Here is a 121,896-nt window from a genome sequence, read left to right on the forward strand (position 1 = left end):
ATACCCAGATCAGTCCAGACAAGCGGGTTTTATTCATCCCTACCAGCAGATGGAGGTAGAGAACAAAACTTTGGGCACTGCCACATATACGAGAGAGCCTCCTGCAGTCCCTCAATATTTCTCTACCTCCAGCAGATGGTAGAGGTGCTAACCCTACAGTGCTGACTGACTGGATATTGTAAGGAAAATTGCTCCCCGAAATGACAGGCTGCTGCAGAAAGGTTGCCCCTCGGGTTGAGCCGGGCGAACAGGGGGTTGGAGGCCCCTGGCCAGCTTCAGCCCGGGACCACTGACAGCCAGTGGTCTGGTTCCCTCGGTGGGCCCGAAGCCCCTCCGCCTGCCCAGGACAGGGAAGTACCCTTTTATTTTTGTGCTTTCCTGTGTGTCTGGGCCTTTAAAACTTTGTTGTAAAAAAAAAAAAAAGTCACCGGCAGCTGTCCGCTTTTGCAACAGCAGCCGCATGTCAGCAGGCTGTGCGGCCTAGCATGCTGAATGCAACAGAGAAGCATGCTGCAGGCTGTGCAGCCTAGCAGGCTGAAATCCTCGGTGAGATCGTTGGGTGCAGGCCGGGAAGTAAGTGGGCGGATCGGGGGATCATTTGGAGGAGGGTGGTCCCAGTCGGGGCAGATTCACTCCAGTGGGGGCTGGCTGTACTCCCGAAAGAGCCGCGTGGTTTTCAGTTGCGGCAGCAGCCTGTTCACCGCCCCAGCGGGAAATTCTTGGGGCAGTGTGCCCTCTTCAAGGTTTGACAGCTGCCACGTGGTGCGCCCTTCCCCTTCGCGATCCAGGCCGCGTGGAAGCGTGGCAAGCATAGGATTGCCTGTTTGGATTTTTATTTTGCCTTGCTTTATTTCTTGGTGCTTGTTATGACAGACAAGCGGCTCTAGAGAGACCTGCAGGGCCTGTGGTAGCCCGTCGGTCGGCCTGAATGACTACCTCCTCTGTACGGAGTGGGCTGGAGGGGGGGGGGTCTGAAAGGCAAGCAAAGCCGCGGAGGCATTCGCGGACCTCGGCAGTGGCTCTGGGATCACAGGAGGGAGTGGCTATGGCTGCAGAAGCGGAGCTGGATAGGGGGGCTTCTCCCTGGTAGTCCAGGGGGTCCCCACCGGTCCTGTCTCCCATGGTTCAACCTGGGGAAAAAGGTCCGGATGTCTCAAGTCCTAGCAGCCCCAAGCACCCTTCGGGGGCCCCAGGGGTTTTTTCACCCGAATTTGTACTTTTACTGCACAAGGCCTTCCTGGCTAGGCAGGCAGGTAAGTGCGGTGGCACAGAAGGCCCGACGGGTTCGGCAAAGCGGGGAAAGGTCCCCCCTAAAGGTTCCCCGGGCCCGCGAACTCTGCCTCACGATTGGAATCAGATTCAGACGAGTCTAAGCAGGAGGATGAGGTCTCCTCGGAGGCCTATCAGGATGGGGACCTGATTGGGGGTCCCCCTCTGGACCCAGGGGATTCTAAAACTGAACAGGGGACCTTGGAGGGTCCGGAGGCTGAAGGCGATTATCCGCGGAGGCTGAAGGCGATTATCTCGCTTTTCAAGAGAGAGGCGCTTCGCCTGCTTATACCTCAGGTGTTGGAGGAGCTGGGGATTAAGTTCACCCTGGAGGATTCAGATCCTGAAGGGGTTAATCCGGTTCTGGATGGCCTACGGAGACCCCCCCAGCACTTTCCCAATTCCGAAGAAAATCCCAAAATTGATCAACTGAGAGTGGGATTCCCCCGACTCAGGTCTGCGAGTTGGCAGAGCGATGCCCAAGCTTTATTCACTTCTATAGCACCATCTGGACATTCTCAAGGTCCCGAAGGTGGATGCGGCAGTTTCAGCAGTCACTAAGAAGACCACTATTCCAGTGGCTGAAGCTTCCGCTCTGAAGGAATTTCAGGATTGGAAGTTGGAAATGCATCTCAAGCGAGCTTTTGAGGTCCTGGGGCTCGGCCTGCGGGCAAGGGTATGTGCAAGTCTGATGCAGCAGGCCTGTTTGTGTTGGATCCAGAAGCCGCAGGACCAGTTGGCCTCTAGGACTCTTTCCCCAGTCCAGGCGGCTCGCCTGTCATCTGTCATCAAAATTGCAGCTCTGTAATCTGCCCTTTCAGGGGAAACTGCTGTTTGGTGAAGACCTCGATCGTCTGATGAAGTCACTGGGAGAGACAAAGGGCAATAGGCCTCCAGAGGATTGAAAGTCTGGCCGGAAACCTTTCTCTTCTCGGCCTCGCTTTCGGGAATCCAGACGTTTTCGTCAGATGAGGCACTCGGGGGCCTCAGCCCCAAGACAGTCCTCGCATAGGCAACAGTCCTTTCGAGGGGCTGGAAGGTCATCTAGAGGTGGATCCACCCAGGATGCGGGTGGCAATAAGTCCTCACAATGAGATCCGGCAGGTCCACTCTTTGGGGTAGATTTTAAAAGAAGCGCGATCAGCCTACTTTTGCTTGCGCATCAGACTCAAGCAAAAGAACGCTGGATTTTAGTAGATACGCGCGGAGCCGCGCGTATCCACTAAAATCCTGGATCGGCGCGCGCAAGGCTATCGATTTTGTATAGCCTGCGCGCGCCGAGCCGCGCTGCCTCCCCCCGTTCCCTCCAAGGCCGCTCCGAAATCGGAGCGGCCTCGGAGGGAACTTTCCTTTGCCCTCCCCTCACCTTACCCTCCCTTCCCCTACCTAACCCACCCACCCGGCCCTGTCTACACCCCCCCCTTACCTTTGTCGGGGGATTTACGCCTCCCAGAGGGAGACGTAAATCCCCGCGCGCCAGCGGGCCTGCTGCGCGCCGGGCCGCGACCTGGGGGCGGGTACGGAGGGCGCGGCCACGCCCCCGGACCGCCCCGGGCCGTAGCCACGCCCCCGTACCCGCCCCAAAACGCTGCCGACACACCCCCAAAACGCCGCGACGACCGGGCCCGCCCCCCCCGACACGCCCCCTCTGAAAACCCCGGGACGTACGCGAGTCCCGGGGTCTGCGCGCACCGGTAGGCCTATGTAAAATAGGCTTACCGGCGCGCAGGGCCCTGCTCGCGTAAATCCGCCCGGTTTTGGGCGGATTTACGTGAGCAGGGCTCTGAAAATCCGCCCCTTTGTCTCTGGTAATCGGGGGCAGGCTGGCCTGGTTCTACGGGGAGTAGACAAAGATCACTTCCTACCGGTGGGTGTTGAGCGTGGTGAGAAACGGCGATGCCTTAGAATTTTCTCGCCCACTGAGGTCGGTCTTTCTGGAGTCGCGTTGTCTTTCCCGAAGTAAGCGGGCAGCGGTCCAGGAAACGCTTCAGCGGTTAAGTCTGAAGGTGGTTGTACTGGTGCCAGTGTCCGAACAGGGACAAGGCAGATATTCCATCTATTTCATGGTGCCCAAGAAGGAAGGCACTTTCCAACCTATCCTAGACCTGAAGAAAGTCAACCACAGTTTGAAGGTACCACGTTTTCGGATGGAGACGTTATGCACCGTAATTGCGGCGGTACGGGGAGGAGAGTTTTTGGCGTCTCTGGATCTCACCGAGGCTTATTTCCATATCCCCATCCGTCAGGAGCACAAGAAGTTTCTCAGATTCATGGTTCTGGGACAGCACTATCAGTTTCAAGTGCTGCTTTTTGGGCTGGCCACCGCCCTGAGGATCTTTACAAAGGTGATGGTGGTAGTGGCGGCAGCACTGCAACAGGAGGGATTGCTGGTGCACTCGTACTTGGACGATTGGCTGATACAGGCGAAGTCACTAGAGGAATGTGTATGGTCCATGGACCGAGTTCGGTCGCTCCTGGAATCTCTAGGCTGGGTTATCAATGTCCAGAAGAGCCATCTGGTCCCCTCCCGTTCCCTCGAATACTTGGGAGCCTGTTTCGACACCCAGTGGAGCAGAGTGTTTCTTACGACAGGGTGAACAAAATTCAGTGGCAGATAGCGTGTCTGCTTCGTCTACAGGTGCCGAAGGTCTGGGATTAGTTACAGGTCCTGGGCTTGATAGCGTCCACATTGGAACTGGTGCCCTGGGCGTTTGCCCATTTGAAACCTCTGCAGAGAGCCTTGTTGTCCCGTTGGAATCCTCTGTCGCAACAATAGTTCCTGCCCCTGGCTCTGATGGAGTCGGCCAGGGGCAGTCTGGCCTGGTGGATGACGCGGAACAATCTGGAGAAGAGGATGCCTCTCAAGGTCCCTTAGTGGGTGGTGATCACCACGGATGCAAGTCTTCGGGGCTGGGGGACAGTTTGTCTGGGCAGGTATGCTCAGGGCCTTTGTTCAACGTCGGAACAGACATGGTCCATCAGTCGCCTGGAGACGAGAGCAATTTCTACCTTTGGTCCGCAATCGGAGGGTGAGAGTTTTCTCGGGCAATTCGACCATGATGGCTTACATCAACTGCCAGGGGGGAACCAAGAGTCCCACGGTAGTGCAGGAGGCTCAGCTGCTGTTCGAGAGGGCAGAGCTTCATCTCGAAGGAATCGCCGCCTCCCATGTCACAGGAGTCAACAACTTCCAGGCGGATTACCTCAGCCGGCAGCAGTTGGATCCGGGGGAGTGGGAATTCTTTCAGAGGGCCTGGGAGCTTCTCTGCAAATGGTGGGGATCCTCGCAGTTTGATCTCATGGCAACGAGTTTCAATAACAAGACGCAAAGATTCTTCAGCTGCCAGAGGGAGTCCGGGGCAGTGGGGCTCGATGTCCTCGTATGTCCAAGGCCGACCGGAGTCCTCCTGTACGTCTTTCCTCTGTGGCCGCTGATAGCAAAGGTACTCAGGCATGTAGAGGGCCACACGGGGTCAGTGATTCTGGTGGCTCCGGAAAGGCCTTGCCATCTGTGGTTCGCGGATCTGGTGCGGCTGGCAGTGGACGGACTGCTACACCTGACCCATTTACCGGATCTCCTGCGTCAGGGTCCTATATTTTCCAATCATGAGGATCACTTTTGTCTCGTGGCCTGGCTTTTGAGAAGAGGCGATTGCGCGTGAGGGGGTATTCGGAACCAGTAATTACCACGCTGCTCCAAGCGAGACGCCCTGCATTTTTAGCCTATTCCAGGGTATGGAAGATGTTTGAGACCTGGTGTGGACAACAGGGATTGGACCCTCTTCAGGTGTTGGTGTCCCATATTTTGTCTTTTTTTGCTGGTGGGTTAGTCCATAGTTCCCTTCGGGTCCAGGTTTCCGCTTTGGGTTGTCTCAGAGGGAGAGTCCAGGGGAAGGCCTTGGCATCCCATCCGGATGTGGTGTGTTTTCTACGAGGAGTCAAACATCGCCGTAGACCTCTGTGTCGCATTTGTCCAGAATGGAATCTTAATCTCGTGCTATGGGTCCTTTGTGAGGAGCCGTTCAAGCCTCTGAATCGGGTATCTTTGAAGATCCTGAATCTGAAGACTGTCTTTTTGGTAGCTATCTGTTCGGCTAGAAGGATTTCGGAATTGCAGGCGCTTTCGTGCCGTGATCCATTTCTCCGGATATCATCCAATACGGTGTCCTTGCGTACGGTACTTTCGTTTCTTCCTAAGGTGGTGTCTGTTTTTCATGTAAACCAATCAGTGGAGTTGCCAGTGTTTCCAGATTGGGCTCGGGATCCCTCAATGGGACGAGAACTTTACCTTTTGGATGTGAGATGGGTATTATTACATTACTTGAAAGTCACTAACACTTTTCGTCATTCTGATCATTTGTTTGTCCTGTTCGGGGGAGCAGAAAAAGGGCGAAAAGGCGTCTAAGGCTTCTTTGTCTCGTTGGTTGAAAGACACGATCTCTGCAACTTATGTATCAAAAGGAAGAGCGGTTCCAGTGGGTCTTAGAGCACATTCGACTCAAGCTCAGGCATCATCCTGGGCTGAGTGTCAGCTGGTGTCTCCCCAAGAGATCTGTAGAGCCGCAGTGTGGTCTTCATTACACACTTTTACCAAGCATTACCATTTGGATGTGCGGGCCCCAGAGGCGGCCCCCTTTTGGAGAGAGTGTTCTCCGAGCGGGTCTTTCTGGTTCCCGGCCAGTGTAAGAGGGCTTTGGTACATCCCGCTTGTCTGGACTGATCTGGGTATGTTCAGGAAAGAAAAATTGGTTCTTACCTGCTAATTTTCGTTCCTGTAATACCACAGATCAGTTCAGAGGCCTGCCCTAAGGATTTCTGCTGAAAGACTGCTTGGTCTACTGCTGTATTTATTTGCAAAGCAGATTTGCCATTTTTTGCCTTCAATTTCTAGTTGGTCAGGGGTATCCATGTTGGGAGCCTCGTTCGCTCTATATTTTTCTTACCTTGGCTTGGGTATCGATTAATACTGAGGCACTGCAAGTGGCCCTCTCGTATATGTGGCAGTGCCCAAAGTTTTGTTCTCTACCTCCATCTGCTGGTAGGGATGAATAAAACAACGCTTGTCTGGACTGATCTGTGGTATTACAGGATCGAAAATTAGCAGGTAATAATCAATTTTCCTTTTTAAGTGCTACCTCCAAAAAAAGGGAAAAGATTCATGAAGTACAGGAGAACAAGACTCTGGTAGGCCACCATGTCTGGGAAGAAGAAAACTGCATGTGCAGGCAGATCATGTAGCTCACCAATGGGTAACAAACATGCTGTAGGTGTTTGGGCCCTGATCATGACCAGCTGAACTGCCCAGATTGCAGGCGCATGTTCCCGCAGGCTTAGCACTACTGGGCCGCAAAGCTTGAAAGTTCAAGTCAGGTCAGAAGTCGCAGCAAATCTTTATCCCAAAGTTCCTCTTCAAAGCAATGTAGGCTATCGAGTGGAGAGGAGTGGCGGCAGAAAGGTTGCATGCATCAAGTACCCCAAATTGGTTGGCACAGACTGCGTTGAGAACCTCCCTGGCACCTTAAACCCAGAGTAAAATGTGTCAACACACCTGACACAGTCGTTTTCCATCGATAAGCAGACTTATTTAGCCATGCTGCATGGGTGATGTCATCGTGTCACCTCGTGTCGACACGAGGCATCACCTCGTGTCGACACGAGGCGGAGCTTTTCGCACTTAGCTTAACTGCGACTGCGCTCCTGTTCCTGCGCTCCTCGAGTTGTCTCCTCAGTTTTCGTTTTTCCACAATAGATCACAGATGCGTAAAGACACTCCTCGGTCTCGTTAAAAAAAAAAAAATAGAAGAAGGGCATTCTCACAATGCCAAAGAACCCCGGTTTCAAGTATTGCAGAGATTGTGGTAAGATGTCCCCGCGAGCCCAGCACCATAGGGCTGAAAAAATTGAAAGGTTGAGGCAATCCACTTCATCTTACGCTCCCGGGGACAAAAATTGAAAGGTTGAGGCAATCCACTTCATCTTACGCTCCCGGGGACAAAAGATCAACAGTCTTCACCGGGTCCTAAAAAACCCCGGACTGACCCTGTAAGAAGGGCCCATTCCGTAGATTCAGATGGCCATTTGAAAAAACCATCAACAGCGTCTGCGGAGGAGCTTCATGCTCCGAATTCTGACTCTGCCTCGCGACCATCGGCGCAATCCAAAATGGCTCCTGCGTCAATTAACAGCATACCAGAGCCAACAAAACTAACCTTGACGCAACCGACGCATGCTTCAGCATCGTTGAAAGAGTCGGCAGCTACGACGCTCTCTGACGCATCTAAGGATTCGACGCACCACTTAACGCATAGGAAACTAATTCCTTCGGAACCCGACTCGGCATCACTAAAATCGATGCACAAGCAACAAATAACACCTCCACAAAAGACATCTAAAAAAAAACAAGCATCTTATACCATCTTCTCCTGAAGCCTCACTGAGAAGGCAAGGGGTACCAGACTCTGCCTTTCCTCAGAAAAGTTTTCAATCTTCAGTATCTATACTACATTTTTCTGATATAGAAATAGGAGATTCTCCAGGGAGCTGGGATTCCTCACCAGAATTGCAAGATCTTCTAAAGATCTTGTGATTCAATCTAGAAAACTACCAAGATTCCACCAAGATGACACAGAGCAAAAGAAAGTTAACCCCCCCAAAAACAAATTCTGCAAGATGGGAGGTGGAGACGACTCAGTTCCGTCACAAAAAATATCAGCTCAAGAAACAATGTCACAAATTACATCTATTCTTAAAAAATTTTTCGACAATATGCCATTACACCATTCAAATATATTAATGGCACTGTATGTTCTAGAGGGATTTATCAAAAAATGACACCCAAAAATACAAAGATAATCACCTCTTACTACATAAAAAGTGGTTTTGCAAAAAAGTTTTCATCAATTATGTTCCCCAGTGAGGGTTATCGTGTTTTTTATTTGTATTGAAAAAAAGATATTTATTCAGAGGGTTTTATTCAAAAATATGCTCTAAAGAATTTTTGTATGGAGGAAAGGAAAGTTTCATATCATTATGTTATAACCCCAACCGGGTGATATCAGAGAATTATCATCAACGAACCTTCTCCATCCAAATTTTGTTTTTTATATATTTTCGTGTAGCATGCATAAATTGTGAGAAACTTTTCTTTTAAAAAACAAGCTTGTTACTGGTTAATATAAAAAGAATATTGTCCAGACTTATCTGTTTCCAAATAATGACCCGACGAGGCCATGTTTCAGATCCAGTATCAGATCTTTCCTCAGGGGATATTTCCTTATATATTCGTTGTCGGTGTATCAATGCTTCCAAAGAAATATTTCTGTAACCGGTGGTCTTCATCCAAATTTAAATCGGCTTGTAACCTTCAATGAGAGTCAATGACTCTGCCCGACTAGACGCCCATCCATACTGACTGGTTTTAAATCCTGATGCAGTCTTGCTATGCTTCCAATCCAAAATCACGTTGCTGTGACAACACTGTGTTTCCTCAAATCAGCGAACCCCAGTCGAGTTCCTCATTTAAACCTTTTGTGGGGCTTGTGTACGTAGCGTAGAGAAGATTGAAACCATTACTCACACCTGCCCACTTCAGAACAGTATTGCAAACACTTATCTTTTCTAGCACTGACTACTGCAATGCATTCTTACTAGGACTCCCAAGCACATCAATAAGACCACTCCAGATACTTCAAAATACTGCAGCCAGAATACTGACGGGGAAAAAAGAGGAGGGACCATATAACCGAAACTCTACCAGACTTACATTGGTTACCCATCGAATACAGGATAAAATACAAAGCCTTATGCACCATACACAAACTAATATATGATAAAGAAGCAGACTGGCTAAACACAGCCTTACTAGTACACGTTCCACAAAAAAACCTCCGCTCAGCAAACAAAGCACTACTAACAATCCCTTCAGTAAAGTCAACAAAATTAACCCAAGTGAGAGAAAGGGCTTTATCATTGGCTGGGCCCATACTATGGAACACGATGCCCTCTGAACTCAGATTACAGAATAATCTCAAAACTTTTAAGAAAAATTTAAAAACATGGCTCTTTAAAAAAGCCTTCACTAAAGAGTGTGGAGGGTAGAGAATGAAAATACAGGGTAATGCAGATGAGAATGAATTTACTCAATCCTACATTTAAGAAGTAATATCTCAAAGCGATAGAAACTCAATAATATACCTGGACTTGACCAACATTACTCAAATAATGATTTTATTTATGAAATTGTAACTGAACTTTATTGGCACCTGTTAGAATGTACGATATCCTACATTTACTTACCTTAGTATATGTGCCTATTTGTAAACCGTTGCGATGGTATATAACTTAGCGACGGTATAGAAAAGTTTTTAAATAAATAAATAAATATGCTTCGCACCTATTGAACAAAGCTATACGGTTTCCACCTCTTGGCGATAGTTGGATTTGATCTACAACTGTCCACTTCAATTCAGAAAATGTATGCTTATTTTGTACACAGTGCGCAACAATAGGTGCAGTCAATGTTGCCGTGTTCAACTTGGATTTGTGTTCATTGAGTCTTATTTTGATTTTACGAGTGGTTCTGCCTATATATACCTTAGGACAGGTACAGACTGGCATATACCACGTGGTCAGAATTACATGTGGTACTGGATTTGCGTATCACTGTATATCCAGTAATAGCATCAATCCACATGGATCCATTGTTATGAATCCTGCCTGCGGGCTCCCCCGCGAGCAGGCTCCTTACCGCCATGCTGCTGCCTGCTCTCCGGTGCGGCCGGATGCCGCCGATATCGGGCCTTTTCTGCGGCTAGAGCCGCGGACTCTGTTTCCTCTTGCGGCCCGGAGGCCGCCCATCATGTCTTTTCACCGCGGCCGGAGCCGCAGACTTCCTTGCCATCTTCGCGGCTGAGACGCCGCTGAACCTAGTGCCATCTTCACGGCCGGATGCCGCAGTCTTCTGCAGGAGCCGCCCCTGGATCCTCCTGCAGCGGCAGGAGCCACTGCTGACGTTGGGGCCTGCTCCTCGGCCCAGCCCTGCCTCAGCTACACTGACGTCGGTGCAGGGCCGCTGTCCACGGTCCTGCACAGCTTCCTCTTCCTCTCTCTAGGCGCGCGGCCGTGCCTCTCTTCAAGATTTAAAGGGACCACGGCCGGATATGCCCTGGGCCCCACCTATGGACTGTTTCCTGTATTAGCCCTATAAAAGGGCTGCTCCGGCATTCCGCCTTTGCCTGGCATTGGAGTTACTTTGCTTCTGGAAGCTCCTGCCTTCCAGCGCTCCGTCAGGTCCTTCGTGTTCATCGTTGGAGCTCCAAGTCTCTTCTGCTTCTTGTGCCATGTCTTCGTCTTCTGAGGTCCTCGTCCAGGTCTCCTGATGTCTCGTCGTCCGATGTCTCGCTTCCTGATGTTCCAGGTTCCTTGATGTCCTTCTCCTGTGCTCTTGAGCCTTCTGTTCTGCCGGCTCTTTGGATCTCCGGGTGACACGTCTCTGTCATTGGAGTTGCCTGCAGTGGACTTATGTCCTGCGTTCCTGAGCCTTCCTGTCCTGCCAGCCCTTGTGGTTCTCCGAATGACACCGGCTCCATCGTCGGGGTCCCGCCTTGGCTGGATTCCTTCCTGCGCTCGTCCCGCTCTCCACGTGGTCTGTGACCAGCCTCCTCAGGCTGTGTAGGGCGCGCAGTGGGACAGGGTGGTCCACGACCAGCCCATTGGGTCCCCCCGTGAAGGTGGGCTGTGTAGGGCACCCTGAGAAACAGTGCCAAGGTCTGACCTCCCCAGCTTCTTGTCTTGACTCTGCCAAGTTCCTTGCCTCGTCTGTGATGTCTTCGCCTCAGTCATAGTCTCAAGTCTTCATGTCACAAGGCCTCTGTCTGCCCTCATCCTCAGGCCGACCTGCTGCTCCATGCCGATCCTAAGCAGCAGGTCCGAAAAGGCTTGGAACGATCGGAGGACTGTTCATCTACCAACATCATCTTGTTGGCTCAGGAGCCTGCAGGTCTGACGGAGGGTAAGACCGTGTCTCCGCCATGCTGGGATATGCCGCCAACCCTCGGTTCGGACCTGGATTCGTGTGGGGTCGGGCCGAGGCCCAAGGGCACACGAAAACCTGACACATAACATCCATCAATACTATTATGGCAATGTGAACATTGGCCGCTCTGATGATGACCGCAATCTGTGATCTGTACTGAAGGACTTGGTTGTGCATGAATTAATTTATCCCTAATATTGACACCACGAGTTGTGATGATTAGAGTGGGCTCCTTGAATGTATCGTGAAGCACTAAAACTCGCCAATATTGGCGAATAGATGATGCAATTGTGGCCGTGGCTACTGACTGCTTCAATACACATACCAATGGTGGATTTGTTTCGCTGGTTTGTATTGTAGCAGGGGCCTGTCTATCCGAATATTTGGCCCACTTATAAGCTCGTTTAATTACAGCTTTCGTGTACCCTCGTTCTAAAAATCTGTCATGTAATATCAAAGCTTGTGTTTCAAAATCTGTCATATTAGAACAAATGTCTTTAATTCGAAAAAATTGGCTGGTAGGTAGCCCACACTTGAAAGAGTATGGATGGTGACTGTGGAATTTCAAAAGGTTGTTTTTATCTGTCAGCTTGTGATATACCGTTGTAGTAAATTTACCTTGCTCCAATTGTATCAATACGTCCAAAAACGTTATATGATGGTCTGATTGCTGCATCGTGAACTGGAGATGTTAATTTCTTGTGTTAATCCAGTTATGAAATAATGTAAGGCATTCCTTTGTGTTTTTCCATACAAAAAAAGATGTTGTCTATGTATCGATACCATACCGCAATATCTTGCCACCACTCAGATTTGTAAATAATATCTTCCTCAAATTGCACCATAGGGATTCCATGAATTTGAAGATAGATCTCTGAATCAAACATAAAAAAATTGTTATACAGTACTGTTTCCAGTAACTGTAAAATACCTTGGTAGGTATCCGTTGATGTCCCATTCAACAACCACAAAGAACTCGTCAGAGAACCCAGAGGCCCCAGAAACTTCAACCAGCTCAGCCTCAACCAAAACAAACTTTTTAAGACCATTTGCCATAACAATTCAGATAGAGGGCAGAATTTCCCTTTTCCTCCAAAGGTGGTCCAAAATTACCACAGATCAGTGGGTTCTAGGTATAATATCAGAGAGATACAAACTGCAGTTCATATGTCCTCCGATATTACCACATCAGGTAAACCCCAAATCATCTCAGGCACAAAATCCCTTATTACATCAAGAAGTAAAGATGCTTCTACAGCAGAAAGCAATCCGAACTGTACCCCCCTCTCAAATGGGAAAGATTCTACTCCCATTTCCAGAGTTTTTCTTCCTCTGGACAGAGCACAGACTCTACGCGCTCTATGTCTGTCTCATCAAGATCAAAAGTATACTTCAGTACATCGGATAATGGTATTATTGGTACATATGGCTGCAGCAATACATGTAGTCCAAAAATGCATCCATGCATGAGACACCTCCAATGGGGACTAAAAACACAATGGAACCAGCAGAGGCAACCAATGTTGAAAAGAATTCAAATTTCAACATCTATGATAAAGGACATTGCCTGGTGGCTAAAACCTTCAGTATTAACCAAAGGAGCTCCGCTAGGAAACCCTCCCCATCAACTCATTATAACGACAGATGTGTCAACGAAAGGTTGGGAAGCCCATCTCTCCAACTTAAAAATGCAAGGAGTCCAGACCCCAAAGGAACAGTGTCATCAAATAAACCTGTTAGAATTGAGGGCAATAAATAATGCATTACTCACTTTCCAATCGTGGATACAAAACAAATCCATAATGATTCACACAGACAATCAAGAAGCAATGTTCTACATAAACAAACAAGGAGGATCCGGTTCCAAGATTCTTTGCAAGGAAGCAGTTCAGATAGCAGAATGGGCAGAGAACAGAGTATTTCTTCAAGCATCCTATCTACCAGGACTTGCAAACACAAAAGTGGACAATCTCAGCAGAATCTTCCACTCCCACGAATGGTCTCTAAACCATATAGTAGTAAACAAGATCTTCCTAAGCTAGGGTACTCCACACATAGATCTTTTTGCATCTGAGCCCAAAAGAAAGTGGAGAAGTTTTGCTCAATTCTTCGAGTGCACGGAGATTATCTCAGGATGCCTTTCTAATACCTTGGACAAATGGCCTGCTATACGCCTATCCACCAATTCCGTTCATTTCACACACAATACAGAAATGCATAGCGGACAGGGCGGAGATGATTCTCATCACTCCTGCTTGGCCAAAACAACCATGGTATGCTTATCTTCTATATCTATCAGTTCAACCACCGATTCCACTGGGAACCAACCCACTTCTTCTATCACAGGAAGAAGGAAACCTCATTCATCCTATGCACTCCTCTCTTCAGTTGACAGCATGGAGATTGAGCGGGAGATACTGAAAAAACTACATCTCCCTTCCTATATCACAGACATTTTAATAGCAGCCAGAAAACCTTCCACAAGAAAGAATTACACCTTTAAGTGAAAAAGGTATTTGTCTTGGTGCGATCAGCAAAGAGTTAATCCCTTCACCTGCTCTCCACAGCTTTTGCTATCATATTTACATTCTTTATCTCTTTCAGAATTAGCGGTTACATCTATTCGAGTGCATCTAAGTGCTATAGCAGCTTATCACTCAACAAGGGACAAATCATCCATCTCTTCTCATCCCCTCATTTCAAAGGTCATGAGAGGTTTGAATCAAATTCATCCACCCCTGCAGAAACCTCCTGTTCCGTGGGATATAAATGTAGTCCTCAAAACTGAGGGGAGTTCTATTTGAACCCATGGAATCCACATCCTTAAAGCATCTGACATGGAAAGTTTTCTTCTTGGTTGCCATTACATCGGCAAGATGAGTAAGTGTACTTCAAGCCCTAGTAATCAACTTTCCATATCTACAATTCCACCATGACAAAGTATTATTACAGATTCACCCTTCCTTCCAAAAGTGGTGTTATCCTTTCACTTGAACCAATCTCTTTACCATTCTTCTTTCCCAAACCTCATACTAATGAGAGACAAAAGGCTCTTCACACATTGGGCTGTAAAAGAGCATTAGCTTACTACAAAAACAGAACTCAGACCATTAGACACACGTCTCAACTTTTTGTGTCTTTTAACCCAAATAATCCAGGAAGGCCAGTCTCCAAGAGACCTCTGTCCAATTCTGCTATTCACAGAAATCGAAGACTTTATTAAATCCAATAAAAGCTCATCAGGTCAAAGCCACAGCAACTTCTATAGCACATTTACAGAGCATATCAATACAAGATATTTGCAGACCAGCGACATGGCCTTCAATACATACCTTTACTTCCCATTACTACCTGGACCAGCAAACAGTGCATTGGGATCAGCAGTGCTACACCACATTCAAAAACTCTGATGTCTGTCTACATGAGATAGGTTGCTTACTCTGTAGTGTTTTCATAATATGCTGCAACCTATCTGCTTAGGACTCCCATACAGCATGGCTAAATAAACCTGCTTATTGACGGAAAAAAGCAAGTTTGCTTACCATAAACGGTGTTTTCCATAGATAGCAGAATCATTTATAGCCATGCATTCCCACCCACCTCCCTGGACAGCCATCTATAAGAATTTGCGCTCACATCTACTTACTTGAAAACTGAGGAGACAGCTTGAACACGGGAACAGCGCGCAGTCGCAGTACAAAAGCTCTTCGAGCTAAGAGAGAAAAGCTCCACCTCATGACGACATGGATGACATCACCCATGCAGCATAGCTAAATGATCCTGCTATCTACGGAAAACACCGTTTATAGCAGAGCTTTCCAAAGTGTGTGTCGCGACACTTTAGTGTGTCGCCTGCAGTGTGCCGGTGTGTCGCGCAAGCCCAGTGCACGTGACACACCGGCAAGTGGGAGCCAATGCGGCCGCCGGTGGACCTCATCCCACTGGCGGCTTAGTACTGAAGAATCGCTGTGCTGTGTGCCGGAGACACACAGCAGGAAGATCGGCAAGGCCGTGGTGGAGCTCACGTCACCACGGCCAGAAGAAAAAGGTGACGTCTAAACGTGCATGTGCTCCTTCTCCTTCCTGCCCATGCGGCCCCGGAAGAAAAATATTGAAGGAGCCGCACGGGCAGGAAGGGGGAGGAGCGTCGGCCACGTGCAGAAGAGGAGCAGCGTTGTTGCTGCCAGCTAAGAAGAGGAGGAGGAGGCCCGGTAGCAGGGTCCCCACCGCGGATCGGCCGGAGAAGAGCAGGGCTGCCACTGCCGCGGATCGGCCCGAGAAGAGCAGGGCCGCCGCTGCCGCTGATTGGCCCGAGAAGAGCAGGGTGGCCGCTGCAGAGCCCATCCTGCAGTGACCCGTGAAGAGGAGGCCCAGAGGTAAGAGAGAAGTTGAGGGCCCGTAGAGTGCGTGTATGCGATGAGTTGAGAGATTGTTTGCGTGTATGAGATGAGTTGAGAGATTGTTTGCGTGTATGAGATGAGTTGAGAGATTGTGTGTGGGAATGAGGACCTGAATGTTTGCAGAGACAGCATGTGAGAGCCTGTGTGTGTGTGAGAGACAGCATGTGACAGTGAGAGCCTGTGCTTGAGCAAGACAGCATGTGGGAGTGAGAGAGAGCCTGTGTGTGTGAGTCTGACAGCATGTGCAAGAGAGAGACTGTGTATGAATGATTGTATGAGAGAGAGCATGTGAGAGCCTGTGTTTGTGAGAGAGAGAGAGAGAAAGCATCTGAGAATGAGAACCTGACTGTATGTTTGATGGAAGAAGATAGATGGAGAGAAAAGAAATAGAAAAAAAGACAATATGAAAGGAAGTGGCAAAAAAAAAATAAAGGGGGGGGGGGGGTGGAACAAAAAAGCCTGGGACCAACCGATTAGAAAACTAAGATCAGACAGCAAAGGTTAAAAAAAAAATAATAATAAATTACTTTTTACTGATTGGCACATGTAATCTTTGGTAATGTGCAAGAGTAGCACTTTCTCTATGCGGATCTCACAATGTACGAGATCAACTTGGAGGAAGTGGAAACCCACGGGGCCTGCACAGAGGAGGCAGCAGAATGGGCTTCAGTGCCAATAGCAGCAATCAGCGCCACCCCAGTAGCCATGTGGCATCAGTGACAGTGGCAGCAGAGGAATGAGAGAGGCTCCGAGGTTGCTGGCAAAAGAAAGAGAGGGGGTCTGCCTTTAGTGTGCATGTGTATGAATGGGAGTCTGCCTGGGGGTGTATGTGTGTGAATTCATGGGTGCCTGCCTGAGGGTGTGTCTGTGTATGAGAATGTATGGGTGTCTTCCTGGGGTTTGTATGTGTGAGAAGAGGTGCCTGCCTGTGTGTGGTGTATGTGTGTGTGTGAGAATGAATTGGTGCCTGCCTGGGGGTCTGTGTGAGAATGAATGTGTGCATCCCTGGGGGATGGTGAGGGAGTGGTATGAAAATGAATGGGAGCCTGCCTGGGGGTCAGTTTCAGTGTGTGAGAATGACTGGGAGCTTGCCTGGGTGTGTGTGTTTGTATGAGAATGATTGGGAACTTCCTGGGTATGTGTGTGTGTATGTGAGGGAGCCAGAGAGAGTGAGAGCATGAGTGTGTATGAGAAAATCCAGGGGAGTAAGAGTTTGTGTGTGTGTTGGGGGGGGGGGGTGTGGAGGGGAAGAGAGTGTCTTAGAGCCTGAGAGTGTGTCAGTGTTTGTGAGAGCGAGAAGTTATGGTGGATATAAGAGCATGAATGTGTATGTATGTGACAGTGTATGTGTGAGAGAGAATGGACATGTGAGTATGTGTGTGAGAGAGAGAGGATAACCTCCTAATCCTTGACAATATCAGGGTGACTGGAAATCAAGAGCTCCAAAGTATGGACAGCAGGGGCTTTTTAAAATCCTTATTAGTTTTAATTATTGGGTGTTATTTGATAAATGTGCTGTTTTGAAATATTTTATTGGTGTTTGGGAAATTGTAAAAAATGTATATGATTTTAATTAATAGAAATTCTATTTATCAATAGTTTTAAAATATTCTTTTATTAGTATGGTTTTACTATTATAACTGATGCTTTATGTTTCTTGATTTTATGTTTTATGAGGAATGGTGGTTCTGTTTTTCCATTGTTAATACACAGAGTCTGGCTTCTTGGGATTTCCATTTCAGTTTTTGTCTAATTTGTGCTCCTTTATTTTGTAGTCTGTATTTGGTGAGGGTCTGTCTCTGCTCTGTGTGTGTGACCATGATGAGAGATTCTGCTAGCATAGGGATCTATAGCAATCTGGTTTGTTTTGTTTCCTCAGTAGGTTGTATATTGGTATTCTAGGACCCAGTGTAATATTTACCCTTGCTTTTTCACAGGTAGGGTTATTGTTGTTTGAGTCCTTGGTGTTATTACTGTTACGTTATGATGGGATTGCAGTATAGATTTTGAGTGTCTTTTTGTGTTAGTTCACAATGTGCCTGGCAGTGGAAGGTGTTTGTGCTGCTGTTACTGTGAGGTGACACCAGAATTTGAAAATATCTTTTAGTATGATGAGCTGTAAGGGAAACATCCAAGCTCCATTGTTTGGGGGAATTTCAGTGGATGCACAGAGTTACAGAACTGGAGGTGCAGGATTTATATTGACATTCTGTCCCTTCCTATATATTCCAGACTTCACTCTCATAGCCATATAGAATTAGTTGAATGAGGCTATCAAATAATTATATAGGGTGAAACTGGCCAGCTTTTTAAAATTACGCAGAAGACCTTTTGGACTTTTTTATTAACATCAAATATTCAAAAGCTGTGTCCATCAAGCTCATATATCTCATTAAAGAGGTAAATTGAATAACACAATAACTTTGTTTTATTATTGTTACTCATAAATTATAACAATAACATTAATCTTGGAATATTATATATATTTAATATAAATGAAAGGTTTTCACAAGATAGGTTGTGTCGTGAAACATTTTATTATGTATATATTTAAGGAAACATACATAAATTGTCGAAATACATTTCGTTCGTTTAACCTTTAACCTCTGGTTTGCTAGTAGATGAATTACTGTGTCCCGAAATTATGTTTGTCTAAAAAGTGTGTCACCAACATGAAAAGTTTGGAAAGCTCTGGTTTATAGTAAGCAAACTTGCTTATACAAAGTGCACAGAGGTCAGCATATCCTACACCACCTGAGAAATTGGTGTGCCTGGTGCATAGTAGATCAAAGCGTCTCAAAGCCAAAGCACCCAGCACAAAGTGCGTCGAAGCACCTTAAGTATGACACACTTGCCACATAGGCAAAACTCGTTTTAAGTGTGCCAGATATTTCTCTTGGTGTTCACGGGAGGGCCTTGTACTTTCCACTGCAGCCCACATCTCTTGTCCAGTTCCAGGTTTGCCACATCATCTATACGAGTGCATATTAGAGACATCTCAGCAAACCATGCCCTGGTTGATAATAAACTCATCTTGACTCATCCCCTAGTCTCCAAATTCATGAAGGGTTATGGAATCCAAAACCTCCGATGCAAATGCCTGTGGTTCCATGGGACATGACTATCATCCTCCAACTCATGGCTCCGCCCTTTGAACTCTTGGAGACCTCTTCCCTGAAGCACCTCATGTAGAAAGTGGTCTTCTTTGTGGCAGTTACCTCTTCCAGGAGGGTGAGCAAGCTCCAAGCTCTTGTGCACTACACTCCATTTCTTCAGTTCTTCCACAACAGGGTGCTGCTTCATACTCATCCCAATTTCCTACCCAAGGTCATCTTGGCATTCCACTTAAATCAATCCATAATCTTACCTATTTTCTTTCCACAATCTCATGTGCATGAGAGGGAGAAATGTCTCCATTCTCTGGACTATAATGAGCCCTTGCCTACTATAAGAGAAGTTCTCAGCCACTAGGGGGCACTCCATGAAGTTAGCATGTAGCACATTTAAAACTAATTGGAGAAAGTTCTTTTTCACTCAATGCACAATTAAACTCTGAAATTTGTTGCCAGAGGATGTGGTTAGTGCACTTAGTGTAGCAGTGTTTAAAAAAGGATTGGATAAGTTCTTGAAGGAGAAGTTCATTACCTGCTATTAAGTTGACTTAGAAAATAGCCACTGCTATTACTAGCAACAGTAACATGGAATAGACTTAGTTTTTGGGTACTTGCCAGGTTCTTATGGCCTTGATTAGCCATTGTTGGAAACAGGATGCTGGGCTTGATGGACCCTTGGTCTGACCCAGTATGGCATGTTCTTATACATTGCAAGACTTCTCAACTTTTTGTCTCTTATGACTCAAAACAGATTGGGCACTCCTGTGACTAACTGCACTTTGTCAAATTGGATTTCAGTCTGTATATTCAATGCTGTTATTCAGTGGCAGGCCTTGAACTCACTAATCCAGACAAAGCCCATCAAGTCCAAGCAATGGCATCCTCCATGGCTCATTTACATATTGTCTCTGTGGACGATATTTGCAAAATTGTCACATGGTCTCCAGTAAGAACATAAGAAATTGCCATGCTGGGTCCATCAAGCTCAGCATCCTGTTTCCAACGCCAAACCAGGCCACAAGAACCTGGCAATTACCCAAACACATTCACCTCCCACTGCTGACTAGACAGTCACTCAAAGGCTGACAGTGGTATGGCCAGGTAGTTTTGCAAAATTCAGTATCGCAGTAGCCTACTCTCCATGGTGGGATCCAGGTTGCTTATTAAATGATCACTCCACTGCAACCCTTAGCTTGGGACTCCCCACATGTAATGGCTAATTCATCCTGCTTACCAACAGAAAAAAGCAAGTTTGCTTACTGTAAACAATGTTTGCCATAGATATCAGGATGAATTAGTCATGGAATGCCTACCCACCTCCCTGAAAAGTCAGTTACCCAGCTAGTTTTAGCTATTTTGTTAGACTGAGGAAACTCAGAAGGCAACTCCCACGCATGTTCAGTAGAGCACAAAGCTTTACAGCTTGGAGAGACAAGTAATGTCATCCTGCGATCTACGGAAAACATTGTTTATGGTATTCAAACTTGCTTTTTTGTGCATATAAATCATATTTTATGTGCATAAAACATTATTTGTACAGAAAACATGATTTATGCACTCTAACCATGTTCTTGTGTGCACATTTTCATGTTAGGAAGGGGTTTTTTTTTCCCATTTTAAAACTCTTGCATTAACATATGGTGAAATTAAACTTACTGGATGCTAGTTAATTTCCTTTCCTTTAGTTCTGCCAGACCAGTCCAGACAATTGGGTTTGTCCCTCCTACCAGCAGATGGAGGAACAGGGCAAGTTCTTTGTCCTGATGCTCCTCCTTATATAGCCTGGTGCAGCAGTGAAGGCATCAGTAGTCTTATTGCCCAAGCTGATGTTAAGAATTCTTCTTAGACTTAACATAAAAATATTAAACCTCCAAATCCAGAGGTGATTGAAAAAGAGACAACTTAAGAAAAAAAATTGACAAAGGCAATTGTACTTTGCTCCGCCTTCTTTTTTTTTTTTTTTTAATTATTTATGACTTTACCAGTACATACAAGTATTTTATCATCTGGAAACATGTATAAGCCACATGAAACATCTCTATTCAACAATAAAAAGAAAGAAAAATACAATTATCTATGGCTTATACTAAATCTTAATACAACACTCCAAAGTGGAAATATATATATGAGGAGTACTAGAAATATTAAGAAGAAAAAGCATTGTCCTGAAGTACAGAGCTACTTAAATTAACAAATTTTGGGCCCCATGAGGTTCAATGTTTAAGTGGAATATGAATCTAAATAGGCTCTCAGTTGTTCTGGGGCAAAGAATATATAACAGGCACTACCTTTCTTAACGATACATTTGCACGAGTATCTTAAGAGGAAAGTGGCTCCTAAAGAAATAGTTTCTTGTCTCATAATTAGAAATCTCTTTCGTCTCTCCTGGATAACGTTAGAGATATCAGGAATCATATGGACCTTAAAGCCATGAAATAGGGAATTTAAATGTTGAAAGTAACTTGACATTAATTTACTAATGTCCTGTGCAGCTATGAGTGAGACTAACAAAGTAGAATGGTCAATTACCACTATACCCGAAGATTCCAAAAAGGTAGTTAAATTCTGTAACTCTAAAGGGAGCCCTCCAGGATCAGTTGTTATATGATTCTCAGCAGTAACAGAAGGCAAAAAATACACTTTATTAGTCGGTGGAATCTCAGATACTGATAAGATTAGTACCTCAGTGAGATACCTGTTACAGATGTGGACCCTTGAGCCGGCTAGAGTTCGTAGAGGATCCGCTGAAGGAAGGTCCGCAGTGGGACTCGTAGCCGGGAGGCGGAACAGGACCAGGAGACCTGACAGGACCTTCACCTTTACCAACCCATGTTCCCCGCAGGTTGAGCCCTTTGGGTGCCAAGGCCAGCAGGACTTAAGCGGAGGTCTCCTGGCGAAGAGAAATCCAATGAGTGGTCCAAGTCGCGGCAAGCAGCGGAACAGCAGAGATGGAGACAGTCCAGAGGTTGTGGCAGGCAGCAGAGGTGCAAGACAAGGAGTCAGGCCAGAAGACGGGGCAGGCAGCAGACCAGCGGAGACCAGAGACAAGCCAAGAATCAGGACAGGCAGCAGATGAGGAATACCAGAAGACAAGCCAATGTCAGGAACCAGAGAATCAAGCCGAGGTGGGAGCAGGAACTGGAATGCAGAGCAGGAACTGGAACACGAAGGCAGGAACGGAGCAGGAACTGGAATGCGGAGGCAGGAACTGGATCAGGAACAGAAGACAGGAACACAGCAGCTGGAACGAAGAAACAGCAACTAGCTACTCAGCAGAGTATGACCTGTTGCCAAGGAAAGGAGCTGTGCTCTGAGCTGGGTTTAAATACCCTAAGGCATCTGACGTCATCCCCAGGGCCGGGCCGAAGTTTCCCGCCACAGCCCCTTTAAATATGGAGCTCCTGCACGCGTGCCTAAGGGGCAGAGTCTGCAGCGAAGGATTGGCGGCGTCTCCCTCATGGAGGGAGCACCGCGAGAAGGCCCAGCCATGGCCCGGAGCCGAACGGAGGACGCCGCGACCAGCTAGGAAGAGCAGGAGGTGAGTTGGAGAGCCGACCGCGGACCCCCGTGGTCCAGGTTCATAACAATACCTCTTAAAAATAATTACTGGAAGTTCTTCCATAACCCAAGGAAAATTAATCCGACTTAAATTCAAATGATGATTCCAATTTTCCAGGATTTCCAGCCTCCGAGATATAGCTGCTCTATCCTTAACTGTAGCCACATTAAAATTTGTTGGATCTCAGAATCAAATTTAGCTACAGAAGTCTTCACATTTTGAAGTGAATTCCCCTGAGCTTGGATTTTAGAGCTCAAAGAAGCAGTTAATAAATCCATCTTACACAGGTTCTCACTGCTACTGATAGCCCAGCAGTTAATTCCCATAGGGTCTCCAAGTTTACGACCGCAGGCTAGGGGGCTCAGGTTGCTCACCCGATGTTGAGGGGGTGCTTTCAGAAGATGTTGGAATGACCAGACCAGAGCGATTCTTGACTGTGCCGACACCAACAGCACTTCCCTCTGCTGTCCCACCCCCCCCCCCCTTTATTTTACAAGTTACGCCTGCCCAAGGCAGGCTTAACTTGCGCACGCTGGCCGGCTGCCGGTGCACCATGTTCCAGTCCGGGGGCTGGTCCGGAAGCCGTAGCCACGCCCCGTAACACTCCCCAATGACGCGGCAGCTGCGACACGCCCCTGACACGCCCCCTCCAGGAAAGCCCCGGGACTTGCGTGCGCCGCCGCGCTTATGCAAGATAGGCTCGGCGCGTGCAGGGGGTGGAAGGGGCAGCTTTTCGGGGGTTACGCGCGTAACCCTTTGAAAATCTGCCCCTAAGTGAATTGACTACTAGACCCTTGTGTACCCCAACAGTAGGATTACTACTATATTGGCCTCAGGTGGTAGCACCTTTCTCTGCTTGCACCACCCTGAAAAGATTTTCCAAATTCTAATGTACGTCAGTGAACTTGAAATCTTCCTCACTCTAAATAGGGTCAAGACTACTGGTTGTATATGATTCCTTAATTGAGTCATATTAGGGGAATCTTTCCCTAACCAGCATTGCAAAATAATACGCTTAGCCAAAAGTAACACTTTATGAATCCAGAGGCATACATATTTATGACCTATGCTGATCATATAACAAAAGCTGATCATATAACAAAAGCCCGCTGAGACAGTCCCAGTAAGAAAGTCCTATTCCCAGTCAAAGGTAGAACATGAGAAACCCATCAATCCAGGCACATTAGACGGGATAAATATCACCAAGCGTGCACTAAGGGGCAGATTTTAAAAGCCCTAAACGCGTAAATCAAGCTAGATTTACGCGCTTAGGGGGGTTACGTGCGCCGAGCCTATTTTGCATAGGCCCGGCGACGCGCGCAAAGCCCCAGGACATGCGTATGTCCCAGGGATTGAAAAAAAGGAAGGGGCGGGGGTAGTCCGGGGTGGGGGCGTGGCCAGAGGCAGGCGCAACTTGTAAATTAAAGGTTGGGGGGGTTAGGTAGGGCGGGGAAGGTGGGGGGGGGCGGAAGGATAGTCCCTCCGAGGCCGCTCCAATTTCGGAGTGGCCTCGGAGGGAGCGGGGAAAGCTATCGGGGCTCCCTAGGGCTCGGCGCGTAGGTTTAAAAATCCGGCCCTAAGGGAATTACCAATGGACTTAGTCTATATTGGGTACGCAACACAGAAAGTTTAGAATGTAAGAAGCTGGATTGTAAAATTGTGTGCCCAGTACCCAATCAGCTACATGGTGCAGGTTACAGGCCACATTATAGAGCCGAAGGTCTGCCAACCCCAATCCTCCTAATTTGCACGGTCACATACGTTTTTCTCATTTATTTTTCCAGGCGACATAATTTGCAGGGGCACATACATTTTTCTCATTTATTTTTCCAGGCAACATATGTCTCATTTAGTTAAGTGATACGGAATAGTTTGAAACATGTATAACCATTTAGGTAAAATGATCATTTGGAATAAGTTAACCCTCCCCGCCAAGGACAATAGAAAATTCCGCCAACTACGGAGCAACATCTGTTTCCTCAAACATTTTTTGAAAGTTAACTAAAAATAGGTGCTTCATATCCCTATGTAAAATAATACCTAAGTAAATAAATGAGTCAGAAATCCACCACATCGGGACATCGTTCATACAATATCATCTGTGGGTAAGGCTTCTCATTTATCCAAATTTAGCTTCAGCCCTGCTAACTTAACATTAAGGGCAAAATCCTCCAGTAAAACATGGAGGAAGGACTGAGGGTCCGCAATATGAAGCAAATTGTTGTCTGCAAAAAACGCCAATTTAAATTGCTGGGAGGATTTCTCCCCAAAAGGCACGTCTTTAATGAGGGAATTACCCCGCAAGTGCTGAAGTAGGGGCTCTAAAGATAAAATATTTAATGGGGGGAAGTGGACAACCCTGTCTTGTACCTCTACCCAACGAAAACTCGGGCGACTGAAACTTATTTACCCTCACGTACACCCAAGGGTCCTTATATAAAGTACGGAATTCCTGAACAAAGTAGCCCTCTATCCCAAAAGCATGTAAGGCCTGAAGTATAAACTCCCAATCTAGGTGATCAAATGCCTTTTCCGCGTTGAGGTTCAGTAGAAGAGGAGGCATTTGAAGCCACTTACAGCTCTCCATAGAAGCAAGGATTTTGCATATATTTCGCACAGCATAGCAACCACTGACAAAACCCACTTGTTCCTCCCCAATAAGCATAGGCAAAACCCTGGCCAGATGGATAGTCATAATTTTGGCCAACAGCTTCACATCAAAATTTAATAAAGAGATTGGGTGGTAGGAGGCCAGGATTGGCCATGATTGGCTGCATGATTGGCTGCATGATTGGGCGAGAGAGGAAAGCGGCCCAAAGTAATCAAAGTGGCATACATATCCCTTAAAGGAACTCCCATCTTAGAAATTAATAATTTATAAAATTCAGAGGACAGACCATCCAGCCCAGGAGATTTTAATAAGTGAGCCTCTTTGATACCTTCCACGATTTCTTGCAATTGGATAGGATGATTTAACCTATTCAGTTGATCTGCTGAAATATCGGGTAATCCAGCCACCAACAGATAATCTCCAATGGCTTGCGGAGGACCAGCAGATGCAGTGTACAGGGTTTGGTAGAACTCTCTAAACACCTCACATATATCTTTCCCGGAGTTCACCCACTTCCCCTCTGAAGTATGCATCGCAGTGACATATTTAGGGCCAGTCTAATTCCTAGTTAAATTGGCCAAGGATTTCCCCACCTTATTACACTGTTGGCAAAATTTACATCTGTAATAAACTAGGGATTTCTTTGCCCTTTAGTGTAGAGGCACTTGAGTCATCAAAAACCTAGCTTTCAATTCTTTAGTGGGGTGACATTCATATTGCTGCTTGTCTTTATATAACTGTCGCTCCAACCTCAAAATGGCTACAATAGTTGCTTTACGCTTAGCTATTACATAGGAAATTATATCCCCTTGCAATACAACCTTTGCAGTTTCCCAGTATAACAGCAGGGAATTACAATGTTCCTGGTTATGGAGACAATCATCTTATTTCTTGAAAAGATTTTCACTGTACTTGCTTGCTCAGCTCGGTTGCTGGTGAGTGCTGTCTTCAACGGGCGTGTGACTGTGTGAGAATGCAAGAGTGTATGTGGCATGAATGTTTTTGTTCTCATAGGTTGACCCTATGTTTTGGGAGGGGTTATTTTGAAAACTTTGGGACCTTGTGATTTGTTTGCAACCAATGTGATGATATTTTCCTTGTATTTATCTCATGGTTGTTACTAGTTCGCTTGTATGTCTATCTTGTTCTTTTGACCCAATAAAGACGAAGGGGGGGGGGGGGAAAAAAAGATATTCATGAAATGCCAAGTCATTGTATAAGTATCTAGGAAATTGCCAAGCAGAGGTGGCATCTGCCGGTCAAAAACCCGCAACATCCACCCAAATAGGGGCATGATCGGAGATCACTGGTGACCCAATCTCAGCAAGTAAAGTTCTGGAAAAAGTCCCTGAATCTAGGAGGATGTAATCAATCCTGGCATGTGCATCATGCACCAGAGAATTATGGGTGTATTCCCTAACCAAAGGATAGAAGGATTGCCAGCTGTCCACTAAATTTAAATTATTACATAAGTAACCAACACCCTTTCTCTGATCAGCTTTCATAGAAGCTCAAGGAACAGAGCGATCCAATTGAGGGTCGTGTATGCAATTCAGGTCTTCCCCTGATATCACAGAAAAAGAACTAGAAGGGAGGAATAACTGTGTCAACTGCTTAAAAAAAGGAGTGGTCATAGACATTTGGGGAATATACCATTCAAAACACTATAGGTTTCCCAAATAATTTCCCCTCTACAATCAAATACCTCCCCATCTCATAAGCAATGATCTTAGTATCTTCAAATGGGACAGCTTTACTGACCAGAATTGCCACTCCAGCCTTCCGGGTGCCTGACTGCGCCGCATAAACTTTCCCCACCCACTGTCTGCATAATTTTTGATGCTCCTTAGCATCTAGGTGGGTTTCCTGCAAAAGAGCAACTTGTGTTTTCCAGTGTTGTAAAACTTGTAAAAATTTGTACCTCTTAACTACTGAACAGATACCCCCAACATTCCAGGTCTACAACAGAAATGTTTAACCATTTTCCCAATTCCCTAAAGTAGAAAATACATGTTTCAGCTGCCATAATACCCAGTTAGCCAGGGCTCCCCAGCTAATTGCCAATCATAAAGAATTTTAAAAAGCAGTTAAAACATATCTATTTAAAGAAGCGTTTGTGGATCAAGGAAAATGAATACATATTCTGTTTTGAAACATCATATATTGTTGTTTCTATGTTCAGCTAATCATATTATTGCTAATTAGATGTAACTTTCAGATGATTTTCGATTTGAGTTAATTTTTACTGATGACTGACTTTTCTGTTTTTGGTAAAAACCTTAGCATAGTTAATTATAAAATTTTAAGGAGATGTTTTTATTAGAATTAGGGTTTAAAGCAGCCATTGTATTTTTTTTTCTTAACTTTACTATCTTTTTTTTTTTTTTTTTTTAGAGTTATTTGTTTAGTCATTTATTTTATCTAATTAGTTGTTATTATCTCCTATTTTATTTTATTTTCATTTTATTTATTTTACTTCTTTTTTTTTTAAATTTTGTAAACCATTTTGGTCAACTATTGTCTGTGAAAGACGGTATAGAAATGTTTTTAAATAAATAAATAAAACTCACCTAAGAATTACCACCATTCAAGAGAAATAAGGAATTGCAAACTAAACCCACAGAATCCCTACCTTCCCCAACCCCAAATAAATCCCCCAAAACACCAGATCAACCTCTATGTCAAACAGGCTAAAAAGCTGAGCAACGGGACACAGTGAATACTGTGTCAGGGCCCCACCCCCCACCATGTAATAAACTTTGGAAGAAAAGAAAAATCAGCAAATCTCCCCAAGAGGCTAAAGTGCCACACTAAACATAAGAACATAAGAAATTGCCATGCTGAGTCAGACCAAGGGTCTATCAAGCCCAGCATCCTGTTTCCAACAGAAGCCAAACCAGGCCATAAGAACCTGGCAATTACCCAAACACTAAGAAGATCCCATGCTACTGATGCAATTAATAGCAGTGGCTATTCCCTAAGTCAACTTGATTAATAGCAGTTAATGTACTTCTCCTCCAAGAACTTATCCAAACCTTTTTTGAACCCAGCTACACTAACTGCACTAACCACATCCTCTGGCAACAAATTCCAGAGCCTTATTGTGCGTTGAGTGAAAAAGAATTTTCTCCGATTAGTCTTAAATGTGCTACTTGCTAACTTCATGGAATGCACCCTAGTCCTTGTATTATTCGAAAGTGTAAATAACCGATTCACATCTACTCGTTCAAGACCTCTCATGATCTTAAAGACCTCTATCATATCCCCCCTCAGCCGTCTCTTCTCCAAGCTGAACAGCCCTAACCTCTTCAGCCTTTCCTCATAGGAGAGCTGTACCATCCCCTTTATCATTTTGGTTGCCCTTCTCTGTACCTTCTCCATCGCAACTATATCTTTTTTGAGATGCGGCGACCAGAATTGTACACAGTATTCAAGGTGCGGTCTCACCATGGAGCAATATAGAGGCATTATGACATTTTCTGTTTTATTAACCATTCCCTTCCTAATAATTCCTAACATTGTTTGCTTTTTCGACTGCTGCAGCACACTGAGCCGATGATTTTAAAGTATTATCCACTAAGATGCCTAGATCTTTTTCCTGGGTGGTAGCTCCTAATATGGAACCTAACATTGTGTAACTATAGCAAGGGTTATTTTTCCCCATATGCAACACCTTGCACTTGTCTATATTAAATTTAATCTGCCATTTGGATGCCCAATCTTTCAGTCTTGCAAGGTCCTCCTGTAATGTATCACAATCCGCTTGTGATTTAACTACTCTGAATAATTTTGTATCATCTGCAATTTTGATAACCTCACGCTTCGTATTCCTTTCCAGATCATTATATATATATTGAAAATCAAGTGATGTAAAAGCAGCACTTAGGAGTAAATTGTAGTACTGAAACCCTAAGCAAGGAAATTATCCCCTAAAAAGGTCTCAGTCAGCCCCCGCAGCTGGAGAAAGTCAATTTTCCGTTCCCTTCAGCCTGGGGTGAAGGAGAGTTCTGCCTCCGTGGCCTTCTCAAAAAAATGCACCATATTATTAAATTTCAAGATCCATAACCAAAAGAAAAAGCTAATTGAAATGGATAACTCTGTCATCAGTGGCACAACTGCAAAAGGAAAGAGTGAAGTGAATAACAAATCTCAACTAAAGTCTCATAAGGAGTCCAGGAAAAGCAATAACCTTAAAGAGAGTACTTGGAAAGCTATGACCACAAATGCTCATAGTTTGGGAAAAATCCCAGATCTTCAAGCCCTAATGACGGAGGCAGAATTGGACATTGTTGCTATCACAGAGACATGGTTCACAGAATCTCATGATTGGGATACAGCAATACCAGGCTACAACTTGTTAAGGAAGGACAGAGTGGATAGAAAAGGGGGAGGCGTGGCTCTTTATGTCAGAAACAATATCCAAGCATCTGAGCTGCGAGGAAGTTGGGGCAAGGAAGAAGCACTATGGGTCGACCTAAAAAAAGATGACGGAGCATCCATTTATATTGGAGTGGTTTACAGGCCTCCAAACCAAAAGGAAGAGCTGGACAGAGATCTGGTTGAAGACATCCATAAGATAGGTAAGAAGGGAGAAGTGGTGATCGTTGGTGACTTTAAATTGCCAGATGTAGACTGGAAAATCCCATCTGCAGAATCTAAAAATAGTAGAGCGATAGTGGATGCCATGCAAGTAACTTTGTTCAAACAAATGGTATTGGAACCCACGAGAGAAGGAACTATACTCGACTTAGTGCTCTCTAATGGAGATAATGTCTCTGATGTCCAGGTGGGAGCCCACCTCAGCACCAGTGATCATCAAACGGTATGGTTTAATATCACTAAAAGAATATGGAAAAGAACCACAAAGACCCGAGTTTTACAGTTCAAAAACACGGACTTTGAGGAAATGGGGAAGTACCTAGAGGAAGAACTAAAAGGATGGGAGAACGAGAGAGATGTGGATCAGCGGTGGACCAATCTAAAAGGAGCAATCACCAAGGCAACCACTCCATATGTTAGAAATGTAAAGAAAAGCAAAAGAAAATTGAAACCTATCTGGTTCTCAAAGGAGGTGGCTGACAAAATTAAAGCTAAAAACATCATTCAAGAAATATAAAAGATCCCAAAGGGAGGAGCACAAAGAAGAATATTTGATTCAACTGAGGGAGACAAAGAAATTAATCAAGTCGGCAAAAAGTCAAGCGGAAGAGAGGATTGCCAAGGAGATAAAAAATGGTGACAAAACATTTTTCAGATACATCAGCGAAAAGAGAAAAGTCCAAAGTGGTATAGTGAAATTGAAAGGTGGAAATGATCAATGTGTGGAGAGAGAATAAGAAATGGCAGAAATATTAAACGAATACTTCAGCTCTGTGTTCACTAAAGAAGACCCTGGAGAAAGACCATCTCTACACAACAAGAAACTGGAGGGAAGTGGAATAGATGAAAATCCTTTTACAGTAGAAAATGTATGGGAAGAGCTAAAGAATCTGAAAGTGGACAAAGCCATGGGGCCTGATGGGATTCATCCAAGGATACTGAGGGAGCTCAGAGATGTGCTGGCGGGTCCGCTGTGTGACCTGTTCAATAGATCCCTAGAAACGGGAGTGGTGCCGAGTGATTGGAGAAGAGCGGTGGTGGTCCCGCTTCACAAGAGTGGGAAAAGAGAGGAGGCTGGTAACTACAGACCGGTTAGCCTCACTTAGGTGGTGGGAAAAGTAATGGAGTCACTGTTGAAAGAGAGAATAGTGAACTATCTACAGTCCAGAGAATTGATGGACCAGAGGCAGCATGGATTCACCAGGGGAAGATCCTGTCAGACAAATGTGATTGACTTTTTTGACTGAGTAACCAAGGAATTGGATCGAGGAAGAGCGCTCGATGTCATCTACTTGGATTTCAGCAAAGCTTTTGATACGGTTCCGCACAGGAGACTGGTGAATAAAACGAGAAGCTTAGGAGTGAGTGCCGAGGTGGTGACTTGGATTGCAAACTGGTTGACGGACAGAAGACAATGTGTGATGGTAAATGGAACTTTCTCTGAAGAGAGAGCGGTTTTAAGTGGTGTACCGCAAGGATTGGTGTTGGGACCGGTCCTGTTCAATATCTTTGTGAGCGACATTGCAGACAGGATAGAAGGTAAGGTTTGTCTTTTTGCGGATGACACTAAGATCTGCAACAGAGTGGACACGCCGGAAGGAGTGGAGAGGATGAGACGGGATTTAAGGAAACTGGAAGAGTGGTCGAAGATATGGCAGCTGAGATTCAATGCCAAGAAGTGCAAAGTCATGCATATGGGGAGTGGAAATCCGAATGAACTGTATTCAATGGCGGGGGGGGGGGGGGGGAAGGCTGATGTGCACGGAGCAGGAGAGAGACCTTGGGGTGATAGTGTCTAATGATATGAAGTCTGCGAAACAATGCGACAAGGCGATAGCAAAAGCCAGAAGAATGCTGGGCTGCATAGAGAGAGGAATATCGAGTAAGAAAAGGGAAGTGATTATCCCCTTGTACAGGTCCTTGGTGAGGCCTCACCTGGAGTACTGTGTTCAGTTCTGGAGACTGTATCTACAAAGAGACAGAGACAAGGTGGAAGCGGTACAGAGAAGGGCGACCAGGAAGGTGGAGGGTCTTCATCGGATGACATACGAGGAGAGATTGAAGAATCTAAATATGTACTCCCTGGAGGAAAGGAGGAGCAGGGGTGATATGATTCAGACTTTCAGATACTTGAAAAACTTTAATGATCCAAAGACAACGACAAACCTTTTCCGTCAGAAAAAAATCAGCAGAACCAGAGGTCACGAGCTGAGGCTCCAGGGAGGAAGACTAAGAACCAATGTCAGGAAGTATTTCTTCACGGAAAGGGTGGTGGATGCCTGGAATGCCCTTCCGGAGGAAGTGGTGAAGTCTAAAACTGTGAACGACTTCAAAGGGGCATGGGATAAACACTGTGGATCCATCAAGTCTAGAGGGCGTGAATACAGAGGAGGCAGCAAAACACTGCACGGAGCGGCAGTAGCCACAGAGGCATTCACAGAGCGGGATGCCAGTTGTTGGAGTTCCACCTTCACGGAGCGGAAGGATGGAGGGCTGCCATCTCCAAAACAAAAAAAAAACCCAGGGGGGGGTAAGAGTATGGGGCAGGGGTGTGGCCTGCTTGTTACAGCGGTTGCTACCCCTAAATGAGCTGGATGTTCACTTGGATGCAGATACGGCGCTGCTCGAAATAAAAAAATGGATAAAGTGCATAGCATGCTGGGCAGACTGGATGGGCCGTTTGGTCTTCTTCTGCCGTCATTTCTATGTTTCTATGAGACCTTCAAGCATGCAGGAAACTGGAGAGTGAAGAGCACACGTTGACACCCCAAAATGGAGCAAATATTGGCAAAGGTTTTGCGTCGCGCTGACACCACTGCTGAATAATCAGCAAAAAAGCAATATTTTATTGCCTTCCTAGTCTAATGCACGATGTTGCCGATAGCGAAATAAAAGTTCTTCTTTGTGGTGATAGTTCAAAATCTTCACTATGACAGGGCAGGATTTATTTTGCCCAAGCGTCTTGACTCCCAAGCGATGCGTCAGCTCTATCTGTAAATTTTTTAGCTCCCCTTCCAAGCTGAAGGCACGCGGCAGCCATGCTTCCAGCACGCTCCGCAAGTCTCAATCCGGTTTCATTCGGGTAGGCCAATGAGTCTCAAATTATTTCACTGGGAGCGGTTTTTTAGGTCCTCCAATTTATTATCTGCTTTCCCCAATAATGATTTAATTGAAGCCAACTCAGTTTCTGAAGTTTGCACCCACTCTTCCGCTGTGTTAAAAAGCAATTCGGCTTTACTAATACAGCAGGTATAGTCCTGCAGTAAGGCTTGAATATCATCAAAGCGGGTATCAAGCTTACCCAGCTTTTCGTCCATCACCGAAAAGATTACCATGGCTAGATCTCCCATCTCAGCAGTTTGTTGGCCGGGCAAAGGAGGATTGCCGGTGACCTCCGCCATCTTGCCTCCAGTGAACTTGGGCTGCTCCTTCTGGAGAGTTTTTGTGGTCATCTGCGGTAAATAAACACTCCTCCAACACCCTTACCGAAGGAGAAACTCAGGGGCAACCCAAATAAAAGCAAAAGAAGAGAATTAGTGCAGCAAAAAGGCTGATGAGGGCGGATGTGGGGAGTGGGGCACCGGAGCAGCTGAAGAATACGTCGTCACGTGTTCACCACATCACATGACCTGACTCCAATTAGTTTTAAATATGCTACTTGCTAACTTCATGGAATGCCCCCTAGTCCTTCTATTATTCGAAAGTGTAAATAACCGATTCACATCTACTCTTTCAGAACCTCTCATGATTTTAAAGACCTCTATCATATCCCCCCCTCAGCAGTCTCTTCTCCAAGCTGAACAAATCTAACCACTTTCTTCATAGGGAAGCTGTTCCATCCCCATCATCTGCAAATTAGATTACCTCTCTCATCGTATTCCTTTCCAGATCATTTATAAATATATTGAAAAGCACCAGGCCAAGTACAGATCCCTGTTTACCCTTTTCCACTGAGAAAACTGACCATTTAATCCTACTCCCTGTTTCCTGTCTTTTAACCAGCTTGTAATCCATAAAAGGACATTGCTTTCTACCCCATGACTTTTTAGTTTTCTTAGAAGCCTCTCATGAGGGACCTTGTCAAATGCCTTCTGAAAATCCAAATACTCTACATCTACCAGTTCACCTTTATCCACATGTTTATTAACCCCTTCAAAAAAATGAAGCAGATTTGTGAGGCAAGACTTCCCTTGGTTTAATGGAACACAGCATGGATTTACCCATGTCTTTCTATATGCTTTGTGATTTTGATTTTTAGAATAGTTTCCACTATTTATCCCGGCACCAAAGTCAGGCTCACTGATCTATAGTTTCCCAGATTGCTCTTGGAGCCCTTTTTAAATATTGGGGTTAGATTGGCCACCCTCCAGTCTTCAGGTACAATGGATAATTTTAACAGTTACACATTTTAACTAAGAGATCTGAAATTTCATTTTTTAGTACCTTCAGAACCCTGGGGTGCATACCATCCAATCAGGTGATTAGCTACTCTTTAGTTTGTCAATCTGGCCTACTACATCTTCCAGGTGCACACTGATTTGGTTCAGTTCATCTGATTCATCACCCTTGAAAACCACCCGGTATCTCCCCAACATCCTCATTAGTAAACATAGAAGTAAATAATTCATTTAGTCTTTCTGCAATGGCCTTATCTTCCTTAAGAGCCCCTTTAACCCCTCCAACCAGCTTCCTAATAGGTTTTTTGCTTCAGATATATTTTTTAAAAAGTTTTTATTATCAGTTTTTGCCTCTACGGCCAACTTCATTTCAAATTTTCTCTTAGTCTGTCTTATCAATGTTTTACACTTAACTTGACAATGCTTATGTTTTTTCCTATTTTCTTCAGATGGATCCTTCTTCCAATTTTTGAAGGATTTTTTTTTTTGGCTAAAATAGCCTCTCTCACCTCACCTTTTAACCATGGCGGTAAGCATTTTGCCTTCCTTCCACCTTTCTTAATGCGTGGAATACAGCTGGACTACACTTCTAAAATTGTTTAAAAAATACAATGTCCATGCCTGTTGCACACTTTTAACCTTTGCAGCTGCACCTTTCAGTTTTTTCCTATTTTCTTAATTTTAACAAAGTTTCCCTTTTATAAATTTAGTGTTAGAGCTACAGATTTATATATATTATCCCTCTTCTAGTCCTTAGTTCAAATTTGATCATGTTATGATCACTATTGCCAGGTGGCCCCACCACAGTTATCTCTCTCACCAAATCCTGGGACAGATTTTAAAAGGGTTACGTGCATAAGGTACGCGCGTAACCCTTTTTAAAAGCCCCTGCGCATGCCGAGCCTATTTTGCATAGGCTTGGCGGCGCTTGCAAGGCCCGGGACGCGTGTTGGGGGGGGCGTGATGGGAGCGACGCAGCGTTTTCGGGGTGTGTCCGGGGGCGTGTTTCCGGCTCGGGGGCGTTTTGGGGGCGTGGCCAAGTGCCCCGACACAGCGGCCTGTGTCGGGGCCTGCCGTGCCGGCAAGTGTAAGTTACTACTGCCTGGAGGCAGTAGTAACTTTTAAGATAAAGGTAGGGAGGAGGTTTAGATAAGGCCGAGGAGGTGGGTTAGGTAGGGGAAGGTGCGGGGATGTGAATGGAAAGTTCCTCCGAGGTCGCGAGCAGCGCGTGCAGGGCTCAGTGCGCGCAAGGTGCCCATATGTGCATCCCCCTTGCACGCGCCGACCCCAGATTTTATAAGATACGCGCGGCTATGCGTGTATCTTATAAAATCCCACGTACTTTTGTAAAATCTACCCCCCTATGTTCTACTAAGAATCTAAAATAGCTCCCTCTCTTGTCGGTTCCTGAGCCAATTGTTCCATGAAGCAGTCGTTTATGTCTCTCACATGTCCTGATGTTACATTTACCCAGACAATATTGGGATAATTGAAATTTTCTATTATTGCTGCACTGCCAAATTGGTTAGCTTCTCTGATTTCTCTTAGCATTTCATCATGTCTGCTCTTAACATACTTAGGATTTCTACCCATATAGATTCTACTGAGCATTTAGTCTCTTGTATGATCTTTATCCTGTTGGACTCTATAACCTCCTGGACATAAAATGCCACACCCTCACCAAATTGATCCTCTCTATTTATTTATTTACTTAGCATTTTTTGTATACCGTCGTTCAGGGTCCATCAAAACGGTTCACAACAGGTTAAAATAACATTTTCCTAATACCTAAAATACATTGTAAACTTCTAAAAAATACATAACAAAATAGCAAAATTTCCTAGCTAAAACTATAAAATACCTAAAATCAAAAATTCAAATCATAGAATTCTTCAGATAGTACATTAAAGATCCTATCCTAATTAAAATTAGTTAAAACGCATTTTGTTACAGTCTAAAATAACTTTTCAAGTAAAAACTAAAAGTCAGTACAAATCTAGTACCTTAAAATTCATTGCAGGCAGTCTAAGATGACTTAAGATTGACTCGAATAAGCTTTACTAAAAAACCAGGTCTTAAGCTCTCGTTTAAACTTTTTTAGGTTTGGCTCTATCATTGCTATATAATTTGTACCCTGATATAGCACTGTCCCATTGGTTGTCCTCCTTCCACCTGGTCTCCGAGATCCCAATTATGTCTGTCTCATCATTCACTGCTATATACTCTAACTCTCCCATCTTACTTCTTAGACTTCTGGCATTGTCATACAGACATTTCAAAGTGTGTGTTTTTTGTTTGTATTAACATCCTACTTTTCAGTTAATATGAGATAATTTGGATTTTTTCAGCTCAGGTAATTCTTTACTTATAGGCACATGGACTACTTTTGCTTTTATTGGAACCTCTCTGTTGGGATGTCCTAACTCTGTTTCATCAGAATCCTTCAAATATACCTTCCTCCGAACCATGCACTGCTGACTGATTGTCGGCTTTCCCCCTTGTTCTAGTTTAAAAGCTGCTTTATCTCCTTTTTAAACGTTAGTGCCAACAGCCTGGTTCCACACTGGTTAAGGAGGAGCCCGTCCTTTTGGAAAAGTCTCCCCCTTCCCCAAAAGGTTGTCCAGTTCCTTACAAAACTGAATCCCTTTTCCCTGCACCATCATCTCTGAGTACCTGCACGTGAAACAGGGAGCATTTCAGAGAATGCCACCCTGGAGGTTCTGGATTTCAGCTTTCTACCTAAAATCTGAAATTTGGCTTCCAGAACATCCCTCCTGTTGCGTGTGCTGGCTGCGGCAGGCCCGCGGCCAGGCCAACTTACCCTCTCTGCTACCAAATCCAGCATGTGGCTCCACGTCCCTTGCGGCGGTAGGCCACCGACTCTGTCCTCGGGCCAACCCCAGTGCTCCATATACTGCGACAAGGTCCTGTGTTCCGCGGCGGGCCTCTCCATGTGGTCCATGGAGGGACACCGCCGTTCAGCGCCACGTTCCTCCCTAGGCGCGCGCGCATCTCTTTCTCTTTTAAAGGGCCCGCAGCGGGAACTTGGCCGCGGCCGCGGCCCCAGATGATGACGTAGCTGAAGCTCCGGTATAAAAGGCCAGGCTCAGCTCCTGTTAGTCGCCTTTGCAACAGGTCTCTATGCTGGTCATGTACTTCGTTGCCTCCTGGTGATATCTTCTTGTTCCTGATTCCTGTTCCCTTCGAGTTCCTGTTCCTGGTTGTCTTTTCCATTCCTGTGTCCCTGCTACCCAGCTTTCCTTACGGACTGATCTCCTTCTGGCCCCGACCTCTGCTTTGCCCGACCACGCTATTGATCTTCTCCTGGCCCCGACCTCCGCTTTGCCCGACCACGCCATTGATCTTCTCCTGGCCCCGACCTCCGCTTTGCCCCACCACGCCATTGATCTTCTCCTGGCCCCGACCTCCGCTTTGCTCAACCACGCCATTGATCTTCTCCTGGACCCGACCTCTGCTTTGCCTGACTATGCTACTGATCATCTCCTGGACCCGACCTCCGCTTTGCCTGACTATGCTACTGATCATCTCCTGGACCCGACCTCCACTTTGCCTGACTATGCTACTGATCATCTCCTGGACCCGATCGCCGCTTTGCCTGACTATGCTACTGATCATCTCCTGGACCCGACCTCCGCTTTGCCTGACTATGCTACTGATCATCTCCTAGACCCGACCTCCGCTTTGCCTGACTATGCTACTGATCATCTCCTAGTCCAGACCTCAGCCTTGCCTTGCCACCAGCCTTGACTCCAGCTTGTTCTATGACGTCTCTATTGTCTACATCTTGGACTTGGCCTTTCAGGCTTCAGCCTGTTCTTGCTCGGGCACCCCCTGTCAGACTTTGGTTCCTATTGGTGCCCAGGTCTCCGCCTCATCCAGTACAGACTCTCCAGTTCTGTTGCTGCCGCCTCTGGGCTGACCTCTCCTTCTCGATATTAATAAAATATAAAAATATAAAATATCAACATTATTAAAATTGAAAAATACTACAGTCGAAATGAATTAACATAGTTGGCGTCAGTGGAAAGATTTTTTCATTGGGATTTCCTTTATGAGAATTGTTTGATACGACATGGAAATCAATTTTTGCTCTTTTTGATTTTTGTCAAATTGTTTGAGCGATGTCCGGAACAGAGGAGTTGAAAACTTTAAGTGTTTTTGGAAGCTGATCTGCAAGCGCTATTATTGAGACCATCTATTTTCAGTGACAATACCACATATACAAATACTGACCAATGGAGCACATTACAGAAATTACTAAGATGATCAGTTAGAACCACTTTACATGCTGATACACTCCTTGAGTATTGTAGATGTCAATGTATTCCTAGAGGTCTTCGAATTATGAAAGAACCACATTTGTATAAAGAAGATCCGGAATTCCTGAGTGATTGGAATGCGATCCTAAACAAATGTAGTTTGGATCTCATGATTCTCATCTTAAAGACAGCACAGAAGAAAGAGCAAATTTTACAAGAAGAAATTTCTACCATTAAAAAAGAGTTAACAGGGGGCCCTCATAAAAACCCCGAGCTTTGTGGTAATATCTGAGGTGAAGGAGAAGGGAGTATTTGGCGCATTTACCTGAACTGTTTTGCCTTCTTGCTCTATTTGCTTGCAGCGAACTTCGGGGGTAGGGGATCTGCCCCGATGGTTTCGCCATTGATTTCCGAGACTGACGTCATCAAGGAGGGTCCAAGGAGGGCGCTCATAAAAACCCCGAGCTTTGCGGCCCTAAGGGGCGCGCGGCTTTCTTTGAAATTTGGTGAAACAAGAATTAAGAATTATGGATACTTAACTCCCATGAAGTTCTCCTACAAAGTGAGTAAGAAATTTTCAGTAGTTTTTTCTGTTTCCTTCTTACTCCCTTCACACTGCCTCCACTTGTTATAAGTCTCCCTAAGAAACGAAGGAAGGAGAGCTTAAACTCCTCACTGTTAAATTGACTTTGAATACATGCCTCATACGAAGCGGAAGGGAAGGGTGCGAATAGCTACTTAAGAACATAAGAAATTGCCATGCTGGGTCAGACCAAGGGTCCATCAAGCCCAGCATCCTGTTTCCAACAGAGGCCAAAACCAGGCCACAAGAACCTGGCAATTACCCAAACACTAAGAAGATCCCATGCTACTGATGCAATTAATAGCAGTGGCTATTCCCTAAGTAAAATTGATTAATAGCCATTAATGGACTTCTCCTCCAAGAACTTATCCAAACCTTTTTTGAACCCAGCTACACTAACTGCACTAACCACATCCTCTGGCAACAAATTCCAGAGCTTTATTGTGCGTTGAGTGAAAAAGAATTTTCTCCGATTAGTCTTAAATGTGCTACTCGCTAACTTCATGGAATGCCCCCTAGTCCTTCTGCAGCTGTCATGCCTATGCCCTCTCAAGCAACTATTGAGGGGTTTTTCGCTCTAACTCATGTATCTACCCCAGGAGCATCTGTTGAGAGGATGGGTGAGTAGCACACCCAGGCCTCCTTAGATACTTTAACATCTTTAAGCCCTGGAGCTCCAGAGACCTCTTCTCCCCCATTAAACACCCATATCCAGTTACAGAATTGGTCAGTACACCAAAAGGAATTGGGTACTAAAATGGTTGCAGAAGCTGGACCTGAGACAATATCAGAGGATGTTAAAAGTAGAGGCATAATAGGAGGGATAAATGCCTCTATTGTCAACTTGGAAGGAGGAGAAGAACTGACAAATGAATCCAGTAGGATTGTGGTAATTTGTCAGGAAGGAGGAGTGAGGGATTCTCCTAAAGAAAAACTGGTTAATTCCTCTGAAGTTACCCTTGGAAAACTTTGGGAAGCCTCTTTGAAAATTCAAAATATGATAGTGTTATTAACTGAATCTGTTAATTCACAAAAAAAGATTCAAGAAATTGAGCCTAAGTTAATGTTAGAAGAGACAAAGATAAAGGGAATTGAAGAAAAGATCTCACATATTCAAGAAACACAAAGTTACTCCAAGATGATAATATTGTTTCAAAGAAGATTGAAAATTTAGAAAATCTTGTTAGATATCATAATTTACATGTACTGAATTTCCCGAAAGTAAAACTATCTCCTTGAGAGCAGTTTAAGAAATATTTAACTGAAATATTTAAATTATCAAAGGAAAGTATGCCTGCAATATCAAAAATTTATTTTGTGTCTAAAGCATTGAAAGAGCAAGGGATAGTGAGGGAGTCTAATGTGGTAATGGAAGATAATTTAACTGAATTTCTTGAAACTACGGAAGAGGAACAGATAGAATATTGAGGTACACTTTTGGTGACCTTTGTAATATCATCAGATAGAGACTCAGTCTTAAATATGTTCTTCCGGGGCAAAAGATTTGGGTTTTCCCAGACTTAACCAGGGTCATTCAAATTCGTAGGAGAAAATTTCTAGTTATGACTCAAGAGGTTAGACAATTGGGGTTAGGATGTCTGTTAGATATCCTTGTGTTTGGTACATTTGAATAATGCTAGATATCTTTTCTTTGAACCTTCCCAATTAAGGTTTCTAATAGATAACCAGGGAATTGGGAGGACCAACACTCAACATACTCAGGAATAATAAAATAAATATGGGTAACCTTCCTTTTTCCATAAGTAATTAATTTAGTTATTTGTTCTGTTTAATTTTGGAGACTATATACCTGCCTTAAATTATTTAGGAGAAATAGGGATAGATAGGATTATATTATCATTTACTATTATACTATTATCATTTACTATTATAAGTAAAAGTAGAATAATAATCCTTATATTGATTATGAATATGAATATGTAACAACTGGAAAACCATTTCTGTATTATTATTGTAAAATTGAATAAAAAATAATAAAAAAAAAAGTTAACAGCTTCAATAGATATTAACACCTTTAATGATCAATTGGATAAACTAAATGAATCAATAAATAAACTACGTTCTGAAATCAAGAAAAATAAATTGGAGAAATTCAGTCATGATGAACAAGATTATACAAAAGTGTACATATACCCATGGATGAATGACGATAAATCAAAATCGAATAATCAAAAAGTGACATTTGATTCTAATTGCGATGATTCTTCTGGAGATGAGATTCAAGCACGACAAGGTACTACAGTGAATAAGAAGAATGCCATTCAAGATAATCGGTTTTTAGGGTCCCGAGGGCGAGGGGGCTGTCGACCCTTCGGGACGAGATCGGGCTTCAAACCGTGGTTAGAAGATACCCATCACAACAGCACATGGCAAACGAGATCACAAACCAATTGTGCCTCTAGTATTGAATTTATCACATCAGGAGTTGAGTTACACTCAAATTCAGGTGTTGAATAAGGGGCTAACATTCATACATACTCCTAAAGCTGATTTATTTGAACTAGAAGTAGCTCTGTACAAATTTGTTCGTAAGTTATACCTTAAGCATTTTTTCAAAGATTTACCTGAGACTATGGACATTTCATTGTCTAAAAACAATTCCACCTGGAGCCCGCCGAGTGTCCCTGATCCAGTTATTAATACTTTTCATCAGGTGATTCTACGTCAGTTACGTATGGGTTTTACAGCAAAACATGATTTTTCTAATTTAACAAAAGAAGAAATAATAGCTAACAAGGATCTGCGGGAGAATCGTGAAATTATTATCAAACCGGCCGATAAAGGGGGCAAAATTGTGATACTGGATCAGTCACAAAACATTAAAGAAGTCGAAAGACAATTACAAAATGCACAATTTTATCTTCCCCTGCATCATGATCCATTGGAAATGTTGTTACTAGAAATTGAATATCTTATCACGGAAGGTGGACAGATAGGTTTTCTTACAACCAAAGAAATCACTTTGTTTTTAATACGGAGGCATGCTTTGGTCCCATTATTTTATATACTACCCAAAATACATAAAGATATTAAGAATCCTCCAGGTAGACCGAATGTGTCAAGTAGAGGGTCTCTACTGGAAAATTCGTGGATCATTTCCTAGCTCCGTTTGTTTATGAGTTACCATCCTATGTTAAGGACTTGCAACAGATGATTACATTTTTAGAAAATTTACAGTGTAATGCACAACATCTTTGTTTGGCTACTTTGGACATAGAGTCCCTATATACCTGCATTCCTCAGGACAAAGCCATTAATATTGCTATGGAATACTTTGAACTTCGTCCCCGTCCTCATCGGATTCCTTCAGAATTCTTGCGTTCTCTATTAACAATCTCATTAACAAAGTATTATTTTGCTTTTGAGTGTCAGTTTTATCAGCAGATCTGCGGAATAGCGATGGGAGCCACAATGGCCCCTGATTTGGCAAACTTATATATGGGTCATTTCGAAAAAATTTGGATTCATAATAAACATCCTTTTTCCCAACAGATTGTAACTTGGAAATGCTATAACAATAATATATTCATTATTTGGGAGGGGTCAAAAGAAGAATTTGATTCTATTAATGTTATGGTTAAACATGTGGATAAAGGTGAACCGGATTTTCGGAAGGCGTTTGACAAAGTTCCTCATGAGAGGCTTCTAGGAAAAGTAAAAAGTCATGGGATAGGTGGTGATGTCCTTTCGTGGATTGCAAACTGGCTAAAAGACAGGAAACAGAGAGTAGGATTAAATGGACAATTTTCTCAGTGGAAGGGAGTGGACAGTGGAGTGCCTCAGGGATCGGTATTGGGACCCTTACTTTTCAATATATTTATAAATGATCTGGAAAGAAATACGACGAGTGAGATAATCAAATTTGCAGATGACACAAAATTGTTCAGAGTAGTTAAATAACAAGCAGATTGTGATAAATTGCAGGAAGACCTTGTGAGACTGGAAAATTGGGCATCCAAATGGCAGATGAAATTTAATGTGGACAAGTGCAAGGTGATGCATATAGGGAAAAATAACCCATGCTACCACCCAAGAAAGAGATCTAGGCGTCATAGTGGTTAACACATTGAAATCGTCAGTTCAGTGTGCTGCGGCAGTCAAAAAAGCAAACAGAATGTTGGGAATTATTAGAAAGGGGCGGTTACTACCCCAGACCAAATGTGCCTGATACTTCACTTTCAATGCATATCCAGCATGGCTTTCTGCTTCAACGGCAGGGGAGAAGAAGAAAAAAACCAACAAGGGCTGTACACCATAGTCTAGGTAAAACAAATAAGCATGGGTGTAGCTTGCTTATCGCGGCGGTTACTGCCCCTACTACCCCTAACTAATCAAGCTAGATATTTCACTTGGATGCAGCTCCATCACTGCTCTCTACATTAATGGTGGGGGGTAGAAGGGAATAGAACAAGGAGCTAAGAGAAACAGATAAGAATGAGAGAAAAAATGTATGAGGCTTGCTGGGCAGACTGGATGGGCCATTCGGTCTTCTTCTGCCGTCATTTCTATGTTTCTATGTTTCTATGTGAATAAAACAGAAAATGTCATAATGCCTCTGTAGCCATGGTGAGACCACACCTTGAATACTGTGTACAATTCTGGTTGCCGCATCTCAAAAAAGATATAATTGCGATGGAGAAGGTACAGAGAAGGGCGACCAAAATGATAAGGGGAATGGAACAGCTCCCCTATGAGGAAAGACTAAAGAGGTTAGGACTTTTCAGCTTGGAGAAGAGACAGCTGAGGGGGGATATGATAGAGGTGTTTACAATCATGAGAGGTCTAGAACGGGTAGATGTGAATCAGTTATTTACTCTTCCAGATAATAGAAAGACTAGGGGGCACTCCATGAAGTTAGCATGTGGCATATTTAAAACTAATCAGAGAAAGTTCTTTTTCACTTAAAGCACAAAACACTGGAATTTGTTGCCAGAGGATGTGGTTAGTGCAGTTAGTAAAGCTGTGTTTAAAAAAGCATTGGATAAGTTCTTGGAGGAGAAGTCCATTACCTGCTATTAATTAAGTTGACTTACAAAATAGGCACTGCTATTACTAGCAACAGTAACATGGAATAGACTTAGTTTTTGGGTACTTGCCAGGCTCTATGGCCTGGATTGGTCACTGTTGGAAATAGGATGCTGGGCTTGATGGACCCTTGGTCTGACTCAGCATGGCATGTTCTTATGTTCTTATGACAACATACGGAGGCCTACCTAACTCCAGCCGGCCCCAGTACCCAAAGGCTCAACCCGCAGGGAATGAGGGCTGGTATTGGCGAAGCTCCAGCCGGCCTCCATCAGTCAGCCCATTCCGCCTGCCGATGGTGGGGATCCGTAGGATCCCTCCTACGGGTAGCGTCAACCCCACCTCGGCCCAAGGGTCTACCTCCTGAGCAACACCTCCCACATTTTCCTATGTCATTGTGCCCACATGTATCACAACAGCCGATTCCTCCCCAGCACTGTCTATAATCTTATCTAGGTGATATGGGAGGTCCACCACCTTCACACCAGGCAGTCAAGTTACCAGGAGGTCCTCATGTCCACCAGCCACCCAGTTGGTGGACTTTTCTAATAATTGAATCACCAACTCTGATAGCCAATCTAACCCTTCCTTCTTGGGCAGTAGCTCTGGAGACTTGTCTTCATTGCAAGAGGACAACGCATCATCTGGAGAGCAGGTCCTTGCTCCAGGATCACTTCCTGCTACACCAGGGTAATGCTCTCCAACTAGGAGACCTTTCTAATCCAAGGCAGGACTGAGGCTGTCAGACTGGATTTTGGACTTGGCTACTATGTCCCTGAATGTCTCATCAATGTACCTCTCTGTCTGCCTCAGCTCCTCCAGGTCTGCCACTCTAGCCTCCAGAGATCGGACTCATTCTCCGAGAGCTAGGAGCTCTTTGCTCTGGGTGTGCATATACAATCTCATAGCGGTGGGTAAAAAATCATACATGTGACTGCAAAAATCTGGAAAGCTCCCCTCTTGCTGCTGGACTATTGCCTTTATCTAATTTAGTTAAGTTTTAAATTGCTAAGGGAGTTGGAATTAGAGTAATTTAAATTTATTGGTGTATTCACTATTTAATCTGCACCTAACAAGGGGATCATTAAACTCAATAAAGGCTGGTGCAATTGTATGATTTAGATAACAGCCTGATTGATTTTTAATGATAAAGAGTCTCTTGCCTAAAAATCGAGGGTTGAGCTAGGGGTGGGTGGGAGAGAAAGACAGACACTAGAATAAACTCCCTCCCACTATTTCACCTCTCTCCAAACTTTTTTAAGTCCTAAGATTTCCCAAAGCTATACTTACCAATCCTCTTCAACCACCATTAAGTTGATCTTCACTCAAAGGATTGAGGTTTGAGATTCACATGCCTAAGATCACGCTTCCGGTCCTCTTCTACTGCAAAGGGTGCGGGGCCTCTGGAAGCTGGCACTGTGGAATTTGAAGCCTGGATTGCTCTCTGTAACCTCTGGAGTCCTCTCCCAGGGGATTATGGGAACAGTACACAGCTGAGCCTTCCAGTCCTCTTCTACCTAAGACCTAAATTGTCTTCCACCCCATGAGTGTGCCTTGAGGACGATGCCCCTGGCTACATATCTAATTCTATTCTCTGGCAGCCACTGGGGCTTCAACTCCCCTGGATCTTTAACCAGCTTTTCCAAGCAGCATCTTACCCTTGAATGGTAACTTACTGAGTCTGGCCTTGGAAGCTGAATCTGCCACCTAACTTCTTAGTTAAAACAGACACCTGGCCATCACCACCTGTTTGGATGAGTGATTAAATCATATAGTTTATCAGTTGTGAAGTCTCTTATCCCTCCCTCCCCCTGCAATCTTCCACCTCAGGGGCTAAGGGGTTTTGCTAGGGCCAGCATTACAGAGCTCTGGCCCCATATCTCCTGCAGACTACAGTTTGTAGGGTCAGACTAACCAAGTAGAAAGAATTTTTCAATAGGGATTCTACTTTCCTGTGATGTGGATCCTTCAACACTGAGCACCCTTCAACTGGTAGTGTTGTGTGCCTTGTTACTGCTGCATCCACCTTCAGAAGCTAAAAGAGGTGTGCTCTCTCCTTCGCTGTATAAGGTACAGGTTCTCCATATTCATTCTGCTTCTGAATGTTGCCATTGGGACATCCCATTCTAACCTAATCATCTCCTGAATGGCTAAGTGTATGGGGGATGCTTTGGGAGGCTTCTTTATACCTACTAAAATTGGGTCTCCTTTCAGCTTCTCCTCCTTAGGCTGCTCCTCACTCAGCACTTGTGATACCCTGGAAATGCAGACACTCAGTATCTCTTTCCTAAAAAGTCAGAGTCTTTTCCCTTTCCTCTTCCACATCCCCAGGGAAGGTTTTTTCCCCTCTCCAATAGGTCTGAATCCCTGCCCTCTAGAGGTCTATCCAGGCACAGCTGGAGCTTCAGCCTCTTTTCTGGCAATTCCCCCTCTTTCTGGTATAACTCCAGGCTTTTACCTGCCTTTAATCCCCGAGCCCCCATATTACAATATGCTTTGTGCATAATTTTCACACTGAGAAGCCTGTTACCCCCAAAGCTCCCTTGCCCTGGGCCTTTGGAGTTTGGTGAGTTCCTTGCCGCTAAACTGCATCTGCTCCAATGCCTTGGAGAAATGCCTTGTTTTGCCTACAGCTGCCACGTTTGTCTCCAGCAATACTGGGCATAAACCGACAACCTCTCTGCTCTTGCCATGCTGCGAGGCGTGTTTCCTTCCCACCTCCATTACATTTCTTACAGAACAAGCCTTCTACCGATGCTGTGCACTTAGCCCCACATTACATAACTTGCATCCTCTTTCCATACCTTACTGCCAGAGGGTCACAGTGCTTTACTTGGGGCTGTTGAACACTGGAGGAAATTGGACTTGCACGTGCCTGCTACCCAGGGGAGGACAGGCCTAGTCTACATGCAGGGCTCAGACATGCTAGCATCTTGGCTACTGTTGCCTTTTTTTTTATTTTTTTTTTTAAGAGAAGCACCCCAGCTTTAATTGGCATGGGATATGCAGGAGCACTGAGCCTCCTGATCCCCCTGGGGGAGGAAGAGCAGTCCATTCTGGCTGTCATCCATTTGTTACCCCTTACTCAGTCCTGGACTTTAGGGGGAAAAAAATCGGTGTTGATCTAGAGTCTAATGCAGACTTTCTCTGCATTAACATCTTCTTAAGGCTGAGGATTACTGATGCCTTCCCTGCTATACCACACTTTCAAGTAGATTTTAAAAGGCCCGCAAGTGTAAAATCTGGGGGTTATGTGTGTGGCCGGGCCCTGTGCGCACTGAGCACATTTTAAAAAGGGCCCAGCCCGCACATAACCCCCACTACACAAAGAAGTGCTGGGCCAAAGAAAAGGGGTGTGCCAGGGGCAGGGTCTGGGCGGGCCAGCACCATTAGACACTGTCCTTGGGAATCGTGCACTGGCAGCAGGCCAGTGGGCAGAGTTTACTTCTGTTCCAAAGGAGCAGTAAGGTAAAAAAAATAAAAATTGGGGATAGAGCTTGTTTAGGCGTCAGGGAGGAGAGGGGAGGGGAAATGGGAGGAAGGAATCCCCAGTCCACTCCTTAATTGGAGCAGACTGGGCAGGAACATGTGGATAAAGGTGAACCGGTAGATGTAGTATACTTGGATTTTCAGAAGGCGTTTGACAAAGTTCCTCATGAGAGGCTTCTAGGAAAAGTAAAAAGTCATGGGATAGGTGGCAATGTCATTTCGTGGATTGTAAACTGGCTAAAAGACAGGAAACAGAGAGTAGGATTAAATGGACAATTTTCTCAGTGGAAGGGAGCGGACAGTGGAGTGCCTCATGGATCTGTATTAGGACCCTTACTTTTCAATATATTTATAAATAATCTGGAAAGAAATATGACGAGTGAGATAATCAGATTTGCAGATGACACAAAATTGTTCAGAGTAGTTAAATAACAAGCAGATGTGATAAATTGCAGGAAGACCTTGTGAGACTGGAAAATTGGGCATCTAAATGGCAGATGAAATTTAATGTGGATAACTGCAAGGTGATGCATATAGGGAAAAATAACCCATGCTATAATTATACAATGTTGGGTTCCATATTAGGTGCTACAACCCAAGAAAGAGATCTAGGCGTCATAGTGGATAACATTAAAAATCATCGGTTCAGTGTGCTGCGGCAGTCAAAAAAGCAAACAATGTTGGGAATTATTAGAAATGGAATGGTGAATAAAACGGAAAATGTCATAATGCCTCTGTATCGCTCCATGGTAAGACCGCACCTTGAATACTGTGTACAATTCTGGTCGCCGCATCTCAAAAAAGATATAATTGCGATGGAGAAGGTACAGAGAAGGGCTACCAAAATGATAAGGGGAATGGAACAGCTCCCCTATGAGGAAAGATTAAAGAGGTTAGGACTTTTCAGCCTTGGAGAAAGAGACGGTCTGAGGGGGGATATGATAGAGATGTTTAGGCTCAGGTAGGACCCACAGTCACCCATTCTTGACAGATGGGCAGCCAACAGGTACACCCCCCCACTCAAACAGGTCATTAAGAAATTCTTTACAATCCAGGATTACAGTGGGCTCTGGTAGAATTAGACCTGTGATGAGGAGACACACAATGTACCAAATGCAAAAAGAACAACAAGCCTTCTCTATATTAAAAACTGAAGAAGTTCTTGAGAAAAGCATTGAAGTGTTACCAGCAAAGAGAGAGAAAATACAATGCATGCAGAATTTCAAGATCCATAAGCAAAAGAAAAATCTAATTCAGATGAATAACTCTGTCAACAGTGGCACAACTACAAAAAGAGAGAGTGAAGTGAATAGCAAATCTCAACTAATATCTTATAAGGAGTCCAGGAAAAGCAATAACCTTAAAGAGAGTACCTGGAAGGCTATGACCACAAATGCTCATAGTTTGGGAAATAAAATCCCAGATCTGCAGGCCCTAATGGCTGACGCAGAATTGGACATTGTTGCTATCACAGAAACATGGTTCACAGAATCTCATGAATGGGATACAACAATACCAGGCTACAACTTGTTAAGGAAGGACAGAGAGGATAGAAAAGGGGGAGGTGTGGCTCTTTATGTCAGAAACAACATCCAAGCATCTGAGCTGCAAGGAAGTTGGGGTAAGGAAGAAGCACTATGGGCCAACCTAAAAAAAGATGGCGGAGCGTCCATTTATATTGGAGTGGTTTACAGGCCTCCAAACCAAAAGGAAGAGCTGGACAGAGATCTGATTGAAGACATCCATAAGATAGGCAGGAAGGGAGAAGTGGTGATCGTGGGTGACTTTAATATGCCAGATGTAGACTGGAAAATCCCATCTGCAGAAACTAAAAATAGCGGAGCGATAGTGGATGCCATGCAAGTATCTTTGTTCAAACAAATGGTGTTGGAACCCACAAGAGAAGGAACTATTCTCGACTTAGTGCTCACTAATGGAGATAATGTCTCCGATGTCCAGGTGGGCGCCCACCTCAGCAGCAGTGATCATCAAACGGTATGGTTTAATATCACTAAAAGAATAGGGAAAAGAACCACAAAGACCCGAGTTTTACAGTTCAAAAACACAGACTTTGAGGAAATGGGGAAGTACCTAGAGGAAGAACTAAATGGATGGGAGAACGAGAGAGATGTGGATCAGCAGTGGACCAATCTAAAAGGAGCAATCACCAAGGCAACTGCTCTATATGTTAGAAATGTAAAGAAAAGCAAAAGAAAATTGAAACCTATCTGGTTCTCAAAGGAGGTGGCTGACAAAATTAAAGCTAAAAGAATAGCATTCAAGAAATATAAGAGATCCCAAAGGAAGGAGCACAAAGAAGAATATTTGTATCAACTGAGGGAGACAAAGAAATTAATCAAGTTTGCAAAAAGGCAAGCAGAAGAGAGGATTGCCAAGGAGATAAAAAATGGTGACAAAACATTTTTCAGATACATCAGCGAAAAGAGAAAGGTCCAAAGTGGTATAGTGAAATTGAAAGATGGTAATGATCAATGTGTGGAGAGAGACGAAGAAATGGCAGACATATTAAACGAATACTTCAGCTCTGTGTTCACTAAAGAAGACCCTGGAGAAGGACCATCTCTACACAACAAGAAACTGGAGGGAAGTGGAATGGATGAAAATCCTTTTACAGTAGAAAATGTGTGGGAAGAGCTAAAGAACCTGAAAGTGGACAAAGCCATGGGGCCTGATGGGATTCATCCAAGGATATTGAGGGAGCTCAGAGATGTTCTGGCAGCTCCGCTGTGTGACCTGTTCAATAGATCCCTAGAAACGGGAGTGGTGCCGAGTGATTGGAGAAGAGCGGTGGTGGTCCCGCTTCACAAGAGTGGGAACAGGGAGGAGGCTGGCAACTACAGACCGGTTAGCCTCACTTCGGTGGTGGGAAAAGTAATGGAGTCACTGCTGAAAGAGAGAATAGTGAACTATCTACAGTCCGGAGAATTGATGGACCAGAGGCAACATGGATTCACCAGGGGAAGATCCTGTCAGACAAATCTGATTAACTTTTTTGACTGGGTAACCAAGGGCCGAGGAAGAGCGCTTGATATCATATACTTGGATTTCAGCAAAGCTTTTGATACGGTTCCGCACAGGAGACTGGTGAATAAAACGAGAAGCTTGGGAGTGAGGGCCGAGGTGGTGACCTGGATTGCAGATTGGCTGACGGACAGAAGACAATGTGTGATGGTAAGTGGAGCCTTCTCTGAAGAGAGAGCGGTTTTAAGTGGTGTACCGCAAGGATCGGTGTTGGGACCGGTCCTGTTCAAAATCTTTGTGAGCGACATTGCGGACGGGATAGAAGGTAAGGTTTGTCTTTTTGCGGATGACACGAAGATCAGCAACAGAGTGGACACGCCGGAAGGAGTGGAGAGAATGAGACGGGATCTAAGGAAACTGGAAGAGTGTTCGAAGATATGGCAGCTCAGATTCAATGCCAAGAAGTGCAAAGTCATGCATATGGGGAGTGGAAATCCGAATGAACTGTATTCGATGGGGGGGGGAGGGGCTGATGTGCACGGAGCAAGAGAGGGACCTTGGGGTGATAGTGTCTAATGATATGAAGTCTGCGAAACAATGCGACAGGGCGATGGCAAAGGCCAGAGGAATGCTGGGCTGCATAGAGAGAGGAGTATCGAGTAAGAAAGGGGAGGTGGTTATTCCCTTGTGCAGGTCCTTGGTGGGGCCTCACCTGGAGTGCTGTGTTCAGTTCTGGAGACCGTATCTACAAAAAGACAAAGACAAGATGGAGGCGGTACAGAGAAGGGCGACCAAAAAGGTGGAGGATCTTCATCGCATGACGTACGAAGAGAGATTGAAGAATCTAAATATGTACACCCTGGAGGAAAGGAGGAGCAGAGGTGATATGATACAGACTTTCAGATACTTGAAAGGTTTTAATGATCCAAAGACAACGACAAACCTGTTCCGTAGGAAAGAAATCAGCAGAACCAGGGGTCACGATTTGAAGCTCCAGGGAGGAAGATTCAGAACCAATGTCAGGAAGTATTTCTTCACGGAGAGGGTGGTGGACGCCTGGAATGCCCTTCCGGAGGATGTGGTGAAGACCAGAACTGTGAAGGACTTCAAAGGGGCGTGGGATAAACACTGTGGATCCATAAAGTCAAGAGGCCACCAATGAAGAGTGGGTGACTCGCCAGAATGACAGCTACTGCCTGGAGACAATACCCTTATTCAATAAACATACACATGCTTACTGTGACTCCAACATCGCTCTAAGCTTCAACAGCAAGAGGAAATGTGGAAAAATGGATTTACACTCACAAAGAGGGGAGTAGCTGGCTTGTTACGGCGGTTACTACCCCAAACCAAATAAGCCTGATGCTTCACCTTCAATGCATATACAGCATAGTTCTCTGCTTCAACGGCAGGGGAGAAGAAAAAAGGGTTCGCACTCACAAAGCGGGGAGTAGCTGGCTTGTTACGGCGGTTACTACCCCAAACCAATTGTGTCCGATACTTCACTTTCGATGCATATCCAGCATGGCTCTCTGCTTCAACGGCATGGGAGAAGACTGATACATCACGCATTTCCAGCATAGCTCCCTGCTTCAACAGCAGGGGAGAAGAAAAACAACCAATAAGGACTGTATAACATAGTCTGGGTAAAACAAATAAGCATGGGTGTAGCTTGCTTATTGCGGCGGTTACTACCCCTACTACCCCTAACTAATCAAGCTAGATATTTCAATGGTGGGGGTGGAAGGGAAATAGAACCAAGAGCTAAGAGAAACAGATAAGTATGAGAGAAAAAAACGTGTGAAGCTTGCTGGGCAGACTGGATGGGCAGTTTGGTCTTCTTCTGCCGTCATTTCTATGTTTCTATGTTTAAAATTATGAGAGGTCTAGAACAGGTAGATGTGAATCTTATTTACTCTTTCAGATAGTAGAAAGACTAGGGGGCACTCCATGAAATTAGCATGGGGCACATTTAAAACTAATCGGAGAAAGTTCTTTTTTACTCAATGCACAATTAAACTCTGGAATTTGTTGCCAGAGGATGTGGTTAGTGCAGTTGGGTTCAAAAAAGGTATGGATAAGTTCTTGGAGGAGAAGTCCATTACCTGCTATTAAGTTCACGTAGAGAATAGCCACTGCCATTAGCAATGGTAACATGGAATAGACTTAGTTTTTGGGTACTTGCCAGGTTCTTATGGCCTGGATTGGCCACTGTTGGAAACAGGATGCTGGGCTTGATGGACCCTTGGTTTGACCCAGTATGGCATTTTCTTATGTTCTTATGAACAGGGGAAGGCCCTATTGCGGCGCTGCGCATTGGTTTCTAAAATCGATCCCCCCCTCCCGTGTGAGTCCCGACCCACCCGCACATGAGTGCGCTGATTTAAAAAAAAAAAATCGGGTGCATGTGTATATGCGGATACTGTATTTTATAACATGCGTGCGGCACCTTCTGGCTTGGACAAAAAGGAACATTAGCTTACTGCTTTAAGCGTTAACCTTTTTAGCATACAAGTACAGAAAACATGCACTAAAGTTTAAGTTTTTTTTACAGTATTATATTTGTTTATACTACTATTTTGCCTTAAATACAAAACAAGCCCAACACTACCTAACCCCTCAAAATGAATCACAAAATATTGGTATCATAAAGCAGACTGTCAGGTGACTAAAGAAGGCAAAATACCATAATCTGATGTGAGCACAAGCATGGTTGTAATCATTTACCAAGATAGATCATATAAAAATATTAATGTCCATAAAATGTTATGTTCATTACATTTTTTCTGCACTTAAGAACAGTGAATAATAAAATAATAAACCCAACGCAACAAATATTTGATGGACAACACATTTTTCATAATCTATCTTGGTAGATGACTACAACCATGCCTTTGTTTACATCAGATTATGACATTTTGCCTTCTTTAATGACTTGGCCTCTAGGCTATCAGTTTAGTCTGTGTTCATAATCCCCAGCTCTTTGCATTTCTGTTATTACATTGGGGTCCCAAGTGAGCAAAAGAGATGCGAGAGCCTGCCTCCTGTTGTAGCCCACTTCATTCCTTCATTGGAACTCCATAGCTTTTACCAGAACTAGGAAATATATCCTTATCCTCCCTTAGGCTCCTGCTTGCGACAGAATTAAGTTCTGCCATAGACAGCAGGCTCCTGCTACTTTGCAAGAAGCAAAGACTGCCCTCCCCCCCTCCCCCCAATCCATTGTGCAGCTGCCTGGGTGTTAGACTTCTGGGTAGCATTACTACAAGCTGCATGCTTAAAATGCTGATACCAGGGCACTATATAAGCAGAAGTGAAAACGTGCAAATTCCTCCCATCATACCCCCAGTTCCCTTTTTATGAACAGTTTCAACACTGACGTAGACACAGATATTAAAAAAAAAGATTTCTTTTAAGTGTAATGCTTTATTATACTGTAGTACAATATGTAATTCTAGAAGTGTAAGAAAAATAAAATCATAGATTGTATCCTGTTTGAGACCAGTAGAAGCACTGCAGTGGTTCCAGCCAGTGCTGGAGGGGGGTAAGAAACAAATGAAAAAAATTGCTTAAATAAAACCTGCTTTAAATGTTTTTGAATATCCATTTTTATTACACTACATCTGAAGCGTATAATTCTGGACGGCCATAGCAAAACAGCTGATGTTAGCTGGAACATTTTTGGCTCACATGGACCATTGCTCTTAATCAGCAGAGACCCAGCCACTGTACCTACAAGCCCAGACTGGATGCACTCCAACACAAGTGCAGCATAAACACATCATGCATTCAAACACCTCAAATGCCCCTTCCTCCTTAAGAACTTAAAGCAAGTAATCACCAGTTCTCTCTATTTTGTTTTATATCATATGGTAAAAAACCTGATCTGCAGTGACAAAACGCTACAAATAACACATTTTTAAAAATTCCAAAACAACAAAAATATAAGGTAGAAGACAGCGGTGTTTACATAGCAAGAACCTCTTGCTATCAATTATTTCGTCCAGCTGACTTTGGGAATGTCATAATGTTCTGTCAGTGTATCCAAATGTCTGTTAAAGTCCTAAGGAAGAGAGAAAAATAAGAAAGGAACCCACATAAGTATAACAAAAGTAAAATGCAGTTTGAAATTAAAGCAGTCAGCAGTGATTCATGGATTCTTCCTGCAGGCAAATTTCAACTTACAGTAAATAATTTGAGGTAAAAGTGTAAATGAGCATGCATCACTTGGTATGGGGAGGCTGGTATTTTGGAAACAGCATTAGTTTTGGACATGGCTCTTTATTTTTATATCATTCTTAAAATGTACCACCACAAAAATAGGAAAGCAGCTTGCTTCTAAGATTACTGCAAGCACAAAATAATCATATTTTCTAAGACAGGTCAACACAGTACAGTGAAATCCATTGACAAATTCGCCCCTTCAGTTTGGAAGTTATAGCTCAAAGCTCACAAAGAGGAAAACTTTCAAAACTGTTCCCATCCACATATTTACAGGTGTATGTGAGCTCACACAAAGTTGCTAATATATTTTATAACTAGTAGGGATGTGAATCGTTTTTTGATGATTTAAAACAATCGTCAGATATATTTTAAATTGTCAAAAATCGTTAAGAGTCGCGATACAATAGAAATTCCCCCGATTTATCGTGAAAAATCGTAAATCGGGGGAGGGCGGAGAAAACCGGCACACCAAAAAAACCCCTAAACCCACCCCGACCCTATAAAACGAATCCCTTACCTTCCCCAACCCTCCCGAACCCCCCAAAACTTTTTACGAGTACCTGGTGGTCCAGTGGGGGCGCGGGGACCGATCTCCCGCTCTCGGTCCATCGGCGCCATTTTGGCTGCCACTCAAAAATGGCGCCGATGGCCCGATAAAAAAACAAACCCCACCCAACCCTTTAAAAACGACCCCTTAGCTTCCCCCACCCTCCCGATCCCCCCAAAACATACCTGGTGGTCTAGTGGTGGTCCCGGGAGCGATCTCCCATTCTCAGGCCGTCGGCTGCCACTCATAAAGATGGCGCCGATGGCCCTTTGCCCTTACCATATGACAGGGTATCTGTGCCATTGGCCGGCCCCTGTCACATGGTAGGAGCACTGGCTGGCTGGCGCCATCTTTAAAGATGGCGCCGGCCATCCAGTGCTCCTGCCATGTGACAGGAGCCGGCCAATGGCACGGATACCCTGTCATATGGTAAGGGCAAAGGGCCATCGGCGCCATCTTTATGAGTGGCAGCCGACGGCCTGAGAACGGGAGATCGCTCCACCACTAGACCACCAGGTATGTTTTGGGGGGCTCGGGAGGGTGGGGGAAGCTAAGGGGTCGTTTTTAAAGGGTCGGTGGGTTTTTTTTTTTTATCAGGCCATCGGCGCCATTTTTGAGTGGCAGCCAAAATAGCGCCGATGGCCCGAGAGCGGGAGATCGGTCCCCGCACCCCCACTGGACCACCAGGTAATCGTAAAAAGTTTTGGGGGGGTTCGGGAGGGTGGGGGAAGGTAAGGGGTTAGTTTTAAAGGGTCGGGCCTCACTACAAAAAAAATAACGATGTGAATCGGAACCAATTCCGATTCACATCACCCACGATCAGATTTTTTCCCCCTCTAGCCGAACCCGATCGTTAAGACGATCGGGCACATGATTCACATCTTTAATAACTAGCGCAGAAAGGATATGCGCGTGTTACACATGTAAATCAGGGTATTTTATAACATGCACATGGCAATGAAATAACTAGTTTTACCATTTAGTCTACCAGTTCGCCCAGTGTAGACCCTCCTGGCTCTCTCCATTGCACCCAAACCCTCTACCCAGTCATTTTTTCACTTTAACAATATTTATGATCACTTACACCACATATTGAAGAAAAGTAAATATGTGCACATGTCAATTTGGCAGGTTTTAAAATATCAACTTATTTGCGTAAATGTTGGCCCCACCACAGAACACCCCTGGCATGCCCCTTTCTTACATGCCCAAAGTTAGTCACGGACCCCGATTTATTTATGTAAGTTGCAGTTTTGAAAACAGCATGTATTTATGCATGCAAGTGCTAATTTTTAGTCATCTGTAAGGCAAAAAACAATTTAGTGCTAAACCAGGTTCACCAAATAAGCAAAGTCTGAGAGATGATCATTGGGTATCTGGGACACCTTGAATTCTCAAATTAAACATATTCTCCATGCATTAATAATCATTGGTGTACCAAAGATTACGCACAAGAGCAAGTCTCCAAAGGATATAACCCAAATCCTGTCTCCGCCTCCCAGCACAAAAAATAAATAAAAATAAATAAAGCAGGTTGAATTTCTCCTGATAGTCAACCACTTACACCAGGCAAATTTTAGAAAATAGATGCATATACCCACAAAAGTCCTAGCCTTTCTGCCAAGCCTACCACCAACAGATGGGTTGCTGCTGGCAGGTTGCCCCTCAACAGGAGAACCAAAGGCCTTTGGCTCCTTTGGGAGGGTGAGTGATTTAAAATGCACTGAATTTTGTCTATACTGTGTGGGGGGATTTTCAATTGGATGATTTACCTTATCCTTTGATGAGTTGGGGGAAAGGGTTTATATTTTATTTTAAAATTATTTTATGATGATATTATTAAATATGTTGGAGAAAAGCAGGGATACAAATGGGAACATTCAAAGAAAGAGTTCACAAAATTAATGTGAAAAATAGCACCATCACATGATTGGACATTAGCCATTAGGAGTGAGACTATACAACATGCACTCTGGTACCAATAATGACAAAAATTAACTTTACCTGTCAGTGCTTTGAACACACATATTGGGTAGATAATGAATTGACCACTGTGGACTCATCCTCGTGATCCCTTGTAAAGAGCTGTCTGATCAATAAACTGAACAACAAGAAATAGGTCATCCTTACCTCAACTCTTTGCTTGTGCGTTTTTGATGCTTTCTTCAATATTCTTTCCATTTGCTAAAGAAAGACAAAAAAATAAATAAATACATGGCCGACTATAATACCCACAAATTCTGAAATCAACTGAGTGGCAGGAAGAGAGGCATGGACATTTTGCATATCCAACAGAGCTATCCAAATTGTTTATAGTATCACGCTACCGGTTTCTTTGCTCCATGGCACTATCTTTTGGTCTTATTCATAAATTTCCTTTTTTTATTGCCCTAATGTAGTTTACTTCTTATATCTGAATACTTATTTGGAAGGAACACTCTTTCCTTAAGGATCACACCTCGGTTCCCCGAGATCATTCTCTGCTTCTTAAGTTATATTTATATGGAGAATTTTTTTTTCTTGTTAATTTCCTCTCTTCAAATTCCACTACACCAGTCCAGACAAATGGGTTATTTCCATCTGCCAAGGGATGGAGTGACAGCACACAGTTTTCTCTGTGATGTCATCACTACTACTTAGATGTGGTACAGCTCAAAGAAAGCCAGTATTCCCATAAGCGAAGCACTAAACACACACTATAAACATGAAAAACACTCAAGCTTTTTTTTTTTTTTTTTTTTTTTAAACTTCCCAAATACAGAAGGAAGATCCTCTGAAACCAAAGGATGAAGCTTAAGAGGAAGGGAAAAGTATCTCCTTTTAAGAAAATATACATATCAGCAGTAAGAAGTAGGGATGTGCAGAAGGAAAAAATTTGTTTCGATTCTGTTTTCGTTTCGCAGGGACCCAAATTCGTTGCATTAGTTTCAGAGGGGGAAAAACCAATTAGTTGATTAGTTTCATTCATTTTCCCATTAAAGTCAATGGGGGAAGTATTTGCAGCCTATTTTTGGCTGCAGAATTGGAGTTTTATCATCAATTCTGATGAAACTTCTGGGGAGCAATCATCATAAGAACAAGAACATAAGAAATTGCCATGCTGGGTCAGACCAACAGAGGCCAAACCAGGCCACAAGAACCTGGCAATTACCCAAACACTAAGAAGATCCCATGCTTCTGATGCAATTAATCAGAACGAGAAAAGAGCTCCAAGGTACTTAGACTGTGGCAAAGTGGCATCAAAATGGCATGAATAGCCTAAGGCACTGTAAAGGGGCAAAGGGATACCAGGATTGGCAAGTGTGCTTTAACAGAGGTGCAAAGCAGCAGCAAGAGTGTCAAAAACACACCACAGCTTCAAAAGAGAGCACAGATAACAGTTGCATGAACCTCGAAGGCAGCACAACAGGCAAAGTGGCAAGACAAGTGGCATCAACATCCTACAGCACAATGAAGGGGGAACATAGCAAGCAGAAAGAGTGTCAGAAAAAAATACAAGGCGCCGATAAAGGGACAAAGCAGCAGAAAGACTAGCACCAACACACTGAGGAACCATGATAGTGGCAAGAACACCACAAGGAGTAGAGTGAGTCATCTGGTGTATGACAGCAAGGCAGAGTGGCAGAAAGTTGATAGGGGCAAGACAGGCTGGCAGAGCTGAGGTAGTCAGGTCCCTGTGGTTTAGATAGGGGCAAGACAGGCTGGCCCCGGGGAGAGTTCCCTTTCCTTTGCGCAGGAAAGAGCTCCCAAGAATGGGTTCACCCCTAGAGTGTGGTGTTTCCGTTGGCGTCTAGTGAGTTCTCGCTGGTCTTAAAATCTGGTGGACGTAGCAGATATACAAACGAGAATTATGAAGGCCGGGGCGGAGGAGGTTTCCATGTGAACAGCGGTTCAACATAGGTCAGCGGGTGTTAAGAGATATGCTGGCTATACCCAGGGAGAGTACCCTTTCCTTTGCTCAGGAAAGGGCTCCCTAGAATGGATTGTTGGCCCCTAGAATGGAGCACGAGCCTTCAAGCGTGGTGAGTCGACGTGGAGGAGGTTTCCATGTGAACAGCGGTTCAACATGGGTCAACGGGTGTTAAGAGATATGCTGGCTACACCCAGGGAGAGTACCCTTTCCTTTGCGCAGGAAAGGGCTCCCTAGAATGGGTTGGCCCCTAGAGCGTGGCGGTTCCATTGGTGTCTAGTGAATACCCAGAAGCTATTCAGTGTACTTATGCACTTCAGCTGATGACAAAGGAACTTGAAGAGCTCTGAGAAATAAGAAAACTGCTACTCAAGTCCAAATCTACAATATCAACCTATGTTGACTTTGTACCCTACAGTGCTTCTGTAAACTATGGGAACACAGAGATTAACTAGAGTACAACTACCACCAGTTTTCTATAGCACTAGAAACATTAATGTTGGCACCTAAGAAACATCTAGGGAAAATGGCCCATATTATGAAGGTCATGAAAACTATTGAGCATATGAAATATCCAAGCTCCAAACTGGACAGACAGGCACAGCGTTAGAGCTCAGGCCCTTGTAGGGATGTAAGGCCTGGACAGTGGACGGACAGGCACAGAGGTCAGGCCCTTGTAGGGACATAAGGCCTGGACAGACAGGCACAGCGTCTGAGGTCAGGCCCTTGTAGGGACATAAGGCCTGGACAGTGGACGGACAGGCACAGAGGTCAAGCCGTTGTAGGGACATAAGGCCTGGAAAGTGGACTGACAGGCACAGAGGTCAGGCCCTTGTAAGGACATAAGGCCTGGACAGTGGACTGACAGGCACAGAGGTCAGGCCCTTGTAAGGACATAAGGTCTGGACAGTGGACTGACAGGCACAGAGGTCAGGACCTTGTAAGGACATAAGGCCAGGACAGACAGGCACAGCGTTTGAGGTCAAGCCCTTGTAGGGACATAAGGCCTGGACAGTGGACGGTCAGGCACACAGAGGTCAAGTCCTTGTAGGGACGTAAGGCCTGGATAGAAAGCCACAGAGTTTGAGGTCAAGCCCTTGTAAATGGGGAGGAGGAATAGCCTAGTGGTTAGAGCAGTGGAGTATGAACCAGGAGACCAGGGTTCAAGTCCTGCTGTCACTCCTTGTGACCTTGGGCAAGTCATTTTACCCTCCATTGCCTCAGGTACAAAACTTAGATTGTAAGCCCTCTGGGGATAGGGAAATACCTACAGTACCTGAATGTAAACCGGTGTGATATCTCGATTGAGATCGAATGTCGGTATATAAAAATAATAAATTTAAAAAATTTAAAAAAAAAAATACCCAGAAGCTATTAACTGTACTTATGTACTTCAGCTGATGACAAAGAAACTTGAAGAGCTCTCAGAAAAAAGAAAACTGCTACTCAAGTCCAAATCTACAATATCTACCTATGTTGACTATGTAGTTTACACAGTGCCTCTGTAAACTTTGGGAACACAGAGGATGAACTAGAGTGCAACTACCACCAGTTTTCTATAGTACTAGAAACATTAATGTTGGCACCTAAGAAAGATTTAGGGAAAATGACCCATATTATGAAGGTCATGAAAACTATTGAGCATATTTATTTATTTATTTTTAATTTTTATATACCGATGTTCCTGTATACAATACATATCGCACCATTTACATGGAACTGAACAGTCGCCTCAAGGGCGGAATACATTAAAACAGGTGGACAGGAAAACTTTTAGGGAGCCATTCATAAAACTCGATTAACTGTAACTGGGTACCAAACTCAGAAACATATGTACAGTGGTATATATGTCGTCTATAGCTTCATCATATGAAATATGCAAGCTCCAAACATCTTAAGTCAGCTTTTTATGTTCTTACATTCCAGATGTTGCAAAACAGGAAAAAGAATATTCTGGAAAGAAGTGATGCACAAATACATGAAACTGAAATTAGAAATACTAGAACTAAACTCAGACAGGCCCAGCATTTGAGGTCCGGCCCTTGTAGTGAAGTAAGGGCTGGTCAGACAGGCACAGCGTTATAGGTCAAGCACTTGTAGGGATATAAGTCCTGGACAGTGGATGGACAGGCACAGCGTTTCAGGTCTGGTACATGTGTTGATATTATCTGAAGCATAGGAGGCAGTTGGAGCTGCTGCAAGGCTTTCAATTGCTTTTATTCATCCTGCCATTTGCAGGGAAAATTTGGAAATCCAAGCAAAGGCATGTTTATTTTCAAAAACACTAGCATTTCCATCAACTCTGGTGCCAGCCTTGAGCTGTGAGGGCTGGCACACTGGTTGGTGGACGTGACACTGTCACGTTCACTGGGCACACTGGTTGGTGGACGTGACAGATATTGCTGAGCCACTCTGGCTATGTGTTGCCAGACAGTGGACATGTGTGCCCAATATGCCAGCGGATTTGTCTGCATGTCCTCTGTGGGTTCTGAGAGATACTGTGTCACTGACAGTTGTGCTGGTGTCTCCTTTGCTTGGGTGGGCTGAGAGTCACTCATGCCAGTTGCTTTCTCTCTAGCCCGTTCCAGAACAGATGATTTTTTATGGGCAACATGGCTTTGGCGTACTGAAGTGGAGGAGGAAGTACTAGCTGTCGCTGACAGAATGCTGCTCCTGCTTGGGCTAGCACTACTCTCTTAAGTGTCCGCTGTTTCCTCGTCTGCTTCAAGCCTAATCTGTATCTGCCTATGGCGCTCCTGTTCATGGACTTTTACTAACAGCAGGTTCTTCACCAATAGGAGACAATTGTACTGTAGGACGAGTTTCCCTTTCATACGGGGATCACAGACTGTGGCGAGCATGTATGTGTGGTCTTCTGTTAAAGGCCTTAATCTCTCTTGCACCTGCTTCTGCAAAAAGTCCAGACAATACAGCACCTCTGCTGTCATTCCCTCTACCTGTTTAAAGCCCTCCAAATTTTCCCCCAGAAAATTAACTATAGGGATGATGTCAGCCAAGGTGGCACTTCTGGAACTCAGCTCCTCCGTAGCATCCTTGAAGGGCTGCAGGATTTTTACCAGCTGACTCATGACTAACCAAACATGATGCCCTAGGGGACTATGCACACCTATCTCCATTGCTGCAGAAAGTTCATGAAGGGGTGTCTTCTGCTCCACTAACCTCTGCAGCATCATATAGGTGGAATTCCACCGAGAGGCAATGTCTTGAATGAGACGCTTGTGAGGCATCTCCAAATCAGTCTTTTGTCGGAGAATCTGCCACGCCTTCACACTTCTGTGGAAGTGCGCTGCTATGTTCCTGCACTTGTGTATTAAGTCCTGCAGGTATTCATTCTCTTGGTGCTTGGACTCCAACCCCAGAGCTGACTTCACTACCAGGTGCAAAATGAGTGCAAAACATCGAATGTTCTGAAAGCCCCCGTCTGATATTGCCTTTACATGTTTGCACCATTGTCTGTGACAAAGAACCCTGCCTGAAGATTCCTGTCTCTCTGGTGTAGCTGCTAGCGCATGCTAGAATACTGGCTGAGGAATGGGCGTCATCTGTCAGGTGGGTGTGCAGTAAAGCCCACCTCCCACTTGGATACTTGTTCACTAACAGAGCTGCTGCATGCCCCTGCCTCAGCCAGGTTCCACCAGTGTGCTGTCAGGGAGAGGTAAGAGTGTGCAGCATTCAGTGCAGCCCAGATATCGCAGGTGAAATGCACACTACTCTCTGCCTTAGCTAGCAACGCTTGGATGAAACTGCGACACTGGTTGTACAGGCTGGGGATGACCTTTCTGCTAAATGTGGTTCTGGAGGGGACTTTGTAATTTGGAACTACGACCTTCAGCAAATGCTTAAACCCACATTCTCCACTACCTGCAAGGGCTGGTCATCAAGGGCAATCATTTCCCCAATGCTCCTGGTTACAACTTTTGAGGCTGCCTGCCTCCTTCCCTAGGATAGTGTTACCGAACACCACCCCATTTCCTCCATGGTGGGTTGTCGCTGCTGACAAATGGCAGGGGGCTGCTGGCCTGCCACCTGACTGCTAGAAGGGGCTGAAGGCGTCGGGTGACTCTGCTCCTTTTCAACCCATTACGCTGCCTGGAAAAAGGGGTCCCTTGACTGGTACTGTTGGGTGTTGCTTCTGCATATAATGCATCATGCCAAAATTAGTTAGATGTCCCATTTGCTTGCCTCTGCTAATAGCCCTGGCACAGTAATTACACTGAGCAATACGTGGGTCCTCCGTCACTTTAAAGTGGCTCCAGAACACAGATTTCTTTCGTGATTCCTTCTCTATAGCCTTCGGGGTGGATGCTGGCACTGGAGCTGAAGTAGTGGGTGCACCCTGAGAGGCAATGCCAGGGGCATCAGTCACACTCTGCGCTGACTGCTCTTCCTCCTCATCATCAGTTTCATCTCTCCCTGCAGCACTGAAGTGGAGGCTAAGACAGAACTAACTAATCCTCCTAAACCTTCTTCAGTTATTATTTCTTCCATTTCTGATGATGAGAATCCCACACAAGATGATTCTTTATCGGAATCAGAAGCAAACAGTGCTTGCGCTACATTTTCAAATGCTAAGTCGAGTTTGCTATCGCACTGCTGCTTTTGGGTCTCGCCCTTTTGTCTTGCATGACTCAGCCTCCCCTTCTCTCATCTCCAAAACTACAGGGTCAGAAACAGGTGGTGGCGATGCATCATCTTTAAATTTCAGTTTTTTCCGGATGGAACTGCCTGCCCCTCCAGAGATTTTAGATTGGAACAGGTCCCTTTTTAACTTTAATGGGGGACTGGCACTGCCTTTTGAAGTGCCTCCTCTGCCAGCTCCAATCACTCGACCACATCTAGCTTTCCCCGACATCATAGATTTAATGTCACTGCCTACTAGGGATTTCAATTAAAAGAATTATTTCCAAAAGAGGCCTACTGGGGATTTGGCTTCAAAGAGCACTGCTGTACCAATATATGTGAGTCTGGAAAACTGCCCACTGACACCCAGTGCACTTCCTTGTTGGCTTAAAAGAGCACAAAGACAGTCTGAGTTCAATAAAAAAAACCCTGCAGTTAAAAAAAAAAGCCTGGCTTGCACAGTAGCAAAAAACGAAGAAATATCTTTTTCAATGGAAAATTCTATTAAACTAGCTAGAAATTGAATATATCTCTCACCCACAACACCCAAATCCTGCTTGCAACCTACCCCAGGGGGATAAAATAAGCAGCAAAATGCCACTGCTAGCAGCTTGTCTCAGTGGGAGAGGCAGTGAGTTCAATTAAAAAAAAAAAGTGCAGTTAAAAAAAAGCCTGGCTGACACAGAAGCACAAACTAAGAAATAGAATTTTCCATTGAAAAAGATATCAAAGTAGCTAGCAATTGAGTACAGATTTGAAACACTCAGACTAGCTCTGAGTAAAGCCACCTCCCCAGACCACCCCCGCAAAGAAAGAGCATGGTACGCCACATGCTTGAAGTATAAATAGTATAGCGTCATCAGGAACAGTGTCACAGAGCACTGAGAGCGGTGATTGGCTGCATTAGAAAAATGCTTAGCTCTGATAGGTTGCATTCTCATCTCCTTGCCAACCTGTCTGACCCACTCTATAACAGGGCTGTGAGGTCACTTATGACTCACAGGAAAGGGCTGGTTTTTGCTATGGATACTCCCACATGGCCTTCTTCTATTTCAAACGGCCGCTAAGAAATCACTGCGAACCAAAAGAATGAAACTAATATGATATGTTTTATTCGTGGGAGATCGCCATGCTTTTTGCGAACCCACGAATACAACAAATAGGGATTTATGTGTTGCGGATTGCACATTCATTGAAAACGAATGCACATCCCTAGTAAGAAGACAAACCCTCTTTATTCCTTCTAATGCCTAACTCCCCAGAAGGGTTCTGGACTGGTTTAGGAAATTAACAGGCAAGAAAATTTGTCCTTCCTCATCATGCTACTACACCCATCCAGGCAAGTGGGAAGTACCAAAGCCCAACTAATCTTGAATAAAAGGGCCATTTTGAGAACACCAGCCTTGTAAGATCCTCCTTAGTATGAACGTTCAGACTGAAATGCTTAGAGAACAAGTGCAACAATCAAGTATCCAACTTGCAAATATCCTCCGAAGAAATAGCCATCACCTCCATGCAGGAAGAAAATGGATCTTTGGTACAATAAGCTTGAAGAATCTCAAGAGCCCGATGGCCCTCTGAGCAAAATGCTGAAGAAATTGCATCTTTTATCCACCTTGCTAAAGTCGCATTCAAGGCCACTCGCCCTTTCACATCCCTCCAAACTAAATGAACAATTTATCTGTTTAATAGCAGTTGGAGAGCAAGTAACTAATGAGGACCTGAAGAACATCTAGAAATTTCAGTTACTGCTCTGACATTCTTCCCTCTTTGCTGGAGAATGCCAGAAAAGAGATGGGCTGGTTTAGACGAAAAAAACATCACCACTTTTGATAAGAAAGAAGGGACCAGACGAAAAGACTGAATACTCCATAAATACCTAAAAGAGGTCGCTATAGGAAAGGGCCTGAAGCTCAGATATGCCAAATGTAACAAATTAATACTAGAGAAACTGTCTTTAAAGAAAGATCCTTGATGGAAGTATGTTTCAATAACTTCAAAGGCAAATAAAACAGAGCTTTCAGAAGCAAATTGAGGTCCCGAGGACCCACCGGCCTAAAAATGTGGGGACAGTGTTTCTTCATGCCTCAAAAAAAAAAGGTACATCTGGATGGGAAGTAACAGATGCCTTAAACTCTACCCCATAAACAGGAAATTGCAGTCACCTGAACCTTCAAAGAGTTCAAGGATAAACCCTTATTGAAACCCTGCTGGAGAAAGGCTAAAATACAAGGTATATCTGACCTCTACAGAGAGCAAGCATATCTGACCTCTACAGAGAGCAAGCATTCCAATTCCCAGAGTGAAACTAGGCACCTCCTCCTGTCTTTCAGATCCAACCATTGCAAGGTGTCACAAACACATTGACACTCAATTTCATACACGGACTTGATTATTCACAATATCTATTTATTTAAGTCATCCTTTCATATTATATTATTTAACCGATTACTTGCAGACTATTTACGCTACCAAAGTTCCTTGTAAAACGTGAACACGAATAATGTTATAATAATATTATATGTTTGTTAAATACTATTGTTACTTTCACTGTTCCTTGTAATAATGTTCAATAGTTGATTGTTATTGTTCTATGTTCTATGTAAAAAAACCCCAGTCTAATCTACCAGACCAGGGCAACCTTTTCGTTACTTGTAAACCGGACTGATTTGTATTGCATACAGGAATTCCGGTATATAAAAATTAAAAATAAATAAATAAATAAATATGAACCACTCCGTACAGCTAGCTTCAAATAGGTGGCAGACCTAAACATAAGTCAAAGTTGAGCTCTTATGTGCTTTCAACAGAGTAGAAATCACAGAGAAAGAGTAACTATCTTCATAATCGTGACCTCTAAAGATCCAGGCCATAAGATAAAATGAAGACAGACCTTCCATGGCAATTGGGCCTTGAACCAAGAAGCCCAAGTCTCTCAGAAACAAAGATCTATTTGAAACCTCATTAGATCTACATACCAAGGCCTCCGTGGCCATTCTGGAGTCAACAGGACTATATGACTAGTCACTTTTTCTATCCTTCTTAATACCCTCCCTATTAGATGGCAGGGAGGAAACGTACATTAGCTCTCCTTCCAGCCATTGTTGAACCAGGAACTCCATTTCCTCAGCTCCAAATTCCCTGCAACAACTGAAAAAACAGGTGGGCTTTGGCATTATTCAATGTACAACCACTTTGGTCAGATACTGTTAATCTCATTGGAATTGGTCTCTCTTCTATTAAATAATGGTTATTTCAAAATAAATTAATTTCAAACATTTATATTTTTTCAATTATACTAAACTGGTTCCATCTTCTAATGCCTTTAATAATGTCATTTTTTCCATTTTTACCTGTGAGAAGAACCTTAAAGGTTGATTTTAAAAACCCTATGCATGCCAAAGCAGGAGATACTTGTGAGTCTCGGGCCAGTGTAAGCCGCATGGATTTTTAAAAGTGCACAAATACATGCGTATCTCCCGATATGTCCACAAATCAAAAACTTATAAAGGGGGCAGGGCAAGGGTGAGATATGGGCGGTCCAGGTCTGTAACATGAAGTATGCGTAGGAGAATTTACGCACACAAGCGCATGCCGGGGTCTCCTATTGCGTAACTTTACTTCTGCTATGGATGGAGTGTAAGTTTTAAAATAAAAAAAACCAAAAACAGGGCTAGTCAGGTTTGACGGGTTGGGGCTAATGGGTAAAAGGGAGACTCTCCAGCTAGGGAGGTTTGGAAGTCCTATCCTTTACCGGAGCGAACTGGGAACGAATTGGGGAAAGTTTTAGCGATGGCAGTTCAGGCCTCAATATTACCTTTGGTGGACTATTGAAATGCTTTGTATGCAGGGTTTCCAGCATCTTTATTAAGAGCTTTACAATTGCTCTTAAATTCTACTGCATGTTTGATCTCTGGAAGGAGGCAGAGGGACCATATCACTACAGTCTTCCAATTCACTATCTGATCAACTATAAACGTGAGCTGATAGGTCCACAAACTGTTGAGGATGGAGTCCCTGCCTTGGGAAAACGCTTTACTTTGATTGAACAGCACTACACAATCCCTTAGATCATCTCAAAGGGACCTTTTGGACATTCTCTCACCTAAACATTCCTGGTTCACCGAAACTACTAGGGACTAACGTTTTTGGTGATTTCTCCAGCATTATGGAACCCTGTAGCACTTCATCAGACAGAATGCTCAAAATCATTTAAAGTGAGTGAGCATGTCAAGCAATTGATGCTTCTGTTTAGTGCAGCAGTTCTCAACCAGTGTGTCACCAAGCACATGCAGGTGTGTCACCACACTTCCCGGTCCCCTGCACCAGTGAACTAGGAACTCTTCCTTGCTGGGGCTTAAAATGCTGATAGACCAGGCGGAACACAGCAGGAGAGCTGGAGTCAGTGGGACCAGCATGGTCCGCGGCCACTCATGCCGGAAGAGACCATACTAGTGTGTGCAGCAACAGCCCAAAAAAGAGCAGCGAGGCGCACAGCAAAAGAGGAGCAACGTCAACCCCTGTGGCGAATGGGAGTCCTTTCTCAAGGCTGCTGCTGTCGTTAGTTCAGTTGGGGGAGAGAGAGTGAGTGAGCGAGCGAGCATATGTGTTTGAGATTGTGTGTGACTGAAAGCCTGTATGTATAAGTGTGTGATTGAAAATCTGTGTGTGTGAAAGAGAGTATGTATGTGAGAGAGAGAGCATAAATGTAATGTATGATTGAGAACCTGTATGTGTGAGAGAGATCATGTGTATATATGATTAAGAGCCTGTGTGTACAAGAGAGAGAGCATGTGTGTATGTGTGTGATTGAGAGCCAGTGTGGTGAGAGAGCATGTGAGTATGTGATTGAGAGCCTGTGTGTAAGTGAGAGAAAGAGAGTATGTGTGTAAGTGCTTGAAAGCCTGTGTTTGTGTAAGTGTGAAAAGAGACAACATGTATATAAATGTATGATTAAGAATCTATATAAGTGAGAGAGAAAGCATGTGTGATTGAGAGCCAGTGTGAGAGTGTGTGACAGAGAGAGGAGAAAGTTGCAAGCAAAACATCCCTCCTCCTGCAAATTCAAAACTATCTCAGGGCACCTGGATATCAAACGTTCCCAGGTATGCAGAGCAAAGCATTTTTTTATCGTTATTTTTCATTATTGTGTCTGCTGTTTTGAAATATTTTATTGGTATCTAGAAATTTTTTTATATGAGTTTTTAATTATTGGATATTCCATTAATCAGCTATTTTGAAATCTGTTCTTTTTGTTAGTATGGTTTTACTGCTATTGATTTTATATTTCTTGATCTGTTTTATGAAGCCTGGTAATGTTTCTCTTTTTCCTTTCTTACACACTGCATACCAGTCTCTCTGGCTTGTTGTGGTTTCCAGTTTGATTTTTGTCTGCATGTTTCTATTTATTTATATTCCACTTTTCACAACGCTTCAAAGTGGATTACATTTAGGTACTGTAGGTATTTTCCTATCCCCAGAGGGCTTTGTACCTGAGGCAATGGAAGGTAAAGTGACTTGCCCAAGGTCACAAGGATTAACAGCAGGACTCGAACCCTGGTCTCCTGGTTCATAGTCCACTGCTCTAACCACTAGGCTACTCCTCCACTCCAATAGTTATGCTTTATGGTCTCCTTATTCTTTGTTAGGTGAGGGTCAGCACATGTGATTCAGGTGAGGTTTTCTGCTGATGTGTAGTTTCTGTGTAGGGCTCTATAGCAGCCTGGCATGGTCCGTTTTCCTAATAGGAAGTGTATTGGTGTTTTATGGCCTGGTGAAATATTTTCAGCGTTGCCTTTTCTTAGGTAAGGTGGTTACCGTTTGAGTGCTGGAAATTGGTGTTTTGGTATGGGATGTTTACTATTTATGCAATTTCTGTTCAGACAGAGTACTTGTCTTTCTCTTGTGTCATTCTTAACAATAAAAAATAATACCGGACCTGTATTTTTTTTTTTTATTTCCACCATGAATTTTAATGAGCAGTGTGTCACACACGTGAGCATGGTCTGTCAGGTGTATCACGATGGGAAAAAGGTTGAGAACCACTGGTTTAGTGATTACATTAATTTTCTGTTTGACCATCATTTGGTCAAGTGAGAAGTTGTAAAAACAGAACCTTGTATACTGTGATAACTTGGGCGATAGCGGCTTGGAAACAGCCAGAAGGAATAAGAAGCAGACTCTGGCTGGCTTCCTGCCTGCTCCCTGGGACCTCTCTAACCCTTCTGGGCCCTGTCTTCTTATGATAGGCTGAAGGGATCCTCCCTGAGCCCAGAATCCTTTGCTGGATTGGGACTTAAGGAGGACCCGGCCAGATTGCTAGAGACGGTCCCTTAATGTGGACTGAGAGAGTTTCCTGTAGATTCTGTCACATACCTTCCTCCTCAGCTCAGTCTTGCCAGAATGAGTGCCTATCTGTACTAGCAACATCTCTCTGGAAAGGAAATCTGCAGTGGCATTCTTCCTTCCTGCCCTATGTCAAATTTTATAATTGAAGGGCTGTAGGGCCAGGAATCATCTCATCACCCACACATTGGACTCCTCATTTCTATGTATCCAAAGGAGCAGTTATGGTCCATTATGAGTGTGAACTGCTGCCCCAGCAAGTAGTAGCGCAAGGCCTCTAAGGCCCACTTGACTGCCAAGTTCTCCTTAACGGTTGAGTAATGCTGCTCTTGAAGCATCAGCTTCCAAATAAAGCAAGCTTGTTTATCATAAACTGTGTTTTCCATAGATAGCAGGGAATTTAGCCATGCATCGTGGGTGACATCATCCGTGATGTCATGAGGCGGAGCTTACTCTCTTAGCTTGAAGAGCTCTGAAGTACGCATGACCTCGGCTTCCCGCGCTCCTCGAGCTTCTCCTCAGTTGGTTTTCCAAGCTAAGTGCTGGTGTAGGTGTTGACATGAAGGATGGATGTCCAGGGAGGCGGGAGGGAATGCATGGCTAAATTCCCTGCTATCTACGGAAAACACTGTTTACGGTAAGCAAACTTCCTTTTTTTCTGTAGATAAGCAGAGCATTTAGCCATGCATCATGGGAGTTCCAAGCTCATAGGTTGCAGAGATAATATTCAAATCAAAGATTTTTTTTTTTTTTTTTTGCAACCTATGGAACGTGGACAGCCATCAAGGCTTCAAAATAGTTTGTAGAACTGCAGATCCTAATGAGGAATCTGATGCAAATTGTTGATCAAGGCAGTAGTGTGAAGTAAGTGTGTGAATGGAAGCCCTGCAAATGTCTTGGATAGGCACTCCCTGGATATGCGCTATGGAAGCCGCAGTTGCCCTGATTTGGTGAGCCTTAATCAGAGTGGTAAGAGGTATTGACTTTTTAGATTAACAGAATTGTATACAAGCAGTAAGCCAATTAGAAAGCGTCCTTTTTGATACTGGCTGACCTGGGTTGTTTGGGTTGAAGGAAATAAACAATTGAGAAGAATGTCTGATCGAGTCAGTTCTGTTCTTGTAATAGGCTAAAGCTCTCTTACAGTCCAAGGTATGAAGAAGTTTCTGTCGGTGGTCAGAATGTGGTTTTGGGCAAAAAACTGGTAAGGAGATTGTTTCGTTTAAGTGAAAAGCGGACACCACCTTTGGTAGAAAGGAAGTGTGAGTTTGTATTAAGACCTTATCGTGGTGAAATTGTAGATATGGAAAATTTATTACTAGTGCCTGTAGTTCACTTACTCTTCTCGCTGAAGTAATGGCTACTAAGAACAGAACTTTTCAGGTTAGGAATTTCAGTAAAGAGGAGGACATGGGTTCAAAGAGAGGATTCATTAATGCTTCAAGGACTAGATTAATGTCCCATGGAACTATTGTTTTTTTAATGGGTGGGTTCAGGCGAAGTAAGCCCTTCATAAATTTTGAAATTAAAGGTTGAGAAGAGATGGAGCAGCTAATATCCGTGATATGGTAAGCCGCTATAGCACTGAGGTGAACTCTGATCGATGTTATTGCTAGTCCTGAAAGGGACAAGCTGTACAGATAGGTTAATAGGTCTTTGGAGGACAAGAAAAGGGGTCGATTCTTCTGTGGTTGCACCAATTCGAATATCTTTTCCATTTGAAAGCATAATTTCTTCTGGTGAAAGGTTTTCTTGATGCAATAAGAACATCTGCTATGTTTGGGGAGAGATCCAGTGAGCTTAATATTTGCCATTCAATCTCCACACAGTCAAGTTGAATCAGACTCCCTCCGTCCTGTGAAAGGAGAAAAGGGTCTTTGGGCAGTGGTATTGGAGGACTGACTGAAAGATGAAGAAGATATGCATACCATGGTTATCTTGGCCATGCAGGAGCTATGAGGATTAAATCTGCTCTGACCGCAATACATTTCTGGATTGTGCGTGAGATTAGTGGTATGGGATGGAAGGCGTAATGAAGGCCGGTCCCCCACGGAATTAGAAAAGCATCCTGTGATGTCCTGTGTATGCTGTGGAGAAGAGAGCAAAACTTCTCTACTTTCCAATTCTTTTCTGATGCAAACAGGTCTATCTCTGGAGTACCCAGTTTGCGAAGATCTTGTCTGCTTCCATTTGCTTCAGTGACCACTCGTGTGAGTGGAAAACTCTGCTGAGTTTGTCCGCTCTTGTATTTGCAATGCCCGGTAGGTAGGATGCTTGAAGGAAGATCTTGTTGTGTTCCGCCCATTCCCATATCTGAACTGCTTCCTTGCAAAGGATTCAGAGTGGAAAATTTTAAAAGTAAGGCCCGAGAGAGTCTAATTTTGAAAACAGAGTGACTCAAGCAGAGAAAAAAAACCAAGAAGCTATAATTAAAGATAACTTTTATTTATTTATTTTAATAATTTGAGGAGATGCAACCTTCACTTTATTAATTTCCCCAAGCTACTTATGGTCTCGGCTGCTGAAATGTTTAAGTACTTAAGGTCCCGGAAAAATCTATTCCTCCTGTTGAGAGGCTTTATCTTCTTCCTCCATTTGGGGAGGGAGTCCAATTCTTGTCAAGAAGCAGCCTTCTTGACATCTGATGGTAGTTTGGATTTAACAAAAGTTCTGGAACTATCGCATACAGCTTTGGCAAAGTCCTCAACTCTCACTGTTTCTTTAGTTTTAGACCCAGACCTCAATTGGCTTTTTAGACTGTTTTAGGCACCGTAGTGTAGGGTAAAAGCCAGTGACCCTAAACAAGGATGTGCATAATTGAACCTGAGCCTGTAGCCACACACACAGACTGAACCAAAGTGCAGGCCTAAGCAACACAAACATGGTGTCTTCAGCCATGTGATGATCTTGGCAACTTCACATGAGTCTGTGAATCACAGAGGAGAAGAAACTGCAATTGTTCTTCCCTATCAGACATCTGTCTACATCTCACAGTGTGCTAGTACACCTCGGACTCACAAACTGATGAGCAGATCCTTGGTGGAAACTTTGTATCTAGCCATGAAACCAGCTATGAAGTGGGTATTGTTCAGCAAATGTCCGCTGACTAACCTCATTACCAGCAGTGAGAATATTCACATGCATCTAGATTCAGAAGAAGTTATCAGCATCCCACCAATCCTATCTCTACAGATGGTGGTGACATTGGATCAAGATCAGTGTCTGATCCTATGGAACTGAATATGCAATAAAGTTCTTAACTATACAGACTATGGATGCTCTTCCCCAAAACTTTAATTGTTGCAGTTCACTATACCTGTGAACTAGACAGCTTAAGACTGAGTTCTGTGTTCAGGAATAGTCTGCTCTGTTAACCTTGGAGTAGCCATCTCATCAGAAAGGTGAATTTTAAGACCTGCGCGTGGGAGCACATGTGCGCAGATTTTCCGGCTCATGCACATGGACTCAGCGATTTTAGCAAATACATGCGCACCTGTTATAAAATCGGCTATAGGCGCGTACATGTGTGCACAATTTTACACTGGTGCAGGTAAATGCCACCTCGATTGCGTAAGTGGGAGGGATTTTAGTAGATATGCGCGCCGATGCAATTATTTCCCCAGTTCATTCCTAGTTCACCCCAGTAAAGGAGAGGACTTTCTAAAACCCCTAAGCTAACTTGCCACCCTTTTACCTTATTAGCCCCGACCCTTAAAACCCCACTGATTAACCTTTTTTTGTTACAGGACTTACACGCCATCCATAGCCAGAATTAAAAGTTACACAGATAAGGACCTCGGGGTATGTAAATACTTACATGCTGGTTTCATTCATATTTCCTGGAACACCCATGCCCTGCTCCTAGACCATGCCCATGCCCCACCCCTTTTATGAAATTAAATTTTTACTCGCGTACCCGGGCTCCTCTTAAAATCCGCGCAGTGCGCGCTGAGCCGATACATGCGCATATCTCCCTTTGTAGGGCATTTAAAGTTCACCCAATTGCCAGCTTTATTCCCTGAAAGAACTTTAGCAAGCCAAGTCTTTCTTTACCCTGTTTTTCCTGACATATCTCAGAGACATCTGTGAGACCTCTGGGTTTTATTTTCCTGTCATTTGCCTGCTGGGGATTGCTGGATTTCCCCATGGCATGCTGTGAGACAAGTCTGGATCTCTGCAGGAGTGTGATCTGCCAATGGCTAAGAGTGGGATAAACTGGCTAATTTTTTTTGCTGGGTTAATTAGTCTGGCATTGCGTATCTGTCAAGTGCAGTTTGATTTCGAGATAACGCATGAGCAATGTTCATTTTTCATAACAGTGCTTTGCTATGTAAAACATAGAAACTTAAACAAAAACTATATTTACCATATTAAATCTTGTATAATTATACTGCTAAAATAAAACTAATTGACTGCCTCGTAAAAAGGAATTGAATTTGTATCAAAAGGTTATCAGTTAAATCCAGAGCCGTAGCTAGCCTATGGCTGATGTGGCCTCAGTCGTAGGCGCCATAGCACAAGAAGCAGTCTCTTTCCTCCCTTGCACCAGCAATAAGGAGCACAGGGCCTACGAACTGCAAAAAAAAAAAAATTTAGTCTTCCTCCCTTTTCCCGCCTCGGTAGTGAAGATCAGCGCGGCCCATGGGAGCCACAAAAAAGCACTGGGCTCAGGCTCCTCCTCCCTCTCCCTGCACCAGCAATAAAGAGCAGACTGGCCTGCAGGGGTCACGAAAAGCATTGCCACCTTCTCTCTCCCCCTGCCCTGGCAGAAGATTTGCATGGCCCATGGGCCCGTGAAAAAGCATCAGCTTCCTTCTTATTTGCCCAGCTCCGGCAATTAGAAGCAGCTCAGCCCGCAGAGCCTCATCGGCCTCCCCTTTTCCCCCTGCCCCAGCAGTGAGAAACAGTGCAGCCTGTAAGCCCTCCCCTTCCTTGCCACCACAGTGAGGAGCAGCGCAGCCCACAGTGCACAATAAGCATTGATCTCACTTCTCATGCTCCAATCCCCTCCCCACAGTTGGAAGTATGAGCAGCAAACCTGAAGGCTAGAAGAAAGAGGCAATCTGGTGAGACCGAAGGCTGAAGGAGGCAGCTGCTGCCCCTTTGCGTCCAGAGGTGAAAATAAAGAGCGTGTGTGTGTGTGTAATTGTGCATGTGAGATAGCATATGAGCGTGAGCGTGTGTGTGTGTGTGTGTGTGTTTCAGTATGTGACAGAGATATGAGTGTGTGTATGACAGAATACGTGAAAGAGTATATGAACGTGTGTACATGATTATGAATTTCAGAAAGAGCATAGGAATGTATATGTGTGTATGACTGAGCATGTGAGAGCAAATAAGCGTGCGCATGCGAGCACATGAGGGAAAGCGAATGAGCAAGAGGGTATTTATTGAGCATACAGGAGACAGCAAATGAATATGCATGTGTATAATTGTGCATGTGAGAGAGAGCGAATGAGTGAGTTTGTGTGTGTTTGACCATTTATGCAATAACTCCCTCCCCTCTCCCTGCTAATCCATAACCATCTCAGGACATCTGGAAATCAAAATCTCCCTGGTATGGACAGCAGGAGATTTATTTTATCCTTATTTTTAATTATTGGGTGTTTGATGTATCAGCTGTTTTGAAATATTTTGTCATTTGGAAAAGTTTAATATGAATTTTTAATTACTGGATGTTCTATTTGACAGTTTATTTGAAATATTCTAATTTTTATTAGTATGGTTTTACTATTATGCTTTATATTTCTTGATTTTGTTGTTTGATGAGGAATGGTGATGTTTCTGTTTTTCCATAGTTGTACTACATATAGGGGCAGATTTTCAAAGGGTTATGCGCGTAAAACATACGAGCGTAATCCCCAAAAAGCTGCCCTAAGCTGCCCCTGCGCGCGCCGAGCCTATCTCGCATTGGCTCGGCGGCGCGTACAAGCCCTGGGATGCACGTATGTCCTGGGGCTTCGAAAAAGGGGCAGGGCAGAGTGCTCTGACACAGTGGCCTGTGCCAGGGCATGGCGTGTGCAAGTTACGCCTGCCTCAGGCAGGCGTAACTTTTGGAACATAGGTAAGAGGGGGTGGGGGGAGACTGAAGGAACGTTCCCTCCGAGGCCGCTCTGATTTTGGAGCGGCCTCGGAGGAAGGCTGTTTGGCTCGGCGCGCACAAGTTGCACAATTGTGCACCCCCTTGCGCACGCATGTTATAAAATCAGGCGAAGATTTGTTTGTGCCGGGTTGAGCGAACAAATCTACGCCCGCATGCAGGTTTTAAGATCTGCCCCATAGAGTCTGGCTTGTTGCAGTTTCTAGTTCAGTTTTTGTCTGCATGTTTCTATTTACACTATATTGTCTCTTTATTTAATATTTGGTTAGGATCTGTCTGTGTTTTGCATGTGTGAACATGTTCTGCTAGAATTTAGTTTCTGTGGTAGTGTAGCTGGGTTTAAAAAAAAGGTTTGGATAAGTTCCTGGAAGAGAAGTCCATATACTGCTATTAATCAAGTTTACTTAGAGAATAGCCACTGCTATTATTAGCATTAGTAGAATGGGATCTGTTTAGTGTTTGGGTACTTGCCAGGTACTTGTAAATCTGGATTGGCCACTGCTGGAAACAGGATGCTGGGCTTGGTCTGACCCAGTATGGCTTGTTCTGTTTTAGGGCCTGGTATAATATTTACAGTGTTATCTTTTCATAGGTAGGTTGCTGCTGTTTTGAGTGCTGGCAGTTAGTAGTGTTTTGGTATGGGAGGTTTATTATATTGTAATTCAGTTTATTCATGGCTTTCTGAGGGCCAAGCCTTCACCCAACACACATTACTATAGGCCTAATACCATATGGGTTCCAAATGCCTTTTTTTTTTTTTTTGCAGGGTTTTCTGGTTGGCACCACAGCAATGCATATTGTTGGAAGTGATATTTTTACCTTAGAATGTCCTTGTTAATGTAAAATCTGGTAGTACAAATGCAAAATTTTTAATTGTGCGTGGGGACTGTGTGACTGGGAGGGAGTTGGATTGGGGGCCCATGACTGCAGGGTTCTGAAGAGAGCCCTGGTGAATGGCACCCCCCAGCCCAAGACTGACACTGCAATGCCTGGAGTAACTACAATGAGGAGAGGCTATACAATAAAGGGGAAAAAGATCCCAGGTAGTTGTGAATGAAGGCTCATGGCTCCAGGATCTGAAAGCCCAAAGGAGCAGGATGAAATGGCTAGATCAAAATAAAAATCAAAGCCCCCTCCATGTAACAGAGTCTCCCAGTCCCTTGGTGCTGTATGTTGTGTTAAGGGTGAGGACATACTTTTTCACTTCACCATAGGTGCCAAATTGCCTGTCTATGGCTCTAGTTAAATCTGTTAAGCACCTGTAGATATAAATATTCCTACAGTAATGAAGTCTCTCCAATGTAAAGGCAAGGTATTTCAACATGTGGCCAAAAATACACAGAAACAGCATAGGCAGTTCCTATTGATGAGGCCTTGGGAACCGCACATAGGGGCCTAATTTTTGTTGAAATTTCTATATGTATGTATGTATTTCTATATGCATATGTAAATGCTATGTTAAATATAAGGAATTCTCCCGTATATTTATTTTTAACCATCTGAAATTACACTTTTTTGAGTGAAAAAAAATTGTTTGATAGGAGCAATTTGTATCCTTAGAACCCAAAACTGTGGTTACTTTTTGAATTGCCATATGTTCTCATAATTTATATATTGTGCAATGGATATGTTGCTCTGCCACGATTTCTCTTTGTAAAGAGTAGCGGGTATGTGAGCCCTTTGTGCTGTGGCGTAGTTGACGCAGCCTCGAGGCTGTACCCACGAAGACTACACATTGGCAGCTGGCGAACGTGCCCTGTAGCGAGAAAGTCTGGAGCTTCACCTTTACACCAGCTGCCTCCCCCCGAAGGTTAAGCCCTTGGATTCTGGCAGCCAGCAGGACTTAGGCACGTCCCTAGGGCAGAGAAGACAACTACAGTTCAGAGACACACTGGGGTCAGGACAGGCAGCAAACTAACAGTATCAAGAACAGGCCAAGGTCAGGGCAGGAAGCTAACAAGAGTGGTCAGGACCAAGCAATGGGTCAGATACAGGCAGCAGGCAATCATGGCCAGGTACAAGCTAGAGGTCAAGATCTGTAGAGTCAGGCCAAGGGTGCATAAGAGACAGTGAATGAGCTGGGCAGAACAAGGCAAGGCAAGGCTAGAAGACAAGGTTGGACAAGCAAGGCAACATGCACTGCAGGGCAAAAGGCCCATTGCTGAGGTATCGGTGGCTCCTCCACAGGAGCCTTAAGTACAGGAGGACCGGCAATATCACAGGGCACCACGGTCGAGTTCCCGCCAAGGGCCCTTTAAAGGTAAGGCGCGCACGTACACCTAGGGAGAGGTCTGGGAGCGACATCATGGCCGTGTTGGGGGTAAATGAGGCGGCTTGCGGGAAGGCCACACTTCATAATGGAGAAATTACATACCTGATACTTTCGTTTTCCTTAGTGTAGACAGATGGACTCAGGACCAATGGTATAGTGTTCTCCTGATAGCAGTTCGAGACGGATCAGATTTCAATCTGACGTCAGCCCCTAGTACATATACCCCTGCAGGAAGTGCAGCTCTTCAGTATTCTCCTCGAAAAGCATTGTGGATATATGTGTGACTGACTAATTTGATTAACTTTAATAACTTCATAACTTGGTTAAACTTTATAACTTGATTAACTTGAATTGGTTGAATTGACTATAGCTGGAGACCGCCAGTGTACTCAACAGGAAAGCGTCGACACCAGGTAGGGTGGGTGCCCTAGGTGAATGAAAATATGGCTTACCCTTGAATCATTCGAAATTCCATGCGTAACGGCAGCCAAGGGTGGGATGCTGAGTTCATCTGTGTCCACTAAGGAAAACGAAATTATCAGGTAAGCAATTTCTCCATTTCCTAGCGTGTAGCAGATGGACCCAGGACCAATGGGATGTATAAAAGCTACTCCCGAACCGGGTGGGAGGCTGCCCGTGACCCACTCAGTACTGCCCTTGCAAATGCCGTGTCCTCCCGAGCCTGAACATCCAGATGGTAGAATCTGGAGAAGGTGTGGATGGAGGACCATGTCACTGCCCTGCAGATCTCGGCAGGTGACAGCATTCTGGTTTCATGGGCCTTGACCTGTAGAGGCGGTGGCTTGCCTGCTTCTACGTAGGCCGCCTTGATGACTTCCTTGATCCATTGGGCTATGGTTGCCTGCGAGGCCACTTCCCCTTGTCTCTTCCCGCTGTGAAGAACGAAAAGGTGGTCCGTTTTTTTGTACGGGTTCCGATATTTCCAGATATCGGGATAGAAGTCTGCCGATATTGAGGTGGCGTAGACTATGAGCTTCTTCCGAATTCTTCAAGTCATCCGGCAATGGTAGCGAGATGGTTTGGTTAAGATGGAAGTGTGATACCACTTTGGGAAGGAACAAGGGGACCGTGCGTAGCTGGATGGATCACGGGGTAAGCCTGAGGAACGGCTTACGGCAGGACAGTGCTTGTAGTTCTGAAATGCGGCGGGCTGAGCAAACTGCCAGCAGGAATGCTGTCTTTAAAGTTAACAGACGGAGGGGGTCTGAAGGAGGTTCCTGCTAGGAAATCTAGGACATGGTTTAGTGGAACACAGTCAACATGGATTTACCCAAGGGAAGTCTTGCCTAACAAATCTGCTTCATTTTTTTGAAGGGGATAATAAACATGTGGATAAAGGTGAACCGGTAGATGTAGTGTATTTGGATTTTCAGAAGGCGTTTGACAAAGTCCCTCATGAGAGGCTTCGAAGAAAACTAAAAAGTCATGGGATAGGAGGTGATGTCCTTTCGTGGATTAAATGGTCAATTTTCTCAGTGGAAAAGGGTAAACAGTGGAGTGCCTCAGGGATCTGTACTTGGACCTATGGTTTCATATATTATATATATATATATATATATATATATATATATATATATATATATATAAATGAATGATCTGGAAAGGAATACGACGAGTGAGGTTATCAAATTTGCAGATGATACAAAATTATTCAGAGTAGTTAAATCACAAGCGGACTGTGATACATTACAGGAGGACCTTGCAAAACTGGAAGATTGGGCATCCAAATGGCAGATGAAATTTAATGTGGCCAATTGCAAGGTGTTGCATATAGGGAAAAATAACCCTTGCTGTAGTTACACGATGTTAGGTTCCATATTAGGAGCTACCACCCAGGAAAAAGATCTAGGCATCATAGTGGATAATACTTTAAAATCGTCCACTCTGTGTGCTGCAACAGTCAAAAAAGCAAACAGAAGGGAATGGTTAATAAAACGGAAAATGTCATAATGCCTCTATATCGCTCCATGGTGAGACCACACCTTGAATACTGTGTACAATTCTGGTCGCCGCACCTCAAAAAAGATATAGTTAATAATCTGGTTAATATTGGCACAGAAGTGCTGAGGGGGTCCTTTAATAGGTAAGAACTAGAAGGTTCCTAAGGTGTCCAGTTAAGGCCAGTTTGGGTGTGACAGAGAAGGTAAATAGTGACCCGGCTGGGCATTGCAGACTGCTTGAGGCAGCCCCAGAGAGGTTTCTCCTTCTGTTCCTGTGCAGATAAGACTCTTAATTTTCTGTGGTGCTCTTCTGGGGGAAAAAAGAAAAAAAAACAAAAAAAAACCTGCTGGTTTTCTTTCACTATTCTTCTAATTAATTGCTTTGTGCTCCACTAATATCTGGGCTCTCTGAGCAGTAGAACTGCTGTGTTTTATACCTTTCTCTAGGTCTGTTATTATACAATAATTGTAATTGTTGCTTGCAAACTGTTATTTTTAAGATCCAGTATACCTGCATTTCTATTATTGTATAGCTGTTCTTTAATAATCTGGTTAATATTGGCACAGAAGTGCTGTGGGATCATTCAATAGCTAAAGGACTAATAAAGTTCCAGAAAGTGTCCTACTCTACCCAGCTTGTCCCAGGTTCAACTGTTTGTTTCCCTCCCACCCTACCCCTCTAGCCACCCACCCCTGGGATTAGATTACTAATATAGACTAAATTAGCATTAGCAACAAGATCAATTAGTAAGTTAACAGCTAAGGACATACCAATCCAAAACTTAACCAATATGAGAACTATCCAATGCAACTGTTGTAGAGCCTTTATTCTGAGGGAAAGCATCTGGAGACTTGGAGCTTGCCCGATCTGTGCACAGCTCTCTTCTTTGAAAACGGAGCTGACTGAGGTTAAAGCTCAATTAGCTTCAATTACAAGAATTACACCCACATTGCATTACTCAGAAAATAATTCCCCAACACCAAAGAATAACCAAGAGTCAAGAAAAAGAAATACAGTAGACTCAGGTAGGATAACACATGTGTCCCACAGTCACCCATTCTTGACAGATGGGATGCCAACAAGTATACCCCCCCACTCAATCAGTTCATCAAGTAAATCATTAGAAAACAGGATCACAGTGGGCTCTGGTAGAATTAGACCTGTAACAAGGAGACACACACAGTATCAAATGCAACAAGAACATAAAGCCCTCCCTATATTAACTGAAGAAATTCTAGAGAAAAACATTGACGTGTTACCAGAAAAGAGAAAAAACCAATGCATGCAGAATTTCAAGATCCATAACCAAAAGAAAAAGCTAATTGAGATGGACAACTCTGTCATCAATGGCACAACTGCAAAAGGAAAGAGTAAAGTGAATAACAAATCTCAACTAAAGTCTCATAAGGAGTACAGGAAAAGCAATAACCGTAAAGAGAGTACCTGGAAAGCTATGACTACAAATGCTCATAGTTTGGGAAATAAAATCCCAGATCTGCAGGCCCTAATGACAGAGGCAGAACTGGACATTGTTGCTATCACAGAGACATGGTTCACAGAATCTCATGATTGGGATACGGCAATACCAGGCTATAACTTGTTAAGGAAGGACAGAGTGGATAGAAAAGGGGGAGATGTGGCTCTTTATGTCAGAAATAATATCCAAGCATCTGAGCTGCAAGGAAGTTGGGGCAAGGAAGAAGCACTATGGGTCGACCTAAAAACAGATGATGGAGCATCCATTTATATTGGAGTGGTTTACAGGCCTCCAAACCAAAAGGAAGAGCTGGACAGAGATCTGGTTGAAGACATCCATAAGATAGGTAAGAAAGGGGAAGTGGTGATCGTTGGTGACTTTAATATGCCAGATGTAGACTGGAAAATCCCATCTGCAGAATCTAAAAACAGTAGAGCAATAGTGGATGCCATGCAAGTATCTTTGTTCAAACAAATGGTATTGGAACCCACAAGAGAAGGAACTATTCTCGACTTAGTGCTCAATAATGGAGATATCGTCTCTGATGTCAAGGTGGGCGCCCACCTCAGCACCAGTGATCATCAAACGGTATGGTTTAATATCACTAAAAGAATATGGAAAAGAAGCACAAAGACCAGAGTTTTACAGTTCAAAAACACAGACTTTGAGGAAATGGGGAAGTACCTAGAGGAAGAACTAAATGGATGGGAAAATGAGAGAGATGTGGATCAACAGTGGACCAATCTAAAAGGAGCAATCGCCAAGGCAACTGCTCTATATGTTAGAAATGTAAAGAAAAGCAAAAGAAAAATGAAACCTATCTGGTTCTCAAAGGAGGTGGCTGACAAAATTAAAGCTAAAAGAACTGCATACAAGAAATACAAAAGATCCCAAAGGGAGGAGCACAAAGAAGAATATCTGATTCAACTGAGGGAGACTAAGAAATTAATCAAGTTGGCAAAAAGTCAAGCGGAAGAGAGGATTGCCAAGGAGATAAAATATGGTGACAAAACATTTTTCAGATACATCAGCGAAAAGAGAAAAGTCCAAAGTGGTATAGTGAAATTGAAAGGTGAAAATGATCAATGTGTGGAGAGAGACGAAGAAATGGCAGAAATATTAAACGAATACTTCAGCTCTGTGTTCACTAAAGAAGACCCTGGAGAAGGACCATCTCTACACAACAAGAAACTGGAGGGAAGCGGAACAGAGGAAAATCCATTTACAGTAGATAATGTATGGGAACAGCTAAAGAATCTGAAAGTGGACAAAGCCATGGGGCCTGATGGGATTCATCCAAGGATACTGAGGGAGCTCAGAGATGTGCTGGCGGGACTGCTGTGCGACCTGTTCAATAGATCCCTAGAAACGGGAGTGGTGCCGAGTGATTGGAGAAGAGCGGTGGTGGTCCCGCTTCACAAGAGTGGGAACAGAGAGGAGGCTGGTAACTACAGACTGGTTAGCCTCACTTCGGTGGTGGGAAAAGTAATGGAGTCACTGTTGAAAGAGAGAATAGTGAACTATCTACAGTCGGGAGAATTGATGGACCAGAGGCAGCATGGATTCACCAGAGGAAGATCCTGTCAGACAAATCTGATTGACTTTTTTGACTGGGTAACCAAGGAATTGGATCGAGGAAGAGCGCTCGACATCATATACTTGGATTTCAGCAAAGCTTTTGATACGGTTCTGCACAGGAGACTGGTGAATAAAACGAGAAGCTTGGGAGTGAGTGCAGAGGTGGTGACCTGGATTGCAAATTGGTTGACGGACAGAAGACAATGTGTGATGGTAAATGGAATCTTCTCTGAAGAGAGAGCGGTTTTAAGTGGTGTACCGCAAGGATCAGTGTTGGGACCGGTCCTGTTCAATATCTTTGTGAGCGACATTGCGGACGGGATAGAAGGTAAGGTTTGTCTTTTTGCGGATAACACTAAGATCTGCAACAGAGTGGACACGCCGGAAGGAGTGGAGAGAATGAGACGGGATCTAAGGAAACTGGAAGAGTGGTCGAAGATATGGCAGCTGAGATTCAATGCCAAGAAGTGCAAAGTCATGCATATGGGGAGTGGAAATCCGAATGAACTGTATTCGATAGGGGGGGAAAGGCTGATGTGCACGGAGCAGGAGAGGGACCTTGGGGTGATGGTATCTAATGATCTGAAGTCGGCGAAACAATGCGACAAGGCGATAGCTAAAGCCAGAAGAATGCTGGGCTGCACAGAGAGAGGAATATCGAGTAAGAAAAGGGAAGTGATTATTCCCTTGTACAGGTCCTTGGTGAGGCCTCACCTGGAGTACTGTGTTCAGTTCTGGAGACCGTATCTTCAAAAAGACAAAGACAAGATGGAGGCGGTACAGAGAAGGGCGACCAGGAAGGTGGAGGATCTTCATCGGATGACGTACGAGGAGAGATTGAAGAATCTAAATATGTACACCCTGGAGGAAAGGAGGAGCAGAGGCGATATGATACAGACTTTTAGATACTTGAAAGGTGTTAATGATCAAAAGACAACAACAAACCTTTTCCGTAGGAAAAAAATCAGCAGAACCAGGGGTCACAATTTGAAGCTCCAGGGAGGAAGATTCAGAACCAATGTCAGGAAGTATTTCTTCATGGAGAGGGTGGTGGATGCCTGGAATGCCCTTCTGGAGGATGTGGTGAAGACCAGAACTGTGAAGGACTTCAAAGGGGCGTGGGATAAACACTGTGGATCCATAAAGTCAAGAGGCTGCCAATGAAGAGTGGGTGACTCGCCAGAATGATGGCTACTGCCTGGAGTCAATACCCTTATTAAATAAACATACACATGCTTACTGTGACTCCAACATCGCTCTAAGCTTCAACAGCAAGAGGAAATGTGGAAAAAAGGATTCGCACTCACAAAGAGGGGAGTAGCTGGCTTGTTACGGCGGTTACTACCCCAAATCAAATAAGCCTGATACTTCACTTTCAATGCATATACAGCATAGTTCTCTGATTCAACGGCAGGGGAGAAGAAAAACTAATACTTCACACATCCAGCAGAGCTCTCTGCTTCAACGGCAGGGGAGAAGAAAAGAGGGTTCGCACTCACAAAGCGGGGAGTAGCTGGCTTGTTACGGCGGTTACTACCCCAAACCAAATGTGCCTGATACTTCACTTTCGATGCACATCCAGCATGGCTCTCTGCTTCAACAGCATGGGAGAAGACTGATACTTCACGCATATCCAGCATAGCTCCCTGCTTCAACAGCAGGGGAGAAGAAAAACAACCAATAAGGGCTGTATAACATAGTCTGGGTAAAACAAATAAGCATGGGTATAGCTTGCTTATTGCGGTGGCTACTACCCCTAACTAATCAAGCTAGATATTTCACTTGGATGCAGCTCCATCACTGCTCTCTACATTAAAGGTGGGGGTGGAAGGGAAATAGAACCAAGAGCTAAGAGAAACAGATAAGTATGAGAGAAAAAATGTGTGAAGCTTGCTGGGCAGACTGGATGGGCCATTTGGTCTTCTTCTGCCGTCATTTCTATGTTTCTATGTTTAAGTTGCGATGGAGAAGGTACAGAAAAGGGCAATCAAAATGATAAAGGGGATGGAACAGCTCCCCTTGAGGAAAGGCTGAAGAGGTTAGGGCTGTTCAACTTGGCGAAGAGAGGGCTGAGGGGGGGATATGATAGAGGTCTTTAAGATCATGAGAGGTCTTGAATGAGTAGATGTGACTCGGTTATTTACACTTTCGAATAATAGAAGGACTAGGGGGCATTCCATGAAGTTAGCAAGTAGCACATTTAAGACTAATCGGAGAAAATTCTTTTTCACTCAAAGCACAGTAGAGCTCTGGAATTTGTTGCCAGAGGATGTGGTTGGTGCAGTTAGTGTAGCTGGGTTCAAAAAAGGTATGGATAAGTTCTTGGAGGAGATGTCCATTAACGGCTATTAATCAAGTTTACTTAGGGAATAGCCACTGCTATTAATTGCATCAGTAGCATGGGATCTTCTTAGTGTTTGGGTAATTGCCAGGTTCTTGTGGTTTGGTTTGGCCTCTGTTGGAAACAGGATGCTGGGCTTGATGGACCCTTGATCTGACCCAGCATGGCAATTTCTTATGTTCTTAATGCTCATTTTTAAAAAGGGTTCTGGGGATGATCTGGGAAACTACAGATTGGTGAGCTTGACATTTGGCTTTAATAGCCAAACATGACATCTTAATAGTTTTAAATGCCAACCGAATTATTGAACCAAAATATGCTGTTTCAGCCTGCTAAGATTCCAAAGACAAAATACAAATCATCCGAATATTTAAAAAATCTTTTGTGTTTCACCTCTTACCCTTTTTTCTTGCATTTTTTCAAAAGCTAGCTGGGCTGGAGTCCTTTTATCCAGTGCTACTTTCTTCTTTTCTTCCTCGTTTTTCTTACCAGACACGAACTGCTGCATCATTTTGTTTGTATCCTTGTCCTTTTTCTTCTTCCTTTAGAAATTTGCAGGATAAAAAAAAGTCAATGGACTGCTCACACAATACCTAGACTAGATCAAATGGGCTTTACAGCCCTTATCTGTCACCAGATTCTAAGAGCTAGTTACTAGAATTCAGAAAATAAAAAGAATCTGAAAATAATTAAGTGATGTAGAAATATCAAGTCACAATCCTGACTATAACATCCTTAAGGAAAAGTGCAATGCACTCATAGGAAATGAACAGAGAATGGTCCATATCTGTCTGCAAAGCAAACACAGTAGAATGGAAAATCAAGCCAACGTTACAGCAAAGGGACTTTATCAGGTGGAAAATGATTTGGATCAGATGGCTTGGTCACATCCGGATGAACGCAGTCTCAAATGTTCATGCACCTCATCAACTTTGGATAACTTTCCTAATAGGCCAACTGTAGGTATGATAAGCTACATAGTCCTCTTAGACTGTAAGCTCTTTTTAGCAAGGACTCATTATTCACGTGCATGAACCTAGTTTAGAACTCAGGAACACAGTAACATAGTAATAACGATGTAGAAAAGGGCCAGATGGTCTATCCAGTCTGTCCAGCAAGCTTATGGTAGTAAATGTTGACATAAAGAAGCAGACCGGTTGTGCATAACTACACTGGAACACCTTCAGTGCTGCCATAATTTCATAAGGGGCTGATCCATGTTAACTGTGTGAATGTGCTTCTCTGCAAATATTCAACATTAATGAGCAAATTGATATGCCCTGTCTGATGAGTACCACCCAAATGCCTGCAGATATATTGCACAACCCATTCTGAACTGGTCCCATAATTATCGTAGTTGAAAGAAAGACAATGTGTCTAATTTCATAATTCTCCCACTGCTCATTCAAGAAAAATGTTTGTTTTGCACTGATTCAGAAATATAAAACAAGGAACTTATTTTTTCACAAACTAAAGAGCTGCTTCTATAATAAGGCTCCTCAAACCTGCCCTAATGTCACCAGGGCAATCTGGTTGTCAGCACATCCACAGTGAATATATATGAGATAAATCTGCATTTAATGGGTCTCCAACATATGCAAAATTATCTTAGGCATATACACAAAAAAATCATAATCTCCCTATAGGATGTTTATAGCTTAATGATGAAGAGCAATCTTTGCCTAAACCCCACAAAAACAGAACTACTCTGAATAACCAAGCCTCAAACGCCATCATTTTCAATCCCTCAAACTAAAAATTGATGGCCATTGCAAAGAAGCTGAAATCTTGCCGGGGGGGGGGGGAAATAGACTCTCAACTCTCCATGCATGCACAAAATAGTCTCACAGCTACAAAACGTCCAAAATCTGAGACAATACCTCCCGAAAAGAACATAAGAACTGCAATACTGGGTCAGACCAAAAGGTCCATCAAGCCCAGTATCCCATTTCAGGTCACAAGTATCTGGCAAGATCCCATGCTGTTATCACACAATGATTCAGTAGTAGCTATTCCCTACTTGGTACACAACAGTTTATAGACTTCTCCTCCAGGAACCTGTCCAAGCTTTTATTTAAACCCAGCTATGTAGCTGCCTTAACCACATCCTCTGGCAATGAGCTCCAGAGCTTAATTGTGCACTGAGTGAAAAATTATTTTCTCTGATTTATTTTGAATGTGCTACTTGCTAACTTCATGGAGTGTTCTCTAGTCTTTGTATTTTTTGAAAGAGTAAATAACCGATTTACATTTACCCAATCTATTCCAAGCATGATTTTATAAACTTCTATCATATTCCCCCTCAGCCGTATTTTCTCCAATCTGAACAGCCCTAACCTCTTTAGCCTTTCCTCATGGGGAGCCATTCCATCACCTTTATCATTCTGGTCACTCTTCTCTGTACCTTTACCAATGCAACTATATCTTTTTCTGAGATGTGGCCACCAGAACTGCACACAGTATTGCAGGTGTTACGAATCCTCCTGCCCGCGGGTTTCCCCGCGAGCAGGCACTCACCCCATGCTGTTTGCTTTCCCGACGCGGCACAGACACCACCGGATCTTCACTACGCGGCCGGAGCCGCGGACTGTGTCTTTCTTCGCGGCCCAGAGGCCGCCTCGGATGTAGTCTTCACCGTGGTTGGTGCCGCGGACTTCTTAGCATCTTTCTGCGGCATGGAAACGCCGCCGATGTCTTGCACATCTTCGCGGTGTGAGGGCCACATCCCCAGGCCGGAGTGGCGGCTGGAGCCGCCCCCGGGGCGTCCTGCAGCGGCTGGAGCCGCTGCCGTCATCGGGCCTGCTCCTCAGGCCCAGTCCTGCGTCTCTACGCACAGATGCTGTGCAGGCCGCTGTCCACGGTCCTGCACAGCCCTGCTTCCTGCTCCTTAGGCGCCGGCGCGCGCCTCTCTGCTGGATTTAAAGGGCCAGGCACAGGAAGTGTGCTGGCCCCACCTAGGGAGTGAACTTCCTGCTCAGCCCTATAAAAGAGCTGCTCCTTCATTCAGTCTTCGCCTTGCATCGGAGTTGCTTCACTCTGGAGGCTCCTGCCTGCCAGAGCTCCGTCAGGTCTTCTTAGTCTTCTCCATGGAGTTCTTGTCGTCTCGCCATGTCAAGTTACATCTTCATTGCCTGAGGTCCCTGTCCAGGTGTCCTGGTGTCTCGCTTTGATCCTCCGTTTCCTGATGTTACAGGTTCCTTGATGTCTTGGTCCTGTGTCTTCGTCTTCAGTGCTCGAGCCTTCCGGTACCTGTTAGGCCAGGGGTCCCTCGGATGATGTCTTGCCCGAGCGTGGACTAGCCTACAGGTGGACAAGTGTCCTGTGCTCCTGAGCAGTCATGTCCTGCCAGCCGTTGGTGGAGCTTCGGACGACACCGGCTTCGTCGTTGGAGTTCTGCTTCGACTGGACCCTTCCCTGCGCTCGTCCCGTTCTCAGCATGGTCCGTGACCAGCCTCTGGCTGTGTAGGGCGCACAGTGGGACAGGGTGGTCCGCGACTCAGTCCCGCGGGTGGGCTGAGTAGGGCGCCCTGAGAGACAGTGCCAATGTCCTTCCGCCCAGTTTCTAGTCTCCTCTGGACGTCGTCAGGTCCTTGTCTCGTCCTGGATGCCGTTGCATCACTCTTGGTATCATGTCTTGTTCCTGATGCCTTCGCATTGACCCTGGTGCGGGATGCTGTCGCATCGACCACTGGTCCGTGATGTCTTCGCATCAGCCTTGGTGTCAAGTCTTGGTCCACGATGCCGTTGCATCGATCCTGCTGTCATGTCTTCATGTCAAGGCCCGTCTGCCCTCGACCTCAGGCCAGGCCTGCTGCTCCATGCTGCTCCACGCAGCAGGTCCGAAAGGGCTCGGAATGGTTGGAGGACCATTCACATTCCAACATCATCTGTTGTTGGCCTTGGGAGCTTGCAGGTCTGGCAGAGGGTCAGACCGTTGGCCATGGTGGAACGTGCCATCAACCCTCGGTTCGATCCTGGATCTGTCTGGGGTCGGGCTGAGACCCAAGGACACACTAAAAACACCTTAGTTAACAGAATGCAAGGCCTTCAGAGGCCGTTATCTAACAGCAGGTGCAGCTGCACCATGAAGTGATACAGAGATATTAGGATATTCTTAGGGGTTTTTTTTTTCCAATTTTCTCTTTATTAAATTTTCATATTATTAAAATGAGAACTAAAGAAATTTACATTCTAGTAACAAAAAGAAAAATACAATAGTAATTATATAAAAAAATCACAACTTGTTACTGACTTGTATTATATAACACTAGCCGTTAAGCCCGTAACAACGGGCAACATTTAAAAAAAAATTTTCGGTCCATTTCCTTCCCACGCCCTCATTCTCCCCCCCCCTCCCTCATTCTCCCCCCTCTAGTCTCCCTCCCCTCCCCCTCTCCTCCCTCCCTCCTCACCTTCTCCTCCCTCCCCTCCCCTCACTCTCTCCACTCTCACTCTGCATATATATTATCCTCTACATGTATAGAGGATAATATATCATTCTTAGTTTGGGGATTTCTCTGACGCCAAATGTCGATGAGGTTCCACTTCTGTAGAAGAGATTTCAGCCTCTTCCTGTGGGGTCCCGTGCCCATGCTACTCCCACCCAAAGTATCCATTTGAGGGTTCAAAGTGAGATTAAATTTCCCTCCCCTTCGTTATCTAGTAGCTGGTCTATTTGGTCCAGAAATTTTTTTTTGATCTGTATTGGGAGCATAGATATTCAACAGAGTATAACTTCTCTTGGTATTCAAATTTCACTAATAAAAATCTACCATTAACATCTTCAACATGCTTATGCACTTTATAATCATGACCTTGTTTAAATAATATGCAAATGCCTGTATAGTTACAAGTGTGGATAGCTGGAGAAAAAAAAAACTTATATACAAAACACGGCCAAGCGAGAAGGCATTCATAACGCCGATTAAGATGCGTTTCTTACATAGAAACAAAGAAATGACGGCAGAAGACTAGACTAAACAAACCATCCAGTCTGCCCAGCAAGCTTTCGCACTTTTTTTTTCGCATATTTATCTGTAACTCTTGGCCCTTAGTAACCTTTTGGTTTTATTTCCCTTCCACCCCCGCCATTAATGTAGAGAGCAGTGTTGGAACTGCATCTAAGTGAAATATCTAGCTTAATTAGTTAGGGGTAGTAACCGCCGCAATAAGCAAGCTACACCCATGCTCATTTGTTTACCCAGACTATGTAATTCAGTTCTTGTTGGTTGTTGTCTGTATATAGATCAACTTTTCTTCATTCCCCCCTGCCGTTGAAGCAGAGAGCTATGCATTGAAAGTGAAGTATCGGCTCAGGGGAGTGGCCAAGATGGCGCCGGTGAGAGACGTTGGTGTGTGAAGCTCAGACAGCGTTGTTTTTTGTTCCTTTTCTAATACTCTCTGTTCTTGGTATTCGAAGATGCCACATACAAAACATAAAGGCCGGGTAGGAGAAGGAGCCCCGACCCCTACCAGACCCGTGCTGATTCAGACAACGCTGACAGGCTTCCAGCCTCAGACGGAGGTAAAAACCCCGGAGTGTCCCGCTGAGCAGTTAGGTGGAGAGCAAGCACCGCTGCTCCTGGGAGATACCACGCTAAGTCCCGGGGCTCCTACAACCCCTAATCCACCAGGTGACGTTGAGATGGCTGTGGACTTTGGCTCAAGACAAGGGCTGACGGCGTCGCTGGAATTGAGCCCTATTGGGGAAGCTGCAGCTGGAGAAACTGCGCCAGAGAGAACGGGAGGTCCCTTCATTTCCTCCCCACAAGTGGAGGGTGATTTCGGCTTAGACAGAGCTGCAACCAGCAGAATGGAAGCTGGATTGGCAGTGAAGATCACTCAGCCTCAAAGATCCCTGGAACCTCGAGATATTTCTCTACCGCAAACCATAAATATAACGCCTTTTCTATTGAATGAAAAACCTAAAGTTGTGACTATGGAGTTAATATGGCAGGCATTAATGTCGACGCAAAAGGCTTTATTAACATTATCTTCAACTATAAAAGAAATGCAAACAACTTTATATAATTTGACCCCAGAAATAAACAATCATACTGTTAATTTGATGAAAGTGGATGAAGAAATAAACCAGATAAAGCAAGTGCAGTCCTCTATAATTCAAGGAGAATTTATGCTGGGGAAACAGGTGGAAAATATGGAGAACTCTCTTAGGTATAATAACCTAAGGTACTGAATTTCCCGAAGTGTAAAATGACTTCCCCGAAAGAACAACTAAAGAATTACTTTCAAGAAATTTTATTATTATCACCAGATATGTTGCCAAAGATATTAAAGGCATATTTTTTTTACCAAAGAAGAACAAGAACAAGCAAATGGTAACTTAGTACAAGGAGTGTCATTCAATGTGACTGAGTTAATAGAGACTTCCTATAGATTGCAGATAGAATCGCGAGGAACTTTATTGGTGAAATTTCAGTCATCGGAAGATAAGAGATGATATATTAAAATTATACTTAGGTAAAAGATCATGTTTATATCTGGGGGAAAAATTATGGGTATACCCTGATGTCTCTAAAGAGACTCAGACAAGACGTAAAAAATTTCTAGTGCTTGCAAAACAGGCTAGAACCTTCGGGATTCATATAAACATTAGATTTCCTTCTAAATGCATAATGAAAGTGAATGGTGAAAGGTTTGTTTATTATGAACCTGAACAGTTAGAGAAATACTTAGAGAGCCGTAGGAGTCTTGAGACAGAGTAATGTCATTCTTCTTCGATGTAGGAAAAGAGTTTACTCCTTGAATCTCTCAGTTTTTGGTTTAAATTTATGTTTGATTCCTTGCTTATAAATGGAACCCCCCCTTTGTTTGGTAATAGGGAGTATAGATTATTTTGCTAAAGTGAAAGGTATAGAATATTTATGTCTTCTTGAATAACACATTTGATGTTATACTATGTACTCCTGAAATATGATTATTTTCTGAATTTGATGTCAAATTTGAAATATGCAAAATTAAAAAAAAAAAAGAAAGTGAAGTATCAGGCTTATTAGGTTTGGGGTAGTAACCGCCGTAACAAGTGAAGTATCAGTCTTTCTCCCCTGCCGTTGAAGCACAGAGCTATGCTGGATATGCATTGAAAGTGAAGTATCAGGCTTATTAGGTTTGGGGTAGTAACCGCCGTAACAAGCAAGCTACTCCCCGCTTTTTTTGTGAATGGAAAGCCTTTATTTCCACATTACCTCTTGCCGTTGAAGCTTAGAGCAATGTTGGAGTCGCATTAAAAATCACCATCACCTCTTGATCCTGGATATCTTGACATAATAAGTGTCTTTTGCGGGGTGTATTGAGTCCCTCGACAGTGAGAGAAAAATATTGTAATGCCATTGAACCTACAGAAAGACTATTGGAAGCGGGACATCTCTCACACACTCACATCCAATTCTGGTGGATTTGTCTGGCACGGAATGCCTCTCCACAGTACTTTGCCTAAAATTAAAACTTCTCGCTTGTCCGATGAGCTGTTGTGTGCCTTGAGCAGGAATCTCGTGCCCTGCATTCGTATGCCACTTGAGCCACTGACCACAACTTACCCATTTCATCACCCCCCACCCCTAAATGATGAGCCATGCTCCCATGTCGGGTCCGCAATGGCAGGCGAGGTTGGTGTAGTCGCTTAAGCAAGATACCCAGTCCCCCCCCCAATCCCCTCATTAGCCCATTACTGATCCCCCCTCCATCCACCAGCAACTATAACATGTATAGCTTGTAGGATAAGCAATAATCCTCAAAAGCCATATAGTATGGCTAAGGACTCTGTGCATAAATACTTCCTATTTCTTCCAGGTACAGTATTTACATCCAGTCTGCGGGACAGTGATCTCCAGTAAAGAGGTTACAGTGTTCAGTTCACCCCGGACCCTCAAAAGGGTATCTGGGAGCTCCCTCCCGTGTGTCAACGCAGTCTCCGACCACCTTTTTTACTCACTGCCAGCGAGGGGTCTCCGAGCACTTGCGTTGTACTTGTGGCGCATTCTCTTTAATCGATATGCCAGCCGCAGACAAAATGGCCACCGCCTCACTGGTGGTAGTAGCTTTGGATGTGACTCCTTGTATTGTCATTGAGATCCCTAGCGGGAACAGCCATCGGTAGCGTAGATTTTCCTTTCGGAGCCACTGTGGTGATGAATTGATATTCCTGCCTTCTTTTAAGCGTCATCGGCGATAAATCTGTAAACACTGCAATATTATGGGATTCCCACTCCCAGGACTGCTTCTTTTGTGCTATAGATAATACCCTTTCCTTGCAAGAATGCAATGATGTCCTTCGGTTGGTTGCCCAGTTGGGGTCCCAAGGTACGGTGAGCTCTTTCTAGTTCTATGGCCAAGGTGTTGTCAGGTGGGTCTCCTCAAGTATCCTGTGATAAAAAAAAGAACTTGCACAGGGAGCGCACCACCTCATGACTATCATTGTAGGCCTCGGACTCAAGCACTCCCCGAAAACGCAGATTTCATCTGTGGTTCCTGTTTTCTAAGTCCTCTAATTTCAATGAAATGTCCATGCCTGTTTTTGTTAAAGTTTCACACTGGGTTTTCAGGTTGTCGACCTGTACCTCTTGCGCATTGAGTTGCGTATCACACTCATCCACGCGGCGCCCAATCTCCGCCATGTCATCTCTAATTCCATCTTTTCAATCATCTCTCTTCTGGTATCTTTCATATCCTTTCAGAGGTCACTAAACCATTGCCGGAATTCGGCTCTCGTGGGTACAGAGGTGCTCTAACCATCCAAATTTTCATAGTCTTCCCCCATGTTACAGCCCGGCACCGCTAGCTCCACACTCTCCGAAGGGCCTCCCGAATCCGCTCCCCCCTTTGTGTAAGAGTATTGCCATAGATAAGAAAATTATTCCTTACCTGCTAATTTTCGTTCCTTTAGTACCATGGATCAGTCCACACCGTGGGTTATGTCCTCCTTCCAGCAGATGGAGTCAGAGCAAAAACTGAGAGGGCGGTCCCTCATAATTGGTGCGCCCTCTATAAACCTTCAGTATTAAGAATATCCCAGAATAAGGAAAAACACCTTGGATGGATCAATGCAAATTGAATATCATGGATCAATACAAAATTGAATATCAACTGTAAACACGTCTAAGCAAAAAACTTGCAACCTGAACTCTTAATCAGTCCCAAACTGATCCTGAAATAATTACACAGTCGAGCTGAAAGATTATCCCAAAGAACCCCCAACAATCCGTAGGGTGGGCGTCTGGACTGATCCATGGTACTACAGGAATGAAAATTAGTAGGTAAGGAATAATTTTCTTTTCCCTGTACGTACCAGGATCAGTCCAGACCGTGGGATGTACTAAAGCTTCCCTAAAGGAGCCCACGATCAGTGGTTGAAGATTCAAGCGAAAGTGATGCGCGAATGTGTGTAACGACTTCCAGGTAGCCGCTCTGCAAATCTCCTACGGAGAGGCCGCTCGTCTTTCTGCCCAGGAGGCTGCTTGAGCTCGGAGAGAATGAGCCTTTATACCGTATGGCGGTGGACGCCCAGCACCAACATATGCTGTAGAAATTGCTTTCTTTAGCCAGTGGGCAATAGTGGTTTTAGAAGCCTTGTTTCCCTTCTGGGGACCACTCCAGAGGACAAGAGGTGATCCAATAAACGGAAGCATTGGTAGCCTCCAGACATCGAAGGAGGATGCACTTGACATAGAGGCGTCTAAGCTCTCTGGAATCCTCGTCCTGGAAGGACGGCAGCTCCACCAACTGATTCAAATGAAAGAAGGAGACCACCATTGGTAGAAAAGATGGTACGGTACACAAGGATACCCCTGAATCCATGAAGTGTAGATAAGCCTTGTCATGTAGAGACATGACAAGGCTTAAAGCGCCGAAATTCTGCGAGTGGAAAAGATAGACACCAGGAATACTGTCCTGAGAGTGAGCTCCTTGAGGGTAGCTCTCTTCAGAGGTTCAAACGGTGGATCGCCTAGAATTCGAAGGACCAAATTCAAGCTCCACGAAGGACCTAAATTGCGTATCGGTGGCTTCACATGCTTTACTCTCTTTAAGGACCGGACTATGTCAGGGTGCGATGAAAGAGTAGTTCCATCCTGATGATGGAGGGCACCAAGGGCTGCCACCTGTACTCTGAGGGAATTGTAGGCTAATCCCATCTCCAGACCTCGCTGCAAGAAAGATAAGATCTGGGGTATTGTCGCATGACGTGGAGAAAATTGTGTGGAATAGCACCAAGACTCAAAAACTTTCCAGACGCGGACATAGGACACGGAGGTGGAAGACTTCCTAGCCTTGAGAAGAGTGTAGATAACAGCCTCTGGGTACCCTCCTCTTCTCAGCTGGCGCCGCTCAAAAGCCAGGCCACAAGACAGAAGCGATCGCCCTGGTCGAAAAATACTGGGCCCTGTTGGAGAAGGTTCGGCAGATGTCTCAGTCGAAGCGGGTCGTCCACCGCTAGGGTTGACCAAGTCTGCAAATCACGGCCGTCGAAGCCATTCCGGAGCTACCAGGATCATGGGCCCCTGGCGACTATTCTTCGGAGCATCTTTCCCACTAGGGGCCAAGGCGGAAAGACGTGGAGCAGGAGGTCCCGCGGCCACGGAAGGACTAAGGCATCGACACCCTCTGCACCCTGTTGTTCTTCTGCGACTGAAGAAGCGCGGAGCCTTTGCGTTCCTTTGAGTGGCCATCAGATCGAGATGGGGAGTCCCCCATTGCATGAAGAGGAGAGACACTGCTTCCTGGGACAGCTCTCTCTCCCCGGGATCTAAGCGTTGGCGACGTAAGAAGTCCGCTTGAAAGTTGTCAATGCCTGCAATGTGAGACGCCGCCAGATGGGACAAATGGAGTTCCACCCTCGGCATTAGCTTGTTCATCTCCTGAGCAACATGGAGACTCCTTGTCCCTCCCTGACGATTGATGTACGCCACTGTCGTTGCGTTGTCGGAGAGGATTCGGACTGCTCGGCCTTGGACTAGAGGCAGAAAGCGCTTCAGCGCCAGACGAACTGCTCTTGTCTCCAGACATTTGATGGGCCACACTGACTGAACTGGCGTCCACCACCCCTGCGTCGATTGGCGTCCGCACACAGCCCCCCAGCCAGCGAGGCTGGCGTTTGTCGTAATGATCACCCACCACTCTTAGCAAGTGATCCAGGTTGAGCCACCAGGTCAGGCAGTCCTTGGCTAGAGATGATAGCGGCAGAAGAGTCTGAAATTCCCGAAACACCGACGTCCAACGGGAGAGTAATGCTCTTTGCAAGGGACGCATGTGGGAAACGCCCAAGGCACTACATCTATAGTGGAGGCCATGGAGCCCAGCACCTGGAGATAGTCCCAAGCAGTGGGAAGTTGGAGGTTCTGAAAACACTGAACCTGAGAGAGGAGAGATTGGGTCCGATCCAAACAAAGAGAGACTGTGCCCACTTTGGTGCCGAAATGAGCTCCCAAAAAGTCGAGTGACTGCACCAGAGTGAGGCTGCTCTTGGCAAAATTGACGATGCAGCCTAGCAACTGGAGGAGAAGTAATAGTCTTTCCACTGAGTGCTGGCACAAATCCGTGGACTTCGCCCGGATGAGCCAGTCGTCCAAATAGGGATAGACCAGAATCCCTTCCCTCCGTAGGGCCACCACCACAACTTTGGTGAAGGTGCGAGGAGTGGTCGCTAGGCCAAATGGCAGGGCCTGGAACTGGAAATGCTGCCCTAAAATCTTGAAGCAGAGGAAGCGTGATGCTCCTACAGGATGGGGATACGAAGATAAGCCTCCGTCAAGTCCAAGGACGTGAGTAACTCTCCCGGTGTACCGCGGCAATCATTGAGCGCAGGGTTTCCATCCTGAAGTGTGGTATCTTGAGAGTCCTGTTGACTATCTTGGGGACTACGAAGTAGACGGAATAATGGCCGAACCCTTGTTCCGGCACCGGGAGAATGGCACCCAAATCCAGGAGCCGATCCAGTGTTTGTCGCACTGTGCACCGTTTGATGAGACTGCACGGAGAGAAGACAAACCTGTCTCTGAGAGGTCGAGCAAATTCTAAAGCGTAACCGTGCCATAGAATATCCAAGACCCACCGGTCTGAGGTGATTTTGATCCACTCCTCATAGAAGAGGGAAAGATGTCCTCCTATCCTGGGAACCGAAGAGTGGACCGGCAACATTTCATTGGGTAGATGTAGTAGAAGCTCCATGCGTAGAGGAGTTCAGAGCCAGTCTCCGGCCTCAAAAGGAATAAGACCTGGACTGCGACCTCGAAGAGGGAGTCCTGTGAGGCACCGGCCTAGTCTGACAACAACGCAGTTGGCCTCTGAACCGGGTCCGCATAGAGACGATCTTCCGGCAATTTATGCACCTTATTCTCTCCTAGAGATTTAATGATCTAATCCAACTAGTCAGGGGCGGACCCATCAATGTCCCCGTCTGCATCCCCAAGGAGAAGGTCCTGTGACCCAGGGTCCAGCAGATTAGGAGCTAAAGACTCCGAGGAATTAACAGCTGTCTGTCCTTGTAACCGTCTCTTTTTAGTCAGTAAGGAGGTCCAGACAACTGATCCGTAAAGATAGACTTTTATTGCCAGCAAGATGCAGCTAAGACAAAGGCTCAGTACAACTGCATGCCACGCCCCCTTCGGAGCAAACTTTTATGCACTTTACAACTCTTATCTTTCGCACATGCGTTCTGGTTTTTGCTGAACAAACATTTCACAAATTGCTGAACAAGCATTAGCTAGCGTGGTCCTCTAGTAGGTGTAGCTTATGATCAGACTATTGTTTCGTCATTTAATTGACGTGTTAGACATTTTACATCGGCATTCGTATTAATACAATACAAAGTATTATTCCAAAATGGAGTTACGTTACGTTATGCTAAAGTTAGTGCGCCACTGCGTCACTACGCATTACGTATCATTTGCGTTGCAAATATTAGTACGTTCAAGATGGCTGTGCGTTTCACTGCTGGCATGAATAGTCGGAGGATGTTCAGTTGTTCGTTCGTACTTCAGGGGGTCACGAAATTGAACCCCTTCATTCCCCCCTTTGATACTTCAACTTTGAAGAGAAGGCAGAAGTATCACTTTATATCTGGAAAGTAACTGAAACGACAAATAAGAATTAGTACCAGTGACATTGAATGTGAGCCCTAATAGGTTGTTAGGTCGTTGGTTGCTTCACGGGTTTGAGACGGGTGGACCCTATTGGTGTCACCCCCCTTTGTAGCCCGACTTACCCCAACAACACGGTGGCTCCATTATGGTAATGCTTAGAGGTTAGAGTTTATTAGAATTATAAGTTAGTAGTTAGGTACTCTTTATCAGAATCAGTATCCGAATCATTGTTAGTGTCGTAGTCAGAAGAATCAGATGAAGGGAATGTGGAGACAGACACATACTTATTAATCATCATGACGTGAGCAGCTGCTCGCCGATCAGCAATATTTTCAATCATGGATCGGAGATGTCTAAAAATAAGAGGGAGACAAATAGGAAATAGAATGCATGTCAAAACAAGAAGTATCAGAGGAAAGAGGAGTTCTTTAAGGCCTGGAATGGAAGTGAGCCAGTTGGGTAAGGAACCTGTCCAGTCAAGGATTCCAGTCCACGTCTGCACTGGTACATGTGCCAGGCGAATCATTCGATCAGTAATCTCCTCAATGACTTTACTCTTGTCATCTACCTGTAAACAACAGTTAGAAAGATTAAATTTGCCACATACACCACCTTCCTGGGCTAGGAGGTAGTCCAAAGCCAATCGATTTTGGTAGACAGCTGTTAAAATTTTAGTGTTTTGCTTGGCTAAGATGTTGAGAGCCAAGGCAGAATCATTTGTCAGGAGTTCCAGTACTGCTTGGAGTCTTATAATTCGATTGAGCATATAGATAGGTGTTCTATATCCATAAGAACCATCCTCAGCCCAGGTGGCCGGACCATAGTATTGTACAATTCGTTCAGGAGGCCACTCTTGATCTTTCCAATCTCCTATGGATACTTTAGGAGTGCTTCGGCGTTTGTTGGGTCTCATGGGACTGTATACTGGAACTCCTAAGGTTTCCCCAGCAGTGATGGGAAGTAGGAAGAAACTTGGCCGAATTGTAGCCAAGAAGCAAGTTCCATACCAGCTTGTTGGTAATTGTTCATAGGCTCTTCGTCCACATACATAATAATAACCATCTGGAGCATTGAAAATGGTAGTAGCAACGCCCGCAGCTGTCCATGTCTTGTTCAAAGTCGATTCAGTCCAGATGGGAGTAGGCATGGTAGAATTTTCAGTCTGCCACCATGTCTGGGTGGTAAGGTTGGCAGTAAGAACTCCTGTGCATGGAGAATTTCCAACAGGCACGGTATAGATGCGTGAATGTTGTCGAGAGATACATAGTCTGCCAATAACATCAGTCTGTAGCGCCCACTCATATGGATGAGATTTACGGTTGTAGGTTACAGTGGTATTCAAGGTGTTAAGATCAGATTGAAATGTTTCCTTGGCTTCCCATGGCCATTGCTCTCCTGTATCTGTTCCTCCACATACAAAACAGTTCTTGACTTCGAGAGAGAGAGCTATGTTTTCTGCCAAATTGACAAACAGGTTTTTTACTTGCTGAGAAATTGTATGTTTCTTTAGTTCCTCAGTGGCATGAGATATTTCATCGAAGAAGGATTGATAACCCACCACAGTAGTCTGGTGAATAATTGGACGAGGTTTGTCTCTCCGCTGAGTGATGGTAATGTAGGTCATAGGGTCTTTTCCATTTCCGTCGATACCAAATCCCCAAGTATCTTGCCAAGGGAATCCTTCACTTCTTAGAGGCCATTGTATAGATACTGTATTACCATTTACTGCAGTTAACCGTCCTATTCCGTGGCAGCCATGGTAACCTCCTCCGGTGTAATCACAAACTAGAGCCCATCCTGACAGTGTCAGGTCCCCTCCGCATGGTAGCCAACTGGATGGATAGCTGCACGGTTGTATGGGCAGAGGTATTTGTGATTGTAGACATAGGAATTTTTCCAGGCTTGAGACCCACAGTGGAGTGCATTTGGGTGTTTATCAATGGCTTCACAGGCATCGAACGTTATTGTGACAATCGTTTCACTTCCCATAAGAACCTTAGTGGAGTTGATGTAGTACAAGATGCCCTTTCCTTCTGGGACAATACTTGATGTGTAGCTCTTTGGTAGACCTGCAGTGAGGGTGATGTTGTAGTACTTAGGAGTTGTTGGGGTATGACAGATGACTTTGCCAGTTTCTAAACATCGATGGAAGGATTGATAGCCTTGAGTAGTATTCAGGGCACAAGCAGGTAGTGTGGCACAGGAAGTTGGTGGTTGAGATTGGTGGATGATTGTTGAGACACTTGAAATCCAGTTTGAGTGGTAGTACGAATTAGCTTGATACATTCGGTGCAATTCTTGCTCAAGGACAGGAAAACAGAAGTAGTCGGTGTATAGAAGAGTAGTAAGTGAATGTAGAAGATGGATGCAACGTAGATCTTGGAAGTCGGAATCTGTGACATTGCTTTATGACGTAGATGGTTGCATTCATAAGTAATGGATTCTGAAAGGAAGGAGAGAAATGGACACATTAATATTTAGCTGCAGTTACTGATATCTTTTTACTCAGGACTAGCATTGGGCCTGCCTTGGGTGAATCTTAATTTGTGGTCTCCAATCCTGGAGACCTGCCAGTTGGCTGAAGCTGGTTTGAGATGTGTCCAATGAATCCATGAAGGACATCCAAAAACTTTGACAGCTGTTGGAGTAGTTAGTAATACAGTGTACGGCCCTTTCCATCGGGGCTGGAGGAAATCAGACTCATCCCAGTCTTTTATCCACGCCGAATTCCCGATCTGGTATGGATGAATCGGGGTTAGCAGGACTAATGGTTCAGTGTCGCAGGTGTAATTTTGAATCGCAATAACTGTGTTATATAGTCCTTTGAGTTGGTTACTGAGAGACATTTCCCCTTGTATTTGCAGCGATTCAGGAAAAGATGGAAGAGGTGGAGGCCTTGCGTACATCATTTCATAAAGGTGTTAAACCCGACTTCCGTGGAGTGCATCGGACATGTAGTAGAGCTAATGGCAGGATGTCTGGCCATTTAGTCTTTGTTTCCTGACACAATTTAACGAGCTGATTTTTTTAGTGTCCTGTTAGCTCGTTCAACTGCTCCGCTACTTTGAGGTCTCCAGGCGCAGTGCAGATGCCATCGGAATGCCCAGAATTTGACTCAGGCGTCGCGTGACTTCACTGGTGAAAGCTGGTCCATTATCTGAATTTATCTGCCGGGGTAATCCGTATCGTGGTAAAATTTTATGGAGAAGCAATGTTACTACTTCCTTGGCATCTCAGTTCGCGTGGGTATGGCTTCGATCCTCCGGTATAAGTACAGATAGCTACCAGCATTGCTTTGTATCTTTTTGAAGCAGTCATGTGGGTGAAGTCGATTTGACAAACTTGAAACGGAGTTGTTCCTCGTAGTATATAGTCCAGGAGCTGGACCAGGTTCCATTTCTGGGATTGTTTCTTGCACAGTGTAACACATTGATTGACAGCATATTTAGTTAGCTGAAAGAGTCTATTAATGTAGTAAGTTTTTTGCCAACAGTGTTGCTAATGCATCTCGACCGAGATGGGTTTTATTATGGGCTTCTCTGACAACAGTCCATGCCAGTGCGTCGGTATCCACACCCTATCTTCTTGTACAATCCACCACCCATCCTGCTGATGAAATTGTTCATTTGTGCCCAATCATTTTCTTCCGCTGAATAAATGGGGGTTTCATTCGTGAACTGTAGAAGTGGGCAAGTGGGAGTTGAAGTATGTGGTGATTGCACACGTGCTGCTTCTTTCGCAGTCTTATCTGCCATTGGCTCCTTTGGCAATGGGATCAGTTCTCCCTGTATGGGCTTTACAATGCATGACAGCTACCTTCTTTGGTGCCCATACAGAGTCTAGCAATTGATGTATCTCCGATGCATTAGCGATTTGTTTCCCTTCTGCAGTTAGGAATCCTCGTTCCTTGTATAAAGCTCCATGCACTTGGATCGTAAGGAAAGCGTACTTGAATCAGTATAAATATTTACAGTTTTTCCTTCTGCCAACTGCAGAGCCCTTGTGAGGCGCAATTAGTTCAGCTTTTTGCGCTGATGTCCCTGGGGGTAGGGGTTCGGCTTCAACAATGTCGTCCTCATGAGACTACAGCATACCCAGCGACCCTGATTCCATTTATAACCTGGCTGCTTCCATCAGTGAATAAAGTCCAAGCTCCTTGCCAGGGTTGGTCGCGTAAGTCGGGTCGGCTGGAATGTACTGTTGCCATAATTTCCCCACATTTATGAGTAACTGAAGTGGGGGTTGGGAGTAAAGTTGCAGGATTCAGATTTTTACTGTCCTATATTTGAATTTCTGGAGTTTCACATAATAAAGCTTGGTACTTTACAAGACGTGAATTTGTCATCCATTTTGGCCCATGAGTTTCTAGTAGTCCTTGGATAGTATGAGGAGTTGTTACTTGTAAAGTTTGTCCAAATGTTAGCTTAACAGCTTCGGGTATCAGTAGACATGCAGCAGCAATGCTTCAGAGGCATCCCGGCCATCCTTTTGACACATTGTCCATTCCTTTTGACAGATATGCAACAGGTCGTTCCCATGAGCCTAAGGTTTGAGTCAATACCCCTATGGCCATGCCTTTTTTCTCGTCGACGAATAGATGGAATGTTTCATCACATCTGGCAATCCTAGGGCAGGTGGTTCAATTAAGGCTTCTTTTAGTTGACGTAAGCTTGCCAGTTCGTTTCCTTCCCATTGGAAGGGTTGAGATTCTGCCTCTTTACCCCGCAGCTTGTCGTACAGGGGTTGGGCAATAACTGCATAGTTAGCAATCCACAGCCTACAGTATCCTGCAGCTCCAAGGAATGCTCGGAGCTCTTTCTTGCAAGTGGGTACAGGTTGATCTCTTATAGAACTGGTGGCGAGAAACTCCCAGACAACGGGTTCCTCCACGTATTTGGAAGCCTAAATACTCTACTTCCAATTCACAGATTTGCGCTTTCTTTTTACTTGCACGATACCCTTTTGAGTACAACGTCTTTAGGCAGCTGAAGAGTGGATACCGCACATTCGAGGTACGTCTCTCGAAACAACAGAAGGTCATCCACGTATTGTATGACTGGCCCATACTTTACTTGATACATCTTTAAGTCTTTTGCCAGTTGCTCACCGAACAAGCGTAGGTGAGTGCCTAAACCCTTGAGGCAAACCGAGTCCATGTGTACTGCTGCTTTACTCCAGTATGTGCATCTTCCCATGTGAAAGCAAAAATCTTTTGACATTCCTCCGCCACCGGGACGGAGAAGAAGGCATCTTTGAGATCAATGACACTGTACCACTTTGATGCAGGAGAGACTTGAGCCAGGATTGAGTACGGATTTGGGACGAGGGCTACTAGATCTGCTACTTGACTATTCACTTTTCTAAGTCTTGTACTGGTCGATAGTCATTAGATCCAGGCTTCTTTACTGGCAACAAAGGGGTGTTCCAAGCAGATCGGATTCGCCGGAGAATGCCCAAATCATACAGTCTTTGCAGGTGTATCTGGATTCCTTGTCTGGCCATATACGGAATGGGGTATTGAGATTGATTTATCACCTGTGCATTCTGTTTCATCTCGATCCAAATAGGGGGTAGCGTTGATGGCTATTCCTCCTGGGTTTGTTCAGCCCATACTTTAGGTATACTGTCCATTAGCTGTCTGCGCTTTTCGTTGAGGACGGTGTTTTCTCCATATCGGTGCGTAGTGATATGTTCGACTATGGGGAGATGTAATCTCCATTCTTCTTGGAGTTGACAAATGAGAGAGACTGGGTTGTCAGCGAAGAATGCTCTGATTTCTCCAGTCGATTCGAATTGTAAGTTGGCTCTTAATTTACAAGAAGGTCTCTCCCTATGAGGGGAACTGGGCATCCCGGGACGTAGAGAAACTGATGGGATACTAATTGTCCTCCCACTCGAACCTGTCGTTTCTGGAGAAAGGGAGCGATAAGTGGCTTTCCAGAGGCCCCTACAATAGAAATGTTTTTCAACGTGGGCGTGGTAATAGCGGTAGTCATGACTGATCTTTGTGCCCCGGTATCTAACAATCCCTTAAATGTCTCAGTCCCTACTTTGATTTCTACTAAGGGATCGAATGGAAGAATTCCCTTCTCTAGTCATGCTTCACTACTGTCTTCGCCAGAGGTTTCTCCTACAGCCATCTGCCATTCAGCTTCCTTGGTTTGGACGGAGTATATCCTTCCTGCTTCATTTGCAGGGACTCTGGGCACTCAGACTTCCAGTGTCCTTCTTGTCTGCAGTATGCACATTGATTGGCTCCCAACGGCATCCTCCCTCCCCTAAACGATCCTCCTCTACTTACTCGTCCTCTGGGCGGTCCCCTGGAGGGCGACCTGCCCCTTCCTCTCGGCCCAGGATATCCCTGATAGTGCCTGGACGAGCTTCCGAAATTAGTTTCTTCCAGCGCGGCGGCTAACAGACTAACACTTTCTCTTAACTTCTACTTTCTTTCTTTTCCTTCTTGTCTCCGTCCGGCTCTCGGTTTACATAAACTCTGTCAGCCATGGCTTTTAACTGGCTAATAGTCATTCCCTCAAATCCTTCTGATTTCTGTAACTTCCGACGGATATCGGGGACAGGATTGTCCGACAAAGCTCATCACTATGACGGACTGACTCTTGGGGTCCTCTGGGGTCGAATGGACTGTATTGCCAATATGCATCCATCAATCTCTCCAAAAAGATTCCGGGAGTCTTGTCTCTCCCTTGCCACTCACGTCGTGGATCTTCCCCATATTCATGACTTTCTGCTTCCTTTCTTTAAAGCTCCGAGAAAGGCGACTTGATATGCAAGCAATGGCGGGCTCGCCCTGCAGCCGTCTGGAAATCCCAGTTGGGATCGGCGACAGGGGCATGCTCTCTCACTACTTCATCTGGATTACCGTCTGACCCGGCTCCCAGCCGGGCTGCTTCTTCCATGTTTAATTGTATTTGTCGGCGTTCTTCAGTGGTGAAAAGGATGGAGGCGAGATGCCGAATGTCAGCCCAGTTAGGGTTATGGGCTGCAAAAATTCCTCGTAAAAAATCTAGCATCTGATCTGGATTATCAGCGTAAGAGGGGCCAAGCTGTTTCCAGTTAAAAAGATCACTGGAAGTGAAAGGTATGTAAGTAAACAACTTTATAGTTTGCGTAGTATTATACTCGTTTTCTTCAGTAGGGACCACGGGAACTACGGTGGTTGTTTCTCTAATTGGTAGTTGCAAACTTGCGGCTTGGGTTTTACTGCAAGTGCCGCCTGACACGGACGACTCGCCGCCGTCTTCAACTTTTGCCGCCGCCGCTTCCGCTTCAAGCCGTACTTCGGGAACCGGCATTATTTCATGATCAACTTGGGCATCGGCGGGAGCTGGGGGATCTGGTGGCGCATTATACGATTGAGGGTAGCTAGGGGCATAGGGTGGCGGCAGAAGATCTTCTGCGTCAGGCAGTACTGCAGGCGTTTAACTTTTTTTTCTTGAGTCCGTGAATTCCCTGCACTACAAACATGGCCGCCGCAGATGACGCATGGTCCTTTATTCCCAAGATGGCCGCCCTTCCCTTTCTTTTCCGGTTTGGGGACTTCCGGTCTCCCATTTTGTTCACTTGCGCCACCATTACGAGGGCGGCTCCCTCCACTAACTTCTTTGCCCACTTCGGAGGATTCTCAATAACTGCAAATCCAAGCAGTTATGTATGGCTTATCCTCAGGGCAACCCGGATTCTCTTCTTTCTCAACTATTTTTCAGGACCCTTGTGGCCGTTTGGAAATTGAAAGTTCCTTCCGGAGGCCAATTTACACACAAACCGGGCCACCTATGGGTGCATCGCTGAATCATTCCGGGCTTCGTACATTTACGTTTATCGAACACTTCACTATAGTGTTCAGTCATAACTTTTAGTGGAGTTGAATAGCCCCCTCCCATTAGGATAGAATCACAGACAAAGGAGGGAAGGGAAGACGGATAGGTAAGGGGTCCGTATCCACCAGACACAAAGGGTCACACTTGCCCCGATAGAACGCGGTCGCCCGGTCTAGAACTGCGAGGCCATTCACTCTCTTTCACACAACGAGAAACCTATTCCGCTATTCTATTGCGTTACTTATATTTTTTTCCTTCCCTTTTATGCGCGTGGCTTTCGGAATGCAATTCCTACCAAACCACCGCTTGGGGTGTGATCAAAGCCCCCTCGGTCCGCCTGGGATGGACCGGTTATTTGCTACTCTTTTATCTATTCTTCACTTATTTCACTGTTCCCCATAATACTCGCCTGCAGGGTTTCTTCCGATCGTCACGAAAGCCTTCATTCCCGGATCACCAGCCCAGAGGTCTCAGAAGAATTTCTGTGGAACGGTCCCCTCAGAAACCTGATCGCTGAACTCAGCGGTGGCCACTCACCAGGTACGTCTGGGGGTGATCGCTCCGCCACCAAACTACCGGACCAACTGGGGGGCTAAAATAGCGTCCCCGGTACCTCCTGGCTGGCTCGCCAAATGTAACCCGTCTCTTTTTAGTCAGTAAGGAGGTCCAGACAACTGATCCGTAAAGATAGACTTTTATTGCCAGCAAGATGCAGCTAAGACAAAGGCTCAGTACAACTGCATGCCACGCCCCCTTCGGAGCAAACTTTTATGCACTTTACAACTCTTATCTTTCACACATGCGTTCTGGTTTTTGCTGAACAAACATTTCACAAATTGCTGAACAAGCATTAGCTAGCGTGGTCCTCTAGTAGGTTGTAGCTTATGATCAGACTATTGTTTCTGTCATTTAATTGACGTGTTAGACATTTTACATCGGCATTCGTATTAATACAATACAAAGTATTATTCCAAAATGGAGTTACGTTACGCTAAGTTAGTGCGCCACTGCGTCACTACGCATTACGTATCATTTGCGTTGCAATATTAGTACGTTCAAGATGGCTGTGCCGTTTCACTGCTGGCATGAATAGTCGGAGGATGTTCAGTGTTCGTTCGTACTTCAGGGGGTCACGAAATTGAACCCCTTCATCCTGACTGTCCCCTGAGGGATCCAACCACTCCTGCTGGCCTGGGGTCCTTTGCTTGATATAAGTCCCTCCTCCTGCCATTCAGCCTCCACTTCTAAAAAAAAAAAAGCTTTGTGCATTAAAATCACAAACTTAGAAGAAAAGGCCTGCTGTCTCTTTAAGGTCCCCCCCCCCCGGAGGAGGGGCCGCATCGGGAGGAGAGGCAGGCTCTAGGTCAGCCGGTTGCACAGGGCTTAAATTAAGTGTAATAAAAGTACAAAATCAGTAGTAAAATGAGAATTCTCTTCCCCCATCTGGCAAAGAAACAGGTGCAGCAGGCTGGCTCTCCACATGTGGATACAAAATGGCAATCGCGGCATCGGGAGGAAGGGGGGGGGGTGAGGAGTTGCCGCGGGAACGGCAAAAGTCCTTCTGTGCCTGGCTGCTGCGAGCGGTAGAGAACGAACTGCTCTACGCTCCTTTCCCCGTAAGCTGCCGGTCCTCGTACAGGGTACTGATTAATAAAAAGTAAAAACCTTTCCTCTTTTTCCTTTTTATTTTCCCCTCCAGACAGCCTAAAAGTGACAGAGGAATTTTACTTCTCTGACGAGAGACTGGAGGTATGAGACTTCTCAGGGGTCTCCACAGGGAAGGGACTGGACCCACCCCTCCCCTGCACCCAGCTCTTCACAAGAACAAGAAATTCAGCGCTGCTACCTGTCAGAAACGACCCCGCTCTCCCGTTCAGTCAGAGGAATGGCGGGTCTCTGCAACTGTTAGGCTGCCCCGAGGAAGAAATGGCATCTCAGGGCAGCAGGGGGTCATGGGGGAGAGGTTGGACCAACATTCACCCATAAGGCAGCTGAAATACTGGCTGTAAGAAATAAGTAAACACTTACCCCCAAAACAACAGAATAACATAAGATGGAATGTACAAGACAGATCTGTCACTGAAACCAAAGTTCTGCTTGCAAGTCTCCGGAGAAGCTGAACACAGACTTTTTTTTTTTTTCTTTTTAAACTTTATACCTATGATCCATCCAAGGAAAGAATTAGAGGAAAACAAAGAATAAAGAAATTCTGTAAACTATCCTCTAAATGAACTGGGGAACCGAAGGTGCAACTGCCATCTGCTGGAGTCAGAGAAATACTGAAGGTTTACAGAGGGCGCACCAGGTATGAGGGGACTGCCCTCTCAGTTTTCACTCTGCCTCCATCTGCTGGAAGGGGGACATAGCCCATGGTCTGGACTGATCCTGCTACATACAGGGAACTGTGCCCTTTCACTTGTCTTAGATGTCATCAAAGTGGGTGTGAGGGTTGTTCACTAGCCCTAAAATCTGCTCTGCTGGTGGAGGATGGACGGCGATTCTTTCACTTAGTAGCTCGAGGTGAGCGGGAGCTCTTAGTTCAGGCTGCCATCTTGCCCCATGATGTCACCACCCTCCAGGACTGTGTCCACAATCTGTGATTTAACAACTCAGAATAATTGTGTCATCTGCAAATTTGATCACCTCACTCATTGTTCCCTTTACTAGATCATTTATAAATATATAAGTACAGATCCCAGAAGCATTCCACTGTTAATCCTTCTCCACTGAGAAAACTAACCATTTAGTCCTACTCTCTATTCCCTATCTTTTAACCAGTTTACAGTCCATAACAGGACATGGTCTCCTATGCCATGGAGCACTTGATCAAATGCCTTCTAAAAACCTAAATACACTACATCCACTGGCTCATTATCCACATGTTTATTAACTCTTTCAAAGAAATGTAGCAGCTTGGCAAGGCAAGATTTCCCTTGTGTAAATCCATGCTGGCTGTGTCTTCTTAAAACATGTCTTTCTTCATGTTCTGCGATTTTGTTCTTTAAAATAGTTTCCATGATTTTTCACAGCACTGAAGTCACCTCTGGAGTCCTTTCTAAAGATCAGGGTTGCACTGTCCACCCTCCAATCTTCAGGTACAATGAACTATTTTAATGATAAGTTACAGATTACTAGTAATAAATCTGAAAGAATTAAAAAATAAATTGCAGAATTCTGGTCCGGGCAATTTGCTACACTGTGGGGTAGATTTTCAAAGGGGTACGCGCGTACCCCCCGAAAACTTACCCCAAACCCCCCCCTGCACGCGCCGAGCCTATTTTGCATAGGCTCGGCAGCGCGCATAAGTCTCGGGGCTTGCAAAAAGGGGCAGTCGGGGACGTGTCCAGGTGTGTGGGCGGTCCAGGGGCATGGCCGAGTGCCCCGACACAGCAGCCTGTGTCGGGGCCTGCCGCGCCAGCGCGCGTAAGTTACTACTGCCCAGACGCGCGTGCGTATGTTTTTTAAAATCTACCTCTTTAGTTTGTCAATCTGCCTTATTACATCTTCCAATTTCACCGTGATTTGTTTCAATTCTTCTGAATCATCACCATTAAATACAATTTCCCGCATGGGTATCCCCTCAACATCCTCTTCAGTAAATACTGAAGCAAAGAATTAATTTAGTCTTTCCACGATGCCTTATCTTCCCTATGTGCCCATTTAACCCTTCAATCATCTAACGATCCAACCAACTCCCTTACAGGCTTGCTTCAGATTTATATGTTAAAGTTTTTATTATGAGTTTTTGCCTCTAAGGCCAGCTTTTTTTTCAAATTCTCTTTTAGCCTATCTAATTTGCCCATACTTATACTTTTTCCTATTTTCTTCAGATGGATCATTGTTCCAATTTTTCAAAATGTTTTTAGTTTTACCTCAACTTTTAACCATGCCAGCAGTCATCTGGCCTTCCTTCCACATCCCATCCATAGTTCATGCCATAATTCTAACATTCAGAAAAAGGCTTAAGACGTGGTTGTTTAAACAAGCTTTTCCAGACTCCAACTGAATCTCAATTCAAGACAACTGAAGGAGTTCAATTTTATGGACGACCGATGAAGGAGATAACTGAAAATCTCTGATTAACTACGCCAGCAGTGAAACGCACAGCCATATCGAATGTACTAACATTTGAAACGCAGTAACCTGCCTTACGCAATTACGTGTTTACATACTGACATTCAGTGGAACGCACCACCATTTTGTAATTCTAATAATTTGTATTGTATTAATACGATCACCGCTATAAAATGTCTAACACGTCAATTAAATGACGAAACAATAGCCTGATTATAAGCAACACCTCCTTGAAAAACCACGCTAGAAAATGCTTGTTCAGCAGTTTGTAGAACGCATGTGTGAAAGATAAGAACTGTAAAGTGCATAAGAGCCTGTTCCTGAGGGGGCGTGGCATGCAGTTGTACTAAGCCCTTGTCTTAGCTGCATCTTGCTGGCAATAAAAGTCTATCTTTACGGATCAGTTGTCTGAGCCTCCTTACTGACTTTTAGAGACGGTTACATTTGGCGAGCCAGCCAGGAGGTACCGGGGACGCTATTTTAGCCCCCCAGGTGGTCCGGGAGTTGGCCGGCGGAGCGATCCCCCAGACTCACCTGGTGAGTGGCCACCGCTGAGTTCAGCGATCAGGTTTCTGAGGGGACCATTCCGCAGGAAACCTCTCGAGACCTCTGGGCTGGTGATTCGGGAAGAAGGCTTTCTTCGCGATCGAGAGAACGTTTCAGGCAAGTATAATTTTATTCTCACATGAATGAGAATCAGTGGGAACTGAATTAGAGAAAAGATAAAAGCTGGAAATTACAAGCCGACCTTGAAAGATAGGTCGAGGGGGCCTTGATCAAACCCGTGCAGTGGTTAGTAGGGGTCCCACTCCTGCGGCCATGCCTATTGGAATTGGAATTTGAATTGGAATTTTAGAAATTTTTGGAATTGGCACTTTAAAATTTTGGGAACAGGTAGAAATTTTTGGGGGTAGATTTCTTGGTTGTGTGAAAGAGAGTGAAAGGCCTCACAGTTCTAGACGCGGGCGAACGCGTTCTAGTCGAGGCGAGTGTGACCCCTTTTGTGTCTGACGGATACGGACCCCTTACCTATCCGTCTTCCCTTCCCTCCTTTGTCTGTGATTCTATCCTAATGGGAGGGGGCTATTCAACTCCATTAAAAGCCATGACGGCGCACTTTGGCGAAGTGTTCGATAAACATGCATGTACTAAACCTGGCATGATTCAGCGCTGTGCCTATCGATGGCCGAGTCTGTGTGTTAATTGGCCTCCGCAAGGAACTTTTGAATTTTCAACGGCCTCGAGGGTTCGAATTATCGTTACAAAAGAGGGCCAGCCTGGTTTCCCCGAAGATATTCCATATATTAATGCATGGATCGCAGTTATTCTAGAACCGCCGTCGTGGCAAAAAAGTTAGTGGAGGGAGCCGCCCTCGTCATGGTGGCGCAAATGCAGAAGGCGGGAAGCCGGAAGTCCCCAAACCGGAAGAGAAAGGAGAAGGCGGCCATCTCGAGCGCAGACGACGTGACGTCATCAACAGCGGCCATATTTGTAGTACAAAAAGATGAGGGAACTACAGAAAAAAAAATTAAACCCCCGCTTGCAGCAGAGGCCATATTAGCTGATGAACCTGAAATTCCAGCGCCGCCGCCATACGTACCAATTTATCCCCCATTGCATAGTTTGCCACCGACGCCTGCATATGAGCCACCTGACCCCTTTCCAAGCACATCACATGAAACAAAAAGAGAGTTAGAAGTGACAAAAAAAGAAGATGAGGCAGGACCTTCCGTCTCAGCCTGCACTCGTAGTCGAACGCAAGCCGCTAGCTTACACCTGCCAATCAGAGAAACTGCCACTGTTGTACCCGTGGCCCCGACGGAAGAAAATGCTTTTCAAACTACGCAGACCATAATATTATTCACCTACGTCCCTTTCTCATCAAGTGACCTATTTAACTGGAAACAACTTGGTCCCTCTTATGCTGAAAAGCCGGATCAAATGATCGACTTCCTCAACGGAATCTTCTCTTCTCATAATCCTAATTGGGCTGACATCCGTCATCTGGCTTCTTTCCTTTTTACCACTGAACGACGACGCCAAATACAGCAAAATATGGAAGAAGCAGCAAGAAACGGAGCCGGGTCAGACGGTGATCCCGATTGCCGCCGTTAGGGAACTTGCCCCGCTTGTAGACCCCACTGGGATTACCAAACTTCAAATGGACGAGACCGCATCGCTGCCTATCAGCGGGCTTTCCTAGACGCCTTGAGAAGGGGAAAAAGAAAGATTATGAACATGGCCAAAATCCAAGATGTGGTGCAGAAGAGGGACGAGACACCCGGGCGATTTTCTAGAACGATTAATGGATGCATATCGCAAATACAGCCCCTTCGATCCCGAAGACCAGAAGAATCATCCAATAATAGTCATGAGTTTCGTAGGACAGTCATGCCCCGATATCCGCCGGAAGGTCCAGAAAACAGAGGGGTTTGAGGGAATGAATATCAGCCAGCTCAAATCATGGCAGATAAAGTTTATGGAAATCGAGAACTGGAAGACGAAAAGAAGGAGAAAAAAGAAAGTGGTAGAAGGATGAGAGAAGGTGTTAACTTGTTGGCCGCAGCGATGGAAGAAACTAATTTCGGAGAGCATACCAGGAGGTATAAAGGATACCCTGGTCAGAGAGGAAGAGGCAGACCGCCATACAGGGCATTGCCTAGAGGAGGACCAGCTAGAGGTGGATCGCTCAGAGGAGTAAGAGCGCCTCTAGGGGTCAATCAATGTGCATACTGTAGACAAGACGGACATTGGAAGGCTGAATGCCCAGAGATTCCGCGAGAAGAAGGAGAGGGGGAAAGGTCAAAACCTACCAAATCACGAGAAGCTGAGTGGCAAATGGCATTAGATGAGTTGTCAGATGAGTCTGGTGATGATATCGGACGAAACTCATGACTAGGCAAGGAAACCCTTTCCTATGATCCACTAGTAGAAATAAGGTTGGAGCAAAAACTTTAAAGGATGCTGGATTCTGGGGCACAACGATCCGTCATGACTACTGCAATAACCACTCCCACCCCACAAAGTATCTCTATAGTGGGGGCTTCTGGAAAGCCGCTGGCAGCCCCTCTTCTCCAGAACTGACAGGTTCGAGTGGGGGGACAGTTAGTGTCCACCGATTCCTCTTGTTTCCCGGATGCCCAGTCCCATTAATTGGGAGAGATCTTCTTTGCAAATTAAGAGCAACTCTGCAGTTTGAAGCAAATGGTGAAATTAGAGCTTCCTTTGCTGACAATCCAGTCTCTTGATATGCCCCCTCCAAGAAGAATGGAGATTACATCTTCCCGTCATCAGAAAAATCATTGACCATCGATATGAAGAAAGCACCCCTCTTAACGCAAAACGGAGATACTTAATGGACAGTATACCTCTCGTATTGTCTGAAAACAATCCAGGAGGGCTAGCAACTGAGGCTGATCCCGTGTGGATTGAGCTAAAAGAAAATGCACAGGTCATTAATCAAAACTCAATACCCCCATTCCGTACATGCCAGACAAGGAATACAAATCCATCTGCAAGGACTTTTTGACTTGGGCATCCTGCGACGAGTCCGGTCCGCTTGGAACACTCCCTTGTTACCAGTCAAGAAACCAGGTACCAATGACTATCGACCCGTACAAGATCTGAGGAAAGTGAATAGCCAAGTGGCTGATCTGGTAGCCCTGGTACCTAATCCGTACTCAATCCTAGCTCAAGTCACTCCAAAGTCCAAATGATACAGCGTTATTGACCTCAAAGATGCTTTCTTCTCCGTTCCAATAGCGGAGGAATGTCAGAAAATTTTTGCCTTCACTTGGGAGAATGCCCATACTGGAATTAAACAACAGTATACGTGGACTCGTTTGCCCCAGGATTCAAGCATTCGCCCACTTTGTTTGGAGAACAGCTGGCCAAAGATTGAAACCTACCAGAAAATACATGGGCCAGTAATACAATATGTTGATGATCTCTTACTATTCCGGGACACATACCTTGAGTGTGCAGAAGCAACTCTCGCTTATTACAGACTTTGTACTCAAAGGGTACCGTGCAAGCAAAAAGAAAGCTCAAATCTGTGAATTGGAAGTAGAATAACCTGGGCTTTCAGATTCGTGAAGGCACCCGGTGCCTTGGATTCTCCCGTACGAGTTCAATCAGAAATCAGCCTATCCCTACCTGTAAAAAAGGAACTTCGTGCATTCCTGGGAGCTACTGGATACTGCCGACTTTGGATTGCTAACTACGCCATATAGCCAACCATTGTATGACAAACTGCGTGGGAAGGAAGCAGAATCTCAACCCTTCCAGTGGGAAGGACATGAACTAGCACATCTACAGCAACTGAAAGAAGCCTTAATCTCACCCCTGGCTCTAGGACTGCCGGATGTAATGAAACCATTTCATCTGTTCATCGATGAAAAGAAAGGAATGGCCATCGGGGTATTGACTCAAACTTTTGGATCATGGGAACGACCTGTTGCATATCTGTCAAAAGGGATGGACAATGTTGCAAAAGGGTGGCCTGGTTGTCTTCGAAGCATTGCGGCTGCATGCTTACTAATACCTGAAGCCGTTTTAATTGACATTTGGACAAACTCTGCAAGTGACAACTCCCCACACTATTCAAGGACTACTAGAAACCTCATGGACCCAAATGGATGACCAACTCGCGTCTTGTCAGTATCAAGCCCTGTTATGTGAAACACCTGAAATCCAATACAAGACTGCAAAATCTAAATCCGGCCACCCTGCTTCCAGCCCTGAGGCAATTATTCATAATTGTGACGAAGTTATGGCTACAGTACACTCGAGTCGACCTGATTTGAGAGATCAACCTTGGCAAGGCGCATGGACTTTATTCACTGATGGAAGTAGCCAGGTTATAAAGGGAACACGAGTGGCTGGTTACGCAGTGGTCACTGAAGACGAGATTATTGAGGCCGGACCTCTGCCTCCAGGAACATCTGCCCAGAAAGCTGAACTAATTGCCCTTACTCGAGCCTGCAGCTGGCAGAAGGAAAACTGTAAATATCTATACAGACTCTAAAATGCCTTTCTTACAATTCAAGTGCATGGAGCATTGTACAAAGAACGAGGGTTTCTCACTGCTGAAGGAAAACAATTGACAAATGCATCAGAGATACATGAACTATTGAAATCAGTATGGTTGCCATACAAAGTAGCTGTGATGCATTGTAAAGCCCAACTGGGAAGTCTGATCCTATTGCTTGAGGAAACCAAAAAGCTGACTCTGCTGCAAAGGCTGGAGCTCAGACTTATATCAAGCTGAGCTGACCACATGCCCCCTTTTGCAATTTCCTACCGAAGTACCCACCTACTCAACAGAAGAAAATGATTGGGCACAGTCTGAAAACTTTCATCAACAAACGGATGGTGGATCATACAAGATGGGCGAATATGGATACCTGAAACTATTGCTTGGACAATAGTAAAAGAAGCACATAATAATACTCACCTTGGTCGTGATTCATTGGCAAAACTACTGGCAAAGACGTATTATATTAATCGAATCACTCAACTGACTAAGCATGCAATTAATCAGTGTATTACATGTGCAAAGAACAATCCTAAAATGGACCTGGTCCTGCCCCTGGACATGTCCTCCGAGGAACCATACCATTTCAAGTCTGTCAAATTGATTTCACCCACATGCCTCCTGCAAAAGGCTATAAAGCTCTTTTGGTCGCAGTATGTACTTATACTGGATGGATCGAAGCTATACCAACGCGAACAGAAACTGCCAAGGAAGTCGTCTTCCTACTTCTCAATCAGATTTACCACGATATGGGCTGCCAAGACAGATCAATTCAGACAATGGTCCAGCTTTTACCAGCGAATGTGACCCAAAACCTTAGTAAAATCCTTGGCCTCAGATGGCACCTACATTGCACATGGAGACCACAAAGCAGTGGAACAGTTGAACGGGCTAACAGAACTTTGAAAAGTCAATTAGCCAAGCTATGTCAGGAAAAAAAACCAAATGGCCCAACATGTTACCATTAGCGCTGCCCATATTAGGTGTACTCCACGACAATGGACTAACTCCTTATGAAATGATGTATGCTAGACCACCACCGCTGCCCTCGTTCCCTGATCATTACAGGTCCAAGGGGAAATGGCACTCAGCAAACAGATAAAAGGATATGATAACCGTGGAAGCAATCCGAAGTATACTTGTGAAACGGAGCCATGATCTTAATCACTCCTACTCACCAAATTTCATGTGGAAGATTCCGTGTGGGTCAAGAGTGGATGAGTCTGATTTCCTCAAACCTCGGTGGAAGGGACCATTCACCGTGCTGCTAACTACACCCACCGCTGTTAAAGTATCTGGATGCCCCGCATGGATTCACTGGACCCGCATCAAACCAGCCAATTGCACTTGGCAAGTCGCCAGGACTGGTGACAACACTTTAAGATTTACCAGAAAAACAGCAAGAGCTAATAACGAGTAAGAGACTAATGCAGTCCTAAGAACGTTAATAACCTGTCTATTTCTCTCCTCCTTCACAGGCATCATAGCACATGATTTCAGCACTCTGGAAGTGGGTCGTCGGTGCTCTCCTAGTTACCACCCCCTGACCATCATATGCCCATCCAACAGTGATTGGAAATGGTTCATCAATATCATTTACATCATCGTCTCTGCTCAATTATGGCTTATTTGCACCATCATCAGAGAGTCTTATGGTTCTTAATAATGATCTCGTTTGCCGCCCCAGGTCCCCTCACCCTTCCCTCAGCCAGAACTGCACCGAATGTATCAAACAAGTGCACACTACAACTGAAGATGGATACCAGCTGGTTTTTACAATCATTCATCAATCTCAACCACCACCGTCATGTATAAAGAGACCTGCTTGCGCCTTAAATACCACCCAAGGACAGCAGTCCTTCCACCGATGTGGTACTGAACAAGCAGCTCATCTGCCATTCACCTACAACACCCAAGTATTATAATATAACGCTCACAACTGGACTGCCAAAAGCCTATACATCTGATATCATATCAGACGGGAAAGGATATTATACTATATTAATTCCACAAGAGTCCTGATAGGAGGGCCACCCAGTGTCTTCCTAACTTTCGACGCATGCACTATCATTGGCAGACATCCAAATGCAGTACATTGTGGATCTCAAGCATGGAAGAAAGCCTACACTTTCAATCACAAATACCTCTGTCCCTATGATCGATCTAACAATCCCTCCCAATGGTTGCCATGTGCCGGAGATAAAGAGCTCTCCGGTTGGAATCTGGGTGCGACTACACCGGAGGAGGATACCCAGGCTGCCAGGAGTGGGCAGACTAAGTAAAGGAACTGGGAACTTTGTCACTTTGGAATGGCCTGTCCGGGCTGAAGGATCCCCTTGGCAAGATACTTGGGGCTTTGGAATTGATGGTACAGGAGGGGATCCCATGACATACCTCACTATCACCCAGCGACGAGAAAAGCCCCTCCCCATCGTTCACCAAACTACTGTGGTGGGATATCAATCTTTCTTCGACGAAATCTCTCAGCTCACCGAGGAACTTAAGAAGCATGCCATCTCTCATCAAGCCAAAAACATGTTGTAAATTTAGCCGAGAACATAGCATTGTCTTTGGAAGTACAGAATTGCTTTGTCTGTGGTGGTACCAACATGGAGAACAATGGCCATGGGAAGCTAAAGAAATCTTTCCAGGCAGACTGGATGTTATGAACACCACCACCACAAAAAAACACAATCCTTATGAATGGGCTCTCAGACCGACGTTATTGGAAGACCAATGCATATCGCGACAATTCTCAAAATCTATAAAATACCCGTTGGAAATTCACCATGTACAGGGGTCCTTACTGCTGTAAACAATACTCATACCTGGTGGCAAACAGAGAAATCAGACTATACCAAACCCATTCTGGACAGAATCCACCTTGATGCTACTTGGAAGGCAGCTAGACATCCAACGACCTCATTCATCGCTCCTGATGGATATTACTTCGTATGCGGGACGACGAGCGTATGAACAATTGCCTCTAATTGGTATGGCACCTGTTTCCTCGCTACAATACGCCCTAGTTTCTTCCTGCTACCAGTCACAGCAGAGAGGACTCTAGCATGCCCGTTTATTAGCCCCATGAAACCAAGTTGGCGGCGAAGACGGCATGGAGTTTCCATCGGAGATTGGTCTGATAAAGAATGGCCCCCTGAACGTATTGTAGAATACCATGGGCCAGGTACATGGGCAGAGGATGGCTCATTCGGATATCGAACCCCAGTTTACATGAATAATCGCATCATCCGGCTACAAGCAGTTCTTGAGTTCCTTACTAATGATTCAGCATTGGCCTTTAATATTTTGGCTAAGCAAAATACCAAGCTAATCAACCGCTGTATACCAAAACCGATTGGCTCTGGACTATCTCCTTGCACAGGAGGGAGGGGTATGTGGGAAATTTAACCTCTCCAATTGTTGTTTACAGATTGATGATAAGAGCAAGGTTATTGAGGAAATTACAGATCGCATGGTGCGCCTGGCTCATGTTCCTGTGCAGACTTGGGACCGGAGCTCTTGACTGGACAGCTTCACAGCCTTCCTGGCTCTCATCTATTCCAGGACTCAAGGAACTCTTATTTCCTTGTTATTTTTCCTACTTTCTTGTGCTCTTCTCCCTCTTTGTTTCCCTCTCTTACTCAGGAGCCTGTCTACTATGAAGGAGAAGATTGCCGACCGACGAGCAGCAGCCCAAATCATGATGCTGAATCATACACCTCAATCCCTTCACTTATTTCCTATGATTCGTCAGACTCAGAAGAGAATCCTCTGTGTATATGACACTAATCTTTAATGCTACTAACACGTGAGGCCACCATGTTTGCTAGGGTTTAAGCCCGGCTACAAAGGGGGGTGATGAAGCAATAGGGCCCATCCGTCTCAAACCGGTGAAGAAGCCAACGACCTAGCAAATATTTTAGGGCCTACACCAAGTTACTATGACACTAATTGTTGTTTGTCTTTGCAGCTACCTCAAGATAAAGGTGATACTTGCGCCTTCTGAAAGAAGTTGAAGTATCAAAGGGGGGAATGAAGGAGTGTCAATTTTAATGGACGACCGATGAAGGAGATAACTGAAAATCTCTGATTAACTACGCCAGCAGTGAAACGCAACAGCCATATTGAATGTACTAACATTTGAAACGGCAGTAACCTGCCTTACGCAATTACGTGTTTACGTACTGACATTCAGTGGAACGCACCACCATTTTGTAATTCTAATAATTTGTATTGTATTAATACGATCACCGCTATAAAATGTCTAACACGTCAATTAAATGACGAAACAATAGCCTGATTATAAGCAACACCTCCTTGAAAACCACGCTAGAAAATGCTTGTTCAGCAGTTTGTAGAACGCATGTGTGAAAGATAAGAACTGTAAAGTGCATAAGAGCCTGTTCCTGAGGGGGCGTGGCATGCAGTTGTACTAAGCCCTTGTCTTAGCTGCATCTTGCTGGCAATAAAAGTCTATCTTTACGGATCAGTTGTCTGGGCCTCCTTACTGACTTTTAGAGACGGTTACACAACCACAGTCAGACATTCTTAGAACATTGTAAATAATTGCTCTGTTAAATTCCTTCAGACTTTCCTCCACCCAGTTTTGAACATCCTTGTTTTATTGTAACTTCAGAGTTTCTCTTCACTTGTTACAGTTGTTTAGTTTATTTTATTTTCATTTTACACCCCATGTTAAATGTAAACCAGCATGATGTGATTCTTATCTTGAATGCCGGTATAGAAAACCGCTAAATAAATAAAACTATTAACATAGCCTTCTCCTGCCTGGGCCCAAACTGTAGAACACCACCCTAAGGACATCAAACTCATCAAGGACTACCTAGGTTTCAGGAAACACCGCAAGGCCTGGCTAATTAGATATGCCTTCCCAGACATAATTTTGAAAACAAGTGACCTTCAACTTCACTAACCTCTGCCTCCACATTCCCCCTATCTCCATACTAAACAGTACACCTGCCACTGTTGTTATTCCTTATTTACTGTATTAAAAGTGTTTCAATCCCTAGTGAAAGTAAGGGATGTGGTTGTTTGCATTAGGGATTTTTTAATTAGTACTATTTTCTTTTATTACTTTTATACTGTATTTTTTATGTAATATGTTATTTTAAATGTATTGTGCAATATATTGTATTTTTTATGTATTATGTTATTTTAAACGTATTGTGCAATATATTGTATTTTTTTATGTATTATGTTATTTTAAACGTATTGTGCAATACGAATGTCTTTCTACATAAACTGCTTTAGGTCCCTTTTTTAGGAGAAAGGCGGTATATAGTTCTAAAATCGTGCCTGTAAAGCATTGGATACACCTAATAGCGCTATACCAATAACAATAAACCAACAAGAACAGAAACAATTCACTTCATCCCCTTCCTCTATGACCCCAGGCTGCATTCAGTTTTGTTTTGTTTATATGATCTTGCTTTTATATTGTTTTTTCCGATTTAATGATATAATGAATGTTTATTGCGATGCACACTAAACGCTTTTTGACTGAAGTCGCAGACTATAAGATTTTTAAAATAAATAGCCCTTCCCATTCTTAAAATAAAATACAAAGCACGTTTGTGCTTGTCTCTTTAAGCCATGTCCGCCCCCGTGACGTCACCCCCATCCCTCCGACCCCGGCAGCCCGCACTTACTTTTTTACTTAGTACCCCATGTCCCCGACTCCTTTCAACTTCAGGGGCCCCTTCGCCACAGCACCGTAATCAGCCATGCCCAGAGGGCTTTACAGCCAGCACCACCACGCAAACCTCACCTCTTCTTGTTTCTTCGAGTTACGTAATGACGTACATGCCTGCCCCTTCCATCTATTTCCTGTCTGGGGAGGAGGGGGGTGCCACCTAGTTGCATTGAGGTGACTACTCGGTTGTTGAGAGCATGAGGGAGCATGTTTGGTTGGGCCATAAAAGGTTTGCCTCTTTGATAGCAAACGGGACCTGTAGAAACAACGTTTAGACAATTTACAATAAAAAGATGTTAACACTAACAGAGCGGGCCAGGTTACCCAGAAGCGAGAGGAAGGATTTTTTTTTGGGGGGGGGGCAGGTCTGGTTTTGAATTT

At 44.7% G+C, this 121,896-nt stretch overlaps 1 protein-coding gene across 1 annotated transcript; it reads right to left on the reverse strand.

Moving 5' to 3' along the window:
• Positions 1-53,767: 53,767 nt before the first annotated feature.
• FAM32A (family with sequence similarity 32 member A) lies at positions 53,768-121,610 on the reverse strand. The gene is made up of 4 exons (XM_029614492.1): positions 121,473-121,610; positions 86,159-86,300; positions 57,263-57,316; positions 53,768-54,424 (listed from the first exon to the last, which is right to left on the reverse strand). Exons 2-4 carry the CDS (start codon positions 86,267-86,269, stop codon positions 54,356-54,358), a joined length of 234 nt encoding a protein of 77 aa, XP_029470352.1. The 5' UTR covers positions 86,270-86,300; positions 121,473-121,610; the 3' UTR covers positions 53,768-54,355.
• Between the last annotated feature and the right edge of the window lie 286 nt (positions 121,611-121,896).

The sequence above is a fragment of the Rhinatrema bivittatum genome, chromosome 8, assembly GCF_901001135.1.
Source record: "Rhinatrema bivittatum chromosome 8, aRhiBiv1.1, whole genome shotgun sequence".
NCBI lineage: Eukaryota > Metazoa > Chordata > Amphibia > Gymnophiona > Rhinatrematidae > Rhinatrema > Rhinatrema bivittatum.

Coding starts and splice junctions, on each gene's coding strand:
- FAM32A (XM_029614492.1), bottom strand. CDS start 86,269: ATGATGCAGCAGTTCGTGTCTGGTAAGAAAAACGAGGAAGAAAAGAAG. Junction 57,317..86,158: donor AAAAAATGCAAGAAAAAAGG/GTAAGAGGTGAA, acceptor GTCTTTCTTTAG/CAAATGGAAAGAATATTGAA. Junction 54,425..57,262: donor CGCACAAGCAAAGAGTTGAG/GTAAGGATGACC, acceptor TCTCTTCCTTAG/GACTTTAACAGACATTTGGA.